General features: G+C 41.1%; 1 protein-coding gene across 1 annotated transcript; it reads left to right on the top strand.

Moving 5' to 3' along the window:
* The first annotated feature begins 39,036 nt into the window (after positions 1–39,036).
* Positions 39,037–119,413, top strand: LOC124510257 (40S ribosomal protein S6-like). Its single transcript, XM_047077071.1, is given in 6 exon segments — positions 39,037–39,144; positions 39,760–39,978; positions 46,481–46,665; positions 118,636–118,983; positions 119,018–119,232; positions 119,235–119,413. Coding segments are annotated over 6 exon segments (1,254 nt in total).
* The last annotated feature ends 24,766 nt before the right edge of the window (positions 119,414–144,179 follow it).

The following is a 144,179-nucleotide window of genomic DNA, read 5'->3' as shown; positions in this document are numbered from 1 at the left end:
AGTAAATTCAGGACCCTATTGCAGAAGACACTGCCAACAAGGAAGGGCAGTAAATCTGATTTAGGTAGGAATGAGAGCATCTTTCAAGCTTCCTGCTCAGGATGAGTGACCAGATGAAAGCCACATTTTCATACTGCTGATTGCTTCAGCCATAGAGAGAGAAATCACAAATCCAGGCATATGCACAAAACTGAAGTTAAAACTGTTTTTAGAGCTATTAAACTTTGCAATCCAGAAACAAAACATGTCAGATCACTCAACCTAGGCTTGTTTTTTACATTTCCCTTTATCATTCCCTTGTGTAAAATTAAGTCACTTAAAGAGAAACCCAGCATATTTTGTTGAAGGCGTGCACCCCTCTGCCTGCTAGGAAGTCCAAGCCTTTAGAAGAATTCACTCTTCCTAGTTAAATTCTTTAGTTCCTGGACTAAAGAATGAGACCATCTAGTATTTGAGAAAAACGTACGTTCTTAGATACTCAAGGCTATGTCAACTTCATCTCAGGCACAAGGATGTTCCCGGTCAACTGTGATCATTACTAATTCTCCGACAGCCACTTCTTCCCTCCCCGGCCAGGGGCTTGTTAACAGAAGCAGTCTCTACCGGCCAGTAAGCACAGCACCCCCTGCACCCCGCTGCCCTCCCGCTGCCCCCAACACACACAGGCTTTTCCTGTATTACTGGCCCAAAGAAGGGAGTGTACTTGTTCTCTAGTTACAGTGTTCTCAGAACAGCACAATTGATCTGCCCCAAGGTAACCCCCTCCCCCTTTCTTATTTTGTGTCTCCAGAGGGCCCCTTCCCCACCCAGGTGCGACGTGGCCTCTGTTCTTTCCCTACTGCTTTAAACCCTATCCCGAAAAGGATCTAATAAACTATTTCATGTCAATGCTTGCAGCTGTTTACCTGGGAGGAGGGAGAAAGCTGGGAAACTGAATACAATGTAACCCCTTCCTAAGACCTTTTCTTTTCTTCTTCTCCCTAATTTTTTTTCAAAAGGATGGGGGGCAGGGGTGGGGGTGGGGGTGGAGGGATTTCTTGTTGTTACTTCTATTTTCCTTGGATTTTCTCACTATGACATTTACATGTTTGCTAGGCTGGGAATGGTCCCCAAAGCTGTGATCCTTCCTAGAAAAACAGGGAGAAAACCATTTCTAAAATAAGTGAAACTCAAATTCTGAGGGTTTTAGGCATTAGCCATTCAGAGGGGACACTGTTGCTCTAGGCCAAGAGGTCTTTCCAGTGTGAGGAGTAGGCTTTGCCAAGGTCCAGGTCACTCCTTGCTGGGCTTTCTGCTCTGAATCCTTCACGTGGGTCATCGGAAGGGTCATTCTAGTTTCGGGCTATTTGTTCATAAACAGATCATCTTTATACACAGCACAGAATTCAAAGTATTCATGTGTGAGGCAGTAAAGTAAGCCTCCTTCCTTTTCCTGCCCCTGGCCACTCTGTCCTCCCTGGAGGTGACTTTTGTGATCAGTTTCTTCAGTGTCCTCCTTCCAGAGACAGTCTATGCATTTTCAAAAATGCACGGTTATTTGAAGTCCTTTTATCGATTTATTTGCTTATTTTTGTCAGAGATGTCACATTCACATGGGTCAAAAAATAATCATAAAAGATAATCGGTGAAGAGTCACACATCCAACCCTTTTCTCTGCCATCTCCATGGATTTTCCCCCTCTACATCACCCCTTCCCCAAACCCCATCAACTAACTGCCTTTTGTTATGTTCTTATGAATTATTCCAGACCTTTAAAGGAACATATAATACAATTCCTATTCTTCCCCCGCAAGGGATTCTTTTAACTTGGGACTCTATGAAGACAACAAGAAGAACTATTTCAAAAAGCAAAATATGCATTAATGGAATTAACTACAAGCAGTTTAAGAGCAGTAAACTCAGCATAAATATGTATAAAAAAGCCACAAATAATAAACAAATTTAATTACATGAGATTCCTTTGCTTCAAGATATTGTGACCCCTTAAAAGGGACCTCTCCTTTTTAAAAGTATGTAAAACTCAGTATCTCCAGGGCTGGACCAATCAAAATAGCGCCAGCAGTATAACTGAAGCAGGTGTACCTGGCCTATCGGACAGGTGTGTCGTGACAAGTAGCAGCCTGTTTGCCCCTGAGTTGGCCTGTGTGACGCTGGGGACCAAGGTGATTTACCACCTTGGCGGGCTCTGTGGCTCTGCCCACCACACACAGGGGTAGTATTCATAGATCACTGTGGCTCTTTTTTTTTTAATGTTAATATTTTTATTTATTTTTGAGAGAGAGAGAGAGAGAGAGCAAGCGGGAGAGAGGGGCAGAGAGAGAGGGAGACAGAGAATCTGAAGCAGGCTCCAGGCTCTGAGCTGTCGTGGCAGAGCCCCACATGGGACTGGAACTCATGAATCTTGAGATAAAGACCTGAGCTGAAGTTGGATGCTTAGCCGACTGAGCCACCCAGGCTCCCCTACATCGCCGTGGCTCTTGATGGGAAGAGGGAACTGTGCTCTGAGCCCCACCCTTCTGAGGATACCTTTATGTGAGAATTTCATAGATCCTCCTGACTCCATCCGTCTGGCATTTTGCTGCATAATCATTGCATCTTCTCTCTCGTGGGGGGGCTATGCCAGTCCACCATATAGTTTTGTAGGTTCCTGCCTCGTTTACCTACTCAGGAGACCAACCCAGGCAAGGATAGCCCAGCTGTAGGCTCAGGGACCTAGCTGTGTCCCACCACGTTTGTCCCTGCTGTTTCTTGTCCTTGGAATATCCTCTCTATGCGATCCTAATTTTTTGTAAAGTTTATTTATTTATTTTGAGAGAGAGAGAAAGCACGCAAGTTGGGGAGAGGCAGAGAGAGAGAGAGAGAGAGAATCCCAAGCAGGCTCTGCACTGTCAGTACAGAACCCAATGTGGGGCTTGAACTCATTGAACCGTGAGATCATGGCCTGAGCTGAACTTGGACGCTTAACCAACTGAACCACCAGGGTGCCCCATATGCAATCCTAATTTTTAAAGTCCCACCCATTCTTTAAAATCCAGTTCAAGAATCCCCTGAAAACAACACAGACTTTCCATTTAAATGTATTTCTTGCTCTCCTTGATCCCTTATTGGTGTTTCTATCATATAATCACATTCAGCTTAGAGCTGTCATTCCAGCTATAATTATAAATACATTTTCCTCATAAATTTTGTGACCTCGGTTATTTATCTCTGTCGTCCCCATGGCATAGCTTAGCATGGTGCCCCCAAAACTGTAGGATCTCCATAAATATTTATTAAACAGAACTGAATTGTTTGTTTGGTTTAACCCTCATTCATAGCCCAATTGAATGGTATTATGGGGTGTAGGAGGAGAGGGGGTAGTGCTGAAAATCTCTTACTGATAGGTTAAAAAAAAAAAAAAAAGCTTTCCAAGTAGGTAATATAGCAGAATGGTTAAGAATTCAATCTCTGGGGGCGCCTGGGTGGCTCAGTCGGTTGAGCGTCCGACTTCAACTCAGGTCACGATCTCGCGGTCTGTGAGTTCGAGCCCCGCGTCGGGCTCGGGGCTGATGGCTCAGAGCCTGGAGCCTGCTTCGAATTCTGTGTCTTCCTCTCTCTCTGCCCCTCCCCTGTTCATGCTCTGTCTCTCTCTGTCTCAAAAATAAATAAACATTAAAAAAAATTATAAACAAAAAAGAATTCAATCTCTGGGGACTCCTGGGTGGCTCAGTCAGTTAGGCGTTTGACTCTTGGTTTCAGCTCAGATCATGATCTCACAGTTTGTGGGTTCACGCCCCGTGCTGGGCTCCATGCTGACAGTGCAGAGCCTGCTTGGGATTGTCATGCATACACTCTGTCTCTCTGCCCCTTCCCCACTTGCGCATGCTCTCTCTCTCTCACACAAAAATATATAAACTTAAAAAAAAAAAAGAAATTTTTTAAAAACAGAGTTCAGACTCTGGCGTTAGCATCACCTGAATGCAATCCAGATTCTGTGCTTGTTAGCCACAAGACCTCAAGCGAGCTACTTGACCTTTCTAAACTGGTTTCCTCAAATGTAGAACAAGGATGAGAATAATAGTATTTCCTTTATGAGGGACTTAGCACAGCACCTGGCAGACAGGAAGTATTCAGTCATTGCCATTTTTAATAGTTTGTATTGGGGCAACTGTCACTAGCATCTATTTCTTGTCATGAGGCTTTGACAGTATCAGCTGAAGTCAGAAGCTCTTTGAACCAAGGCTCAGACCACTTCTACTCCCAAGCTGCTATCTGCTTGGAAAGAGGGAAATAAAAAAAGCCATCAGCGAAACCTCAGGGAGCCTTCATTTCACACTGGGGAAGCAGGCTGAATGATAATTGTGCATGTTTTATCCAAGTCTATTCATTGGTTCAAAAGTAAACATTCTCATTTCTAAACTGACAGCAATATGGGGAGCCACAGGGCACATGTTTTTATTTGCTATTTGGTACCGTCCATTAGTATTCTCAAAATGTTATTTTTGAAAAATCTGTCCAATTAGCTCATCATGGACTCAAAAAGAAATGAACAATTGAACTTAAATATTGGGAAGTTTTCCATCATTTAACAAAGAGAAAGAACACTCAGCTGAGAAAGGGTCATGGAAAATTTACAATTTCTAAAGCAAAGGTCAGAGGTAGCCTACAAATACCATGAAGCCTTGCAAAAGTTCAGGAAGCAGAGAGTTAATGACTGGAAGCTGCTTGTCTGTTGTGCTGGAAATTTCCACTGCCTGTTTTGTTGGCCGTGGAAAGGGCTATACATGGAGAAGAGCTGTCTCCACGTGTGTGTGTGTGTGTGTGTGTGTGTGTGTGTGTTGCTCTTCATAAATCCTTTGCAGTGCTATGTCATGTTCTGTTTTCCTTCCAGCTTTCTTTGTCTTCCAGTATTCTGGAGTCACCAGAGGGCCCTCTCCTGGTTTGTTCATTGTATAACCAGTGTCCTGCTGTACGTGGCCTTGCCCCCACTGTCTGACCTATTAACATTCCCGTTGCAAAGACATTATCAGTGATCCTTGTTAATGAAAAAGTTATTTAGAAGAGCACAATAAAAGTGGGGTGCCTGGGTGGCTCAGTCGGTTAAGCATCCAACTTCAGGTCAGGTTATGATCTCGCAGTTCATGACTTCGAGCCCTGCATCGGGCTCTGTGCTGACAGCTCAGAGCCTGGAGCCTGTCTGTGTCTCCCTCTCTCTCTGCCCCTCCCCTGCTCGTGCTTTGTCTCTCAAAAACTGAATAAACGTTAAAAATTTTTAATTAAAAAAAAAAGAAAGACACAATAAAATATATATTGATGCATGTAAACAAAGGAAATATTAACCCAGGACATTTGAGAGGTTATGAAGAATGACAGAAGCTCCCTTAGAGCAGAAAGGGATTTAAAACAACATCTAAGTCGGGGCGCCTGGGTGATTCAGTCGGCTGAGTGTCCGACTTTGGTTCAGGTCATGATCTCATGGTTGGGGAGTTTGAACCCCACAAATGGCTCACTGCTGTCAGCAGTGCAGAGCCCGCTTTGGATCCTCTGTCCCCCTCTCTCTCTGCCCCTCCCTCGGTTACACTTCCTCTCTCAAAAATTAAAAAAAACCTTTAAGTCAACCTCCCCCATTTTTTGGGTTAAAGATGACATAATTGAGGCACAGAGAAAAGAAGCAATGCTCCCAAAGCCTCAAAACTAATTACAAAGCCTGGCTTTAGGACTAACAATGTATGGTCAACCACATAAAGGATAGAAATAGAGTGGTCATGGCCTGCAATTAAGAAACAGCATGACCCCTCTCCTTGGAGAGTCATGTTTGGGAAGTAGGAATACCAATATGGCACATTTAAATTCTCTTCGTGAAGCAGCATCACTAAAACAAACATTGCAGAACTTAAATATCAAAGTAAGTGTGGGTGAGAAGAATTGGGACGCCTCGCTGAGTGTCCGTCCTTCTTCTACAGGCCAGGGGAGGCTGAACAGCTAAATTGCAGGTGTGTGGGCACGGCAGAGAGTGGACAGATGGCACATCCTGAAACTGCAAGGGCTGGTCTGTCGAGGGCTAACCCAGGGATCAATCTGGGGTGGAGAGATTTGGCTAACGGGAGAAAGAGAGACAAAGGGAGGGGCAGGAAGACGCCCGCTTGCCCTGCTGGTGTGACTGTCTTGATCTCTGCGGGAATTCCTTGTAGTGTCCAGAGACTTTCTGCTTTTCTCTCTGGGCAAGTGTTACCTGAAACATCTTCTGGACCCTTTCACTCAGACTTTTTATTTACAACACCACACACGATTATGTCAGGCAGTCGCTGGGCTCCTTCCGCCTCTCAAAGCTTCACTGTGCTTGTGACAAGACTCCCTGCAGTCCAAGGGGAGGCCAGAAGCCTTCCTGGTGGAGGGGGCCTTCCCGAGGCCAACTTTGCAGGGTCACAACAAGGGCGCCTCCCTGGAAGCACATTCAGGATGTGAGCACGTCCCAGGGTGAGAGGCAGTAGCTAGAGAAGTTGACTGAACAAGAAGGGTCCTGGGGGAGTGCTCCAGATTCTGTCACCACTGGGCTTCACGCTTTCCTCAAAATCGAATCAGACTCATCTGCTGGATGACAGGAAATGCCTGTGTTCTGGAATTGTCAGTGGGCCAGCATATTAACCTTTCCGAGATGACCCCAGACCTCCCTTCACCACCAAAGGAAAAAACTACTCACCCACCACCACCACTGCCACCACCCAGGTAAACCTAAATCCTTCCCCTTCCAGACCCATTTCCAGGAGTTAACTTGATCTCAGTTTTCCACAGGGGGAAAAAAAAAAATGAAGGTAAGTGACTCGGTAAAAAAAGCAGAACTCGAATGTGGATTTTCAACCTGGGTGTTAGTGTTTTGTTTCTGTTGTGTTTTGTTTCTTTTTTTTCCTGCTCCCCAGGGCAGCTCTCATCACTCTCATCATACCCGTCAGGTCAGCTGTTGTGTCTCGGGTGGATTGTGGATAAGCAGGGAGGAGACACTTATTGGTCATGGGGCATTCGAAGCATTATGTCAGCCTAAGCTACCGTCACTAGGCTTCTGGGACACAGAGAAGGATAGGTAGAGAGAGGATCTGAAGAGATAACTAGAATATAGCCAGTAGAGTACTGTAACTGGAATCCCTGCCAGGATCACACAGAAGGGGAGCAGAGCAGTTTTGCAAAGGAAAAGCAGAAGGCTGCTACCATGAGAAAGGGGAAGAGGGGTGCTGAGTAGTCCAACATAACCAACGTCTTTTACCAACTCCTAGGGAAGGAACATGTGCCCAGGGGCTGTGCAGAGATCATTTTACAACCTTACAGGGTGAGGACTGTAATGTCCCAAACCCGTCACATCCGGGTGGAAGTCTGTAGGGCTGGAAGGCCTGGCTCTGTCACCCACACTGCCACCACAGTCCACTGTGATGTCCCTTCCCCATCTCCACCCACGTGTTGCAGGGGCCCCTCTTGGGTTCTGCCATGTGCTCCGTTGCATCGCTTGGCCTCTCTTTTTACATATGCCCTAATTCCCTACCTAGATTTAAAACTGGCATCCAGCCTAGGGATTTGCAGCAAATAGCTGTTCAATAAAAGTTTGTGATAAGACATTGTTGACTCTAGGTAGAAAAAGGGTGTGCCTCTTTTGCTAGTGTTTCACACTCCATGTCTCCCTTTTTATTCTCCCAATAAATAGATATGGAAGACAGAGGATAAGATGGATCTGGTTTTTGGGGTGGTGAAATGGTATAGTTACAATTAAAAATAAAAAAGCAATGAGCGGAGCATCGGAACTAGGCAGCTGCCTTAGCCCAATTACAAACTTGTGTGGTGCCAACCTGTGCCTTAGATTCTCTTCACTGCTAAGTGCTTTGTGGATTATCAACCTCAGCACATTGATATTTTGGCTGCATAATACTTTCTTGCGCATTGTACAGTGTTTAGCGGCATCCCTGGCCTCTACTCATTAGATATCAGCAGCAACCTCCTCCCCACACCCACAAATGTGACAGCCAAAAAATGTGTGCAGACGTTGCCAACTGCTTCCCAGGTGGGGGAAGAATCCCAACGCTTCTTTGGAGAACCCCTGGGATAGACGGCCTCTGCCACAGTTGAGATACAGGCTTGGCTTCACGTTTCAGAGTGAAAATAACAAGGCTGATACAAGATAGGAATGTCTTGTTCTCATATGAAAGTCAGAGATGCTGAGGTATTTCTGCCAAGTTAGCAAACACCTGGCCTCCTCTTAACTTGCTGTCCATAGGATGCTCCCTATGTCAGAGACAAGCTGGTCTGCCATCGCACCTAACATTCCAGTCAGCAGGATGGAAGAAAGAGGATAGAAATGAGAAGTTGCATTTGTACTGCGCTCATCCTATTGGCCAGAATTTAGTCACAAGGCCATAACTAACTGCAAGGGAGACTGGCAAATATAGTCTTTCTTATGGGCTGTCATGGGCCCAAGTTGAAGTCATTTAAAATCAAGGTCTGACGGTTCTTTTCCTTTTTTTTTTTTTCTTTTCTTTTTCTTTTTTAACTTTTGGTTGGTGGGGAGCAGAGTTTGGGAAATGTATCTTGAGCTGTCTTCGGGAGGTGGGAAGCAGAATTCAGTTCCCTCGATGGTCTTTATTTTCATCCTCTCCTCTGATCTTAGAGCCCCCAAGGCCGAGCTCTCTGGGTCAGAGAATTCCAGAAGCCTTGCAGATCTGGCCATAAAGTCAAGAGGTGGTTGAGGTCATATCAAGGGAGACACCAATCTGAGGATCAGCTCTCAGTTTCTTAGTTGTAGAGAGGAGTATGTCACTGTTGAAGGCTCTAGGAATGTGTCTGAAGCTGTGTTTAAAGAGGCTTGTGTGAAAAGATAGATACAAGAGGATCAAAGATCAAAGGGAGCCCTGAAGAGTCAGATATGCTGCCTGGAACTGGATGACTTCTGATAACAATGGTGGGAGCAGCTGGAGGTAAGTGAAGTATCTACTTTTGCACACTCTTATTGCGCATCACTGGCTTTGTCTCTGAAATTGTTACCTGCTGAGCTAATTTATTATCACTTGCTTTCCTCTTCTAGATTGGAGAGTTGTATCTGATACAGTATTTCCTCTCTTGGCTGATAACAGCATGGCAGAGATAAAGTTTAATATTCCTAGCATCCTGCACTTTTTAATAGTATTTATGGCAGTGTAGTTTATTACTTATATAATTACTTAATTATATAATTACTGTTGTAATATATAATTACCTATTGTACAATTACTTAATTAATGTCATTTTCCCCTGATAGCTATAAAAAAATGTGTCAAACACACACACATACACACACACACACACACACACACACGCACAAGAACACTCAAAAGAGAAAAAAAAAGTGCTAAATTGAACTGCCCTTGGTTCCTAGCCCAGGAAAGCCAGAATGAATGGGGAGAGTGTTTTTTCTTAGTTACACAACAAAGTGGGTCTTCTAAGTTTGTTAATTTTTAAGCTTTTAATGTCATATGTGTTTTGAATAGGCTATGGCTACAGCAATAGGATTTTTTAAACCGTTCTATCGTGAAGTGCCATATATAGAGAAAAATATACAAATCTTAAACAAATAATCATAAAGTGAATACTCATCTGTGTATCAAGGACAAGAGACAGGACACTATGACCTCAAAGAAGCCCCACTCATGCCTCTACCTAACTGCCACTCCATTTTTCCCCCAAGAGATAAACACTGTCCTGACTTAACAATGTAGTTTGGTTTTGTCTATTTAGAACTTTATACAAATAAAATCACACATTCTCTTAAGATAACTATTTTTAGAAGCAGAATTTGGGTACTTTTGCATACCACTGAGTTAATGAGAGTAGATATTTGAAATAGGGACTACCTCAAAATCCATGACATATGGTCAATGTAACGTTGTCTCTTTATGGACAAAGTTTATCTTTGGATTCCATACTTTCTCCATCAGAAGAAAGAGCAAAGCCGTGATTGACCAGCCCAAGAGACCCAGAAGCTTTTCCTGGGAACTAGCAACTTGTCCTCAAATACAGTAGTTGTGTTTTCTTGGCAAGAATCTAGAAAGGTTCCGTAGCCAGCAGATACTGATAAATGAGATTTAGTTGAAGACAAAAAGAAGAAGGGGCAGAAGGAAGAAGAAGATGAGGAGGAGGAAGTGGAGGAGGAATAAAGATAGAACAGATAAGGTTTTGTCTCCTTTCTCAATTATTTTAGGAGTGGTCATTAAATAGAAGCATCCATGGTAAACTTATTTTAGTTTGCTTATAGATCAATAACTACTTAAGCCAGCAGGGAAAAAGAAAATTGAAAACTTAAAGACCTAGAATTTGGGTTGGTCAGCTTTCACTGAGTTTTGCTATGTGACAACCAACCTCCAAATAGCAGTAGCTTGCAGCAATAAAGACTTTTTCCTTACTTCTGTTACTTCAGCCACAGTAGGCTGACACCCTTTTCCACATGTCTTTTTCTTCTGCAATACAAGCTTTAGGAAGAGTTCTGATCTAGGACATATCATTCTTGAGGCAAAAGAAAGAGAAAAAGATGTGGAACCACTCAGTGGCTATTAAAATTTCTGTTTGGACCCGATATATACCATGTCTGCTAATATTTCATTAATACAAGTAAGTCACTTGGCCAAATTTGACAATAGTCCTTTCTAGGGAGGACAAACAATTGGGGAAAATAATGCAGACTATTACAGGGGGTTATTTTCTAATGGTGATCAATGAGAAATTATATGAAAATCAGGGGGGAAGAGAAGTAATTCCCCAAAATTCAATGAATACAAGTTGAATCGATCCATTAATGAAATATTCACATAAGAAAATCTACTAAATAATTACACACTTATGTGTTAGATGTGGAGAAGCCCATATAGTCCCTATGTGAACAATGACTTCTCTAGGAAACATCTTTTATTCAGTGCACTAGATTTCCAACAAATTCTTTGTTTTCTTGGAGACTTTGAAGAATTCTAAGGGTACAACTCAGATGAAAGGAAGAATTATAGTCTAATCCTTGCTTTGTACCCAGAAGACTCTGTTTATAGGCTGGATTTTCAGTATCTCTTCTGTTCTATAATCCTCCTCTTTATGGAATCCTCTGTGAGGATATAAATTATCCAACTTCAACCAAGCGTCTACTGTGATGTATTTTCAAAAATTTCACAGTGTCTGATCCTTGCTGACAACATAAATCTTGTCTTCATACTGAAAAGACAGGAAAGCAATTCGCTTTCTTCAGATTTTTTTTTTTTTGCCATAAAATTTCTTAATTCAGACAGCACTTTGTTAGTCCTTGTAGAATTTGTTCCCTTGAAGCTCTTTGTTTCTTTTGAAATCAGCACTTTTGGTGGATTATCTGCCGTAAAAGTTGAGTCAGGAGACTGGTTTGGGGAGAGGATAGCAGCAACCAGATTTCAGTCTTCAGAAATGCAAGCCTGACACCTTCTGGACAGCATGTGACCATTACACCCACAGGTATTTCCCTTATCAGAGGCAGTAGGGTGGGTCCCAGGATAGGATCCCTGGATAGGATTCAGAGCTGCATGAAATTTGATGGGGGAAACCTTGCACCTCTATTTCCATTAATTGATATTTTCAATTTAGCACTTTCTTCGGATATGAATATATGTAATGAGCTCTATTAGTGTTACTAGTAAGTTGTCAACAGGAGAAATTACAGGTATTTTTTGAATCACATTCGAGTTATTACAGATGCCTCAAAGTATTGTTTACATTCATCATTACTTTGAAATCACAATAGACTTGCCACCAGATCTTGTTATTCAATGTGTTAGTAAATAAACACATGTGTTACTATCTCATACATTCGCTTTTTAAATTTTGATTTTTGAATATGATTGGTTTCCCATGAAATTCCATGTATTTTATTTTATACCTTTATAGACTATTTTGAGAAAATTGTTTATAGTTTGCACCAAACAGCTAACAGTTTATGGCATAAAAGATATTAAGAATGCCTCTTTTGGGGCATCTGGGTGGCTTAGTTGGTTGAGGGTCTCATTCTTGATTTCAGCTCAGGTCATGACCCCAGGTTCATGGGATCAAGTCCCACCTCAGGCTCTGCACTGAATGTGGAGCCTGCTTAAGATTCTCTCTCTCGCTCTCTCTCCCTCTGCCCCTCTCCCCTACTCATTCTCTCTCTCTAAAATAAAAAAAAAATGTTTTAAATTTTTTTAATGTTTATTCATTTTTAACATATGGAGAGAGACAGAGCATGAGTGAGGGAGTGGCAGAGAAAGAGGGAGACACAGATTCCGAAGCAGGCTCCAGGCTCTGAGCTGTCAGCACAGAGCCGACCCAAGTCTCGAACTCACGAACTGCAAGATAATGACCTGAGCCAAAGTCGGACGCTTAACCGACTGACCCACCCAGGTGCCCCCCCCAAATTTTTTTAATTAAAAAAAAGAATGCCTGTTCTAAGAACAACTGTTGGCAAGGATGTGGAGAAAAGGGAACCCTCATGCACCGTTGGTGGGAATGTAAAGTGGTGCAGCCATTATGAAAACAGTATGAAGATTCCTCAAAAAATTAAAAATAGAAATATCACAGGATCCAGTTATTTATGGATATTTACTCAAACAAAACAAAAACACTAATTAAAAAAGACATATGCACCCCTATGTTTATTGCAGCATTATTTATAACAGCCAAGATATGGAAGTAACCTAAGTGCCCATCAATAAATTAATGGGTAAATAAGAGGTGGTGTATATACACAATGGAATGTTAGCCATAAAAGAAGAGTGAAATCTTGTCGTTCATGACAACATGGATGGACCTACAGGTTCATAACACCATACGAGGTGTTATGATAAGTGAAATAAGTCAAGACGGAAAGAGAAAATGCCATATGATGTCACTTATATGTAGAATCTAAAAAACAAAACAAACAAGAAACAAACTCATAAATACAGAGAACAAATTAGTTAGTGGCTGCCAGGTTTGGGGGGAGGGTGTTGGAGAAATAGGTAAAGAGGAACAAAATTCTAGTTATAAAATAAATAAATCATGGATATGAAAAGTACAGCAGAGGGAATATTGTCAATAACACTGTATAATGTTGGATGGTGACAGATAGTGATGACACTTATCGTGGTGAGCACTCTGTAATGTGTAGAATCATTGAATCACTATGTTGTACCCTTGAAACTAATATAACACTGTCAACTATATTAAAAAAGAGAATGTTCTAGATGCATTCTAGAAGGGATAGAGAAGGATTAAAACATGAGAACGACTCCTCTCTTTCACTAAAATAATGATTTTTGGTTTCTTATGCATAGAATTAAATGACAAGACTTTCTTTTTTAACAAAAGACCATTTTGACATCGTATTAATCATCAGTGTAAAAAACTTGTGTTTTCTTTTTCTTCTCATGAGACTGGACTCTAAGACTGTGGTGAAAAAAACCCTGCTTCTCCCTTTATTTTCCTCCCTCAAACCACACACACACACACACACACACACACACACACACACAGTGGTGTGTGTGTTTAGTTCTCTAAAACTATAAAATTTGTTTTAATTTTTATATCAGGCCATGTGTTCTGAACACTGAATTGCAACTAAAAAGAGAGTAAGTAGAACATACTGTAGCAAATTTTCAATTGTTCATTGAAATGCTTCTATATCAAGAGCCTTAAGAACACCCCTGGATCAAGGAAAGGAGTCACGGTCCCGTACTGCAGGCTGTGTGGGGCCATTCACTGGAACAGAGTGGACTGGAGCCCTGGTTGTCAAGTCTGCATGGCTTCCAAGTGCATGGTATACACTTCAAAGGAACACGAAGTGATCCAGTGGAAAGCAGAAAGTTGAAAAGCGATGAACTTCACCAATATTTCCCAGGCACTGCCATTCTGTCTGTATGTCAGAAGGTCAGTTTCACATGAAGGACAGGAGGTGTCCTCAGAGAGGTGAGGAAGTTCCACAAAGCAGTGGGGCCCATCTCCCTCTGTTTAGGGCAGGGACATTTACAGTTTTTGGGTGCCCAGTTAAATGGCTTCATGAATGACATTATCTAGTTTTAACTAAACTTGCCCTCACAAAATGGACTTCCACATGAGCTGTGTGTTGAAGATAATATTTGCAATAATACAAACATAAAAATCTATACAAACACAATGGCAGTTATCCAATATGACCCTTCAAGAATAATACAAGGGGGAAAAATTACTGTCTCATCACATCTGATAATGAATTGGATCCCCCCAAATTGAAATTACCAAGATGACTTAATGTATGGGTTTGTAAACACTGTTATTAATGATAGCCTTGTCCATAAGGTAGATTGTGCCTTGAGAAATTAGTTAATAATAGTGGTAACTGTACATAATTTATATACATATAAGTTCAAAAATGATTTACTAATAAAAATATGTGATCAAAAGAGTTTGAATATCACTATTTTGAAGTTCTAAAAATTAAACTTTTGAATTGAAATTTGAAAAAAATTCTATTGTGAGTTCAGTCACTACAGAATGGAGGGCCATGTTGGCCACAGTAAGTTTTACTGGCCCAAAATAAACATAACTGTAATATATAAAAATGAGAAAAAAAGACATTGTTGGTTGAAATGAATATTGGGTATTGTGAAGTGTATTTATTCATCTCTGCCTGTCTCCACAGACTGTGAACCTCGTGTGGACAAGGACCACTCCTATTAGCTCTATATCCCCAGCTGACAGCCCCCTACCTAGAATTGGTAGGAGCTCAAAAAATGTTTTCTGGATTAATGGATCCAAAGAAATCAAAGCACTAAGGGGAATTTTGACCTTTGGTTCATAGCATAATTTCTCATTGCCCCTTAGCATTTCCCAGGAATGAGTACTTATTTCAAGATGGAAGACCACTCTCTGTGTCCAATAGAACTCAAAGGACAACATCCAGAACCTGAGATCATAGGAAGTATCAACTCCTGTAGAGAGATGGAAGTCTCTCTCCCATCTGGGCCTCCATTAGCCTTCACTTGTCACTATTACAGCGGGCATCATGTTTATGATTCTCGTTGTCTCCCACTATTAGTTAGGGAGCTCCTGCAGGGAAGACACAGGCTCTTGTCTGCTTTTCTGATATCTAGAACAACGGCAGACACAGAAGAAGGGGACAGGGAGAAAATACATGTGAACACCTACTCTGTGCCAGGCACTTGCTCTATCTTACTCATACATCACGTTAATCCTGTGAAAGTTAAATTATATTCCCAAGGTCACACAGCAAATGAGGGATTTGGCATTTCAATCTAGGCTTGATTCCAAATCCAGGACTCTTTCCACTACTTTAAATTATGTTAAAAAATGTAGAACACATAAATTTGTTGATTAATTAACCTAGCCTCTTCATCATGACTCTCAAATGGTAGAGCTCTCACTGCCACACAACAGAACCCACTTTATTTTCCAGATCCCTAATTATTAACTTCCTTTTACTGAACTAAACTCGGCCTCCTACACTTCCACGTACTACTCCTGGTTCTTTTCTGGAGCCACGCGGGAAAACTGTAATCTCCTTTCCACAAAATCAAATCCTTAATTTACGAAGACAATCACTGTGTCTCCCCCTTCAACAAATAGTTCTCTTCCCATGCTTTAATGACCCAATACTGCAAGAAGCAGAAAGCAAGCCCTATTTTAATCTTTCAGTTATGGATCCTTTCCTGAGAAGCATTTGGCCTTATCTAGCCAGAAGACTTTTGGGCTCCTGACCATCTAGACCCAACACTCTTTTATGTATCAAGACATGGCAGTGAAATTCCCTGGCTCTTGTATATTCTCTGCAAATGCTCACTTAGGCTAGCAACCACAGGGTACAGGCCTAGGGGAGGCTGGTGACTCACTAGATGCCTCTGAATGGGCTCTGTGGAAAGTACATTTATCAGCTTCTCTCAAAGTGCAGTCAGGACCCATCTACAACAGAATCACTGGAAGTCCATGTTAAAATGCAGACTCCTGGGCCTACTCCAGAGCCCCTAGATCAGAATTCCTAGGATAAGACCCAGAATCCCTACTTCTTAATGAGCCTTCCCTCCCTCAGGTGATTCTAATACATACCCAAGCCTGAAGCCTCGGACCAAAGTAACACCATGTCTAAGTGACATGGAAGTTGCCTTTTAGTGCAGTCCCTATTGGTGGACGGCAGCCACATAGATAAGGAATATTTTTTAAGTGAAGCTGTCAATATTTATATAATATGAGAAAAGCAAAGGCATCTGCCAAGGGAGTTTAGCAGCGACCACATATAAAATCATGATAAAAAAAGGTAGGGCCCTCTAGTTAACAGGGCTGGCCTAGATAACATAAGTGGTCACCTGTACCAGCAGATGGAATCCAGGGAAGATAGGATTCGGTTTAAAATCACTTTTCTAATTGTTCTTTCCCTCATGCTTCTTAGCTGCCCAAAGTCTCTTTTTCCTCACCCTGATTCTCACTTCTCTCTCCAGAGAGCCTCTGTGTTTCTGGGGCTGAAAGGTCAAGTGCAGGAGAAGGGAGTCCACAAGACAAAAGCCTTTGAAAAACTCATGTCCTGAATTCCTGGGAATTCTGCTCTGAGAGCTGTTGTGTGACCTCTCTGAGGCGTTTCCAAGTTCTCTAGAATGGGTCTTATTCTTTGTGAGGTAATTTTCACCATTGTTTTCTTCCTTTTCAGCATGTAGTGGCTTGCATGTATTTGAATAGATAGAAGTCACGTGACTGGCCAAGGGGGCAGAAGTTCATAAACAGAACAGTTTGTGTATTTGATTTGGAAGGTGTGATGGTTAATTTTATATGTCAACTTGACTGGGCTAGGAGATGCCCAGACACCTGGTAAAACATTATTTCCAGGTATGTCTGTGGGAGTGTTTCTGGAAGAGATTAGTATTTGAATTGGCACCCTAAATAAAGATTTCCCTCAACAATGAAGGTAGTCATCACCCAATCTGTGCAGGACCTGAATAGAACAAAAGGTAGGGGAAAAGAAAATTTGCTGTCTTTGCTTGAGCTGGGACATCTATCTTCTCCTGCCCTTGGACGTCAGCACTCTGGCTTCTTGGGTCTTCTTGGGTCCAAAGACCATTGGCTTTGGTCTTATACCAGACTTATACCATTGGCTTTCCTCAACTTTGGACGCAGACTGAATTACACCACTGGCTTTCCTGGTTCTCCAGTTTGCAAATGGCAGATTTGAGACTTCTCAGCCTCCACAATTGTGTGAGCCAATTCTTGTAATAAATTTCCTCTACATATCTATTCTTTTTCTCAGGAGAACATGGACTAATACACATGATAAGCAAACATCTTAGTCTCTTACTTTCAACTGCTTCATTGAAACTCAGAGTACCCTTTTTGGGTGAACTACTGATCCTACCCCACAGGTGAAAAGACCACAGGAGATAGCAAACAGTCAATAGGTGTCAGCAAGTGGTCTCATTCCGAAATGAGATCAAACAGCCTGGACTCTGAGCTCAAACTAAAATATTTACATGATATCTTGCTGAGAACATCAGCATTTTTGAGAAGGACAGTAATGTATAGGAGACAAGAAAAATCATTCATTGAATTATGTTAGAAACAACCTGCGATAGGAAAGGATGAGCTGAAATGTTGGACTAACTTTGATTTCTTATGGAGGCATTGGTATCAGAGGCTGGGCGAACTTCCAGCAGGGCGGACCAGGTCCCAGGATCTCCGGCTACGAGGAAGAGGGTCTAACTCTGTTTCTTGCTTGCCATTCACAGCAACAATGTGCAAAAATACAGATTATGTCCCAGTGCTCTAGAATTTCTTCATTAGGATGACCCCGGGTAGATTCTACACTAAGAAATCCAGATATACAAAATGGCAAATTATTTGTGAGAAACTCCTTCACTTTAGAGAGTCGTCACAGGATTTTTAATGAGCGCCTTTGAAAAGCACGATTCCAGGTACAAAACTGTGATCTGCTCACAGCTCTTCAAGAAAACAGCTCCTGCATTACGAGAAACACTTCACAAGGCCCAGCCACTTACGGCAGCTGCGCGGCCCATCTGGGAAATAACTCCGGAACCCCTTCAGACAAACTCGCCGTGGTGACTGGGCAGTCACCGAGCCCCTGCCAGCTCATTTGTGGTCAGTATTTTTCACAGATGCTCCCTGGTGAGTAGTGATTTCCGGATATTTTTCAAATGATTTTCATCCTGCCAGCTGGGCACAGTTCAGGGAATAACAGCTTGAAGGACTCAGCCGGATGGACCAATCAAAGACAGCTTGCCAGCCTGATTTGGATCGGACTGGATTGTTTGAGCCTTGCCCTGAGGTTGGCATACCCCCTGTTTTCCCGTCCTGTTGATTTCCATCCTTCCCCTTCCCCAATCTTTTTTTGCCCCTGCTCTGATAGCTCACTATGCATTCATCTCTCCCGCTCCAATACCTTCTTCCAAGGTGACACCATTAATGGTCGGGCAAGGGGACGGAGTGAGAACAACATCCTAAGAATAGGAAAATGTAAATCTTGTCCCAATTCTGCCACTAACTAGCTACATGGCGTTGGTCAAGTTGCTTAATGTCTCTGGGCCTGTTTCTTTTCTAGTAAAATGAGAGAGCCCATCACTGATTTCATGTAAGCCCTTTACCGGATCATCCAAGTCCTTCCGTTGAGCTGCACATCTGATGACACATCTCCTCACCTCTACATGTGCTTTCTGAGCTATTTCAAGACATTCCAGATTTCAGAAGGAAAGTAGTGTTCATTGCATGAGCCTGCTTCAGTGACAGACTAGGGCTGAACATTAAATTTGGAAGAAGACATGAAATCCATTATTAATACTGCTTAGGGCAAGAAGAGGCTGAAAGAAACACAGCAGCTGTAAAAATCAATGGTGAAATGGAATTTATCACTTCTGTGCAAGTCTCACCTCCCAAGCCTTTTCCTCCATGTCCCCAGGATCCTGAATAATGAATAATGAATCAAAACATGCTCTCCGTGACCTTTAGGACACGCAAAGATGGAAGGACGATTAAAGAAAAGAAGAGAAAATTCTGTAAAGTTTAACTTTGTTATTATATTCTAAATTGAAAATAATGTTTCCTCAGATTTTAAAATAAATACAGAAATTTGGAGACTACTGAAAAATGTCAGAAAATAAAATCACTCATAATAGAGATAACCACTGTCAATGTTTTGACTATTTCCTTTCACACTTTCTGATCCTGACACTAAGGAAACAGTTTCCTCCATCATTTTGAAATGTCAGTCTTATCCTGAATCATCCTGGCTCATGAAAATCTCTGAATCATCCTAGCTCACGAAAACCTCTGCATCCTAGAGAACCTAAAGTACCAGCACTATCCTTCATTTTCTTTCCCATATTTCACCCTCACCCAAAATGAAAAATAATGCTAACAGGTGACTATTTGAATAGGCAGCCGAGTTGGGGGTAAATTTTGAGGGTTCCTGTTGCTTAATGTTTATAAACAAGCCTTTGTCTCAATCTCTGTATTTCAGTAGGGGGTACGAGGCACATTTTTTTTTTCATATGCACTCTTCACTCCTCTGCTTTAAGTTCTTTATTGGTTTCCCATGCACTTTTCATAAAATCCAGACTTCTGAAGAGGACTTCCAGAAATCATCACAGTCAGACCCCTGCCTCTGCCTCTGGTCTCAGTATGTACCATTCTCTCCTCCAGTACCACCAGCCCTTGCCAGGCTGTCACTCCTCCGGAAACACTCTTCCTTTTCCCGGTGCCCGGCTAATTTCTAATTTATCAACTTGGTTAGGTTCTATTGCTATATGCTCCCGTGTACGCTTCTCCTGTGAGCATTCAATGCATTTCATTGCTATCGTTTATTCTTTGCCTTTCCTACAAGACTCTAAATACCCTAAGAGCAATGACTAGCTGTTTTGCTCACCACCGTATCCCTATCCCCAAGCGTGGGCATTTTGCAAAGTGAGTGTTCAATAAACACTTGCTGAATATATTAATGGATGACAGCCGTATTCCACATTAACCAACAAAGCTCTTCAAGAGAAAATATACATATACCACTGTCTTTCAGAGTGGGGGATTTTATAAGTGGTTGATACTCTGAAGAGAAAAAGAGAAATTCACTGTGCCCTTTTTTTTGAAACTCATAATACCTGGCTTTGGAAAGTTGACATTGAAATCTTAGATGGCTTTTGTAATTGCTGCCGTGACTCTTACGCTTCTTGAGGGTAGGATAGGAACTAGGAAGATGATCCATACCCCTGTGACCTATGCCCCCAAAGAGCAACATTAATATTTGCAACCTACCACCTTACTCCTCAGAGGGGTAGCAGAGGCAATCTCTAGCCTTAATACCACAAGGCTCTACAGTGCAGGCTCCCTCTAGCCATATGCACAGGAAATCTGTGATTAGGGAAATGGAGAACTGGGGCTCAAATGAAAGCAACAGGAAATCCAAAGCTATTCATGCTAGGCATACTAGACATTTTTTTCTATGGTTGCAGCAACCAATAGATCACTGCAAAAGATCACTGTCTTTATAGCGACAGTAAAGGGGTTTCATTCTCTGGGTGAATAGCCCCTTACTTTGGGGGAGAGGGGTCCAGGACAGAGAGTCAAATAATGGAAGCCAGCCATTATTAATGGGCTCTAAGATCAGCCCCCATCCTACCTACAATGTAACAGCCCATGGCTCCAGCCAGCCGGCTAGTTCCTACACTGCCTCCCAAAAATGTAGGGGTGGGGAGGGGAAGGGCATGCTGTATCCCAACATTGGTGGGAGTGGGGAGGCGGATTTTAATCATTCTATCATATTTCTGAAAGTTACAATTATGTGAGCAACATAAACTGTGAAACTGAATCACTGCTTTGTTTGCTCTGTAGAGTGTTAAAATCTTCCTCCTTTGTCATTATAGAAAATAACATTGTGAACAATCACACCTCAAGGAGATTAAGCCCCAACACCATTCTTTTCATGGTCTGCTTACACTATGCTTACTCATACCACGCTCATTCCCAATTCCAAGCCATTGCTCAAGCTGACCAGATTCCTGGAAGAAATGCCTTGCCTGTTCCCTTTCACATTGCAAATCCAACCTACCCACTCAGGCCTAACCTGTTATTGCCTTCTCTGTAAAATCTTCCACAGCAACCAATCTGCAATAGTCTGCCATATCCCTGGCTCCTTTTATACTTATAGCCAACATCACTCATTTTGTTGAATAAGTACACTTGGCTTTGTATTGTATCTCGGCTGTTTCTAATATCTATTTTGACTCCCTAATGGATTCCTAAATCCCCGGAAGGAAGAAACTGTGACTTAAACTTCTTTGTGTTTTTGTTACAGTACTAGCCATCCAACAGATGTTGAAGATGTAATAAATGATTGAAACCATCATGAAGGGTGCCTGGGTGGCTCAGTCACTTAAGTATCCAACTCTTGGTTTCAGCTCAGATCATGATCCCACAGTTCATGAGGTTGAGCCCTGCATCAGGCTCTGCACTGACAGCATGGAGCTTGCTTGGGAGTCCCTCTCTCTCTTTGCCCCTCCCCTGCTCTCGTGTGTGTGTGTGTGTGTGTGTGTGTGTGTGTGTGTCTCAAAATAAATAAATAAACCTAAAAAGAAAGAAAAAAGAAAGAAACCATCATGAAACTAACAGCAAAATGTAGACCATAGTGGTAGAATACATAATATTTAATTGTGGCCAATTAGGAAAGAATTCATTTACCAATACATAGCCTAAAGATAAATTGACACATTAGCTTTGATTTTCAGATAGATTTCTTTACAATACAAGAGACATGATTAGATATTAAATGACCAGCCAGTGGAACACAAGTTTTCTGGATTTTAATGTGAAACCAGTTATGAACAATTTTCTTTGGCTAACTGATTTAAAGCACAATTAACAATTTAAAGTATAAAAGGAATGTCTCATAAACCTGCTTTCATGGTTCAGTTGTTGCATGAGTATCCACCGTTTTCATTTTTTAGTAATATCTCAAAAGATTTAAGATACATGCAAGAGATTTAAATGAACTGATGAATATCTACAAAAACCTACAGCTGACATCACACTTGATAGTGAGACTAGAAGCTTTCTCACTAAGATCAGGAACAAGGCAAGGATGTTGCTTTTTTTTTAAAGTTTATTTATTTATTTTGAGAGAGAGAGAGAATAGAGGAGGGGCTGAGAGAGGGAGAGAAAGAGAGAGAATCCCGAGCAGGCTCTGCATTTTCAGTGCAGAACCTGATTCAGGGCTTGAACTCACAAACCGCGAGATCATGACCTGAGCCAAAATCAAGAGTCAGATGTTTAACCAACGGAGGCACCCAGGCATCCCAAAGTTGTCCTGGAAATCCTAGGTAATGTAATAAGATATGATAAGGTATACAGATTGGGAAGAAAGAAACAAAACTGTCTTTGTTCACAGATGACATGATTATCTATGCAGAAAATCTGGCAGAATTAACAAAAACACTTGGGAAATAATAAGAAATTATAGCTAGAATATAAGATACATGTTTAATATATAAAAATCAATCACTTTTCTATATACCAGCAATAAACAAATGGAAGTTGAAATTAAAAAAACAATACCATTTACATTAGCCCTCCAAGAAAATGAATACTTAGGTATAAAGGTAAGAAAATATGTACAAGATCTATATGAGGAAAACCACAAAACTCTGATGAAGGAAATCAAAGAACTAAATACATGGAGAGAGGTTCCATGTTCATTGATAGGAAGACTCAATATGCCAAGAGGTCTCTTCTTCCCAACTTAATCTATAAATTCAACACAATCCCAATCAAAATCCCAGCAAGTTATTTCATGGATATTAGCAAACTGATTCTAAAGTTTATTTGGAGGAGCAAAAGACTCAGAATATTGACAGAGAAGAACAAAATCAGAAGAGTGACACAACCCAACTTCAAGCCTTAACCATAAAGCTATCATAATCCAAACAGTGTGATATTGGTGAAAGAATAAATAGATCAATGAAACAGATAAGAGGGCCCAGAAATAGACCCACACATAGTCAACCCATCTTTGACAAAGAAGCAAAGAAAATGCAAAGGAGAAAAGATGGTCTTTCAACAAATGGTGCTGGAATAAGTAGACAACCACATACCAAAAAATAAAACTAAAATACAAGATAAACAAACAAAAAACAAACGGATCTATATACAAAACTTAACAACCTTTACAAAAATTAACTCAAGATGGGTCATAGATCTAAATATAAAATTCAAAATTATAAAACTCCTAGAAGGTAAAATAGGGGAAAATTTAGATGACCTTGGGCACAATGACTTTTTAGATACAACACCAAAAGACTTGATCCATGAAAGAAAACATTAATAAACTAGGCTTCATTAAAATAAAAACTTCTACTCTGCAAGAGACACTGTCAAAAGAATGAAAAGACAAGACACAAACTGGAAGAAAATATTTGCAAAAGATATATGTGGAAAAGAACTGTTATTCAAAAACATACAACAAACTTGTAAAACCCAATGATAAGAAAATGAACAACCCAATTAAAAAATGGGCAAAAGACCTGAATGGACACCTCACCAAACATGATATAAAGATGGAAATAAGTGTATAAAAAATGCTCTACATCATATGTTATTAGGGAATGGAAAATTAAAACAACAATGAAACATCACCACACACCTATTAGAATGGCCAAACTCCAAAAGGATGACACCAACAAATGCTCACGAGAATGTGGACAAACAGGAAGACATTTTGACTGTTTCTTTTTTTGTTTTGTTTTGTTTTTAACGTTTATTTATTTTTGAGGGAGAGAGAGAAAAAAAATGCGAGCAGGGGAGGGGCAGAGAGAGGAAGACAGAAGATCCGAAGCTGGCTCTGTGCTGAGCCCGATGCAGGGCTGGAACTCATGAACCGTGAGATCATGACCTGAGCTGAAGTCAGACACTTAACCGACTGAGCTACCCAGACACCCCAGTTTGTCTGTTTCTTACAAAATGAAATCTGTTCTTATTATATGATCCAGAATCCCTCTCCTTGGTATTTATCCAAAGAAGTTGAAATCTTATGGCCATACAAAATCCTGCACATGGATGCTTAGAGCAGCTTGATTCATAACTGCCCAAATTTGGATGCAACCAAGATGTCCTTCAGTCAGTGAATGGATCAATCAACTGTGGTACATCCAGACAGTGGGCTATTATCCAGCACTAAAAAGCAATGAGCTGTCAAGCCATGAAAAGACATAGAGAAACCTTAAATTTATATTACCAAATGAAAGAAGCCAATATAAAAAGGCTACACATACTATATGATTCAACTATATGACATTCTGTAACACTACAGAAATAGTAAAGGATCAGTAATTGGTGGGGGTGAGAGGGGAGAGAAGGATGAGTAGACAGAGCACAGAGGGTTTTCAAGGTAGCGAGAATACTCTGTGTGACTGTAATGGTACCTACACATCATTATACACTTGGCCAAACCCACAGCATGTACAATACCAAGAGTTAAAACCTAATATGAACTATAGCTTTAGAGAGGTAATGATACAGATTCATCTATTATAACAAATGTGCCACTCTGGTGTGGGATGTGCAGATAGAAAGGCTGGGAATATATGGAAAAATATCTATACCTTTTGGTCATTTTTCCTGTGTATCTAAAACTTCTCTAAAAAAATAAATTCTCATTCTTAAAAGTCTGGACCAAAGTGAAAAAATATAAACTGTATGTTGCTCTCGAGACTTTTTTTTAAGTTCAAAGAAAACTGTTCCCTGTGGTTTCAAAAGAATGTTACAATTTCTGCCTGAAGGTGGCGTTTGTGTACTATGGTCAAAGAACGCTTCCCTCAATTAAGACCAGAAAAAAAAAAAGAAAAAAAAAAAAAAAAAAAGAAAGAAAAAAAGGAAAGAAAAAAGTTTACCAGACAGTAAAACAACTCATAAAACTGTCATGAGTAATTCAGCAGCTGGGCTGAAATAGAAGGGCTGCCGTAAGCACCTCTGGTTCTCCGTGGCAGGGGTGAGCTTTTATAGATTAAGATTATAGACTTACCTGTGAACACTGAGACTCATAACTCAGTTTACAGGTGCCTTAGAGCTGAAAGAATATTTGCAGGGCTGACTCTGGGCTTTGTTACAAGCACCAGGAACTTCATGAGCTATGGAAGGCCACAAGATCTGGCGGAGAGAGTCCGACAGGAATGAGGGTTCTCAGACCCGCACAGAACTTGTGACCAATTTACTCCCAGCCATACCAGTCGCATTGTGGGAACTGTTTGCACTTGAGGGGAACAGCTGCTAATCAAAAGTTTCCTAAACCCAGCTTCTGCAAAAGTATTCTGTCTGGCACATGTTAAACACATAGATTTCTGGACTTCGACTTCAGAGATCCAAATATGAAGATCAGTGGAGCCCAAGACTCTTCATTTAAAAAGCTTTTTTTAGAATGGACAATTACTCAGCTATATAAATAGAACAAACTACTGATATAAGCAACAACACGGATGAAATCTCAACAGCAATATTCTGATCAAAAGAAGCCAAATGCAAAAGAATACACATGTATGATTATGATTATGTACGTGTGTGTATATATATACACACACACGTCATATGCATAAAGTTCTAAAATAAACACAACTAATCTCTGGTGATAGAAATCAGGCTGGTGGTTACGTAGGGCAGGGTGTTATGTACATTAACTGCAAAGGGGCATGAAGGAACTTTCCAGAACCAGAGTAATGTTATATATTGTATTGGAGTGGTGCTTACAGTGTGTATAGAGAATACTTTAAATTATGTGCACTTAATTTCATATGAATCATACTTCAATAAAGTTGATCTAATCAAACACTTCATAGGTGATTCCAGGCTTGGGATTCCAGGCATAGGAGTTCCAGGCTTGGGAACCTCTGACTCTTTGCTAATGGAGAATGACCAGGTCTTAAGTGCACCTGAACTACACTGAGGCTTCTTTTTTTGGCATTAATACTTCCACTGAGAATATTTCTGAGCCCCAGGCCACCTTCCAGATTTTCCATGTGAGAAAACTAAAGTTCGGAACAACTGAGAGACTTTTCCAAGGCCACACAGTAAGATACCAGCAGATATCAAATAAGAATCCAGGTCCTGACAGCTTTTTCTTTTCTCCCAGTATTACACCATATTCAAAGGAGTAAGAAAAGGAAGTGGCTTGTAGATGTTCCTTGCTCTAATGTGGCTTCTTTATTTTTCATTCCCGTCTATAGGATAGAGCTATTTTGTTACCTAAGCCAAAGAAATTGAATAAATAGAATAAAATCTTATCAAGAGGCGTGGGTGGCTCAGTCCGTTAAGCATTTGACTTCAGTTCAGGTCATGATCTCTCAGTTTGTGAGTTCAAGCCCCACACTGGGCTGTGTGCTGACAGCTCAGAGCCTGGAGCCTGCTTCAGATTCTGTGTCTCTCTCTCTGCCCCTCCCCCCCCCACACACACTTTCTCTCTCTCTCTCTCTCTCTCTCTTTCAAAAATAATAAACATTAAAAAAATTTTTTTTAAGGAATAAAATCTTATAGGGAATTATCAAAAGACTGGTTTCAGGTCTGTTCACTTACTCATTCAACTAATAAACAGCAAATATTTGCTGAGTACTTGCTAGTTACAGTTCTAGGCACGCTCAATTTGGTAATGAGTAAGACAGACAAGATCCCTGCCCTCAAAGTGTTTATATTATAGTCAGCCATAAAGAAATAAACAAATGCGGGAGCAAGATAATTTCAGACTGTGAAAAATGCTTGAAGAAGACAAACAAGGTGATTGACAGAGTGACTGGAAAGAAGGATCTGTTGTGGCTGAACCTGTCAGGGAGGCTGCTCTGAGGTCATGACATTGAGGAGCATGAGATGAGGCCAGAGAGGGTGGGATGGAAGGCAGCTATCTCCAAATGCTTCAAGGACTGTCATGCAGAGAAGGAAGTACACTAGTCTCATGTTGACCTAGAAGGTGAAGTGAGAACCAAATGAATGGAAGGGACAGAGGTTGTATTAAGATCAGTTTCGGGAAGAACTTTCCAACCTAGTAGTAAAAGAATATTTAGTCAAGGGAATACTATGTTCTGGTTTCCTTATTTGCAATACTTTAATTCTTCTAAAAAAGCTTTGGGTGGCAGATGGAACAATGTTCATTGGAAGGAGTGACTTCCCCCTCCCAAGAGATTGCGAGCTCAAGCAGAACAATCATATACTAGGGATCCCAGAGAAGGGATCCTTCTCTGAGTACTAGAAAATTCCTAAAGTCTCTTCCAGCTGTAAGCTTGTTTAAGTCTGAGCTAAATAATTTATGTTTGGCAGAAGGATATACCTGTAGATTTGAAAGGTTTAGCTGTGCTGAGTGGTATCTACAGACCCACAAGACTCTATGATCTTCTAAATAATCATACTCGTGCACAGGAGGTGCCCAATTTATTTTTGCTGAAATGAGATGAGCTTCTCCAGTGAGGTACAGACAGGTGAGTTAGGGCCACCTTAACCTTTGGCCCTCAACTCTTACAGGTGCTGCCCTAATTATGTCACAGAAACTTTTGTAAAAAGCAAGAAAAACATACTCCAGATTCCAGTCCAGGTTGTGGAACTTACTAAAACTTCTTGAACAGTAATAGGGTACTTCCAGTTTTACTAAACTTTAACCATAGGTTCTCAGAAAGGCCTTCCACCGAATACTTTCCCTGAGGAATGCAGCAGAATGGCATTCTAATGCCTCCTCCAATGAGAAACCAGAATATGGCCAAGAACAACTCTTGAGGATGGATATCAGCAGGAGTGGAAAGGGTAATGAGCTGCCCATGACCTAGAAATTCTGTCTGGCTCACTCAACTTCATTTAGAGAGAATTTGCTTGATTTACTGCCAGAAAACAAAGTTGTACATGAGAAAGAAGCAGTCTTGATTAGAAGGCTTTTAAACAGGTGTCTCTCCAGAGAGACTGATAAGTCTCTACCACTAAAGGTCCTATGTGGAAAAGGGAAGACCTGGATATCTTGGATTATTTGGGCATTGACCTTCTTGCAGACTGTTGCAAGGGATGAATGAGGTAAGCCAAGATTCTTTTCATTCTAGGAGTCACGGCTTTGTCAACATTACCCAATTATTGATCCCGTTTGTCTCCATATGGAAAACAAAGTTCTAGCTATGGTGCAGGCAGTGGCAAGATTGAAGCATGCTGTGCGAAACACAAAATTTCCGGAAGGACAGACTCCCATTGCCTCTGGGTAGCTTCTTATCACTCTGCGACTGTGTCCTCTCTCTTTCATCCAGTCCTAAATTATCATTCTATTAGAACATAAACCTCTCGAGAGCTCAGTCTTCCTGTCTTTGAGTGTGCTTCTGGCACAGTGCCTGGCAAAGAAAAAGAGACAGAGATAGACAAATAGAGAGGGAGACAGAGACAGAGACAGAGACAGAGACAGAGAGACAGATAGGGCACTTGATAAGTACATGATGAATAAATGAAGTTTCATTGTCCTGCTTTCCAGAGCCTAATCATAGCCAAAACTAACTGAACACTTCTGTGTACCAGAGAATGTGCCAAACACTTCAAAGATACTACCTTATTGGATCTTTAAAACAGCCTTATGAGTAGGTACTATCATCATCATCAGTTTTAATCATCACTATTTTTATATGAAGAAACAGACCTAGACTTGAAACCAGTATAATATACCCCAGATTGGTTTTAACCCTGTCAATGTAATGGGAACAGGGGCAGGCAGTGTGTGGAAAATCTGTGGATTGCTTTGTCCCAAATCAGAGTCAAGGTCCCAATGTACACAACAGCCAATTTCTTAGCAATCTCAGCAACGCTTCGGTAGAGTCGACATTTTTGAACAGAGAGAAAAAAAGCCAGCAGGAGGAATGACTTTTCTGTCCCTCATTTTCTCCTGCTTTCCAGTGCTGACAAGGGGCATTTAGACGAAAGCCAAATTTCATTGAATTCATACCTTGTAATGACCATTATTTTAGAGGGGTCCAGGATGGTTGCCTAGGACTTGGATATCTTACTATGAAAGGTGTTTTGCTTCTAACTTGGTAAGGTATGAAGATATTTAGGACTTTACATATGAATTCTACATTACCATTTATTAAAAAAAAAAAAAGCAATTGTTTACTGAGAATTCACTGGGTGCTGGACACTGTGCTAAGCCCTTGAGTGTATTATCTCAATTAATGCTCAGGACAACAAACATCCCTAATAACTGAAATTGTTTTCTTCAGCTTCAATATAATGTATTGGTTTATGGGTGGGTGAATATTGATTACAGCCAAGAGCTGTATGTTCATCTACAGAAAGGAGGAATAACTATAAAAAGCTTTGACAAATGGTGTTTTTTTTAACCAAATAAGGCAAATAGAACTGTATCCTTGACAACCTGCCATATCTGTCTTGGCCAAGACAGTCACAGGACTTCAGAGTTCTGTGCAACCATGTGAATTCATTCCACTTGGCCTTCTTAGCTAGCAAATCCTTCACTTCAAACAGTTCATAAACCAAGAAGGCAAAAAGTAATCAGTTTCATGGCAGAAAAAACAGATCTGAGTTTAAGTTTCACCTTACAAAACTAAAGCCACTGATCTTTCTTTCTTCAGGTGGGGCCATCGCTAACCTGTAGACCACCTTGGCTTGAGTTAGAAAAAGGTGACCCATGGGCAACCTTGGTGACTTTGGCGCTGTGCTTAGTGAGCAAATGGTACCTTTGTGGCCTTCCTTCTAGGAACACACAGCTCTGTGCCAGGCCCCATGGCTCAGTGGGAAGGGAACAGGACTGGATATCAGCCCCCACTCAACCCCTTGGCAGGTGCCTCAAAGCAATGTGCATAACTGTGTGTGGCAGGGCCACCATCAGGAACAATGTGGACATTCCAAAGTAACAGTCTGTGGACCCCAGCCTACTCACAGATGGGTTTTATTGCCCTAATCATGTTTGAAAGAATTTAAATTGCTTTTCAACCTTAAAAATTAGGAAATTTCACACAAAATTGAGATTTCAAACTTTTCTCGAAAAATCAGATGATCTGGGAACAGTGGGTCTGCATTCCCATATAGCGAAATGGATTGAATCTAAGAACTCCCTACTCTATGCATTTCCTTATTTAATTCATTTGACACCATATCTTGGATTTCCTTCCACGTTAGCATGTAAAAAGCTACATTTTATTTTTTTTAATTGTTATTTGCTGTTTGATATATAATACTTGTACCTGCTTACAAAGTTCAAAAGACACACGCTGTCCCCTAACACCAAGTGCTGCTTCCCCAGAGACAACCACTGCTACAGGTTCTTGTGTGCTCTTCCAGAGATATTATATGCACACACAAGCAAATATATATGCTGTATTTCTAAGATGCCATCAACCGCAAGGTGCACCATTATTCTGTATTCACTAAGCAAGAAAAAATCCCAATAAAATCATGACACCGTGCCTTGATGATGATCTTGCCTGATCCATAAATCAGTCGGGTCAGCCCCTTATTGCTTTGAAATTTGTTTCATCTGCTCCAGGAGACTGGACAGTTGTCCCTGTCCTTCCGTTGCATTGCTTGAAGTATGGCAGGTGATCTTTTACATATTGCTGGGTAAAAAAAATGTAATACAGTTTTATCTTCTTGTGGGCATCTTCATTTTGTAGGCCTCATAAAAGACTTAGTTATTTGTCTGAGTTGTTGAGATCTAATACATATATCTGGTTGGCATATGGTGAATCGACTGAGGTTACTCCTCCATTTATTTTGGTGTAAAAAGTCAGGGAAGACTCTGACTTTATTTTTCTTCCCACTACTGTACCTAGTTTACTACAGTTCCCACCACTTCCTAGTGGCTTACCTTGAACAGCTTCACTCCTGTTACTTGTTTGACCCCTATAGAACTTTGAGCGCTCAGCATAAGGACTAGTAGATAAATGGCTGGACAGTGCAATTAGAATCTCTTTGGAAGCCCATTTGCTATGAGGGCTGGGCGGTTTCAGCACAGGCAGGAAAGCCCTGTGATAAGTCCAGAATAGCTGGCACAAAGCCTCAGCTTAGAAGAGACCTTCAGAAGCCTGAGTGTAGAGTTGCTGGGGTGGTCTGACCTGGGGGCTTCTACCCTCTGCCTTGATTCACCTCCCTCCCCCGGCAAGTGATGTGTCTAGGTCACTGGTAGGGAATGTAAGGAAAGCAGGTGAGATTTATACCAATACCAGACAACCTAATGAAGAGCAAAGCTGAAATTGAAGCCTGGGATCAGACTTCTGTGTTTCCATAAAACATGTAATAACTTTAGTCCAAATTGACACGGTTATTCTAAAACAAACACATCTATGACCTTAAACTGCACCTTGCACTTGGAAGATGTTTTTCAGGCAAGTTTTTGAGGCATAAGTTCTAGTCCTTACTTTGCCAGGACACCCTATACCTCCTCCAATAAGCCACTTTCTGGGCCTCAATTTATTAGTCTCTTATACCAAGTGATGGGTTTAGACAATAATCTGGATCTAGGTTCTTAAGCTTTTTGCACAATGCATGCCTTCAAGATACACCTAATTTTGCCTAAAATTGCAGAGCATTCACAGACCCCCTAATATCCACCCACTGATTTCTCTGCTTGCTTGTCCAATGCTTTATACACATGCTAAGTCTCACTGATTTTTCTCTTGTGTCATCGTCACAAAGATAGTATTTGATGGTTCTCAGCAGCTGTATATTAAAGATATTTCCTGGCCTCCTATCCTTGAGAGAGTAATGACAAGACAGCCTTGTAAAGGATATCCATGGCCCCAGCATCTGAGACAGAGACAAGACCTTCTCTTCCCAGAGTACACACCAGATAATCACCATCCCAAAACCTGCGCATCTAGGGTCTGGACCTCAGTTTCATTTCTGCCCAGTCGGAAACTGATGACACAAAGGAACAGTACCACTAACCCATTCTGGTAAGGGAGGCCACAGTGACAGCAGGTCCACTCCACCTCTGGAGCCAACAGTGTCAACTATTTCAGTGGCAGTGCCCAGGTCTACCTTGGAGATGCTGGAGATGCCCCAGTAACAGAGACACTGGTGTCTTCAGGAAACAGGTTCACTGTGGCATTTGAAGCATTATGCTGACTGATTACTTGACCTGACCCAAGATTCTGTGAGCCACCAATGTCTTCTAATAGGTCCCTTTTCTAATTAAATTAGCTAAAATTGGTTTCTGTTGCTTGCAACTAAAATGCTGACTGACACAAACCCTACTCTTGAATGGGTCAAATGACTTAGAGGAGACTTCTTGGAGAGTCCGCTGTGCTGGGGGAGAGGGTAACAGAATGACGAAATCACACAACTTAATGCCCCTCATTTACTGGACTTCTCTTAGCACCCTAAGAAATGTACAAAGTAACAGCAATAAGAGTGAAATTAAATCACAAGAAACCTCTTGGGTTATCCCTACACTGTTCTATCAGTTACCTTCAAATAACGCACTTATTTAAACCTCATTAGTTTGGAATTTGTTGATAAAACAGTATGGGTAAGTCACATATACATTTTTTGAGTGCCTACTATGTGTCAGGAACTCCGCTAGACGTCGGGGCAGATTCACAGAAGAGAGAGAGTGGTTTTCCCTTTGAGAAAAGCAAGAAATTGCTTGAGCGCTACAATGCTGAGTGCGACAAGAGCACCTATGGAAGGGAGAATAGCTGAGCCTATTCTGGGTTGTTCAAGAAAACTGTATAATGTCTGGATTGAGTTCTTTTCAATAGACCAAGGTGTGAGGTCAGGTTGTGTCTTAGAGAGTGTGCAAAGTTTCCAAGGCGATAAATAGTGGGAAACTGACTTCTACTTTGCGAGTCTGAAAATCCACCAAACTCTGTGCAAAGCTTTCTTAGTGTTTCCTGAAGTTTCCTATTTTGAAGAGACCAAAGAGTGGTGGTTAGTTAGGCTCTCACAAGTCTAAATTCAGTTGGATTGATTTTTGTCTCCCTCCCCTAAGACTTGGGATGAGTCCCACCAATTCAGAAGTTCTCAGCCTGCTTTTTGCTTTATGCATCATTGTCTGCAAAAAAGATCACAAGGTGAGAACTTCACTGGAAAACAAGTGTTCGTTCAGGTCTCATGAGACAGTAAGACAGACTCAATAGAGGCCACTGATGGAACAGAAGCTGTCCTGAAACAGAAGCCCGACTTAAGGCTTGTCATTTGCAGGGGGCCCCGGGGGATGCCGGAGATGGTGTGTAGGGAGAGAAGGCAGTTCACCAAGCAGTTCAGTCACAGGGGCCACATAAACTAGGAGACAGGCTTTTGCCATAACAAGGTGCAATATTTATAGACTTGTTTCTGAGCGTAACCACATTGAGAGCTTTTCCTGATGTGTTCAGCAGAAAACTTCTCTGGCCTTAGTCCTCACGGACATTTCCCACACCAAATATTGCTGCAATTTTTAAAGAAACTTTTTACTCTAGTGTGAAAGAAATATCCTCAAGAAAATAAAAGAAACTCTTGTGAACAAAACCTGAAACAAAGGAGTTCACTGCTGAAAGAGCTTTAAAAAAAATACAACTCTTCTGAAAGTTCAATTTAAAATCAGTGTTTGGGAAGGAGAGCACATTTTTTCACAGCGGCCTCATTATAAATGGTGACTGGGTTCCCAGATGAGCCACAAAGGACTACTTCACTCACTACGTTCCTGTAAAGTTAATCATGTTGTCTTAGCCCTGTGTAATATTTTTATATCATTTTGTTTTTGTTTTTGTTCCTGTATATGTTCATTCTCTACCATACAAGCTCACTGCAGAAAACTTTAAAACTAGAGGAAAGTATAAGGGTAACAAAGTATAAAAGTAAACAGAACTCTCAAAATCTATCACCCAGAGATAACCATTTGAATATCTTATTCCAGTCATCTAAAAAATTTTAACAGATTTATTGAAGCATGATGGACATACGATAAAATGCAATATTTAAAATGTATAATTTGAGAAGTTTCACAGGTATGTGTGTCTATGTGTGTGTGTGAAACCATCACCACAATCAACATGAGTATATCCATTGCCTGCCATCACCCCAGAATCCCCATGCCCCTCTGTAATTCCTCTCTCTGTCCCCCACTCCTAAGCCAACACCAGTCTGATATCTGCCACAAGAGATTAGGTTACATTTATTAGTTCATATAAATGGGTTCGTATAACATATATTTCTTTTTGTTTTTTTCACTCAGCATAATTATTTTGAGATTCATCCACATTGTAGACTGTATTAATAGCTCATTTGTTTTTATTGCTGGGTAGTATTTTATTAAATGCTTATATAGCAATTTTTTCATCTGTCAATGGATATTTGGGTTTGTGATATCTTTTTTTTCCAACACCAACAACCAGTTCTCCAATTCTCCGATATCAGTTGGGTGTCTGACAATTCAATTCTGACACTAACCACCCAGAGGTAGCACAGACCCCACAGGTTAAGTCCTAAAAGATTAACTTCACTACAGACACCAGTCAGAAGTGGAGTCCCAGGGCAACCCATGTTTCTGCCCAGCTGACTACTAATTCTGAGCTTCCCACAACCCTTCTTCAGTTTCCATGATTTACTTGAATGATTCATAGAATTCAGGAAAGCTGTTTATTTATGATTATAGTTTACTATAAAGGATACAACTCCATTTACTCTAAAGAATACAACTCAGAAAGTGAAACAGAAGAGATGCATAGGGCAAGGTATGGGTGGGAGAGGGGTGTAGATCTCCCATGCCCCCTCTAGCACGCCCATGTGTTTGCCAGTTGGGATGCTTTCCGAACCCCATTGTTTAAGGGGTTTTCTGATAGTTTGATTACACGGGCATGATTGATTAAATTACTGGCCATTGGTGAATGAACTCAATCTCCAGTCCCACTCCACTCCCAGGAGGGAGGTCAGGGAGGAGGGCTGAAAAGTGCTAATGCTTGGTCTTCCTGGTGGCCTGTCTGCATGTTGAAGCTATCTAGGGACCTCACTGCGATGTACCTCACTAGCATAAACTCAGATATGGTCTAAAGAGACTTGTTACAAATAACAAAAGAGACTCCTATCACTCAGGAAATTCCAAGGGTTTTAGGATCTCTGTGCCAGGAACCAGGGACAAAGTCATATATCTATCTATATAGATCTATATAGATATCTATATAGAGAGATGTATGTGTACATATATATATACATACATATATATTATATATATTTATATTTATATATATGTATATATATCTTATATATATACATATATATATATTTTTTTTAACTATACCACAAGGTTGTTTTCTGTTTGGGGCTGTTATAAATAAAACTTTGAATATTCATTACAAATTTTTGTAGAAATGTATGCCTTAACTTCTCTTGGGTAAATACCTAGGAGCGAAATAGCTGCATCACATGGTAACTGTATGCTTAAGGTAAGAAATTGCCAGATCTGTTTTTCAGAGTGGTTGGACCCCTTTATATTCCCACTAGCAGTGTAGGAGGGCTCCAGCTGCTCTAAATCCTCACCAAATCCTGCTATGCTCAGTGTTTTAAATTTGGATGTTCTAATACATAAATAGTGCTACCTCTGTGTGGTTTTAATTTGCACCTCTCTAATGATTAATGATAAAGAGCATCTACTCATGTGCTTATTCGGCATTTGTACATCTTCTCTGGTGAAATGTCTATTGAAAGCTTTTGCCCAATTTTAAAATGGGTTGTTTGTTTTCTCATATTTGAGTTCTGAGGTTTTTTTTATATATTCTGGATGCAAATCCAATATCAGATATGTGATTTGTAAATATTTTCTCACAAGGCTGGGACTTGTCTTTTTGTCCTCTTATGTCAAAGAGCAGAAACTCTTAATTTGATAAAGTTTCATTTATTAATATCAATTATGCAATCTATATCTATGAAATCCATCTAACCCAAAGTCACAAAGATTTTTCTCCTATGCTTTCCTTTAGACATGTTCTAGTTTTCATTTTACATGTAGGTCCATGATCCATGTTGAGTTAATTTTTGTTAATTATATATCTATCTAAGTTTTTACTTTGTGTTTTTGTTTTGCTTAAGGGGATCTATGTGTTTCAGCACCATTTGTTGACAAGGCTTTCCTTTTGCTCCTAGATTGCCTTTGCCCTTCATTAAAAATCAGTTCTCTCTCTATATGTAGAACTATATATGGTGATTTCTCTAGTTTATTCCACCAAACTGTGTATCTATCTTTATCTCCTTGTCTTGATAACTGTAACTACATAATAAGTCTTGATATCAGGTAGTGATAGTTCTCCACATTTATTCTTTCTCAAAGTTGTTTTGGCTGTTCTGAGTTTCTTGCATTTCCATATGAATTTTAGGATCCTCTTGTCAATTCCTATAAAGAAATCAGCTGGGAGTTTGATAGACATTGTGTTAAATCTGTAGATGAGTTTGGAGAGTGTTGTCATTTTTGACAACATTAAGTCTCTCAGTCCATGAACATGAGATATACTTTATTCAGATTTTTAAAATTTCGTTTCCAAAACATCTTGTAATTTTTAGTATACAAATCTTGCATTTCTATTGTTAAATTTAGTCCTAAATATTTTATTCTTTTTGATGCTATTGTATCAGAAAGTATATACAAATACAATTGATTTTGCTTATTAATCTTATATCCTATAATCTCACTGAAATTGTTAATTAGTTCTAATAAATTTTTAAATTTTTTTTTTCAACGTTTATTTATTTTTGGGACAGAGAGAGACAGAGCATGAACGGGGGAGGGGCAGAGAGAGAGGGAGACACAGAATCGGAAACAGGCTCCAGGCTCCGAGCCATCAGCCCAGAGCCCGACGCGGGGCTCGAACTCACGGACCGCGAGATCGTGACCTGGCTGAAGTCGGACGCTTAACCGACTGCGCCACCCAGGCGCCCCTCTAATAAATTTTTAAATAAGTTCCTTAGGATTTTCTACATGTAAGATCATGCCAACTGGAAATAAAGGTTATTTTCTTCTTTTTTTTCTTATCTAAATGCTTTTTATTTCATTTTCTTGCCTAATTGCCCAGTACAACGTTGAACAGAAGTAGCAAGAGCAAATATCCTTGTCTTGTTCCTGATCTAAGGGAAAAAGCCTTCAATCTTTCACCATTAAGTCTGATACTAGCTGAGGGTTTTTCACAGATGCCCTTTATCAGGTTGAAGAAGTTCTTTTCTGTTCCTATTTTGTTGAGGTTTGTTTGTTTGTTTTTTAATCAGAAAGAATGCTGTCATATTAATCAATTTTTTAAGATTAAACCACCAGAATATTTTATAAATATGGACAAGCTGATTCTAAAGTGTTTATATAAGGGTAAAGTACACAAACAAACAATGAGAAACGATGTATGAAAAACACCAGGCTAAGAGCTTTCCAGTATTTTCCTAATCCTCCTAGCTCTATGAAATAGCATTACTTTCATTTCATAGATCTAGGTCCTGGGGCTTACAAGAAGTAACATAATTGGACCAGAGTTACACAGATGGTAAGTGGTAAAAGTACTCAAAAGAGTCTGGCACATAGGAAGTCCTTAATAAGTGTTCATTAAGCCAGGAACACATCAATCCTCCCCCCATAAGCAGAGCTGGGGGTTCCTCAGAGATCCAAGAGGTGAGGACAACTTTTTTTTTTTTTTTTCTTTCAGAGAGAAGAGATCTTTAGGACACTATTAACACGGTGACATTAATAAGGTATCAAAACTCTTAATTATCTAATTCTTTCCTTTGTTTTACCTAAAATTTAGAAAATGTCTCCTCATCAGTACACAGTAAATTTTCCTACACCAAACCATCCACCAGCGTCTTCTACTATGTGGCTTTTAAGCCTCTTGCACTGACTTTTCTCGAGTGTTATCTTTTTCACGTGGCTGCCCCCTCACTTATATCTTGTACATCCAATGCAAATGGGATGCAGGTGAAATTAAAGATTCCTTACTGTATTGAATTCCCATTGATGCATGTCTGCCTTGCACTTCCTTGAGCTGTTCACCACACTTATGGACAGAGAGAGAGAGAGAGAGAGAATTAGCTATTGTCTTTCGGGCTCAAACTTCCCTTCTACACTCTGTGTGCTGCTTTGTCATCTGGCTCAGGGCTGGATTCCACCACAGAGAGCACTGGAGGCCAACTGCAATGCTGGAGGAGGCAGAACGGATTCGGATTCACTCATTCCTATTTGCTTTTTGGTTTCAATGGGCCTCAAGGTCCTGTCTCAGCACCCTAGAGACACTTCCCTGCTTCATCATTTGCTGCAGAGCAACGCCCCCTCCTCTAGGTTTCTTTCTTTTTTTTTTTTTTTTTAAGAGAGAAAGAGAGAGAGCAAGTGAGCTGGGGGGGGGGGAGCAGAGAGAGAGCATCTTAAGCAGGCTCTGCACTCAGCACAGAGCCCAACATAGGGCTTGATCCAACATAGGGCTCAAACCCGCGACCCTGAGATCATGATCTAAGCCAAAATCAAGAGTTGGAAGCTCATCTGATTCAGCCACCCAGGCGCCCCTTCCCTCCTCTAAGTTTCTAAGTTTTAGTAATTCCAACCTCTTCCTTTGATCCACAGTCAGAAGGACAGTAGCTGCCTCCTGCAGTTGCTGCTCTGTGATATCTTCATGTTCTCTTTTTGCCTTTTCCATTCTTCAAGCCTAGATAACAATTATTTATATTAAATTATCTCTTCTAAAATAGTTGGTCTAACTCCTGCCTCCTAACTGGATCCTGAGTGATAAAGAGAAGGTGGGAGGAGATGGGACCAGGAGGGTTTTACAGGCCCTTCAATAACAAATCTCCATGTCCTATAGAGTGGGGCCACTGAGTGGGGTAAAGAGCTAGGGGTGCCCCAAGTTACAGAGGGGGCTTGAAAGAATCTGAGCTTGAGGCCCAGGGGAAAGTGAGAAGTCTGCCCAGCTCTGGCTCTGGGCTAGCCTTTAGGCTGTCCAATGTCCAGTTCAGCTCATCCTGGTGACAGCACTGAAGTATGCATAATAATGGTGGCCTCTGGATCACATTTCCCAGACACCTTATCGGCACTGGCCTCACCACCTTCAAGGGTAGAGAGATGAGGCAGCCTCCAATCTTGGCTCTAACAAAACTATCATGGGCTTCCTCACCTTGGAGAAGAGACACTTAGATGTGCCCCTCCCAGGAGAACCGGGGGCCAGAACTGCCAGTCCATTCAACTCCTGGAAGCCGATGGAGTTATTGGTACCAGCCTCTAGTCCGGATTCAACCCCACCACTGCCTCTTACTAGCTGTGGGATCTTTGGCAATTTTCTCAGTCTTTCTATGCTTCAGTTTCTTTACCTGTATAATGGGAATAATAAGAGTGCTTGTCTTATAGGCTCTTGTAAGGTTTAACAAATTACTTTATTTTAAACATTCAGAACAGTGCCTGGCACATGAACAAAGCATATGAAATTACTTGCTATTGTTACTATGATGATCTGTGTATCACACACAAACAAAGCAGGGAAGAGATGGTATACATAGACAGGAACCATTTGGGGTCAGAAAAGCTAGGTTTTTAAAAATACTTTAAGCTGCCAGGAACAGCAAATACTAAAGACAAATGGCTTAAAAGGGAGGGGGGTTATTATCTCAAAAACAAGAAGTCCATAGTGAAGACAGCTTCAGCAGCACAAGAGTGTCAAGGACTCAACTGTTTTTCATATTTCTTTTCTGCTATTCTCAGCAGAATGGCTTCTCCCTGGGGCTTGTCCGCTCATGTTTTCAAGATTGCTGCAGCAGCCCTCAACATCACATCTTCCAGACAACTTACCGGCATTCAGGACTCTCATTTCTCTGTGTTATCTTTTAAAGATAGAGGATGATCTTTCCCAGAAGCCCCCGCCCCAGCTTGCTTCTTCATTCTCATTGGATAGATTTGTTTCACATGCCCATGCCTACACCAATCACAGACAAGCGGAACTCTCAAGATCAGTTAGACCAATCGTGATTCGCAGCTGGGAAATGAGACTAGAGCCCAACCTCCACTGGAGCACATGGCTGAGCAGGAGGCACATGCCAAACAAAGTCCAGGTACTGTTATTAAGGAGAAAGGGAGAAATGGCCGGTGGGCAGGCAACCGGAAGTGGCTGCTGCAGTGGCCTTCCTGGCACCGTGCAAGTCACACGGCCCTTAACCTATGCGTAGGATTGAGCCTGTCTCCAGGCTGGCCACACTGGAGATTTAGTAGAATTTGTAGGGGAGGAAGAGATACTTCCCCCCACCTCTTCAGGGATATGGGGACAAAATAGATTTTATTTTCCTAGATCCCAGGCACGCGTGCACACACACACACACACACACACACACTATTTGGGGAGTGTTTGTCAAGAGAAGTGCGAGGAATGGAAAACAGTGAGGAGAGGAAGGGGGAGGCTAGTGCTGAATAAATTGGCCTGTCAACAAAGGATGGAGAAGGGAACATTAGCAAGAAAGAAAAAGGATGGGAGCTGGAGAGCCCCCAAGCACAGAAGCTGGGGAAATGAAGGGACAAATTCAGGAAGGAATGTTATTTAAACTGTGTGCACATCTGAAGAGCAGAAAAACCAAAGGAGCCGCACAAAAGGCTACACAAGAGAGGGGAGCCTGGGAGCGGGAGTTGAGAGGAGGGCTTTTTCAGAGCAAGTGTAAACCGGTGTGGTAGTTTCAATAGCAATGACCCAGCACCAATTCTATTTTTTCTTAACATGAAATCTCTGCTGTGCCAAAATTACATGACTATAAAGCTGCTATTTCCATGAGGCAGGAAGAAGGCCTGGAAAGGAGTTGAATCAAGCTGCCGGAAGCTGGGACAGAGCAGCAGCCCCTGGCCAGCGACACCCCACGTGAACAGCTCCTGATGGGGAGGCCGGCGGGAGCTCTGTGTCTGTTTACTTTTTCATGCCCAGACCTCCAGAGGGCCCAGACCTCACTCTTGGTATCCCATGGTGCTAAAGCTGGGGGCAGGAGAGATCTGAACCCTCTTTGACCCGGAGCTAGTGGCTGCTTTCTCCAATGGACGCTTTTAATAATTGGATCCAGAAATGACAAACTCAACCGTTCTGAGTATGGATACTGTGAGAATAAGGAGGGTAAAGAGAATTCCTGGGATTATTCTTGGAGAAAGCATGGGATTTGTTTAGAAGAAACACGTTAATATATCACTTGAGGTGGAAAGTGTGACCCTAAATGAGACACCCCCAAGTCGCAAGTGATGTTCTATAAGCAGCTATGCAAGGGCCAGGGGAAGAAATTCTTGCTGCTTCTAATGGGAGGTAGAGATGCTAAAATCCCCTGTATGCTGATTAGAAGTTATCCATGCAGGGACACCTGGGTGGCTCAGTCAGCTGAGCATCCAAATTCTGCTCAGGTCATGATCTCACTGCTTGTGAGTTCAAGCCCCACATCAAGGTCTGTGCTGACAGCTCAGAGCCTGGAGCCTGCTTCAGATTCTGTGTCTCCCTCTCTCTCTCTCTCTGCCCCTCCCTTGCCCTCGTTCTGTCTCTCTCTCTCAAAAATAAATAAAAATTAAAAAAAAAAGAAGTTATCCATGCTGTCTCAGAGCACCTGGGTGGCTCAGTTGCTTAAGTGTCCGACGCGACTCTGAGTTTCAGCTTAGGTCATGATCCCACGGTTCATGAGTTCAAACCCTGCATTGGGCTCCGTGCTGACAGTGTGGAGCCTGCTTGGCATTCTCTGTCTCCCTCTCTCTCTGCCCCTCCCCTTCTTACTCTCTCTCTTTCTCTCCCTCAAAAAATGAATCAATAAACTTAGACGTTATCCATGATGTCTCTTTTCATCTTCCCAGTAAATTTTAGTTTTTTTCTTGTCCTTCTAGACATCTTCCATAGTGGAGTCACCAGTAGACATTTTAGCTCTATAGCAGCTGTTGGTGCACAGACTCATGCACAAGGACTCTGTGGTCATTCTGTATCATGGACACAAGGAGATGGTGAAATGCAGAAGTCTGCCAAAATAGCCCTCCTACCATCCCCAAATGCTTAGTGAAAGTCTACCAAGACTCACAGGACATTTGACATGAGTGGATTTTTTTTTTTTTTTCTGGAAACTGGAGCAGAGGCTGAGTCTTGCTCCTGAGAAGAAGTGGGGGTGAGTCAGTCTGTGTGGATACGAAAGCCCGACAGAGACCTTTGCTGACACCTGGGGTCGACTGAGCAAAACACTTAACATCTGATTAGGAGGTGTCTGAGCCACAATCAATCAATCAATCAACCAACAAACCAATTAATAAAAAAGAAAAAAACAGTGGGAATTCAATAAGTTCTTGCTTCACACTGGACACATACCATAGCACATATGACAGATACAAACTGTGGGAAAGGCATGACCTTCAGGCAGCTGACCATCTAACCTTGGCACCAAATGGAAGCCCAAAAGGGATTAAAATGTGCAATCATTATGATTACAACAGAGATCAGAGAAGAGGGAGCCCAGTAGAGTCGGAAGAAGAGTTTTATGGAGGAGGGTAGCTTGAAAGCACAGAGGCACAATCTAGGCAGAGAGGAAGCTGGGAAGAGGACTCCAGGCAAGGACCAAGTGAGGAGGTGACAAGGAGGCAGGGGTAAGCATGGCAGATGTGGGGGAAGTTAGCCCTGCTCATCTGCAACTGGGCAGCCTCTTAACCTGGACGTCAAGGCCAGGGCCAATAGTCTTCATAACTCAGAGATGCGGGACTCCCCACACGTGCAAACATGATCATAAACCAGACAGGGAGAGTTTGCAGAGGAGGAAGGTTGGGAGGAGGTCGTTTCTGTGGTTTAGAACTTGGTGTGACCCTAGATAGCAGCCGATCCAGCCCCTAAAGTGCCACTTCAGAGAGCAGAGCTGTGTTTTGTTTTTGTTTTTGTTTTTCTTTCATAAAAATGTTCAATTACCTTAATGCAAAAGTCAGGAAAAGCAAGTCTGGACCAAAAGGAGAATTTCTCTGGGAGATTTGTGGTTCTCCCTCGCGGCCCCCAGGGGCGCCCATCCCCACAGTCTGCAGCCTGCTGCTCTTAGGACGAGGAAATTACCGATTCCAGTCTCACACAAGGAATTAAGCTTGGAACAATACAGTATTTTACAATCCAGTACAAGCTGCATTTATCCAGAGCTTTTCATGCATGGCATCTTAAAGCTCTTTATGACCCCTTTTAAAAAAAGGGGAAAAGAAAAAAAGAGAATTTAAAAGAGGAAACCTTCTAAAAACCCAAACCCCCACTGAACTAAATGAGCCATTGAGCGTGAATAGGACTTAACAGTGGCCTTCAGAATGGGAACAGAAGTCCCACTCGGATAGAACAAGAACAACAGAATCAAAGGAAATCACAGCTCAGAGAGGATTGCACAGGCCCTGAAACTTACCCCTTGGCCCTAGGGCACTGATGGGCAATGCCGTCTGTGCCTGGCACTATGAGCTTTGGACAGGGGTCGGGAGATGGGGTTCTGGCTCCCATGCGAGTGCAGACAGGATTAGAAAGCCATCCCTTGGCTCTGAAGATGGTCAGCACCAGCCTCAATATTCACTTTGCCCGTCCAAGCATCACCCCCCCACACACAACAGTTATCACAGCATAGCAGGTGGTTCTGCTACGTGCCTTTAGACACCATCCTATTTGAAACTCCTCTCCCCAAGCTCCCAGGGCCCTCACACTGGGTTGCTGCTCAGCCCTGGCCATGCCTGCCCTTCTTGGAAGTCTCTCATGCTTTGAGCATCCTCTCCACACCTCCTTTTGCTCTCTCTTCCCCGCCTCCCCCAACACCTTGGCTCTTCCCCTGGCTCCTATTTCTTGCACAGCCAGCTCTCTACTTGGCCCAAACTGATCAACTTATTTTTTTAGATGTGTCACAGGGTGATGACCATTTAACATGATACTGTCTCAAAAGCTATAATTGTCTCCTAAAGACATCTCCAATGTTATAACCAGAAGAGATACCTGGAACATCCATGGGGATGGAAGACACTCCGATTAAATGCTTCCAACATTTAGATGCCCAGGGCTGCCCTGCTGTACCAGAGGCCAGTGAAGGAGTCTCCTCATGAACATGAGAATTGTAATTCATCTTGCACTGTTGACAAAGTAAAACTATTGGCCTCGTGAGTCAATCCCTAGGCAGCTCAGTTATTCTACATTGAAACTTCAGTTCGTGTCTGTGCATGTGTGTTTAATTTCCTGCTACTGAGTGGGAATGAAGTCCCAGGACCAAGATGAGATCAGTTATTTTTTTAAAAAATCAAAGAAATTACTTTTGGGGAGTAAAGTTTGTAGTGTATAGAATTTGACTACACTATGACAACTACTTTTCAGAGATTTTGTGAAGAGTAACACCCTGGGGATGGTTAGTGTGAACAGGAGTGTGGCAAGGGGATAGGGACAGGGGCTAGGAGGCCGTCACCTTGTCCTGCCTATAATCAGCCATGTGACCTTAGACATATCATTTCACCTCTCTGCTCATTGGTCTCATTGTCAATAAAATAAGCTCATTTAAGTAATAGTTAAGGTTTCCCATGGGTCCAATATGTCAGGTTTGGGGAGAAATGATGTAATGCTATTAAATATGTTTAATCCCTCTGGATTATAACACTGCTGTTTTTTGAACTCCCCAACCCCTTAAATTTTAAAAACAAGCATTGTTTCTTCAATCCTATGAGTACTAAGACACAGATATTGAGATTTGGAAATGAGCACAAGAGCATCACAAACCAAACTCACTGCAGGAAGATTAGCCTGTGCTTTGCTGAAACGCACGTGCATATTAGCCACCCCACTGATCGTAATGAGACCGTGGAGGTGACTTGTTCTGGTAGCTGTAGTCTCTGGAACTTACTATTGTCTTTAGGGCTGCAGGAGCCAGTGACCCTCAGGGTCCCCTGACAGCTACTTGTACAGAGGAAATAAAGGGAAAGGAAACTGGAATAGGGTGGAAGGGTATCGTAGACACTGCAAATGCCCCCTACCATCTGTGCACTGGCCAATCTGACTTACAAATGTAGTGCACACCTTCACTAGAAGGTTTTCTGTGGCCCCCACAGCCCTTTCCCCGCGCACATTGCAGGCTGGAATTAATTAACGATGCTCCTGAGAGCCGTGCTTCGTCAATACCTGATAAAGCTGATGGATAATACCTACACACCTGGGCTCCTTCACTGTCTGGGTGAGGTCCCTCGGAGGCAGGTGTCCCTCCCTGGCTCCCTGCACTCCCCAGCAGGATTATACCCCGTTGCCCACAGAGGTAATTTGCTAAACGAGACACCCCCTGTCGGCTGCTTTCCTTCACCTGCCCCACTTCCTTATTCTCTTATTGGTGTTTCCGGAATCACTTCCCAGATGAACTATTCCCACTTACACCCATGTTTCAGAGTCTGCTTCTTGGGAGGTCAGGGGGCAGGGGTTAGTAATCCAAACTAAGACAAATGGTTCAGCTCCTAAAAATATAGCTTTGTTCCAGGGTTTCATTCAGTATCTCATTTGTTCGTTCAACAAATATTTGTTGTGTCCCTACGGGATCAGGCGCTGAGCCCAGTCCTGAAAAGCTATACATACACACTGTGTGGAAGATCAGTCAATGACTATTTGGCTGAGAATCTCCCACCACAGGCAGACTTAGCGGTGACTGGGCACGGGGACCACTGAGGTGCCAACCCCCACTGGACACAGCAAGGGCCAGATGCACTGGCCGGCTCAATGTCGAAAGATGAAAGACCTCACTCCAAGAAGCTTCTAATCCAACACGCACCGTCTTCCCCAGCCCCCAGCAACACAAAAGCCTCTTTATGTTGTGAGCCATGAGAAGGTAGTTCTAACAAGTTTTGCTGCGGGAAATGTGTAGCAGGGCTAAAGAGCCCCCCTGCATCCTTTGTGTTTGTCCAGGTGTCTGTGCACATCAGAGGCATTTCCAGGGGCTGACCTGCCACAGGGGCTCATCCGGGCCTTTGAAGCCTGCAGTCCTCTGGCCAGTCTGTCTGCCCAGCAGCCTGGGAAATAGATGTTGCTCCAAATGTGGGTCCCTGAGCCTGTCACAGAGGGCAGCATACCCTTGAGGGGCCATGAGAAACACGCAGACCTCCCTGTGCCATTTGGGGTCCTGAGGGAACCCAAGGGTTTCAAAAAGAAACATCAAGTAAAAGTCGCAGGGCTTCAGGTGGAGAAATAAAGACGTGCAGCAGCTTAATAACTGTCATGGGCTCAGGCGCCTTCCCGGAGGCCCCCAGGGCTTCCCGTTGCGCCTAAGGCAGAGTCTGGGGGCGGGGCTTCTCTCCTTTATTCAAGGCCCCAGGCGCTGACTGAGGGCTTATTCATGCTATCTGCGTGGGGATCTCAAGCTCAGGAATTTCTTCCTTAGATTTACACAAGCCCGAATTTTAATAGACATCAGTTACAGGGATCACGAGTTGGGCTAAAAGCTGATGAAGTTTAGCACTCAAAAACGAGAAATGGCCAGTTAAGCACATTTTTGTAATTCCCCGTGTAATAAAAGAGAGGGAGGGAGAATTGTATTTTTGTCTGCTTCTTTTCTTAAATGGCTCTTTTCTACTTCCTTTGATTTTGCCCTCAAGCCACAGTGTTTTACGATAGGAGGTGGCATCAAGGAGGCCCAGAGGAAGGAGGTGAAGCAGCAGATTGCCATTACTGTACGATGTGGCCACACGAGGGAAGCGAAAGCAGGTGGAGACAGAGTCCCCTGCGCCTTCTGCCACCACATCCACGTCACGCTGATATTGACCACGTCATTACAGAGGGGGTGGGAACATGGGCTTTATTTCTCCTGAGAAGAAACTGTGAGGATTATGCTCAGAAAGTAAAGCTGACCCTTATTAAGGGATTTTACTAAGTGGTATTTATTAGATTCATTTTGCTTTTGAAATTTAAAGGCCAAATCTTTACCAAATTAATTTTTAGCAGTAAAGTTTGATATTAGTAAAGAAAAGGGAGAGAGGAGTGGGGGGAAGACAGAGAACATTGTCCAGAATTTCAGAGGTATTCTCCCCAGGTAAGAGCACTAATGACTGTGTGCCAGGCTTTGGGGGTAATGCAAAATGGTAAAAGACCCCATTCCCAATCAGGAAGCTTATACTCTGGTTAAGGAACCAAGGCAAATCCCAAAATAGTATAGAGCATAATTTAGACTGTAAGAACTAGCATAAGAGAATAGCCATCAAAGTAATATAGGAACTTAGAAGAGACTATCTTGACTGTGGGAAATTCATTCCCTCTTTTCTTTTTTCTTTTCCTTTCTTTTCTTTTCTTTTCTTTTCTTTTCTTTTCTTTTCTTCTTTCTGTCCTCCTTTCCTTTCTTTTCCTTTCCTTTCCTTTCCTTTCCTTTCCTTTCCTTTCCTTCCTGCTTGCTTGCTTTAACAAATGGCACCTCCACTGGCCAGGCACTGTTCTAGAGCATCGGTATAGCAGTGAACAGAATAGACCTGTCTCATGGAGCTTCCTGTCCCATGAGCTGTCTCATGGAGTCTAGTAAGGAGAGACAAATAATAGACAATAAACATACCAAATAAGTAAATTAAATGTTTTGAAAGAGGCTTTACATGCTGAGGGGTGAGGGTTGGGAAATAGAGCTGAGAAAGGAAATAGTGCATTTGGGTAGGTCTCTGCAAGGATCATGACTTTCACACTGAATGGAAGGGGCTATTGGAGGGCTCTGAGCAGCAGAATGACATGACCTGATCAGCATTTTAAATAGGATCACTCTGGCTGAGAATGGCTTTGGAAGATGTTTAAAGGAAACATCAAAATCATCATAGTTAATGTGTGCTGAGTAGTTCCTACATGTCAGACATGTGATAATCCAGTGTCATGGATTCTCGAATACATTCTCCTATCAATGCTGTGGGGAAAATATTATCATTATCCTTAGTGTACTTACAAGGAAACTAAAGCTTCAAAGCTAGCCAATTTGTTCAACACCTCACAGACAACAGGACATAGAGTCTCACATCTGTCAAATGTTCTGACCACTAGCCTCCCTGCTTCCAAGCAGTTCTGTTACACTGGGTATCACGCTTTCCTACAACTTTCTTTCGTGATATGATTTCCCGGTCAAAAATCTACAAGGGTTACCAATATTTGAAGCCCCTCTTTTGGGTAGTTTATGTACCATGATTTGAGCAGGAGCTCTCTGTTTCACCCAAGCCAAGAAATACCTAATTGTTATGGCCAAGGCACTACTGAAAGGAATACAAAAGATAAAGCTTTCCATGTCAAAGATGTAGTGTAATATAGCAGGAGTTACAAGATATATATCTGTGTTAAAAAAAAAAAAAAATCCAATTCATGCAGAAAGAGCCAGGCCAACAAGAAGTCAGTTGATTTTAGAATTCAAATCATTGTCCTTCAAACATGCCATGCCCATGTGTCAGTTTATGTCGGTTCTTGCACACTGGCCTTCACACGTCTTTTTATCATCATAAGATAATTACGTACTGATTGTTATCATCCCAAATTTGTAGATGAAGAGCCAAGCTTAGATATAAGTATTGCCAAGGTTGCATAGCAAGGTGGCACCTTGGAATCCTACACTGGGAATCCAATCTGGAGTTTTTGTTAACTCCAAATTCCATAGACTTTTTAGTATAGCTCACTGTCATTTAAATGGAGGGAGAGAAGAGAGAATAGGAAGGGGAAAAGAGAGTAAACAATTGTCTAATACAAGGAACAAATGACTGCCAGCAAAGTTAATGGCTGCCTAAAAGAGTACCCAACTGGGCAGTGATGCAGGGTGAGATGCCTATTACCCAAAGATGTAGCAACTAAACCAAATTTTAAGTAGGGAAAGCGGAGTCTGGAAGGAACCAGGTGTCAACATGGGTGAGGTCCCAAACCAGGGAAGGATCTGGCCAAAGTCGAGGTATGAAACCCAAAGTGTGGTGTTACTGGGAAACACAGCAATAGAAGAAATGAGGAGACTCTTGGGGAGAGGGTTGGGAAGTCAGGGTGCTGGATAAAAGAGAAGGAGGCATACAAAAGAGAAGGGCACAATGCCAGTGAGGCATCTTGGTAGCAGTTCTTGAATAGCATTATGAAGGAGCCACAGAACCTCTGTGAAGTTCTCAGACCAAATGCCAGCTTCACGTAATGGAACAGAATGACATGAGTAACAACAGGTCATCAGTTGACAGAAAATCTACGTGCAGGTGAATCCTCCCCTGTGCTCACATTGGGATTCAGAATGCCTCTCCTGGGTTGTCTAGGGTCTGGCATATGAGGATGGACATTATTCCCTAGGGTGCCCAACCACACTGGGCCATTTTATGTCATTTTTTAACTCATCCACTGCCAATGTTACAGGACTCTTCCAAAGAGGTCAGTTGATTGATTTAGTGAACTAAAGTGTCTTCTCCTTGTTCCAAAAAGGACTCTGTCATATATACTTTAAATGAAATCTTGTAATACTTTAATTCGAGTCCTTTTCTCAAACATTGGATTTTGTGAGGTTAGAGCATTAAAATAAAGTCATTTAACTTCTACAGTTTCCCATACATGGAGGCTTTGAGGCTGTATGAAGAACAGTGTGCATGTTCTTGTAAACTCATATTTCTTGTTTTTAAACCTCAGTATTATTTGGGTTAAATCTCCTTAGCCCCAAATGATCAAAAGTTTTGGCAGTTACCTGCTTTATTTCACCATAATCAAACCCATGCAAGATTCTGAGGTCTGAAGAACGCTGTTTAGAGTAAAAATTTATAGTAAGGGACAGATCATTATATTCATCATCAACGCAGCTTACGTCTCAGGCACTCTCTCTTCCTTTGCCAACACCTCATTGGTGCTATTATTCCATGTGATCACATGGCAACCCTGTGAACTGGGCAGGGCAGATGAGCAAATTGAGGCGAAGTGGGTCTGTCTAAAGTTATTCATTTTTCCTTCGTCAAAATTGTGTAAGTGCCCATCTCCTATTCCAATGGTAAAATGATACAGGCTGAGGTTAGGGATTTTCCCCCTTCCTCTAGCTAGGCAGATAAACTTCTCCAAGGAGAAAATTAAGGAAAAAGTGAAGGCGCATTTAAATTTCAGTTTCTGGGGGCGCCTGGGTGGCGCAGTCGGTTAAGCGTCCGACTTCAGCCAGGTCACGATCTTGCGGTCCGTGAGTTCGAGCCCCACGTCAGGCTCTGGGCTGATGGCTCAGAGCCTGGAGCCTGTTTCCGATTCTGTGTGTGTGTCTCTCTCTCTGCCCCTCCCCCGTTCATGCTCTGTCTCTCTCTGTCCCAAAAAATAAATAAACGTTGAAAAAAAAAATTTAAAAAAAAATAAAATTAAATTAAAAAAAATAAATTTCAGTTTCTGGAAACAAGAGGACAAGGTATGGCTTGATTGGTAGCAACTTTGTCTTTAGTGACTCTTATCCTAACTTCCTATCTTATTACATGCAGCTGCAGAAGAATCAACCATCCTGAATGTAGCTTAAAGGGCACAGGAGGATTAAATAACGCATGAAGGATTTTCTGACAGATTTGTCAGACTTAAATTTTGGAACATGCAGGACATGGTTCAGAGTCCCTGGAGTGACAGGTCCAGTAAGTGATTACTCACACCCTGGATTTAATTTGTTTAAAGAAAAATCTAGTTCAGTCTTGAAAACTTTTACTTTCATTTTGCCATATTTTACAGTCTAGAGTTTCATTTCCAAAATGAAAGCCACTAAATAACTGCTGAGCATTTGAAATGTTGCTAGTAAAAATTAAGATATACTGTATTAAAAACACTCCAGATCTGAAAGACTTTGTAGTAAAGATAGAATGTAAATGTCTTATTAATAACTTTATATTGATGACATGTTGAGATGATATTTCAGATATATTGAGTTAAATAAAATATATTATTAAAATTAATTTTACCTGTTTCTAGTTTTTTTTTTTTTAAGTATAATTTGTTGTCAAATTGACTAACATACAGTGTGTACAGTGTGCTCTTGGTTTTGGGGGTAGATTCCCGTGGTTTGTCGCTTACATACAACACCCAGTGCTCATCCCAACAAGTGCCTCCTCAATGCCCATCACCCATTTCCCCCTCTCCCCCACACCCCCCCCATCAACCCTCAGTTTGTTCTCTGTTTTTAAGATTTTAACACATATTGGACAAAGGGCTAGTATCCAAAATCTATAAAGAGCTCACCAAACTCCACACCCGAAAAACAAATAACCCAATGAAGAAATGGGCAGAAAACATGAACAGACACTTCTCTAAAGAAGACATCCAGATGGCCAACAGGCACATGAAAAGATGTTCAGCGTCGCTCCTTATCAGGGAAATACAAATCAAAACCACACTCAGATATCACCTCATGCCAGTCAGAGTGGCCAAAATGAACAAATCAGGAGACTATAGATGCTGGAGAGGTTTGTGGAGAAACGGGAACCCTCTTGCACTGTTGGTGGGAATGCAAATTGGTGCAGCCACTCTGGAAAGCAGTGTGGAGGTTCCTCAGAAAATTAAAAATAGACCTACCCTATGACCCAGCAATAGCACTGCTAGGAATTTACCCAAGGGATACAGGAGTACTGATGCATAGGGGCACTTGTACCCCAATGTTTATAGCAGCACTCTCAACAATAGCCAAATTATGGAAAGAGCATAAATGTCCATCAACTGATGAATGGATAAAGAAATTGTGGTTTATATACACAATGGAGTACTACAGGGCAATGAGAAAGAACAAAATATGGCCCTTTGTAGCAACGTGAATCAAACTGGAGAGTGTGATGCTAAGTGAAATAAGCCATACAGAGAAAGACAGATACCATATGTTTTCACTCTTATGTGGATCCTGAGAAACTTAACAGAAACCCATGGGGGAGGGGAAGGAAAAAAAAAAAAAAGAGGTTAGAGTGGGAGAGAGCCAAAGCATAAGAGACTCTTAAAAACTGAGAACAAACTGAGGGTTGATGGGGGGTGGGAGGGAGGGGAGGGTGAGTGATGGGTATTGAGGAGGGCACCTTTTGGGATGAGCACTGGGTGTTGTATGGAAACCAATTTGACAATAAATTTCATATACTGAAAAAAAAGATTTTAAGAGTCTCTTATGGTTTGCCTCCCTCCCTCTCTGTATCTATTTTTTTCTCCTTCCCTTCCCCCATGGTCTTCTGTTAAGTTTTTCAAGTTCTACATATGAGTGAAAACATATGATATCTGTCTTTCTCTGACTGACTTATTTCACTTAGCATAATACCCTCCAGTTCCACCCATGTTGCTGCAAATGGCAGGATTTCATTCTTTCTCATTGCCAAGTAGTATTCCATTGTATATTTAAACCACATCTTTATCCATTCATAAGTTGATGGACATTTAGGCTCTTTCCATAATTTGGCTACTGTTGAAAGTGCTGCTATAAACATTGAGATACATGTGCCCTTATGATAAATCAGCACTCCTGTATCCCTTGGATAAATTCCTAGGAGGACTATTGCTGGATCGTAGGGTAGTTCTGTTTTTGGGGTTTTGTTTTGTTTTGTTTTGTTTTGTTTTGTTTTTAAGGAACCTCCACACTGTTTTCCAGAGTGGCTGCACCAGTTTGCATTCCCACCAACACTGCAAGAGGGTTCCCATTTCTCCACATCCTCTCCAGCATCTGTTGCTTCCTGAGTTAATTTTAGCCATTCCGACCAGTGTGAGGTGATATCTCAGTGTAGTTTTGATTTGTATTTCTCTGATGATGAGTGACGTTGAGCATTTTTTCATGTCTTCTTTGGAAAAGTGTCTATTCATGTCTTCTGCAGATTTCTTCACTGGATTATTTGTTTTTCGGGTGTGGAGTTTAGTAAGTTCTTTACAGATTTTGTATACTAGCCCTTTATCCGATATGTCATTTGCAAATATCTTTTCCCATTCTGTCTGTTGCCTTTCAGTTTTGTCGATTGTTTCTTTTGCATTGCAGAAGCTTTTTATCTTGATGCAGTCCCAATTGTTCATTTTTGCTTTTAATTCCCTGTCTTTAGAGACGTGTCGAGCAAGAAATTACTTTGGCTGAGGTCAAAGAGGTTGTTGCCTGTTTTCTCCTCAAGGGTTTTGATGGTTTCCTGTCTCACATTCAGGTCCTTTATCCATTTTGAGTTTATTTTTGTGAATGGTGTATGAAAGCGGTCTAGTTTCATTCTTCTGCATGTTGCTGTCCAGTTCTCCCAGCACCACTTGCTAAAGAGACTGTCTTTTTTCCATCAGATACTCTTTCCTGCTTTGTCAAAGATTAGTTGGCCATACATTTGTGGGTTCAATTCTGGATTCTCTATTCTATTCCATTGGTCTATGTGTCTGTTTTTGTGGCAATACCATACTGCCTTGATGATTACAGCTTTATAGTAGAGGCTAAAGTCTGGGATTATGATGCCTCCCACTTTGGTTTTCTTTTTCAGGATTTCTTTGGCTCTTCAGGGCCTTTTGTGGTTCCATACAAATTTTAGGATTGTTTGTTCTAGCTTTGAGAAGAATGCCAGGGCAACTTTGATTGGGATTATTTCTAGCTTTTTAATGTGCTTTCTGTAAAATTTAAAATTATGTATGTGGCTCACATGAGTGACTTACATTGCATTTCTGTTGTATAGCAGTGATCTAGAGAACACTTCTTTTTCAAGAACTGTGAAGAGTTTGAGATATTACTCCACTTGCAAGCTAAGAAGTCATTTGGCCACAGTTTCATGGATGCTGGTAGATATGAAACTCCAGGTTCAAAGACAAAGGATAGTTTATTACTCACAGTGACAGCAGTAACCAAAGTATCAGCATACTGGCATGAGCTCACCAAGCCCCAGTTACCACCGATGATGTGAAGAGAGCTAGGTGATACTGTATTGCACTAACAGAGAGGAACTTGGAATTTGAAGAACTTCAATCTTTGATAAAGCACAGTTGGCAAACCTGCCTTTGCTCTGGAGGAAAACACTATCTGTCTTCCAAGGGTGTTAACTATGCAAACATCCTTGAAAAGATACTCCAGACAAAACGACAGTTGATGCATTGCTTTCAAGGTGTGGAAAAGTGAGAGAGACCCATGGGGAACTGTCTACCAACATTCTCATTCCTATTAGTTATTTTTCCCCTAGACTATACATTTCTCCTTGTGGATGTTATATTTTTCTCAATTAATTAATATACATTGTTAAAAAACATTATTAGCCCCTAACTCGTTTTAGTTTTCTAAAGGCTTTGCAATTTCCTTATTGAATTGTACACCAAGATGTGTCTTAAGCTGTACTTCCCTTCTCTGAAAAGAACTCATTTTCCTGAAATCATCATATTCAAAATGTACTTAGTGGACCATTGGCAGTGTTGTAGGAATGTAATACAGGAATACAAAAACTCAACTGAAATAGTCTGATTCTCTGGGCACACACAGTTAAGAAACATTTGGAAGCACTGGCACTTTAGAAACATTTGTTTAACTAAATAGTGATTGGAAGTCTCCCTAAAGACTTGACTCTGGATAGAGTCTCAGTTCCCATGACAGCACACAGGTCTGAACAGGCTCTGCCTTGCACCCTGGAATGTTGCACCTTCAAAGCGTTTCACCAACATCAAGTAAGTGGTTTTCACAATGCATAGGTAAGGTTGATCATTAAGTACTATTATCCAGATATGACTGGCTTAATTCACTTGCCTCCAGCACCAGCAGCCAAAGTCAAAAGCAAGAGATGAATCCAGAATATCTGGCTTCTACGCTATATTAACATCCCTGGACCATGTCTATTTTTTGCACATAAAACCACTCCTTCCTGTTCTTTTAAATATACTCAGTAAGTAACAGCTCATTCGGTAATAGTATATTTTTCTATACCGTTGCTTATAGACTATTTTATTTCTTTTAAAATTGTCACGACCTCACTTTTAATTTTTTTCATTCATTTAAATAGGTAACAGATGCACACATGAAAACAAAAAAAGGTAGTAGGAGGTGGAATATAATAAAAAGTATTCTTCATTTCTCCTCTATCAGCCAGCCACGTAGTTCTCTCTGGAGGCAAACCTTCTTAATGATTTCTTGTGAATATCTCCAGACATAGATCACACATTTACAAATCTATCCCTCATATTATGTAGTTGATATGCCTGCCATCCATACTTTTCTGTATCTTGTTTTTCTCACTTAGTTATCAATTTTGGAGATTATTCCCTATCAATGAGCTTAGTGTTTCATTCTTTTAACTGTACCCTGTTTATTTAATCAGTTTCCTATTGGGGCAGGTAGATTGTTTCCAGTCTTTGCTATTATTTACTTATTGAGCCAACACTTACCCAGTGATTGTCTCGTGCCATGCTCTGCAGTGACTCTCCTGGCACTTGTATCACTTTCTGCACACGCAAATAAACCAGAAGCACCGTGGTTTTGCCACTTTCTAGCTGTCTTTGGCCAAACTGCTGAGCAGTTTCTTTATCTACAGTATGAGAATAATAATAGTACCTAGTTCATAGGATTGTTGAGAAGAGAGTAAAAGAGTCAAATATATATAATATATAAATACATGTTTGTATATAATCTGTGCAAAGCATGGTATCTAACACAACATATGTGTATTCATTGTAGCTATAATTTGCATTTCTCAAATTGAGTGAATTTGAGAATCTTTTGTTATTAAGCCTATTTTGTTACTAAGTTATTGATCTTTTACTTACTGATTTATCAAGTGCTTTAAAAGTATAAATTATAGGGGCTCCTGGGTGGCTCAGTTGGCTGAGAGTCCAACTTCAGCTCAGTTCATGATCGCATGATTTGTGAGTTCAAGACCCACATTAGGCTTGCTGCTGTCAGCGTGGAGCCCACTTTGGATCCTCTGTCTCCTTCTCTCTTTGCCCCTCCCCCATTTGTGCTCTTGCTCTCTCCCTCTTTGAAAAATAAACATTTTTTAAAGTCTAAATTATGTGTATACACACACACACACATATATATAATATATCCTTTGTCTATGATATAAGTTGAAGATATTTTCCTAGTTTGTAATTTGTCGTTTCATTTTATTTTTCTCACCCTGTAGACATTTTTATTATTATAGAATCAAATTTCCCCATCTTTTTTTATATGACTTCTGGATTTTGCACTCCATTCAAGATCTTTCCTTCTTATTGTGAGATAATAAGAAAAATTATTTTCTTTTTTTTTCTGGTATTTTATTTTCTTTACAGTTAAATCATTGATCCATCTGTGAATTATTTTGGTCTTAGGTGAGCCAAGAATTCCATCTTCTTTTTTCCAGATGTCTGCTAGTTATTCTAATACCATAAAGGTAATTTAAGGGAAAAAATGGTTTAATGTTGGAGAGTTTTACAATTTACTAATAGTACAAAATTTATTTTGCCTAGTGTGTGTTCTATGGGAAGAGGAAGGTGTGTGTGGCCTTTCTCATCCAGCTCGTTATTAGTAATATAAGTACTTGTCATTGAGGGCCAGGGTATAACTGGCCCATTTATTTACTGATCAAGGTATACTACCACTTGAGAGGAGGATACTAGAAGATTTATAGCCAGAGGACCCAGCAAAGCTGTGCCCGGTTTCTGACCCACTATGAAATCACAAATGTCATTGTTTTAGCCAGTAAGTTTCAGAGCGATTTGTTACCCAGCAATGGATAATACAATGAGCACAGATGAGCATTGCAGAAGTGAGAGCCAATGGCGGGTCCTTTCTGATTGCTTCTATGTTCTCAGTGAAGAAGGTTATCTGCTGAGAGCGAGGAGGCAGCAAGAGATAATAGAGGTTTGAGGAGAGAAGAGAAGGTAGGAAACAGAAGCACGGGAGAGTTAATAGGCCAGGGAAGTACAGTATGACTGACAGGCTGAGATGAGTGGTATGAACGTAAAGCAAGAACAGCCAGCTCAGCTGTGTTGTCTGCAACCATAGTCGCGCGCAGGGGTACACGTACAGAGGTCTGGCTGTGGTCAGAGCCAGGGTTTTGCCAGATGAGCGTGACAAAGAAAGCGGAGGCAAAGGAACTAAGGTACACATAAAGGAATGAATATTATGACAGACCACAGACTATGGCCTGGATAAGTGGAGACTGAAGGAAGTAAGAAGATAGTATGCTCAACTGTTACAGGTCCTAGCAATGGCAAAAAGTTTTTAAAATCAGGACCTAGAGGAATAATAGGAAGTGATATACAATTACGTTAGAAAAAAACGTAGCATCATGTAAAGTTGAACCCATCGATTCTGCTCCTACAAAAACTCTTGCAAATATGTGCCAGAAGATATGTACAAGCTATTTATAGCAGCAGAAATAATGACATCAAAAAGCTGGGAAGAATGAATGAATACATTTTGGTATATTCACACCACAGAATATTATACAGTAGTAAAACTATACCATAGCCATTGCACACAATATGGAGACATTTTATGCATAGAATAGTAAATACATTGCAAACTCCAAATCACTACATGCAGTATGATATCATTTATATAAAATTCAAGAAAAATAAGTAAGCAACAGGCTGTTTAGGAATACACGCGTATATGATAAAGCCATTTTAAATATCAGGGGAAGTATAAATAAATAAATAAATATCAGGGGAATTAAAAATGCAAAATTAGGGATTATGGATACTCATGGAGAGGAGGCAAGGAAATGGGATAGAGAAGGAAGACATAGTTAGATGAAAATAAAATAAAATAAAAAGTGGTGCTCAAATATTGGGATGCTTAAAATTAAGATTGCAGAGGGGATAAGATTCTTGGTAAGCACAGGGTCATGTGCCATGACCATGCAAGTGAACGGCTGAGGTAGGATGGAGTATGAGATACTTGGAGGGGAGGAGGTAAAGGAGCTGAAAGGCCAGTATACTGGAAGATTCACTATGTGGATACTGAAATCACCAAGAACAGAGTAGACATGGTGTCGGAGAAAGTGACAGTGAGCCAAGAATGAAGGGAAGTGACACTGGAGTCATTAGTGGTTGTCAAAAGGAAGGTGGCAAATGATATAGAGTCCAATATTAAGAATTCCAGTGCTGCTTATTTTTTTTGGAAAAGGATGGGACAATGGCTTGGGAGCAGCAATAAGCAAAGAGGACATTGATCCTATGCCAGGCCCAGCGGTGCCAGAGATGTAGGAGAGAAACCAGCTACCTCTATGAGCGACTGCCGTGGGAGCAGTGTCCTTAGGGAAGAGCCAGTTAGAAATGAAAGGCAAAAGGACATGAGGAAGAAGAGTTTCCTGTCTGTATACATGGAGTTCCAGGGGCACAGAGGAAGAGTTTTGATTTCTGGAAAAAGGATGAGAGACGGAGTCACTTAAGACATTCAGATTTTTCAGAAATGAGAATCTGGGAGACGAGGAATGACCAGGCAGTCTTGGGTGTCTAGTGGTAACTGAATTACATGGAGGAAGGTCAATCCAGAGGGTCTCGAGGAAGATAATGCCACTGAGATGGGTGTTGGTGGATAGGGAAGAAGGGATGTCCTGCCAGAAACACACAAGAATGTCTGAAGCCTGAGAATTTCTTCAGTACCGTGCTAGAGGCAGGAGCCTGGGGAAGAAGTACTGCATTGGCCTCCATGTCATCCTGCTTTAACCTCCTGCTGGAAAATTGATGTCCAAAGGAAAGTTAGGATGGCTCCATTCAAATCTCACCTTTTCGTGTCATCCCTTCCTCATTCTTTCCAGAATCACAGCAAAAACCATTCGGAGTCTGCCAGCTGTTACATAATATTCATCATTCCTTTTATTTGTCATATCCATTAAATCCATTGAAATTATACCCAATGGCCTAAGACACTGGGCCTATTTTCAAAACCAAAACCTCAAGCATAAAACAAGCAAAAGACCACTCATATGAAAGCTGGTCCTACGCATCGGGAGCCCATCTTATGGGACAAGGAAAGGGGCCAGGAAAGAGATTCCTCCACTTAGGCATGGATGCAATCTGGGGGTCCAAGATGCAGGAGACCACTGTAGGGTTTGGCAGATCCCCTTGGTTGTGCCCAGCATTCTTCATGAGGTATTTTGTACAAGGGCTTTGGTCTTGGCAGGTCACTCAACCCTGAAGGGCCCAGAGTAATTGCATCATTCAGTAGTGTGTGTCCACAACGGACCACAACCCTCCTGGATGGTTGATGTTTGAGAAAGCAAGCATACATGGACAATGGTTAGAAAATCCAGCCATGTAATTGGAGGCTTATGATGTAAATAAGGCACCAACCTCGCTAGTCCCAATGAGGGTGTTGGCAGACACCCAGCTTATGAAACAGCAGCAAGAGATGGTCTAGCACTCCCTAATGTCAGAGATGGAAATTCTGTTCCTTGTGTCCTGTGGTGGCAGGGAGGCTACCCTGGACCAACCCTGTTGAGTAGGCTTCAAGTCAGGTGTGCTGGTCCTTCCAAAGTTTCTGTGAAGTGCCTAATAGTATTTATAAATTACTTGTCTGCTGAAATAAACTAGTGTGGTTTCTTATGTTTGCAGTAAAAGCCTTGATACCATTTTTTAAAAAGATTGGTACAGGCAGAGAATTGGGGGCAAGGAATTCCAAGGTCAGGGAATGGCACAAGGACAGGCAGGCATGCAAGTGTGAAAACTCAGAGTGTGTCGTTAGAAATATTTGCTGATTTAAACCTTGGGGTACAAGTGCCCCTATGCATCAGTACTCCTGTATCCCTTGGGTAAATTCCTAGCAGTGCTACTGCTGGGTCATAGGGTAGGTCTATTTTTAATTTTTTGAGAAACCTCCACACTGTTTTCCAGAGCGGCTGCACCAGTTTGCATTCCCACCAACAGAGTTTATAGCAGCACTCTCAACAATAGCCAAATTATGGAAAGAGCCGAAATGTCCATCAACTGATTATTGGATAAAGAAATTGTGGTTTATATACACAATGGAGTACTACAGGACAATGAGAAAGAATGAAATCTGGCCTTTTGTAGCAACGTGGATGGAACTGGAGAGTGTTATGCTAAGTGAAATAAGTCCTACAGAGAAAGACAGATACCATATGTTTTCACTCTTATGTGGATCCTGAGAAACTTAACAGGAACCCATGGAGGAGGGGAAGGAAAAAAAAAAAAAAGAGGTTAGAGTGGGAGAGAGCCAAAGCATAAGAGACTCTTAAAAACTGAGAATAAACTGAGGGCTGATGGGGGGTGGGAGGGAGAGAAGGGTGGGCGATGGGCATTGAGGAGGGCACCTGTTGGGATGAGCACTGGGTGTTGTATGGAAACCAATTTGACAATAAATTTCATATATTAAAAAAAAAAAGAAATATTTGCTGATAGGTGTGGCGGAGAAAGTAAGGAACTTGAAACTAAGTATTGGATGGTCATTCAGTTTCCTGGCAAAGAGGAACACCATACAGCTGAAGCCATACTTTGAGGAACAGAGGTGTGTATCAGAATCGGATACTAGCTATGATGGGGAAGAGAAAAGTGGCATAAGTGGGTTATGTGGCTTCACAGCGGGTGGGGGCGTTAAGCAAACATAGAGGGCAGCATGGTATGGTGGGAAACGACTGGACTTCATCACACTTCATTCAGATCTTGGTCTGAATTCTGTAATTCTGTGACCACTTATCCATGACCCCGTATATATTTTATTTAATCTCCCTGACCCTCAGCTCCCTCACCTGGAAAAACAGGAATAATAAAACCTACTGTCCTAGCGTGATTAGCTTGTGCATTCCAAGGGCAAACAGGTAGGCCAACTAAAGTAGATTTATTGGTCCACTCAAAAGAGGGAAACCACACACCAGAGAATCATGGGATATCTCACCAAACAAAGGAAAAGATAGGTTTATTCTAGGGTTTGGGGAAAAGGTAGAAGTAAGTAAAATTTAACCGAAGTAGTATGGCAGTAGACTCAAAGAAGTCAACATCAAGTGTGGGCTGCAAAGTGAAAGCGGGGTCTTGTTTCCTTGGCAACTACAAAGTTAAGACGGATGTGAAATGCTGGATCTAAACCCTCTTATCTCAAGCTCTGCTCCTGGGTTGGAAACCAAGACTACTCCTCTATGTCAAAGTGACTTAAATCCTCTGGTCAAGAGTAATAAAACTATTCTTAACCAGTTTTAGTTCACACAGTAAAGTTAGTAAGTAAGAAAGCAGTGGTCACTCAAAGAAAGGAGTTATTGTGATGCTTTGAAGCATGTGCTTGGAGGAAATATTGTTTTCTATTAACTCTGCAACTAGCTTTATCTGTGTTTTTTATTCTAGTCAGTTGAAAGACAGAATCTTACCATCCAAGCTAATTTTTATTTTCTCACCCTCCTTCATTGCCTAAACAATGAGAAGATCAGCCTGAATATTTTCACATTATTCTGTGAAATCCAGATCTTCACCGTTGTCTAAGTCCCACTGATTAAGTGGCTGTTTGGAGGGGAGGACTTAAGACAATCCTTTATATTTTTTTTCATTGTAAGATGAGCTGTTGAGTCATTTGATGCGACAATGGCTCTGTAGTAGCACTTAGGACTGTAGATCACATATTTGAGCAGTACAACACAGACAAATATGAAGAGAGCTACTTCAAGTTTGTAGTACACTCAGTCGCCAGATCACATGGTTAACATCGCGTAAAATTAGTGTAACACTATCACTCATACAAACAAAATTTGTCACAGGGAATTTTGTTAGTATCTGAATATTCACTCTCATTTATACTTAAGTATTCTAGATGTGACTTACAGTCACACTTTCTTTGTGTGCTTTGCATATTGAGCCCCAGCCAGTTGAGGTTTAAATGTTTATTTGTTTTTCCAAGAACAAAACGTAACAATAATTAATGCGATCACACGGGTGTATACAACAACTCACCAAGCTGTGCAATGGAGATTGATACCCTTTATGTTTGCTACCTCTCAATTCAAAAGTTGTTTTGTTTTGTTTTTTTTTTTTAAGAAAAAATGTCATTGAGGGGCGCCTGGGTGGCGCAGTCGGTTAAGCGTCCGACTTCAGCCAGGTCACGATCTCGCGGTCCGGGAGTTCGAGCCCCGCGTCAGGCTCTGGGCTGATGGCTCGGAGCCTGGAGCCTGTTTCTGATTCTGTGTCTCCCTCTCTCTCTGCCCCTCCCCCGTTCATGCTCTGTCTCTCTCTGTCCCAAAAATAAATAAACGTTGAAAAAAAAAAAAATTTTAGAAAAAATGTCATTGAGGAGAAGTTCCTTGCCCAAGGTTGTGCAGCATTTTATTGCAAGAATAAAATGCAGCAAAAAGTTGCTTGAGACCAATTGTATAAATTCACTAACGTTTGAAAGTTCTTAACTTTCAAAGGACTTGTCTATAAGTCCTGCTTGTAGACAGGAAGGTAATAACACAAACAGAACTGCCAAAGATAAATAAATAAGGAAGTGGGCTGACAGCACATTCGAATTTTAAGAGGGTATAACAGCTGGCTAAGTAGTTGAGTTTACAGTTTGGACTTACGTTGTCTGATTCCACAGCTTGCACGGTCAACTTCTAAGTTATTTTAAATGAATACAAAATATGTAAGTAACTCCTAGTCGACTGAGAATATCTTACACCCAGAGTGCCCTTTAGAAAAGTTGGCTTGCCAGTGTAATGGACATTAGATGATAGCCCAAATGCATTAGAAGGGCTAAAAAATAGTTGAGATCTTGCATTCAATAAAGAAAATATGAAAAGAAAGCTTGACATTTCTCAAGGTTTTGTGATCCCCAAAGGAAGAAATAACTGAGAGGAGAGACGAGTGCCCTTAAATATGTGAAGGTTCCCCAAATGCCAAGTCAAGAGATATTATACTTCAGCCTGCTGCTGGTAGATCACAAAACACCACGGCTCTTGTGGGGACACATTCTTGCGGTCAGGAAGAGACAACATCTTGATCTATTGAGTGCCTTTTTTGCTGAATCTGAAAATGAAGGAAGTACATTTTTTTCCCAGTGTTGTTCTTTATAATTTACTAAAAAGTCTTGAGTCAGGGTAAATTAGATAGCCTCAGACTCCCCTCCTCTCCCATATTAGAAGAGGCCGACCAATGTCCACTGCAGGCCAGCCTTTTCCAATGCCATGCTTCCAGGATTTGGGGATCCTAAAGCTGAATTCTTCACTGACTGGAAGCTTCTACTCAAGGTCTCACCAGTGATGGGAAAATGGAGCATGCTACCATTTGCTGCATCCCACAAGTCTTCTCATGACAGTTGGGGGAATGGAGGCTCAACTGCTCGCTGACTGTTCACAGCATCACTCACCACTCCATTAGGTGGCCCATGGAGCCATGCACTGCATTCCCCACAGAAAGCTACCTAAACACAAGTCCTGTCTTCTAGACCAGGGGCCGGCAGCCTCTCGGCATGGCGTGTTGGCCACCCCGAAGACAGCAGTTCCTGGTTGATGTGTACCTAAACTTCCAGTGATACTTGTGACCTTGCACAAAAATTTAATTTTAATATTCTTTCGATTGTCACATTACCTAACTACAGATCTCTACTTCACGTCTCAAAAATATGACCGAAAACTGGTTTTACTTGTTTACATCACAATGATAAGAATTCGATTTTTTTTTTCCAAATACTTCTCAGGCTGTTTCAAAGCCTGGTTTGCATAAAATATTCTGGTAGATAAATTGTAAGTTACTAACTGACAAATATTATGTCTAAGTTTATGCACAGCCTCTCAGAGTGGCATAGTGACTCCTCTTTCACCCCTTGTGTAGAGGGGACAGTGAGAGCATAGGTTGAATCCAGACGTCTCCACCTCCACCAGGGGGTGCTGCAGAGTGAGGTGGTGGCTGTCCTTCACCAAGAAGGGTCTCAAGACCCCAGAGCAACACACCTCCTCTAAGAGTCAACTTTGGAAGGAAAGGAAAGGGTATAAGGAGTACGGCCTCACCGCTACCATTTGTGGGCCCTGGGCAACAAAACAAGTGGAGGCCTGCACATATTCTCTTATCATTTCAACCAGTAGGATGAAACTGCAAGATTTCATCTGACCTATTTGAGTTGTGTTGTTGATGAGAATCATTTTTTGCTCAATTTAACTGTTTTGATCAGTAATTAGAGAATGTTCCTCCTATTAAAATGGCTAGGTAGAAAGAAAGAAAGAAAGAGGAAAGAAAAAGAGAGAGATGGAGGGAGAGAGAGAGAAAGAAAAAGAAAGAATGAGGGAGGGTGGGAGGGAGGGAGAAAGAAAAGAAAAGAAAAGAAAAGAAAAGAAAAGAAAAGAAGGAAAAAGAGAGAGAGAAAGAAAAAGAGAGAGAGAACATCTTATCCTACAAAGTGCCCGCAAGGATGCACAGTGAGGGTAACTCTCATACACTGCTGGCAGAGGGCAAAATGGACACCCACTCTAGAAAATACTTTGGCAGTTTCTCACACAGTTAAACATTCACTTTCCATATGACCCAGCAAACCACTCCTAGGTATTTACCCAAGAGAAATGAAAACTTAATATCCACGCAAAGACCTGTGTAGAAGGCTTATAGCTGTTTTGTTCATAATCTCCCCAACTGGAAAGAACCCAGATGTCCATCAACTGGTGAATGGCTAAACAAATTGTAGTTCTTCCATGTAATGGAATAATACTCAGCAATAAAAGAAAATGATCTATCAATACTTGCAACAACATGAATGACTCTCAAAAGGATTATGCTAAGAAGCCAGACACAAAAGATTATATACTGTATGAATTCCATTTACATGACATTCTGAAAAAGACAAAATTATAGGGACAGAAATCAGATCAAAGGTTTCTGGGAGCAGGGAGCTGGGAGAAGAGAGCAAAGGGATTGACCAGAAAGGGGCACAAGGGATCTTTCTGGGTTGATGGAAAACACTATATCTTGATTGGGGTCATGGTTACGTGATAGGATACATTTTGTCAAAACACATAAAACTGAACACTTAAAAAGGGTGACTGCTCCTACACGTAAATTATACCTCAAAAACCTGACTTAAAAAGAATTTGTAATGTCCTATTTGCCAATCTTTTGTGGGTCAGAGTAACAGAAGCCTGCTCACTTTTTAACAGTTTTTAAAAATTTAAGCAGATGGCCTCTTTGTAGATTTACTTATTTTTCCTTTATAGCCTTTTCTCTTCTCTGAACTCCGCTTTTGTGGAGTTTTGTATTTTTCTTAATGCTTATTTATTTTTGAAGGAGAGAGAGAGAGAGCCAGGGATGGGCAGAGAGAGAGGGAGACAGAGAATCCAAAGCAGTCTCCAAGCTGTCAGTGCAAAGCCCCACGTGGGGCTCAAACACACGAACAAGGGAACCGTAAGTTCATGACCTAAGCCAAAGTTGGACACTCAACAAACTGAGCCACCCAGGTGCCCCTGGAGTTTTGTATTTTTAATTTTTATCACATTGGAATTTGCACTCATTCTCAATAATCTAGAAGATTAAAATATTTTAAGTTAAAATTCAAAGTTTATAAAATTTAAACAGGCTTTCATCAAATTCTATAAATTGTAGTAAATGCAAAATATTTAGAAAAGTAAAACCTCATTTTTTAATGTTTATTTATTTTGAGAGAGAGAGAGCACGTGCATGTGAGCAATGGACAGGCAGAGAGAGAGAGGGAGACAGAGAATCCCAAGCAGGCTCCACACTGTAATCATGGAGCCTGACGCAGAGCTTGATCTCATGAACCTCAAGATTATGAGCTAAGCCGAAGTCAGATGCTCAACTGACTGAGCCACCCAGGAACCTCTTGAATTCATGCTTACTGAGAGCAAAGATTTGGAAAGTTGATTAATTTGTTTTGCCATACTTCAGTTCTTCCATTGTTCAAATCCTTCCTACATATGAAAGCAGTGTCTATCTCTGACTTCAGCAGTGAAATAACCCACAAGCATTAGGTCTAGCTGTTGATGTTTCAGGAACACAGGGTGAGAAATGCAGAGAAGTATCTCCCTGGGGACTGAATGGTGTCAGTAATGATAGTGGACTTTTAGGATTATGGATCATACTGTGCCAACACTGAGCACAGAATCCCAAGGCATTGACACCTGTGTATGACTTAATAAATTTATTTTGTGTGTCGTTCTAATATGGGAACCCTCTAAAAGCACCCAGAGCAGGAGTCCCCCTTGCCCCACCCACTTACCCTATGGCTTTTGTCTCTATGCCTTAGGTGCCAAGACTGCCCTAAAGAATTGTCTTCAAAATTCCAAATGCTTTTGGTCAAGATCACACTTCAATGTACTTCATTTAACATGATCATTACCTATTAACACTTTAACCGGATTTCTACATGAACTATGCTCAAGAATGGGTAGAATGGAGATCTGAGGAAGGTTTGGGGACTTGGAAGAAGGAAAGGTCATGGTACAGGTAGATCCCCAAAACAAGCTCCAGGACTGTAGAAGGTAGACTTTGACCTCAAAAATCCTCACATATGCTCCAGGCTATCAGTGTTCTTTAAAGCAGAGAGGCATAGAAAGCCTAGCTGTGGAGACTCATGTACAAAACACAGAGTAGAGCAATCCCTATCAAAATAATACCAGCATTCTTCACAGAGTTAGAACAAACAATCCTAAAATTTGTATGGAACCACAAAAGACCCCGCATAGCCAAAGAAATTCTGAAAAAGAAAACCAAAGCTGGAGGTATCACAATCCCAGACTTCAAGATGTATTGCAAAGCTGTAATAGTCAAGACAGTATGGTACTGGCACAAAAAACAGACACTCAGATCAATGGAACAGAACAGAGAACCCAGAAATGGACCCACAAATCTATAGCCAACTCATCTTTGGCAAAGCAGGAAAGAATATCCAGTGAAATAAAGACAGTCTCTTCAGCAAATGGTGCTGGGAAAAACAGACAGCAACATGCAGAAAAATGAACCTAGACCACTTTCTTACACCATACACAAAAATAAACTCAAAATAGATGAAAGACCTAAACGTAAGACCGGAAGCCATCAAAATCCTCGAGGAGAAAGCAAGCAAAAACCTCTTTGACCTCAGCCGCAACAACTCCTTACTCAACATGTCTCCAGAGGCAAGGGAAACAAGCAAAAATCAACTATTGGGACCTCATCAAAATAAAACCCTCTGCATAGTGAAGGAAATAATCAACAAAACTAAAAAGCAACCAACAGAATGGGAGAAGATATTTGCAAATGTTATATCAGATAAAGAGTTAGTATCCAAAATCTATAAAGAACTTACCAAACTCAACACCCAAAAATCAAATAATACGGTAAAGAAATGGGCAAAAGACATGAATAGACACTTTTCCAAAGAAGACATCCAGATGGCTAACAGACACATGAAAAAATGCTCAACATCATTCATCGTCAAGGAAATACAAATCAAAACCACAATGAGATACCACCTCACACCTGTCAGAATGGCTAACATTAACAACTCAGGCAACAACAGATGTTGGATGTGGAGAAAGAGGATCTCTTTTGCACTGCTGGTGGGAATGCAAACCAGTGCAGCCACTCTGAAAAACAGTATGGAAGTTTCTCAAAAAAATCAAAAATAGAACTACCGTACAACCCAGCAATTGCACTACTAGATATTTATCCAAAGGATACAGGTGCACTGTTTCAAAGGGGTACATGCACCCCAATGTTTATAGAAGCACTATCGACAATAGGCAAAGTATGGAAAGAGCCCAAATGTCCATCGACAGAGGAATGGATAAGGAAGATGTTGTATATAGATGCAAAGGAATATTATTCAGCAATCAAAAAGAATGAAATCTTGCCATTTGCAACTATGTGGATGGAACTAGAAGGTATTATGCTAAGCGAAATTAGTTAGGAAAATACCAATATCATACAACTTCACTCATATGAGGAATTTGAGATACAAAACAGATGAACATAAGGGAAGGGAAGCAAAAATAATATAAAAACAAGGAGGGTGACAAAACGTAAGAGACTCTTAAATTTAAAAAAAAAAAATTTTAACATTTTACTTATTTTTGACAGAGAGAGAGAGAGAGAGACAGAGCATGAGCGGGGGGAGGGTCAGAGAGAGAGGGAGACACAGAATCTGAAGCAGGCTCCAGGCTCTGAGCCATCAGCACAGAGCCTGATGCAGGGCTCGAACTCACAGACTGAGAGATCATGACCTGAGCCGAAGTCAGACACTCAACTGACTGAGCCACCCAGGTGCCCCAGGAGACTCTTAAATACAGAGAACAAACTGAGGGTTGCTGGAGGGAATGTGGGTGGGGGGATGGGCTAAATGGGTAAGAGGCATTAGGGAGGACACTTGTTGGGATGAGCACTGGGTATTATACATAGGGGATGAGTCACTGGAATCTACTCCTGAAATCATTATAGCACTATATGTTAACTAACTTAGATGTAAATTTAAAAATAAATAATTTTTTAAAAATAATTTAAAAAAATTTTTTTAAATAAAACACAGAGTAGAATAATAACATTTCACCAAGACCCAATGGCTCACATAGGGTTGGAGGATATTGTGTGTTTGGAATAAAGAGAAAGAGAAATATATAATCTGCATTTTTTAGATTGTTAAAAGCATTCTAAAATGTCCATTGTTCACTTAGCAAAAATGTTAGTTTATTGGGGTATATTCTCCTTTGAGGAAGGTTCCTTAAAATACAAATTTGAGCATATTGCTCTCTCAAAGTCCAATCCATGGCCTTCAAAAGCCCTGGGTGATTTGCCCCTACACATTGTCTGCCAACTTCCCCTCATCACGCGGCTCTCATGAACACTAGGGGGCAACCATGTGACCTTCTTTCAATTGTTAGCAAGTTGCTTCCTGTGGCTAAGCCATTAGTCCTGCCACTCTCTCTGCCTAAAACAAATGTTCTTCTTCCCCAGCTTTTCATGTCCAGCTCCTTATCATCATTACACCTCAATTTAAATGTCCTTACCTCAGAGCATCCTTGTCTCCTGGTCACTTCACCACAGATAGGAAATACCCTCACACACCTTATTCTACTTCCTCTCTTCTTTCAAAACCCTTATCTTAACATTTGATTATTTGGTAAGTTTATTTGTCTTTGCCTAGCAATACCAGAGTGAAAGCTCCATGATCTAGTCCTGTTTTGTTCCCCTGGTGTCTTCACTGTGCCTAATAGAATTCTTGGCATAAAGTAAGGAGCAGAGCTTCATACATTCTTCATTGATAAGAAATCAAAAAAGAACTGCCGGTTGTTGATGGGAATGCAAGCTGGGGCAGCCACTCTGGAAAACAGTATGGAGGTTCCTCAAAAAACTAAAAATAGAACTACCCTACAACCCAGCAATTGCACTACTAGGCATTTATCCAAGGGATACAGGTGTGCTGTTTCGAAGGTATCCATGCACCCCCATGTTTATAGCAGCACTACCTACAATAGCCAAAGTATGGAAAGAGCCCAAATGTCCATCGATAGATGAATGGATAAAGAAGATGTGGTATACATATACAATGGAGTATTACTCGGCAATCAAAAAGAATGAAATCTTGCCATTTGCAACTACATGGATGGAACTAGAAGGTATTATGCTAAGTGAAATTGGTCAGTCAGAGAAAGACAGAAATCATATGACTTCACTCATGTGAGGACTTTAAGAGGCAAAACAGATGAACATAAGGGAAGGGAAACAAAAATAATATAAAAACAGGGAGGGGGACAAGACAGAAGAGACTCATAAATATGGAGAACAAACTGAAGGTTACAGGAGGGCTTGTGGGAGGGTGGATGGGCTAAATGGGTAAGGGGCACTAAGGAATCTACTCCCAAAATCATTGTTGCACTATATGCTAACTAACTTGGATGTAAATTTAAAAAAATAAAAAATAAAACAAGTTAATTAAAAAAAAAAAAAAGACCCGCCGGGCCACAGACAATATATCATTAACATAATAGGTACTCCATACATGGAGTTCGTTCCTTAGGTAAGCTTGCAGAGTACTGAACAGGACTCAGTGGCAAAATAAAATGTATATGAGATGCCATGAGATCTGTGGGAAATGAAAGTTTGAAAGGTTTTGATCATGGCCACAAAATAGGTAAGGTCTTTTAATATCACTCTGTTATTTCAAATAAATGAATATACTGGAGCAGAATTCAATATTGCCTAGGTTTTAAAAATAATCTGGCGTGATGTCATGGATCTGGTGTACACATGTTATTTTAGTGCCTCATCTTTTAACAAAATATTAAGTAAAACTCAGTAAATGTTAGTACTCCTTTATATTCTCTAGGAGTGGGGTAGAGTGTTAACAGGTATACAGTGAAAAAACTTTTCCCTAGTCCAATAAATGAGTAAGTATTAAGCAGGCCACCCATCCTTTATTTATATTAAGCTATGTGACTCCTCAGAGCCTTTAACACGCAAATATGTACTATGAATCAGAACTGTGGAGCCCTTATCCTTTTTTGAACTCGGATAAGCATTTCCTTGAACTTATTGGGAATGCATTGGGGAATGCTATGAGCTCATCATTCTGCCTTCTAAGAAGCTGCAAGACCAAATTACAGGCTGAAGAAAATGCTACAAACCCGGATGGGGAAATAATAACATAGAATAGATCAGTGCCTCGGGTCAAATTTGCCTCATAGGGTCCAGGTTCTATTTCTCCAAAGAATATCTCTGTGGCATTTACTGCCTCTCCATAGGTCTTTGGAATAGAAACAGCATTCCTTGATTTTGAAGCATGCAGAGATTATACAAATACCTTCCAGGTGGTCAAGATTTGGGGGAAGGTACGGAAGGCACACAGACTTTCCAATAGGGCTCACTCATACTAGTTATGTCTGGGAAACTATCCAGAAATCTAAGTTCCATCCTTGTCCAATTGTGAGCCTGAAACTGTCTTCATTCATTCATTTGACAAATATTTATTGAAAGCCTACTGTGTGTCAAGCTGTGTTCTAGGTGCTGAGGATGCATCAGTTTATAAAACAGACAAAAATTCTTGCTGTCATGGAGCTTATGTCTTGTAGGGAAAGACAAATGATAATCAAAATAAATAAGTGTATTATTTATACATAGAATATTAGAAGCTTATTAGCAATGTAAAAACATAAAGCAGGAAGGAGGGTTAGGGAGGGCTGGGGTTGCAACTATAACACAATGGCCAAAACAGACCTCAATGAAAAGCAAAGACTTGAAGGAAGTCTGGGAAAAAAGCATTCCCAGGAATGTAAATTGCAAAGGCTCAGAGGCAGGACCAAAATTGGAGGCTTGAAGATTCACAGGAAATCCAGCGTGTTGGGAGATCATGAGCAGGGGGACAATAATAGGAACTGAAGTCAGAGAGGCAATTAGGAGCAGAGAGGGCATAGAGAGAAATGGGGCCACTGAGGCTGAAGAGAGACCTGATGGATTCATAGGATCCCTCTGGCTGCTGGGTGGAAATTGAACTGTGGGCAACAGGGGGTGGAACCCAGGAAACCAGATAATAATATAACAGACCAGAAAAAAATAACAAAAACATATACACCTTAATTATAAATTTTTTACATTTCTGTAGTTAATGAAGCGTTTTTTTATATCCATTGTCTTATTTGATCTTCATGACAATACATCCGTGGCAATCCATATTACACCTGTCTCAGAGGTGAGAGAATGGAGCCATAACAAGGTCAAGGGTCCTGCCCAACAATGGGCAGCTCCTATGTGAAAGAACCAAGCAGTTCTGGAGTTAGGGATGCTGACTCAGAACTGAAGGCTCTTTTCACTAAACTACAGTTTGTCAATTCTGGAAATCGAAGTAAAGACTTCTTAAGTGCTGGGTGTTTGAGGAAATGGTAAAGATAAAGAATGATGGGTACGTTAGGTTTATCCTAGAGAAAGTAAGACTTAAGCAGGGTTGTTGTTTTTCTTTCTTCGTAAAAATTTTTATTGAAGTATAACACACATACAAAGAAGTGTCCAAGCCCCAGGGAGAGTTGTTTGTTTGTTTGTTTTTCAATATAACTTATTGTCAATTTAGCTAACATACAGTGTATACAGTGTGCTCATGGCTTCAGGAGTAGATTCCAATGATTCATCACTTACATACAACGCCCAGTGCTCAACTCAACAAGTGCCCTCCTCAATGCTCATAACCCATTTCCCCCTCTTTCACCCCCCTCCCAAACAACGCTCAGTTCGTTCTCTGTATTTAAGACTCTCCCATGGTTTGCCTTCCTCTCTGTTTGAAACTATTTTTCCCCTTCTGTTCCCCCATGGTCTTCCTGTTAAGTTTCTCAAATTCCACATAGCAGTGAAAACATATGATATCTACCTTTCTCTGACTGACTTATTTCACTTAGCATAATACCCTCCAGTTCCATCCATGTTGTTGCAAATGGCAAGATTTCATTCTTTCTCATTGCCCAGGCAGAGTTTTTAAAGGAAATTCTGAAGTTTTCCATCTCACCACCAATTTGAAGGGTCTCAAGAGAACATACAAAAATGAGAGTAATACATTCTTGGTAAGACTTTCTTTTAGGCGCCTATGAAACCTCTCATTAATTCTATGCTTGGGCTTCCAGAGATAGAGGTCACACACTGCTCCACATACCACAAAAATGACGGCCTTGAGACACTCCTTGCAGTTTAAAAGTTTAACCCAAACCTTGCTCTTACAGCTGGGACTGGACAGCCAAAAGATTGGAATGTTCCAGGCGCGTGCATGTTAGGGAAATCTCAAGGATTAACTTTCCAAAAGGCACCTTTTTAGAGATAAGAAGCTCAGGACTTAACTGGTTTTTTTGAACAGTAACTTTACTCAGAGATGTTCATATTGTGTACAGGAAGGCATATCACCCATTCAAGGAAAAAATAAAAGCACCTTACAGCCAAGAAACTGAAGAGAAACTAAATTTCTCTTCCTCCTCCTCCTCCTCCTCCTTTTTCCTCCTCCTACTCCTTCCTCTCCACCTTCTCTCCCTCTTTCTTCCTGTCTTTCTCCTTCCCTCCTTTCCTTCCAGGACTAAAGATCTTGAGAAATCTTAATTCTAATTTTGGTGCATTACAAGACCACAGAATGGAAGAAAGCCAGGGGCTTGTGGATCCTTGAATGACAGATGGCAGGGTGGGGGGGAAGGGGGGGGTTCCCAGTTTTCAGAGCAGAAGATTTTCCTCTCCTCTGGCCAATACAAAACAAGTCATCCAGTAGAACACACAGACCAGAGAGCAGGGAGAGAATTAAGTTCCTTTTTCCAGCTCCTTCTTTATTTAGATAACCTCAGGAGAGTTTCAGGACTCCTCCAGGATTACCCCAGTGGTTAGAAGTAAATCAGGGACCAGAATCCAGATCTCAGGGCTCCAAGCCCAGGGCTCTTTTCATTAAATCACACTGTCCCACCTTGAAAGCTTCTGTTCATCTTCACACTTCCCAGGGGCTTGTAGCAAGCAGAAGAAGAGAATACGTGAAGGTTATAATAGTCATAATCATAATTGACAAATAGGGGCACCTGGGTGGCTCAGTCGGTTAAGTATCTGCACTATCAGCACGGAGCCTGCTCCGTGGTATGCTCTCTCTCCTCTCTCTGACCCTTCCCTTTGTTCTCTCTCTCTCTCAAAATAAACATTTAAAAAATAATTGGCAAATATCACATTATCCTAATTGCTATTATTATTATAGCTAAGACTTATTGAATACTTAATATACATTAGGCACTATTCTGAGAGCTTCACATATATTAACTCATTAAATCTCCACAACAACCCTATTATCTCCATTTTATTTATTTATTTATTTATTTATTTATTTATTAAATTTTTTTTTTCAACGTTTATTTATTTTTGGGACAGAGAGAGACAGAGCATGAACGGGGGGAGGGGCAGAGAGAGAGGGAGACACAGAATCGGAAACAGGCTCCAGGCTCTGAGCCATCAGCCCAGAGCCCGACGCGGGGCTCGAACTCACGGACCGCGAGATCGTGACCTGGCTGAAGTCGGACGCTTAACCGACTGCTCCACCCAGGCGCCCCATCCATTTTATAGATGAGAAATCTTTAAGCACAGAGAGGTTAAGTGACATTACTTAATGTCACCCACTAGAAAAGAAAAAGCAAGTGATTTCAATCATACTGACTCCTGAGGTGGAGGGATGAGATGTCAAGGTTGGCCCACAAAAAGTGAGCCAACTCTGGTCCATCCACACAATGAAGTACTACACAGCCATATAAAACAATGAAGATGATCTCTATGTAGTGATGTAGAGTGGTGTCCAGGATATATTGTCTATTAATCAGAATCCTGGCAAGAAACACAAATTTGAGCATTAAAAAGAAAAATGACTATAATTGGTTGTAAAATCTTGAATAAAAAATACCCATAAGCTTATACTGACATTCAAATTATGAAGTAAAATAAAAGGAGAGGAAAAAGCTCATTTTTCATCTTTGGAGGTACCTATTACATAACCCATTACTCCAAAATCTGGTTGTTAAAGGTAAATAATTAAGTATCTTACTCTACCTTTTCATGAAGTAGTAGACATGAATTTATCCACTGTCAATAAAGAAAAGCTCTGTTTTATAGAACAATTACAGCAAATAAGTGTAGAAAGGATCATAGCAGTAGAATATCACAATTCTACAACTGCCAATAAGATCATTTATCCGAACAAGAATCACTGATGGATCATTATTAAGGGAGAGGTTATTGGAGACTAGGATGTCCAAGTGCACCAAAGTACCATCCCTACACATTTTTTATTAAATTGCAAAGGGTAAACTGTACTTTTGCAATGCAAAGATCTCACAGTGATCACTTTAACCAAGTGATCAAATTTAACATTACAGTCAGACAATGGACTATTTTGAAATTATGAGCCTCCTGATAGGATTCAATGTTAAGTACCCAAAATCACATATGAAGTATGCTTGTCAGAAACTTAGCCTGAAGCTAATCAAGTCTTTAGATCCAACTTCCAGTTTACAAGAATGACAAAACATAAGGGAAAAAAATTAAACACCTTGAGGAAACAATCAGGCAAATCCAGAATGGAGGACATTCTACGAGACAAATGAACATATCTCTTCAAAAAGTCAATGTTATTTTTAAAAGAAGGAGGCCATTCTAGAGTAGATGAAAAATATTTAATCAGACACCATGTGTAAACCTTGATCAAATTCTGATTAAAAAAAAAAAATGTAAGAGGGATGCCCTGGTGGCTCAGTTAGCTGAGTGACAACTTCATTTTGGCTCAGATCATGATTGCATGGTCATGGGATCGAGCCCCATGTTGTTCTCTGCACTGACACTGTGGAGCCTGCTTTCTCTCTCCCTCTCTCTCTGCCCCTTCCCCATTCTCGTGTGCTTGCACACACACTCTCTTGCTCTTTCTCTCTCAAAATAAACAAATAAACAAACAAATAAATAAACAAATAAAAAAACTAAAAAATAAACTATAAGGACATTTTGAGTAATTAGGGCAATTTGAATATGGACTGGATATTAGATTATATAATCACTGTTAACATGCGTAGATGTGCAGATATTTTCTTTCCGGAGGAGAATGGCCTTTAAAAGAAGGATACCAAAGCATTTAGGGGTGACTTATGATATCTACAACTTACTTTCAAATGCTCACATGGAGTTAAGCAAGCAAAACATTAGGAAATGTTTGATTCTAGGCGGCTGGTATAGGAGGGTACGTGTACATTCAACTTTCCACTGTGTTTGAATATGGTTATAATTAAAAGATGGAAAGAATACCTGCAGACCAAGCAATATACACTTTGTAAGAACAAATGCCTGGAGAGAAAGGGGAATGAGTGTACGGAATGAGATATAAGGGGAAACAAACACCGAACCGGTGAAAGGGGCTCTGTACTGACAATGGTAAAAGGGGCGCAACGAGCTGAACATTATAATCGATTCAACTCTCCATGCCTGAGAGAGGAAAGACATTCATCAAGTCAGCCAAGTGAGTCCCTTCCCTCACAGCTGCATGAGAGGAGAGCCGCATGAGGGCGAGGAGTATGGAGCCAGAAGGCCCACAAACGTGTAGCGCCAGGCTGACTATCTGAGCTCCTCTTATTGCCCGTTGAGCTGGGATGTTTTCAAACCCATATGGTAACGCAGAGTTATCTCCTTTGTGTCATGAAGGCTTTATGTTATTTGATTTACAGCCACTCCCACAAAGGGAGATTTGTTCAATAATCCCCAGGATTGCAGCTAAACACCAAAGGACATATTTATCTACTTGGCTGTAGTCAGATGTCTCCATCTCCCCCAGGGATATAACTATGATTGCTTTTGTTTATTTAAGGTGCTTCATCAGCTTCCAAGCATTCCAGAACTCTTCTGTGGCATCCCTGTGAGACAGGGGAGAAAAAACTGTGAGGATCCATCAAGCCTCATTCCTGGTGGAGAAAGGAAAGGGCTGAGGTGCATTGCCTCTGGTCCTTGGAAAAAGAGCCAGAATAAAAAAAGTACAGGCCAAGAAATGCCCCCAGCAGGCCTTGATGACACATAAGAGAATGTCATCGCCCAGGAAGTCTGTGTAGAGGTCCTGAGAGAAACATGTTGGGAATTCCAGGAGAGTGAGAGCTTCTGGAAGGTAGGAAACACATCTGCCTCTATCCTAGACCTAGCCCGGTTCTGAGAACATAATAGGTGCTCCATTTGTATCTGTCAACTGAGTAAATGAATCCATGATCTAACAAGGCATAAGTGGTTCAGACTGAGAAGGACAAATAGGTAAGAAAACAATGATTTTTCTTTTCTTAAAGTGAGTAGGGAAAGAAGTGAATAGCAAACAAGAAAAATAAAGCATTGTAGCAGATATCTAGATCTACCCATTCGCTTTGGTGGGTGAAAACAATTCTTAAGTACACATAATAAATGGAAAGAATGTTACATATGCAAGTGAGATACAAAAAAATAAAAATAAAAAGATTAGAAACAAGTTGTGTGTTTGGGTTAGAAACCCAAGTATTACCTTCCCAGGGTTCAAGGCTGAAGACTCTCAGAACCTTGTAGACCACTCTCAGATATTTCTAGTCTAAGAGTAGCGACTCTCGTTCCTGGTTCTATCAGCCACAAGGCTTTCCATTTCACCCCCAGAAGTGTCACAAAATTCTTCCCTGGTTTCCCAAAACAACCTATTTTAATTCACTAAATTATTATAAAACCAAGGTGGTAAAAGAGAAGGGAGTGTTGTGAAATCAAAGAAGCAAAGATAATTCTCCAAAAACATTCAAAACTCCTCTGTAGTCCAGACAGATGGTTGTTTCTGAGAATACCACCCTCCCCAAAGCTACAACTACGCAGGAAAAAGTTTTTTTATCCCATTCTTGTAGGGCTCCTCCTGGGATTAATTTTTCCCTTCTCAATAGCACAAAGAGGTGAGTCTTCTGTGCTAGAAGAAGGGAGCCAAACATGTTGGGTCTGGCAGAAAGCAAACATTTGTGCATTGCCTGAATTATTTTAAATAATGAAAACATCACTCTGATGGCCAATGCCACAAGGCACCATGTAGTAAACTTAGGAAAAACCAAGGGTTGTGGCCTGCTGGCTTAAGTAGCTGATCAGAGAATTTGAACATGCTAACTCAGAGACAGTTGCTGGATTTTAAAAGTAGAAAATTGGAGAAAGCTCCTGTTTGCCTCACTCCATTTCTCCAGACGCTTTAGGTAAGCCCCATTCTGTGCTATCAAAGGGATCCATCTGCCCAGCTCTGTTTTTCATGGGGCCTTTCTTTCAGGCTCCCTCACAGAATCAGCTGGCCTTGAATCTGACACTGCTAAATACAGACCCCAAAGCTCCCGGTTCCTTCCTATGCTTCCCTGGAACAGAGCACCCATTCTTGGCCTCTGCTTATGATTGTGTTGGTCTAGTCCAAACTCTGATCCAACCCCAGGACTGGGATGGCATCCAGCTCTGCGTTAGGTACAGTGCTGGAGACCATCTGCTCTTTTCTCAGTGCTGCACATTTGTCCAATGTCATGGTCCTAAGAATCAGATTAGAAGACAGCTTGCTTTGTGATTTTCCTGTTCGTTTTTTTTTTTTCCTCTTTTGAACATGCATTTTATCTTGCTCCGAACATTATTCTTTTCTTCCTGCTCTTTCAGGTTTAAAGCCAAGAAGTCCCCAGTATCTGCTATCATCCAAGAATAAAACAGGCTGAAATCTTTTCGGATCCATGTGTCCATTTGCTCGTGTTTAAAATCCAAACTCTCAACATCAAGTTTCCATCGTAAGCAAAGAAACTTACCATTATTTGCTGGACACAAAGAGCTAACGTAAGGAGGTAAATCTTACTCTGAAGAGTTAATCATGTGGAATCCCAGGTCGCACCCCCAGGGATACCAATACAATGGGTCTGTTGTGAGACCAAAAACCATACACTTTTAACAAGGGCTCCAGGTGATCCGACACAGGTGGACCACATTTTTGGAGAAAGAGAAGGTCAGCGTAGTAAGAGCTGAAAACAGCTAGAGTGGGGAAGGGGGTCCCAGGGAACTTGGTGACATGTAGCCACCTGGGCTGGAGGCCTTTGGTGGAGGGGAGGGCTTCAGAGCGTGGAGAATCCTGAGGTCTGCAGGTTCCCCTTTGGGCTACTGTTCACCACTTGAACCCAGGCAGCAAGGAAGGAGGAAGGTCAAGCAGCCAGCAGTAACCTGACTTCCCAGACTCTACTCCCTTGCACCCCTCATGTTGAGGACCATCTGCTGCCTGCCCTGTGAGCTCAGGCTCACTCTCAGTTGCTAGAACTAGCAACCAGAATTGGGCTGGGGACAAACTCTGCTCCTCCCGTGGTGGCTTGGTAACATCGTCACAGTTACCTGTCAGACTTGAACCTTGAATCCTCAACATTTTTGGCTTGGCAGCCCTCAAAATAAACTTTAAAGCAACCTCACTCATTTCTAAGTAGACATCTAACATTTTTCATCGTGAGTTTAAATTGTTGCAAAGTATGTACTTCCTGGCATGTTGTGTATTTTGACATTTTTTAAATGTTTATTTATTTTGAGAGAGATAGAGAAATCACACGAGTAGGGGAGGGGCAGAAAGACACAGAGAGAGAGAGAGAGAGAAAGAGAATCCCAAGCAGGCTCTGTGCTCAGCACAGAGCCAGACATGGGGCTCAGTATCATGAACCGTGAGGTCATGACCTGAGCTGAAATCAGGACCCAGACACTCAACCAACTGAGCCACCCAGGCACCCCTGTCATTTTTTCATTGAACCATTACATGACTCTTTAAGTGTATTAAATGGAATCTAGAAGCTATTACGATTGGTACTTACCATCATTCATTCATTTATTTAAACTATACACGAACAAGTCCTTCTTTAATAGGAAGAAATTTTATAGCGATTCATTTTCCTTTTGGACTTCCATTTCCACCTGACTTCCTCCATGTAATTTTAACCTATTATATTTTTATTCTTATAGTCTTTTATGACCATGCCATCATACTTTCTCTACTATAGCAGATACACCTATAGATAGAGACATGTTTAGATGTAGATATATAGATACATGTAAAGCCTGGCATTTAATAATTTCTCTTTATAATTTCCTATGGCCAAAAGGATCTAAGAGTCAAAAGATGTCTTCTGAATTTCATTATCACTGTAATTTTGGTAAAACTAACATAAATATATTATAAATCATTAAATATAAAAAGTGAATTTTATTAGAAGTGCATCTCTAAATAAATAGGAGTGATTCTAATCATTTCTACAGATAGACAATACTTAACATCAGAATGAGTCAGTGCTCAGCCTACTTATATTACTGTATTCCATTTTTATATATGAAAGTCCTGGTATATCTTATTCATATAAATAATTACATAGAAATGAAAGGAGTTTTGTTATGGCAATGTCACTCAATTCTTTGAATCCTTCCTGAGCTCGTTTTAATGGTTTATCGGCTGACATCTTGTTACATTCTTGCATGTTTTGAAGCAAAGAATCAGAAATTTTATGAGTGGTAAAAGATTCACTATGCAATCAGAGTCATTTAATCTCTCACACCAATATCAGTATTTCAAATAGTCCTTTGGTGCCCTACAGATTTTTGTATTCTAAGGTATGCTTTCTTGATGGGGGCAAAAATTGGTTCCTAAGGGATAAAAATCTTACTTTTTTAGTGTATGAAGTACACATACGCATATAGAACATGAACAGATATGTGGCATACATATGTGGAATTAAAATTTTGTGATGGGAACGATTGGGAAAAAATGTCTAAAAGTCTCCTTAAGATACTAAAGCAGAGACAGAATCCCAAGCAGGCTCCATGCCATCAGCACACAGTCCGATGCGGGGCTCGAACTCATAACTGTGAGATCATGACCTGAGCTGAAATCAAGAGTCCTACATTTACCCAACTGAGCCAGCCAGGCACCCTCAGAACTTGATTCTTTTAAAACTGTGAGTCTCTATGTCTTGTGGAGGATATTTATCCCCCAGGGAAACTTATACCTCACTTTTAAGACCACTGAGTTAGGACAGAATCAAATGCTTATGATGGAGACCCAAAGTAATAATAGTTACACTACAGAAAAACTCATCTCTCTGTCACAGAGAGGTTGGACCTGGTGTGGTGGCTCCTGTCCAGGGGTCAGGACTCCAACTTCCTTGTATCTCGTTGCTCTGCCAGGTCCCAGGGTTTGCTCTTATATGGACAGTTACTCTTACCCTGCCCTCCTCTAGCCCCTGGCCACCACAATTCTGCCCTCTTCTTTTATGGATTCAATTAGTTTTTTAGATTCCACATAAACGGGACATGGCGGTACTTGTTTTACTATGTCCAGCTCATGTCACTTAGCATAATGTCCTCCATGTTCATTCATGTGGTCGCGAATGGCATAATTTCCTTCTTTTTTTTTTAAGGCTGAATGATATCCCATTGTGTATGAAGTAACCCATACCTCCGCTCATACTCGATAATTAAGAATTAGCTGAACAAATACATTTGAATGTACTGATCAACTGCTCTCCTAGTGACTTAAGACCAGGAGGGAAAAGGAAGAGAAATCAGGGAATGGAATTCCCATGAATCTTAAGAATATATTATATGGAGGGTGCAAAAAAAAAAAAAATGCAAATAAGCACAAAAGCTATAACTGCCTTCAAATTACAAAAGACTGTGGTGAGCCCTAAGTTGAGCTAACAGTGTGACATAATGTTAGTTGATTTGCTCTTGCCGATTAGGAGAGGCTGATCCTTGTGGTGCTATTTTTATCTAAGCAGAGGTACATAATGATCAGGCAAAGGCATAGTTTAGATTTGGTTGATAGTAAAAACAAATCAAAAAAATTAATTTAAAAATTTATTAAAAATATTTATGCAAAACTTACAAATATAGTGTGTTTACATATAAACACACACACACACACACACACACACACAAACACGTCTGGATAGGTTAGATTATGCTACAAAAACAACCCTAAAATCTTCATGATAACAACAACAAAACTGAGGGAATATATTTGAAAAGCTCTAATGACCGCCACATGAAGGTATAGGAGACTTGCCTGATTCTTGCGTTTGAAACTATAGAACACCAACATCTAAACAAAAATTTCTGTGCTAACTGTGTCAGGGAGGACAGGGAGTGGAGGAGGGAAGCCCCACCCTCAGCACAACAGGCTTTCCCAGTGGAGATGGTATAAGGGCTCTGGTCCAAAGTCCTCATCTTCTCTGGGCTAAGCCCAGACAGCATCCCCATGTCTGCTGAGGGCAGGGCCTGGTGAAGAGGGGCAGCATCATCATGGGGAGGTGGAGGTGCCTTTTGTTTAGACACTGAGAGATACACAAGACCAGCCTCATCACTAAATCATTAATGGAGTTATTTATTTAGTCAGTCATTCAAAAATATTTTTTGATTGCCTCCCATGTGGTAGGCACTGTAGTGATATAGCTGGAAGATAAGTAGGAATTACAACAGATGGTGCTATTCTGATCCTGGAAGAGGACCACAGAAGACTTATCAGTTATGGGATGGTCCAGTGCCTAGAAGGTGCCGGATACAAGATACATGCTTGATAAGTATTTCTCATTGATGGTTGATGTTATTGATCGTTGCTTTATCTGACTTGCCTGCTTTCTTCTCTTTCATTTTCACTTTGATGGACAAAGGCAAAGCTACAATATGACTCTGCTGTGACACTTGGGACGCTTTTCCCTGCTGAGAGTGTTGTCTTTATCATGGGTGCCTCAGGCAGTCACGAGTCCTCTATTTTCTGCTGTCTTCTAGCAACGTCAGTTAGCCCACATGCCTTTGGGATGCTCAGCCAGAGACTGGACACATACTCTTTTCCCCCAGGGCTTGGCAGATGATCACAGGTGAAAAATGACAACATTATGTGTTTTCCTACCCTTGGTTCAGCTGAGCTCATCCAAAGTGCCAACGGGGGTCCCCCTGTGCTTGCCAGCACAAGAGCATGCCTTGCACACTGCACCCTGAGCACCGTTGCTCATGTGCTCTCCCTTCCCAGAAGCACGCTCTGTGCCCCTCAATATCTGATTGCAATTTAAAAGTTTTTCAAAGAAGGTTTTTTTTTTAAGTTTATTTACTTATTTTGATAGAGAGAGAGAGAGAGAGAGCAGGGGAGGGGCAGAGAAAGAGGGAGACAGAGAATCCCAAGCACGCTCTGCACTGTCAGCACAGAGCCCCATGTGGGGCTCCATCTCACAAACTGTGAGATCAAGAACTGAGCCAAAATCGAGAGTCTGACACTTAACCCACTGAGCCACCCAAGCACCCCTCAAAGCTTTTTACTGAAACATAACACATATACAGATAGATAGATATAGATAGATATAGATATAGATATAGATATAGATATAGATATAGATAGATGATATATAGATATAGATATAGATAGATACAGATACAAATACAGATATATAGATATAGGTATAGGTATAGATAGATATACACACACAGATATGACTATATTAAAATCATATTCTGTCGCTCTAGGGGCACCTGGGTGGCTCAGTCGGTTAAGCATCCAGCTTCAGCTCAGGTCGTGATATTCCAGTTCACGAGTTTGAGCCCTGTGTCGGACTCTGTGCTGACAGCTCAGAGCCTGGAACCTGCTTTGGATTCTGTGTCTCCCTCTCTCTCTGCTCCTCCCCTGCTCATATGCTCTCTCTCTCTCTCTCTCTCTCTCTCTCAAAACTAAATACACATTTAAAAAAAATCATATTCTGCCCCTCTTAATAATGTTTGGTATATTTTTCCAAATTTCCTTCCATGTGTATATAATTTTTTATATAAGTTTATTCAAGGAATCGTTGCATTTTGTGTTATATTTTCATTTAACATTTTATCATAATTATTTATCATAAATAATTAGACCATAAAAATACTCTAATGAGAGTTGTAGTGGCTATTTCATATTCCACTGTATTTGTGCCACAAAATCTATCAAAGCATTTTCTCAAAGCCTTGTCTCAAGAAATAAGAGAAAAGCCTTAGTTGAATTGTTCAAATTTCTTGATCTCAATACCTAATTTCTTTCTTACATGAAGAAAAAGCCATGACCACTGTTATATTTCATACCTTGAAATGTCAGTTATTGGAAGATACACCCATTTTATGTTTCTCAGAAAGAACACGGGTCTTTAACAATGATTGTGACTGGGGTGCCTGGGTGGCTCAGTTCAGTTAAGCGTCCAACTCTTGGTTTTGGCTCAGGTCATGATCTCATTTTCATGAGTTTGAACCCCACATCTGGCTTTGCTCTGGCAGCATGGAGCCTGCCTGGGATCCTCCTTCTTTCTCTGCCCCTTCCCCATTCACACTGTATCAGTCTCTCTCAAAATAAGTAAATAAACTTAAAACAAAATTAAAGGGGCTCCTGGGTGGCTCAGTCAGTTAAGCGTTCAACTTCGGCTCACATCATGATCTCACTCTTCCTGAGTTTGAGCCCCACATAGGCTCTGTGCTGACAGCTCAGAGCCTGGAGCCTGCTTTGGATTCTGTGTCTCCCTTTCTGTTTACCCCTCCCCATTCCTGCTGCCTTTCTCTGTCCCTCAAAAATAAATAAACATTTTTTTTAAATTAAGAAAATTAAAATAAATTATTGTGACCTGTGCAAATGTCTCTAGAGTGAGATATGTTTTCAGATGTTATAGAATCCTCTGCATGCAGAACTTGGGGAACTTTTCCATGCCCCACAGAGTCCCTCTGTGCATGACACTTTTGTGTTCCTACTGCCATACCCTGATTTACAAATGTGCCTAGACACCCCCCAGCTCTTCTCACCTAGGACTCATCCGTTTCTGGAATTTGATTCTGGAATTTGATTTATTCATGTCCACAGCTCTCTAATACACACACACACACACACACACACACACACACACATATATACACATATATATGTATATATATATTTTTTTTTGTTTTTGTTTTTGTTTTTTTGTTTATCTACTTTTGCCTCCATGTTATCTTGGGGGCAATGGTCTGTCCTAACAGGAAGGATCACTTTGTGAAAGTAGATTTTATCCTCCTTGGTTGCACTAGTGACATTTCAAGTACTAACAGCCATACAGGGCTATTGGCTACCCATTGGGCATAGAGACTATAGAATATTTTGCATAAATTAAGCAGCCAGCCACCTGGATTCCCAGTATCCAGTCTTCTTTCCCAGCTCCTTTTAACTGGGATTCCCACACTCTGCCTTTCCTCCTGTAAGGATTCCCAGTCTGTGAGAACCTGCCATTGAAATGGCATCAGTGGAGTCCTGATAAGTGGCCCATGACTTGCTGCAACTGTTCGCAGTTTTTGAAATGGCTGCTTCCCACCTAAGCTTCATCCCAGACTCACTTCTTTGGAACCGCTAGGGACTCCAGGGCACATATATGTCCTGGCAGCTTAGGTCCCTCTCTGTGGCTTCCCACTGCTCAGAGGAGCCTGAACACATTTCTCAACCATGTCCTGCTGAGCAATACAAATCAATTTCTGTCTTAAAAAAAAAAAAAAAATCTGACTCACTGGAGTTACTCCAAATCACTTTCTTTCTTGGAATTCATGACTTCTTTTGATGTTTATCAATACATCACTACCTGGTGAGCTTGCCAAGATCGTGTCTAGGTTTTGGTGACACATCATCTCCCCATGGCTTATTGCAAGGAACTTCCCACCTCTTTTAGGGATCCAAAAGATCCGTGAGCAGCATAAAATGGCAAGATGCCAGGAAACAAGGACTCAGCTCTCAGCTAGATATCTTATTCACCAGCACAGGGCTGCCTTTGAGTCAGTGTGTATTGGGGAAGGATTCCAGGAAGATGTGTGACTTTAGAATAATTACAGAGGTCAGCTAAGTAAGTTAAATAAGCCTGGAAATCATAATTATGCCAACCCTAGACAGGGCGATGAAGTCAAGAAGTTTATCTTTGGCTTCTCTCCAAACCTCCCTGAGAACCCTTCTCTTTGATTCTTCTCCTTTGTCCGCTTCCCTCGAACTTGCTCAGGACTCTATCTGGGCTACTCACTGCTTCAGGGAAGCCCTTTTGGGGCTCTTTTCTCCCATGGAAACTTAGTTCCATGCCCATTAGGCTCTGCTTGTGAAGACCAGCCAGCTATTAGGACAAGCTAATTTACTTAAAAACAAGAGTTTTTTACCTGGTTCTAAAGGTGGGCTTCAGAGGTCAGTGAAGACCCTAAGACGTTATAATTTTGCTTGTGTATTTTCTGTGGAAAAGAGCCATAGATTTCCTCAGATTCTAAAATATGTCTATGACCCCAGAAAAGGTTGAAACCCCTGATGGCGAATGTCAACAGCTGATAATTGTAGGAGGTTTTCTTCCCAGTTAATGTTTGCATTTTAACCAAAGCGTGAAGGAGAAACCACCATCTGTTAAATATCTTTGCTTTGGGATATAATAATAGGATAGTTTTCAGGCCAGAGGCAAGAGAAGTAGGAAAGACTCTGGGGCAGGAAATGTCCTGTTATCACCTTTGAGATCATAGCCAATCGCCTCTGTGTAGGATCAAGGGCAGCTTCTCTGGGTTGCACTGTTTCTCTTTGAACACAAAACCTTTCCACTCATATAAGGTGTAGGCTCTTTAAAGAAATGTCAAAGAAACTAATCAGGCTTGGGATGCAACCCTTTCTGTTCGTTACAGATAAATTCTGCTGAAGCACCAGTAGGGTTTGGTGAAAGGTCTGGAAACATTTGCAGTTCCTGCTCTACCACTCATTTGCTGAGCAACTTTCTGAGAATGGCTTGGCCCCTCTGGACGTCAGTTTCTTCATTTCTAAAAACTCTGGCCAGTTCTCTCCAGCTTTGTGATTCTAAGAAAGCTGCCAGAAGTTCGGCGTACATGAGATTTCTGTACTGCCTCTTTATTGATATGGAGAGGCGTTTTTCATATTTGGGGGGAAGACACCCAACCAAACACTAAGTTGTTTGCTTCCTTTTTAATATGTTAGCATCTTGTCCCAAGTAGCAAAACCTGCGCTTGAAAGCTTCAAAACAGTCTGCGGTGGATTGCGATTCTTGTCTCAGAAAGATTAATTGGAAACAAACTCTAAGGAAGAAAATTCAAAGCCCATTTCTATGCTTCCTGCCTTTTAGATCTTCTAACATGTAAATCGACCGTTACAAAGAGGATCAGTGATTAGAATGGCCAGCGCGAAGACCAGCATTCAGCTCCCCCATTATTCCTCGCCAGAGTCCCTGGTGACCAGCATCTCAATGGCCTTCTTTTCAGCCTGCATGATGATGAACCGCGCTAGCTCCAGATCCTGCATTCCCCAACACAACCACAGTCTTGACAAACCGGAGACCCTTCCCCACCCCCAGACCGTGCTTCAAATCAGAACAAACCCTGGTAGCGAGGATCACTCCAGACATCCACGTTCAGGAACTGTCATTATATTTCAAAGTTTAAGAAAGCTGCTTTTGATCTCTGGATATTTGTTTACCTCCCCCATAGTTATGCCTGCTATATTCCTCATCTGCCCCGTCTTTCTATTCTTACTTTTTTTTTTTTTTTTTATCCTGGCAAAATTCCCTGGATGAGAGCTGTTTTCTGATTGCTTCTTTCTCCCCCATCACTGGTCTCCTCGCATTTCCTCTCTTCTTCTAACACAGAGACTCCTTGCTTACTTACCAATCTCAGCTGTTCTAGTAACTGAGAGCCAGGAAGCAAGCAAGCAGCACTCCCAAATAGCCAGCATGGACTTAGGACAAGAGTGGGCATATCTTAGCCTTCACTCAAACCGGTTTCCTTCTGCACTGCATACAGTTCTGTTTAGAAAAAAAAACAAGTGCAAATGTCAAACATATAAGTGTGTAAAGAAAGGGAAGGACGAAACAGGCTTGGGTGAGGGGAGCCTCCAATGGCTGCCCTGCCTGCCAAGGAAAACGCCAACGGATAGCTTGGCAAGGAGAGAGAAAATTAAAAAGGCAGTAAAAACATGATAAAAGGGGAATCCAAGAAACCTTGACGTCTAGGATATTTAATGATGAAATAAACAGACCCACTTATTCTACCTTAGAGTGGGAGTGGAACCAATGATCAAGTTAGCTTCAAAACAGGACAAAGATAATAAATCAGTTGAAAGAACTATTGTATCTAGAGGTACCTGGGTGGCTCAGTCAGTTGGTTGAGCGTCCAACCCTTCATTTCTGCTCAGGTCATGATCTCAGGGTCACGGGATCAAGCACTGCGACTTCAGGCTGCACACTAGGTGTGGAACCTATTCAGATTCTCTCTCTCTCTCTCTCTCTCTCTCTCTCTCCCTCTGCCTCTCTCCCCGACTCACACTCTCTCTCCCTAAAAATAAAAAAATAAATAAAAATGAAGAAAGAAAGAACTATTTTACCTAAGCTCCCAATAGCCATCCTTCCTATTTTATTTTAGTATAATAGCTGAGCGCATGACTGCTCAAAACAAAGACTATGCTATTCTCCCCCCAGTTGGGTATGGCCAATAGGGTGTGTATGGAAGTGATATACTACTTCCAGGTCACGCCCGTGTTTGAAAGGAAGTCTAATGCTCTCTGTTCTCATCATCTGCTGGTTTGGGTGTGGACATGGTGTCCAGAGCTGGGACAAACAACCACATATTTAGGATGACAGAACAACAAGAAAGGGTCTGGTCACTGATGCAATGGAGCTGCCACATCACCTTATACTGTTTATCCTTGGTCTGATTCTTGATAAGAATATAAATTTGTCTTGTTTAAGCCACTGATATTCTGGTTTTTAGCAGCAAGACCTACATCCTAGCCAATTAGTGAAATTTGTAACTAGGGATATAATTTTGGGGATCCCGTTGATACCCCCACATTCCACTTCCCCTCTCTCCTTTTGGCAGTGGCCCTGTGCTGAAATGGGGGGGGGAAGAAGTGGAGTTGGAATCTAATTTTGACTCTACCAGTTACTCATTTTTCTTTATAAAATGAGAGTCATAAGAGTTAGTATTTATTAAATGCCTCTGAGCCATCCTTGCTTGTTTCATGATGTCATTTAATCCTCGTAAAAACCCTGTGTGGTAGGTGCTGTTATTCTTCAAAATCCTACAGATGCAGTTAAGCATCTTTCCTAAGATATTACGGCTAGTGAGAGGCAAAGCTGGGATTGGGACCGAGAGAGTTTCTTGAGAGCTCGCAGCTTTTAACCACTTCCCTCTGGGCTTGCCTTTTTGCATTGGTGGGAGATTCAAGGCAAATTTCATTCCCAGAGCACAGCTATCCCTTTTCAAACTGGGATACTTCTGTAGGGTGCTGACCGTGTTCTGACAATCTGTCTCTTTGAGCTAAGGTCCTGCATTACCTACGGACCACCCACTCTTGGGTGAAAGTCTTCCTTTGGTGAAGGGAGCTAAAAGTCTCTGATTAAACTACAGTAATTCCCACTTAGTTAAGCAGGGAAATTTTCTTCCTCCTCCTGTTATAAATTGATTTTTTTAGTCAAAACCTCAAAGTCCCAGGTCTCTGCAAAGCCACCGTCCATAATGATAATTCGGAGTCACCAAAAAAAGACTTGCATTCTGTCCAAAATGTTTTGGAAGGCAGGATGTGTACCCCAGTGACAAACCCACACACGGAGAGAGGGCTCCCCCAGATGAGGGAGCCAGAAAAACTTCAGCCCTCTAGCCTTTCCTTTCTCACACAGGCAGGGAAAAGAAGAAATAAACACTGCTTGGTGCTAAAAAAAAAAAAAAAAAAAGGAGACTCTGGAACTTGAGGCCTGTCACTGCTCACTAAAGGCAAAAAATTAAAAAGAAACACAAGTGTGAGAAGAAGACAGAAAAAGACAGAAAGAGAAGCAAGCATATGAAGATTCTCTCCGGAAATGGATGAAAGAGAGAAGCAGGGGTACCTTAAAAGGTAGGTTCTGTTCCTCTAGGAAACCACCCTGTAAGAATCAGTCTGCATCCAGCTCATACCGCATCAATGTGGCGAATTGGCTAAAGGCAGGTGAGGTCCCACACGTGTGGAAGTCCCCCCAAAACTGCCAGGGGCACTGGGACTGATTCTTCTCTCAGTGGCCGAGTCAAGAACGGTCTCATAGTGCTGGGAAAATGCATTAGCCCCATTTCACAGATAAGGAACTAGAATCTCGAAAATGACAAACAGTTTGTCCCAGATCAGATGAATATTAAGTGGCGGACCTAAGATTTTACATCAAGACTGTCAGATGCCAAAAGTGACTGAAAAACACTATTTATTTGATATGTAGCTTCAATATTCCCTTTATAGCATTTCTTCTATCACCTCTTGTGCAAGTGACTCTCTTTCCTTCTTTTTTTCATTCAACATTTATTAAGCACCAACAATATCCAGTTGCTAAGGTATAAAAACACAGTTCCTCCTGTCATTAGATTTGCAGACTGATAAAGAAGGCAAAATGAAACCACATAAGGATAAGAAAGTGTTAAAAGTGTTACCAGAACAGGGGCGCCTGGGTGGCGCAGTCGGTTAAGCGGCCGACTTCAGCCAGGTCACGATCTCGCGGTCCGGGAGTTCGAGCCCCGCGTCGGGCTCTGGGCTGATGGCTCAGAGCCTGGAGCCTGTTTCCGATTCTGTGTCTCCCTCTCTCTCTGCCCCTCCCCCGTTCATGCTCTGTCTCTCTCTGTCCCAAAAATAAATAAATGTTGAAAAAAAAAATTAAAAAAAAAAAAAAAAAGTGTTACCAGAACAAAGGTGAAAGTAGCTGCAGAATACAGTGATAACAAAAGTTATTAACACTTATTGAGAGCTATATCTTTGCCAGACACAGTGCTGAGAGCTTTGCCTGCACAGTCAGAGAAGGGAGACGAGACAAGATGCAATCCCATTGGTGTCGCCCAGGGAAAACCTTGCTCCACTTGTCAGATTTAGCAAGTAAAAATACCAGATCCCGGGCACCTGGGTGGCTCGGTCGGTTAAGCGTCTGACTCTTGGTTTCAGCTCAGGTCATGATCTCAGGGTTCGTGAGTTTGAGCCCCGTGTCGGGCTCTGCACTGTCAGAGTTCTCTCCCTCTCTCTCTGCCCCTCCCTCACTTGTGCTCTCTCTCTCCAAGAATAAATAAGTAAACTTCCAAAAAATTCAGGATCCCCAGTTAATTTTGAATTCCACATAAACTGCAAACACTTTTTTAGTATAAGTCTCATGCAACGTTTGAGATACACTTCTACTAAAACATTATTCATCATTTATCTGAAATTCAAATTTAACTGGGAGTCTTTGTATTTAATCTGGCAATTCTAGATGAGGAGAGCAAGGAAGTAGCAGAATGTGTTTCACAGAGAAGTTGAGTCTTTACGATGAGTACTTTTACTCCATATTCGGAATAATGGGGAGAGAAGAGAGGGAAGTAATGACTGTTGAACCTCTAACCTCAGATGAACCATGACCACAAGAAACTATCAACTTTCAAAAGACCAACATAATTACTTTCTTAGGGTGAGTACACGATGAGTACTTTTATGAGTAAAAGTACTCATTCCTCCTCTGTGAAGTCCCTGACATACATCTAAGGCTCCCTCCAGCCTTCACAGTGATCCAGTTTTAAGTAGTAAATCTAAGTCATGTTGGCTCTCAGGCAACCACATGAGGAGGCAGCTTGGTTCTCCAGTCTTCCTGACAATTCCATAAGCTTCCAGGACTTCTCCAGAAAATTACTTTTGTTCTTCTTAGCTAGAGTTGGTATCTCCTTTCAACCAAAGAATGAAAGAACTCCAGATCACTGCAGGCAGTGGGAAGGTGGGTACCAAGGTCAATTACATTTGTGAAACTCTGTTAAACATAGCTACGCTGTATTCTTTACTGCGGGACTTCTAAGACCCTTTAACATGGTCACATCTTTGTGACTCTTCAGGAGAGAATGAAGTATTTGGAGCTTCACAAACCTTCTTTATCGCAGATCCTTATTGTTAGTTTTTTCTGGAGAACTTTGGAGGACCTATATAGCCTAGAGTTCCTGTTTCTGGAGATTTTTCACTTATATATTTTTTTAATTTTAATTTTTAAATTAAATAAAAATTTAATAAAATAAATTAAATTATTTTTAAATAAAAATCTTAATTTTTAATTTTTTTAATTTTTAAAATATTTTCTTATTTAGGAAAGAGAGCACATGCGAGCGGGGGAGAGGAGCAGAAGGAGAGCAAGAAAGTACCCTAAGCAGATTCCACACGCAGCACAGAGCCTGGCATGGGGGTCCATCCCAGGACTCTGGGACCATGACCAAAATCAAGAGTTGAACTCTCAACCTGCTGAGCCACCCAGGGGCCCCATCACTTGTATCTTTAACTGCTGTATATATGTCAAGTCTGACCTACTAACCAATTTTAGGGCCTTAGGTGAAGGAATGAACTCTTCCATTGCTTTTTCACCCCCACAAAGTACTAGGCATAATGAAGCAAAATGCACTGTGAACACTTTGCAACCAGCCATCCCATAACCACAGAGTGATTGAATGTGATTAAAGTCACACGGATCTCAGAGCACTCTTGTTGAGGCCGGGAGAGCTGACCCATGTCACCTTGCCAAAACACAACTTTCCTGATTACTTCTGCCTGCCCGGGATTCCTGTGGTTTCCACTTGTAAGGTGATCTTTCACTTCCTGACACTGTTGCTCTCTTACTGCTATGGCGGCAGCTGTATCCCAGGACCCCTGGAAGGGTTGGCTGCCTCAGAGACAGAGGATACATTCTCTAGGCATGGCCAAGGGCTGATTACCCACAGGTGGCTCCGCTGCAGATCCATTGGCAAATTGTGGTTATTAATGACTTGATTGCTGGCTCTAAAGGCACACTCCTCAACCCAAAGTTTTACTTAAAGTGTTTATCCGATATATAGCAAACCCACGCCATGTGCCAGACTTTTTCGTATCATCTCATACTTTCTGTTTAATTCTTACCCTATATGATTGCTTAACTCTTTCTGGATCGCTGTACATAAGTGTCTAGAAAGCAGGGAGCCTGGCCTGAAAGAACTGAAGATTGCTACTTATCATGGTGTTCTCTGTACATCACTGGCCGGAACTCCTTGACATTGAGTGTTTGAACAATAAAAATAGATTCACAAAAAAAATGCAGACCACAAAGGCTTAAATTTGGAAGACAAAGTGAAAAAAAAAAAAACCTTTATAATAAAAACAATAGTTTTTAAACTATTTCGTTTTTAAACTAAAGTTCAAAGGGCTAGAAGTTATTAGTTCCTAGAGACTTTCTTCAATAAATAAAATTCATTTAATGCAAAACTACTGTTGACTTAGAAGAAGAATGCATTCTACTTAGGATTAATAACTGAGCACCTTGCTAAGGGCATTACATGGATATATAATACACATTTTTATATGAAAATAGACATTATCAAATAGGTACTTCTATTATTATTCTTGTTCTACAGAGGAGGAAATTAAGAGAGAGCACATTAAAAAGTTTGCCAAGGTCATATCATTAGCAAGAAGCAAAGCCAGGATTTAAATATGGGATTGATTTCCAAGTTCACTATGCCTATCACTATTTTGCTATATTCCTGATAGCTTTGCTGAGACATTAACCCCGTCAGATCTCCTGGGGCATTTGGAGTCCTGAAGCCCAGTTGTCTCTGGACATGAGTTGTCTCTGGACATGTTCAACCTTCTTCTGTTCACTTCCCCCCACCCCACCCCAAATCCCACAGTCCTGAGCTGTACAAACTACTATCATTTTCCAAATGTGCCATGTCATAGAAAATGTTAAGAAGCATTAATTTAACCACCTAGGAAATCACTTTCTTTTTTTTTTTTTTTTAATTTTTTTTTTTTTCAACGTTTATTTATTTTTTGGGACAGAGAGAGACAGAGCATGAACGGGGGAGGGGCAGAGAGAGAGGGAGACACAGAATCAGAAACAGGCTCCAGGCTCTGAGCCATCAGCCCAGAGCCCGACGCGGGGCTCGAACTCACGGACCGCAAGATCGTGACCTGGCTGAAGTCGGCCGCTTAACCGACTGCGCCACCCAGGCGCCCCGGAAATCACTTTCTGATCAAAAAGCAAAAGTCATTGATTGGACGGATAGAAATCCAATCAACGAGTGATCCAATGAGCGGTCCTTCTCTTTCCTCTAGGAAACTAGTCTAAAAAATCAGAAGCTGGTGGGGTAGAGGACAAAGAGAGTGCAGGACAAAGGATGGTTGCACAAACTTGGTAGGGTAATTAGGCTAAATGCCCCTAAGCGCTGAGTGAGATTTGCTGAAGTCAAGTCTTCATGGACTTGGTCAGAAGGCTATGTCAGTCACAACAGGCTTCCATACTACAGCCAGTCCCGTGGGCCAAACCCAGCCTATGGCTTGTTTTTGTACAGTCTACAATGTAAGAATGTTCCTTATATTTTTGAAGGGCTGTAAACAAAACCAGAATACGTGACAGAGAACATTTGTGGCCCTCAAAACCTAAAATATATGCTATCTGGCCATTTACAGAGTAAGTTTGCTAACAACCCCTGGTGTAGAATCCACTGTGTGATCACCACAAGAAAGCCATGGGCCAATGAATGGGAAACCAGTGAATGTGAAACTTTAAATGAAAATCATTTTAAGATTGCAATGACTTCACTAACAGTTGTATAGCCTGTATATAACTCTTTAAGACAGATTTGCTTAGCCTTTAGGAATGAAGTTTCAGGAGTTGAAAAAAAGAGAAACAGGAAAATAACCTCCTGTTTCCCAATTTTACACCTTCAGTTTGATAAATCTGCTTTTTCCAGGCAGATTCTGTGAAAACGAACAGCTGCAAAGAGATATTTCTTAGAGGGTATGGGGGTATCTTAACCATAAGGAAGAAAGAATTCTTTAATGCTTACTACATCCCAAAACCTTTCACACTTGCTGAATCACAAATCCCATGTACTCTGCCTCTATTCTATCTAAAAGATAACATACTGGGTCTCAAAGGGCTAAGTGGCTTGTCCAAGATCCTACAGCTGTCAGGTGGCAAACCTGGGCTGCAAATCTCCGTTTTCTGAGTCTAAGTCCAGAGCCCCTTTTTCTACACTCAGCTCCAGCTAGCGAATTTGAATGTGTTCCAGACATAGAATCCAAAATCCAGAGTTCCAGTTAGGCCCTGCTTCCTCATCTGATAATGAGCATACAGAGGAGAGGTCCCTCCCAGCTCCATCCTTCTTTGATTGTTTCTGAGAAATAATGCAAATGAAATGGAAAAGGAAACTCAAGTAGGCCACTCTATGTTCCTGGTTCATCCAACTTCTTTGGGGTGTGAGATCAGATCAGGGGAATTTGTCCAGATTAATTTAAGTGAGAAATGCATAACCAACACATGAGTATGGAAGGCCTTCAGTGCTGGCAAAATGGCAGCCTGACAACAAAGACTCCTCCCCACTACAAATACATGGAATGCTGGATAAATATTTTAAAACTCTAAAATGCACAGCTTCAAAAAGGCCAAGACAGTTCCCGGGTGCCAGAAACAAAAGGAAATTCAAAACCAGAGATGTGGGGCTCCAGCTGACATGTAAGGGACCAAGAAAAAATCAGAACTGGATACAGGTCCCACAGTAAATTTGGCCTGGAGGCTGTTCAGGCTGAAACTGAGATCTTTGATTAAAACTGAGACTCCAAAAATCCTCCCAGGACTTGAATGGAGTACTTCAAGAACTCTGTCTACTGTCCAGAGCAACAACAAGGAAGCAAGTTATCTTTTCTGGGCTCAAGTGGGAAAAAATATTCATCTTGTGAAAAGTACCAAACCCAAATCCCAAACCTGAGTATGGGGTATGAATTTAAGCTAGTGTAAACCATGGGAACCTGGAGTGAAATAAATACAAAACTGCTGTGTAAAGAATTATCCACAATCCACGGTGAATGGAACTCTTTTTTTTTTTTTTTTAAATTTTTTTTTTTTTCAACGTTTATTTTATTTTTGGGACAGAGAGAGACAGAGCATGAATGGGGGAGGGGCAGAGAGAGAGGGAGACACAGAATGGGAAACAGGCTCCAGGCTCCGAGCCATCAGCCCAGAGCCTGACGCGGGGCTCGAACTCACGGACCGTGAGATCGTGACCTGGCTGAAGTCGGACGCTTAACCGACTGCGCCACCCAGGCGCCCCGAATGGAACTCTTAACAAAGGGAAAAGTAAAAGCTTACAGTAAAAATGTACTAACCACATGATGAAAATGTATCAGGGAGGAGTATCAGCTGATACAACACATGGAATAATAATGAGCCGAAGAACTAAAATAACAGAATAACCTGAAAGACACAGCAAAATAAGTATGTTTAAACTGAGGTGATAAAAGAAAGCACAACAAAAATCAAAATGATAGGGCTCAAAAATTTAAGTGAGCAATTTGAGTAATAATCAAGTAGAACTTCTAGAACTGAAAAGTAAAATCATTAAAAATTTTAAATCAAATTAAATAGCAGAGGAGATGCACTTAAAAAGAACTAGTGAACTGGTAGATTGATGAGAAAATCATCCAGAATAAAACACAGAAAAATAAGAACAGAAAATGTCAAAGAGAGTTTAAGAAACCATGAGAGTTGACTGATATATTTGGATTTTTAAATCTAAATCAAATATAAATTACAGAAGAGAATGGAGGGAAGGGGGTTTGAGGAAACTCAAAGAAATAATAGCAGGGAATTTTCCAGAATTTAAGAAGGCCATTGAGTCCCAAGTAGCATAAAAGAAAATAAACAAAAAAGCCATACAGATACACACATTGGAGCCAAACTTTTAAAATTTTTTTAAACATTTATTTATTTTTGAGACAAAGAGAGACAGAGCATGAACGGGGGAGGGTCAGAGAGGGAGACACAGAATCCGAAACAGGCTCCAGGCTCTGAGCTGTCAGCACAGAGCCTGATGCAGGGCTCAAACTCACAGACTGTGAGATCATGACCTGAGCCGAAGTCAGATGCTTAACTGACTGAGCCACCCAGGCACCCTGGAGCAAACTTTTAAACAAACAAACAAATAAAACACTTAACAGCTCCTGAAAAGACAGAAAACCTAAAAGAAATGACAAGTAGGTTGACCACAAAATTATCACTAGCAAAAATAGAAGAGTTTCTCTTCTATACCCAACTAAGCTGTTGTTCCTGAATGAGGATGAAATAAAGGTATTTTAAAAAATAATCCTAAAGAAATTTATCCCTGACATCCATTGCTGGAAAAGCTACTAATTGAATGTATTTTAGAAAGAAACACAAGTTGAATCTTAAAATAAATATGAACAAATGAGCAGAGAAATGAGCATTGAGTTGAAACAACAGTAACAAAAATAAGAGCTAATTTGGAAGAGCCAAAAGCAAGTTAAAGGAAATACTAAAGAACAATGGCATGGGAAATGTGAGGAGGTACCTTAAATCCTTGTATTTGGGGAAGGAAAACAAATAAAGATTGAATAACTAGTGAAGTATGCACGATAAAACTTTTACTGTAACCAGTAAAATATTTGAAATATAAGGAGGAATAGTGTAATAAAAACAATACATTAAGATAAAGAAAGGATAAAAAGAAGAAGAAAAGAAAAAGAAGTCCATGAGCAAGGAGATCTAAAGATCCCCTTTCTTGAATGGTCCCCATTGAGGTTGGGCACCACCTGGTGGTGATCATCTACTGGAGCTTGCTACTGACAAGACTTCTGGGGGGAGTAACTGGCTGAGAACCCACCTCCTGTCTCCATTGCCTGCCATTTCACCTTTTCCCAGCCCTCTCCCACCTATAAAGAGGATGAGAACTTCAATCTGCCTCCTCATTAAGAATAGGGGCTGGACAGAAAATGGGAGCCCATCACTAATTGCGTTAGACCAACATTCATGTTTTGGCCAGGATTTATTACCTTCAAAAATAAATACATAAAAGCTAAAAAATTAATGCTGAGCATTCAACTCAAAGAGTTAGAAAATGAACACAGTATCCCAAAAATAAGTAGAAGGAAAGAAATGACAAAGGTAAGGAAAGACTTTATGAATTAGAAAATAAACAGTAAAGAAGGTCTACAGAATCTAAGTTTTTGTTTTTGTTTTGTTTAAGATGAGTAAAATCAAGATCTGGCAAAGAAAAAATATGTACTATATTAAAAATGTTTAAATAAGGTATAACTAAAATAACAAAAATTTAAATATATAAGTTATATGCCAGTAAAGTTTAAAAATAGATTAAATTGACATTATTACTTTTTTAATATGTAATCATTTTATTGGCTTTTACATCTATCAAAACATATATAGACCTATGCATGTAAATGATTACATGTGATCATATGTATGATTTTTTTAAGTGGGTCTTACTTATATTTGCTTTTCTAAGCCTTGACTTACCCCTTCACCACATGAATTCACATAACCAAAAGTATCCTATGTGATAGAATACATATTTACTGTGAGTAAAACATAGGTGTCCAGTTTGTTCTCATAATGAGTTCTAAAGATACTCTACTGCTGGCAATTCTTTTGGCCTTTCTTTCATTGCCTCAAAATGGCTGCTCCAGCTTCATGCATTGAGCACATATCCTGGTGAGGAAGCCAGTGTTGGGGGTGGGGGCGGAGGGGGGAAGGGAGTGGAGACATGACAACCAGTACAATTGTGCTTATGTCTCTCAAGCCAGAACTGTGTCACATGGCCATCCCTGACTGGAAAGTGGCTATGGAAAAGGGGATCGAGAATGGCTTCCATCAACAAATCAATATTATCTTCCATGCCATGTTCACAAGTTAATTTGTATCCTCCCATATTTTTCTTCCTGGTCTTATAATCCTATGCAGATAATATGCACACATATTCATATATTCACAGTTGTAATGAGGCAAGGAAGTTCCAGGAGGTTATACATGGCATTCCTCATTTCCTCCTTGTATAAAAGCAGTCCTACCATTTCCTGTGAACCAGGATCAGTATGGCAGCCATGAGAATGCACTCAGCAGAACTCCAACTATAGGGAGTGTAACTGACCAAGGGCCCCAGGTGCTGGCTCTGAAATCTGAGGCTGCACTTCCCATAGGCTGCTCCTGGCCAATGAATGGGCACTGCGGGGATACTATGGTGGCCCTTCCTGGGAGACATGGGACTCCTCTGGTGGCTGACTTTGGGTTAAGGGCTCCCAGTGGCCTTGTTGAGACTTCTGAAGACTGCACAGCGGTCTAGGACCCTCCTACTCAACCTTTGTTTCCTCTCCACTTCCTTCGGATCAGACTTGCATCACAGTCTGACCACTCTCCCAACCTCACATGATTCATTTTCTTCCTTTGGCGTTTGCTCCAATAAAATCCCTACATGTCTAATCCTGCCATGATGTCTGCTTTTCAGAGGACCTAGACTAACAGTAAATTACCACTGTCAGTATGATGACTTCCTTCTTACCTACTGGAACCTGGACACAACTGTAACTTGTAGTTCAATGGGAACCCTGCTGTGTACCCTGCAAAAATGTTCCTACTTTGGGGATCAAGACCTTCAATTCTACAGAAATAGACTTAAAGGGACAAGAAACATAAAAATCACCAGTGAGACCACTCTTGTTTCCACTGCTTGTTTCCTAGACCCATTTGTTCTTGTTGGTGACACAGCATCATATAGAGGCTTATGCTTAATACACATACCACATGCTGAATGATGACAGACCATCATCCCAAAGTATTAGCTCTGAGCTGGAGTGTCTGCTGCAATTTTAGAAGACTGTGGTGCCACCTAAGACACCAGCTGCTTCTGGATGGTGCAGTATGCGATACAAAAATGGACCCCATTATCCTGGCCCTGCTCCCAATCTCCCTCACTAGGAAATGGGTCCCCTGGTCTGACACTAAGTTGTGTGGGTTTCTATGCTCCTGAATAGGTATTCTGTAAGCTCCTTGGTAATGAAGCCTAGATAAAGGCTCTACAGGTGGAAAAGGCAACCCTATACCTAAAATAGCCTGTGATAGTCAGCCTCCAAAATGGCCCCCAACAATTCTCTCCTCATATTCACACCCTTGTAGAGTCTCCTCTACATTAAAAAGGGCTGATCTGTATAACCAATAGGATATTGCAGAAATGACATGTGACTTCTGAGGCTATGGCATAAAAGACATGTGGTTTCTGTCTTACCCTCTTTTGGGTCACTTGCTCTGGGGGAAGCCAGTCAGCATGTCTCAGGACACTCAAGGAGCCTTATGGAGAAGTCTGCATGGTGAAGGAGTGGGGCCTCCTGCTGAAAGCCAGCGTCTGACTGAAACCTTATACAGCCCCCTAGCCAGAACTGCCCAGCTGCGCAATTCCCAAATTCCTGACCTACAGAAAGCACAAGAAATGAGAAATGCTTTCTTTGTACTAAGCCACTTAGATCTGAGGTGATTTGTTATGCCTAGAGTTTTGGGCATAGCACTTACCTAGCTACTGAACAAATCATCTTACTTCTTTTTCTACATGGAAGTCAAAAGCATTCTAACTATGTGCCAAGATATCCTCTATAATAAATCCGATTATTCTTCATTGAATCCTTCATCTCTGGACTGTATAGAAATGACAGAAGTATGTACTCCAACATCCCGGGTTACTGAATGAAAAATGGACAATCTTCCCATAAGGTTTTTCAAAATGTAAACATACCAAATATAACAAAATTAATTACTGGAAAAAACAACAATCAGAGAGAGATTAAAAAAACAAAAACAAAAAACCCTAGGGGTGCCTGGATGGCACAGTTGGTTAAGTGTCTGATTCTTGATCTCAGCCCAGGTCATGATCTCACAGTCAGTGAGTTCAAGCCCTGCATCAGGCCCTGCACTGGTGCAGTCTGCTTGGGATTCCGTCTCTCCTCTCTGCCCCTCCCACTTGTACTCACTCTCTCTCTCAAAATAAATAAATAAACTTAAAAAAAAATACAATGTCATTAATTGCCATCTTCATCTTGTTTTACTCTTTGGATAAACCTAAGATCTGTGGGCCACAAGAGGAATGCAAACACTACTGTCCTAGAAGATTGCCAATACTTAAAAACTTCTGATGATATTGGAGGTGAGATTATCAACTATGCTTTTTTGATATTGCATAATAAAATATAACATTTGGAAAATCAGCATAACTTAATGAGCCAATATTTCCCAAGTGACTAATTCATGATATTACGAAATTACTCATGGGTAAAAGATGCATTAAAAGTACATGCTAAAACAATAGATTTTAGTGTGAAAAATATGGAAAGTTTATTGATGGTTTCAGATTCCACATTGCAATTAATCTTTAAAAACCATTCGATTTTCAAGTTTTACGTAGCAAAGGAAAAACCCCACAATTATCTGAAAACACTATAAAAATACTTCTCTCTTTTCTAATTAAAAACCCGAGTGAGGCCAAATTTTCACCATATACTTTGACCAAAACAACACAGTGTAAACATAACATAACCATTCCACAGAAGGAACACAGAAGCAGAGAGATAAGAACCTAGCTGTTTTCTCTTAAGCCAGACATGAAAGAGATCTGCAAAAATGTAAAACAATGTCACACTTTTCACTACTTTTGTTTCGGAAAATAACACAAAAATAAGTTATGCTAATATGTAATGGTTTTACATTTAAATAAATTAATATGTTTTAATGTTCTTATTTCTATTTCTAATACTATGTAGAGATTTAACTCAAAAAATGTCCTTGGGTGGGGGGGGGTCGTCATCAGTTTTTCAGAGTGGAAAAGGGTCAGAAGACTAAAGAATATAAGAGCTGCTAAACTTTTGCAACTTCATGAAGTTGGAACTATTGTTATCATTCCCATTCTACAGATGACGAAACTGAAGTTTAAGGAGTAATTTGCTCAAGGTTATGCAGATGTCAAGTGGCAGAGGTAAGATTCAACCCAGGCTTCTGGCTTTGGGGCCCAGACCCTTCCCTACTATACCACACTGCTGGGGTTTGGTCAAACAATTCAGCTATAGTAGCCCAAAGGGTTGGCTTCATTATCACCCTCAATTTTCCCCATTCTCAGTAGCACAAAGTCCCATCCTTGCTCTCCTAGGATTACTGAAAAAGGCAACATAACCCTGCCGGTATAGGACCCCCATGAGTGGAAGGAGGTTGGTGATCATCAAGGTCATACCATGCTGTGTACTGGGAGGGGTGGGAGAAATGGTCAATTCGCACATATCATCCAAGTTATTCTAAGTATGTCCAGATTCTCCCAGCTGTTAGACTTGGTACTTTCCAATGGGTTGATTTTGGAAACAGTGATCTGATCCAAAGCCAGGAGCTGATCAGGTTCTTCCTCCCTGCCTCTAATTCTGCCCTGTGTAACATGGTAGACACTGGACTCATGTAGCTATTTACATTTAAACTAAAATTAGTTAAAAAGCAATAACATGAAATTTCCAGTTCCTCAGTCTCACTACCGTATTTCAGGTGCACATGCATACATGTATATTGCAGCTGCTGGGGTCCCTGGAATTTTATGCGGTCTAGCAAGGAATGTGCTAGCTTTGCAGTGAGTCGAACCTGGGCCATCAGATGATAAATATTTCCTAGATGGTGGTAGTGATGGCAGTGAGGGTGATGGAAGGAGCTGAGGACCAACGTCTGCCCTTGGGATTTACAAATGTTGGGTTTCTCACAGCACAGTCTATAGACTTTCTGCATCAGATTCCCAGTTGGGCCTCAGCCCTACTGAGCCAGAATCTTTAGGAGCAGAATTCTAGCCAATCTGACTCAGCTTTCTCCCAGCAGCACTGGGATTTTTCATTTCCCAGAACCAACAACCCTGGTCTCTCCATGTCCTCTGTAGAGGCACCAATATGGCCCTCTCCTGGGTTAGAAGAATTTCAGTGGTGAGTCTGAAAGGATCCAATTGCCTGAGCCTCTCCTTTCATTTACCTTTTGTTAGGTTTCCTTAGGAATTCTCTGCAGTATAAACTCCAAGCAGGTGAATGTTCCCTCTCCCTTAAGGAGATGGAGAGGAGGCTGGCATGAGGTTCTGAGTGGATTAGGGATCTCATTAATCGATGTGGGTGGGGCTGATGAAAAAAAAAAAGTTTCAGCAGATGGCAAGCCTGACTCAGAATTTTCTGAAATTCTTTTCAAAGAGTAGTTGGGTATTCTTGTTTCACGAGATCTTTGCTATAACATGACTTTCCTTGGCTCAGAAACAGGGTTACAGAGGCCCTCACTGGGCCCCAGCCAAAGAAGTCAGATTAGCCGAAGTACCAGAAGTACTGTGTGAGAACACCGTGTCACTAAGAACACGGTCCTGGAAAGGATATCTCAAGGCCAGTCATATAGCAGGGTTCCAAGCTACAGCCATGCTAGGTTGGGAGGTTCACCATGAGAAAAGATGCTGAACCTTGTGGGACCAAGTGACTGTAAAGTAGGCTGAACATTCCAGAATACAGAGTAAGAATCACCCTGGCGGAACTGCTACTGGGCCCTGGCCAAGCCCAGCTACTGATTGACACCGCCCAGGAAAGCCATGAATCTCTCCTTCCTGTGAACATGTCACCAATTAGGCATTTATGAAGCACGTGACATATGCTGAGGAGCATGCAGGTTCTCCGGGGCGTGGAGTAGGAAATAAATGAAACGATACTTTGCCTGCCCATGAAAAGTATTTACGTCCAATTAGAGGTCAGAAGTGTGGCTGTGAGGTTAAAAAAAATAAGTAAACATGAAATTATCTATTAATGTGATACAAATACATTAATGTGGTTTAAGGGAAAGGACTCATAAAGGCAAAAAAAATGTTCCTAATGTTAATTATACTTTAAAAGATGGTGAAGCACCTGGATGGCTCAGTCGGTTAAGCATCTGACCCTTGATTTTGGCTCAAGTCATGATCTCACACTTTGCGTGTTCAAGTCTCTCGTCAGGCACTGTGCTGACCCTGCAGACCCTTCTTGGGATTCTCTCTCTCTCTCTCTCCCTCCCTCCCTCTCTCTCTCTCTCTCTCTCTCTGCCCCTCCCCTGCTCACGCTGTCTCTGTCTCTCTCAAAATAAATAAATAAACTTAAAAAAACTCAAAATAAAAGGGGATGGTTAAGATGAGTAATCTAAAAATTCATTCTTGGCTAACTTGCAGGCTTGGAGCTGGCAAAGAGGTAGGTGTGTGTGTATTGTGTGTGTGTGTTCACGTGCACACACATACCACTCAAGACATGCCCAGAAGCCAAGCCACGTCCTCTCTCCTCAGGGTCAGTTTCCTTACTACAGATTTTTTCTTCTTCTGCTCTCACTCTCTTTTTCTGCCTCTACCCTCATTCTTCCCTTTGTCATGCCGGCTCAGGGGCCTGTGACTTCACTGATGAAAGAGATAGGAAAACAAATATCGTCTCTTCCGGACTCTGAATTCCTTCACTGCCCTGCACCCTTCTGCTCCTTCTATCCCCTTACCTAGACAAACCTCACCCTCACATTTTGCTCCAACTATTTGGGATCATTTCCTAGTGTGTGGTAAGGAGGATTCCAGTGCCAACAATCCCATGCCATTTTTGGATCCGAATAAGTTGGCAGCCAATGAAATACAGGCCAATACAATCGAACCTTCCAGGGAGCCAGCTACTCTTGGATCACTCTGCAGTCTGCTCCTATTCACACTTCACCCCTTCCTCTTGTTTTCTTCTTCATTACAACAGCAAGCAAATTATGCTCAGATAACAAGCAGGGTGTTGAGGCCCCTGCCCCTCTTTATTCTCTGAACCTTTTGCTTCCCCCCAGGACCTCGAGGGCTGGGATTGATGTGATTGTTCTCCTGTGAATAAGACTACAAGGTGGGGCCCAATGGAATCCAGTCTCAGTCATGTGAACAAGAGGGTCTTCTTATCCCTTGGTCTTAACCCTTGTGAGTTAGGCCCTAGCACAGGATCTTGCTAGAGTCCCTGTTCCAGTTAATAAATACTTATCTAGCAGTTGTTTGGTGGGGGTTCCAATGATGAGCCACAGGAAAAAGAAGTCCACCTCTCACAAAGCTTGCTGACTTCTGGAGCATTTGACAAGTTGTGAAATGTCAGCGGTTGTTATGTCACTGTCGTTATGGTCAGGGCGGGTAGGTCCACTTGGTCACATTCACTGGAGCTAATGACATCAAGGACTAGTCCTCAAAGGGCCAGCAGCCTTTGTATAAAGAAAAATAAGCTGTGTAGCCCTGACTCCCCATGTCCTTGGTCAAGGTTTGCAGTGTGGCCTTCGGTCTGGTCACAGCAGAGTGTAGGCCGGTTTAGGTTATGTTGACTCTGGGAGACAGAGAAGTGGGAGACCTCAATGGCAACATCCCACCGAAGGCTACCAGTGGCACCAGGAACAAATAAAAGTGAGCACACTAGCATCATAACTGTTTCCTCCTCTTCTCTGGCCAAGCCCCACAGAGCCTTTCACCCACAGAGGAGACCCACACCAATGCTACCCCAATCCCTTGGGCAAATACTCCTTTGTTAATTTTCTTGCCTCATCTACTTATTTAAATGGGACTAGAGACAAATTGCTGCTCCCACACCTACTCCCACACAAACTGTGGGACTTTGGGCAGGTTATAGAACCTCTCTGAGCTTCATGCTCTTCATCCATAAGGTAACAGAATAAAAATATCTATGTCATAACCGTACAATGTGGCAATCAAATTCGATAAAGCATGCAAAAGTGCTATGTCAATTGTAAATTGGCATCATCATTTCCATCGTTTCCATTTCCAATTGTAAACTTCCATCATCATTTCTTGAGTGAACTCCTGTTCCAGAAGAAAAAAGACAGTCTTTTCAAATGCTTCCTTCTGGAAGCATTCATGGAATTCATGGAAACCGGACCAGCTTGACGGAGAGCATAGGTGGTACTTCTAGCCCAGGTGTCTGCATAATTATAATTATATGGATAAGAACCTACTGAATCAGTCATCAGGAATGGGCTAAATGTACCCGTTTCCCCCACTGTCCAAAAGTAGAATGTTCCCATGAAATCTTTGGTAAGCCAAAATGGTGTAAGGTGAAGAAGCAAGTATCGTTAATTTATATGGAAAATTTTTAGTGCCAAGATCCAAAGAATAACCTCCTTTAGGCTTTTTTGATACCTTAGAACACAGTTTGCTGACAGATACACAAAATAAATAGAGCTCAAGTACAGATGCTTGCACAGTCCAAAGCTCTGGCAGCCTGATGCTGAGGTACTAAGTATAGTTACCAGAGAAGGAGCTTGGCGGAGCCACCCTCATTGCTGGGGGTGCACTGCCTCTATAACGACTTGCTGTGAAATAAATGCTCAACACTATTTTTGCTTTTGTTGTTTATCATAAAAGTGCAAATTATCTCTGGATTTCTTCCAGGTAGCAAAAACAGGTACGGTACTAATGTAGGTCTTTCATAAACACCAAGGGGGTGCAATTGTGAACTTTCGAAAAGTAAGGAACACCTGTATGTACCTTTTTTAAACGCCTCAGGTAATTCTGAGGATTAGCCAGGCAGAGAAGACTTGGGCCTGTCTCTCATTACTCCTACATCCCTTAGCCTTTCTCCAACTTTTCTGGTAAGAATCACATGGGATACCTGCTGGAAATATGAAGTCCCACACTCCATTCCAGATGCTCTGGATCAAATCTTGGGGGAAGAAGCCTAAAACATAGGAGATTTTTATCAAGTTGGAAAACAGCCTAAAGTTTCCCAAATGTTTAGCGTATAGAAGAATTAACTGAGAACTCTGTTTCTAAGAAATGAATATGGCTAGGCGTGTCCCCTCTAACTCAAGAAATTATCTATTTGGAAAACCTGGGGTGAGTCCTGGTATATTCACTTTTAACTAGCACCCTCCGTTGTTCCTCCAGTCTTGCTACTCCATGGGAAATGCTGTCCCAAATCTCTGGAATGATCTCAGAGAATGGAGGATAAGTCCTGGGTAGTGTTACTCCAGCTCCTATGAACACTCTTGCTTGAACTTCCTGGTGGCTGTTGAGAAGGACTGACTAAATTGAGAAGGGACAATCCTAAGCTGTTCCAAGTCTTGGCAGTGAAAGCTCTAAAGTGGGGCACATGGCATGAGGGGCTAAGACAAGCCAAGGAATGCTAGTGTCCAGAGAAGCTGTATTCTAAGTGCTGCTTCCTAGGGTTCCACTCCTTTATGCTGTGAGTCAAATCACATATGCCACTGCCCCAAGGAAAAGCTTCCCTGCCCTGGTACTATGGACACCTAATAGGTCCTGCCAGTTGTCAACACACCTGGGAAGCTAGGCAAGTTTCCTTTGGCATCTATACTCTCCGCACCCTCCCCCACCACCGTCTTGGATCCCATGCCTGCGGGACCTGCAGACTGACCACCAAGAGTCCACTATGGACTAGGACCCTTCAGGGCACATGATGTAGTCCTTGCTCAAGTATATTTGTGTCCCCAAACAAGGAGCCATTGGTAATGGAAAATGTGAGAGTAGAGGCATTTTCTTCCTTTCCCTAAGTTCCTGTCAGCACACAGATGAGAATTTCTGCTCTCTCTAATATATTGAAGCAAAAACTTCCCCTTTCTTGTCACCACTCATTGGCTTTGCCTAAGTGATAACAGAGAGTCAGTTTATCAATGTGGGAAGGGAGGTTCTTTTTTTTGTTTAAGTTTATTTACCTATTTTAAGAGAGAGAGAGAGAGAACAGGGGAGAGGCAGAAAGAGGGAGAGAGAGAATCCCAAGCAGGCTCTGTGCTGTCAGCACAGAGCCTGCTACAGGGCTCCATCCCACAAACTGTGAGATCATGACCTAAACTGAAATCCAGAGTTGGATGCCCAACCAACTGAGCCACTCAGGTGCCCTGGGGAAGGGAGATTCCTGTTGGGTCTCCAGCTGGAGGCATCTATCCAATGGATAGCTTTATCCCCACTACTCTACATCCTGGAGATTCCATGGCTTGTCTCTTTGATGATATGAATCTCCAGGTATGGATCTAGATAATCAGTGAGGAAGGCTTGCTTCAAAATACAAGAGAGCCTAGGCATTTACCATCTGCTCCTAAAAGATGATGAGGTGATCTTATTTCTGCACTCCCACCTCCCATCTGATTTAATATCTCTTTTGAAACCAAGATCAGCCAAAAGCATTGTGATAACACAGACGATGGATCCCTGGGCATGGGATAAGACACTGATGGACAGACTGACTGACTGACTGACTAACCAACTAGAGAGACCCCCACGCATAGTGACTCATACAGTTGATTTTTCATAGTCACCAAATAAAGATTTAAAAAATCGAAGTAAGTTACTTCTGACAAAATCTGCAGATGGAACACAACTGCCTACTTTCCTCCCAAAATACACTTAAAAATGCCAATAAATGGTTATTTTTTTCTTAAGACATAAATCTAAAAAGCCAGGGGCTCCTGGGTGACTCAGTCAGTTGAGCTTTGGCTTCAGCTCAGGTCATGATCTCTCACAGTTAGTGACTTTGAGCCCCGCATCAGGCTGTCTACTGTCAGCACAGAGCCTGCTTCGGATCCTCTTTCTCCCTCTCTCTCTGCCCTTCCCCTGCTCGTGCCATCTCTCCCTCTCTCAGAAATACATTTAAAAAATACATTAAAAAATTAATAAATCTAAAAGGCCAGTAGTCCATGATAGAAGGAACTAAGAGCAAAAATTTGGAAGACAGAAAATATATGAATGTATTCCCTAAACCAGAAAGCTGAGAAACAATTTGGTTTGCACCAAGAAATCCTCAAAATTTTGGAAATTAGCAGCAGGTACCTCTAGAAGGAGGGGAGCTGGACAGGGTAGCTGAAATAAACAGGACTGGTTAAAGACTATATTTTAGAGCCAGACCCCCAACGTCCCTCCCAGGACAGTCATGTTATACAATTTGTTGCTTTTCTCCTAACTAATCTTTAATGTTTATTTATTTTTGAGAGAAAAGGCAAGCAGGGGAGGGGCACAGAGAGGGAGACACAGAATCCGAAACAGGCTCCAGGCTCCTAGCCGTCAGCACAGAGCCCGACGCGGGGCTCAAACTCACAAACTGTGAGATCATGACCTGAGTCGAAGTTGGATGCTTAATCAACTGAGCCATCCAGGTGCCCCTCTCCTAACTAATCTTATAGACCTCTGTGACCTTTAAAACTATGTGCATTTTACTACTTTTTTTTTTTTTCTTAATTAAGGTAGGGAAGGAAGGAGGGTAGAAGGCATTCTCTATTAACAAGCATGTCCAGGGCCAATTTTCCCCTCTTCCTCTCCTCTCTGAATCTAGCCCTTCAAAGTCTAGCACATGCAGTCAGCTCAAGATCCCAAATGAACTCTGCCACAGCATGAGGAAATTTCATGCTGAGAACAGTTGAACACTGTGGCATGTTACTCAGTAGCTTGGCTAGAGTTTAAACAGGTCCATCCAGGCTCTCTCTGTCTTCCTTCTTCCTGCCAGGCACAAGGCCCCTACCCTCCAGGTTACTGTCTTGCTGTCCAGCACACCTGAGTTCTATACCTATAGCAAAGGCTGAGGTCATTCCTCTAGCTCCTCCTGGTCCTGAAGGAGAAGGCCCTTTCCCACTCTGGCCCAGGTCTCCTCATTGAAACCAAAGTCAGCCAAGTCAGAGTATTCACCACCTAGGTATTAGAAGCCCATTTTTTCTTAGTCATTTCTGTTTGCTCTTATCGAGGCTCCTCTTGCCTGGGGTCCACCCAATCTCCCCATCATCACAAAGCTTATTCTGGATTATGTATATGTTCATTCTTTCTAGGCATTTTTCCTTCTGCAAAATGGCTTCTTTCTGGCTCTGCCTCAGGCCAGCCCTAGCACACTAGGTCCTGTTTGGGACTCTTCTGCTCCAAAACTCTTAAGCGTCTCTGTTTTCAAGATAATGATCGTGATCAAGATAATGACAATGATATGGCTCTGGGAAGACTTATGGACTGTTCTCTATAAAGAACAGTATAAAGCTGTTCTTTATACTCTCAGGATCCTGTCGTGTTTGCATTTTAATGCATAAACCTCTGGCAGCCTGCCTGAACCCTAGTCGCCATCTTTGGGAGAAGAGGGATTTCTTTCTTTCCTTTTTTTTTTTAAGAGAGAGAGAGAGAGAGAGAGAGAATCCCAAACAGGCTCCATGCCCAGTGCAGAACCTGATGTGGGGCTTGATCTTATGACCCTGAGATCATGACTCAAGCTGAAATCAAGAGCTGGACGCTCAAGTGACAAAGTCACCCAGGCGCCCTGGGAGAAGAGGGATTTCTAAACAGGTTCTAGAAGCAGTTTCCTGAAATAGGAACTTTGTGGTTATTTTGCTGATAGGGACTCTAATGCCCCGGGAAATCCTAGATCCTAGTCTCACATCTGGGACTCTAGTTTATAGTCCACCAGAACACCTGTAAAATGTGTTAAAGATCACAAACTTTGGGGTGCCTGGGTGACTCAGCTGGTTAAGTGTCCAACTCTTGATTTCAACTCAGGTCATGATCTCACGGTTTATGACATCAAGCCCTGCATCAGGCTCTGTGCTGGCAGTGTGGATGGAGCCTGCTTGGGATTCTCTCTCTCCCTCTCTCTCTCTCTCTGCCCCTCCCCTGCCTGCATGCACTCTCTCTTTCTCTAAAAATAAATAAATAAACTTTAAAAAGAAAAAGATCACTAATATACATCAATTTTTCCTATGCTGAGCCCTGGAAATGGTTTTTTTGCAGCACCATGTAGTCGTTAAGACTGTAAAGTCTGGGGGCGCCTGGGTGGCGCAGTCGGTTAAGCGGCCGACTTCAGCCAGGTCACGATCTCGCGGTCCGGGAGTTCGAGCCCCGCGTCGGGCTCTGGGCTGATGGCTCAGAGCCTGGAGCCTGTTTCCGATTCTGTGTCTCCCTCTCTCTCTGCCCCTCCCCTGTTCATGCTCTGTCTCTCTCTGTCCCAAAAATAAATAAACGTTGAAAAAAAAAATTAAAAAAAAAAAAAAAAGACTGTAAAGTCTGGGGCACTGAATTCTGGGGCACTGAATTCTGGCTTAGCTGTGTGACCTTAAGCATGTTACTTAACTTCTCAGTTCACTTATCTGGGGATAAAAGTACTTGTGCAGTTAGTACATGTATATACTTAGAATGGTGCCTGGCACATAGTAAATACTCAGTAAAAGCTATGGTCTCTGGCCCACCCTGCCCTCCAAGGAGGATGCAACCCACCCCCAAGTTACCCACTCTCTCCTCTGCTGACCACTGTGAATGGTGCTGCTGTGATCGTGTTCATCACCCTATAGTGTCCCCTGCTGGTCAGGGGCCTCCTGAGGACAGGAGCTGTATCTTAATCATCTTTATATTCCCCACTATCTGTTGCAGAGTTCAGCATTTTGCAATTGTGTGATAAATGTTTGTGCAACTAATATCTTTCAAAGAAGAGAGAATAGCAGGCAGTTATGAGCTCCTCAGCAGAGATTTGATTATTAATTACCAGAAACCCAGAGGTCTTTCTCGCCACACCCTCCATGGCACCTGGGAAATTTCTTCATAAGATTTTAACTTCTTTCCCATCATTATGGAAGCATCTGCTGAGAAGAACCCAGAAGAGGAAAGAAAGGGAGTGAACTGAGTCGATGTGACTGATCCCAATCTTGGAGGCAGCCAGTTCCATTGCTTTGTGTCCTATGACCTTTTCAAGATGTCATTTTTCAAGACTCTTTCCCAGCAAGAGCACCCTGCCTTCCCCAAACTTCCCTTAGCATTGTTGTACCACCCCAGAGTCTGTTGACCACAGAGTTTTGTTTACAAATACTATGGCAACCCCAGAAGCTCTGGCAAATCTAAAATATCTTGCAAGCAAATAAAGCACAAGGCTGGAGCCATCAAAGCCCTCTGGACTCCCAACCTCACTGATAGGGTTTTAAAGACATCTGTTTTATGTTCCTGAGCAGGCATTGCACCACGGTTTTCAGGACATTTTTCTCCTTCAAAGGGGACATGTCCTAAGGGACATTTAAAAAACCCATTCCTCTTGCCAATAACTGCATTACAGTTTAGCTGCAGAGCCTCACTGAGGGGATTATCAACTTTCTAATGTACAAATTTTAGTGGGATGATTCGTCAAATGTGATTATTTCAGTGTGTCCATATCCCCTTCCCTTTACCTGCTTAGTTTGGTTACAGATCCTGATAAAAAGATTCAAGTACAAGGAGTTCAGGGGAGGGGGCAGGGGAGAGGTGATTCCAGTAAAGAGATGGGAAATGAGACAGGAAAAAGAAGGCAGCAAATAAACAGTGCATGATAGAGTCCATTTCTGCTGGAAATAACCGGAGCATAAATTTGGGAACACAAAGAATCAGTTAGAACGTGTGCTTTGAAGCTACCAAACCCAAGATGCAAAGGAGCTGAAGATTTATGAACCAGTTTTTCATCAGTCATGGTTGAAGACAGCTGGGTGTAGGAGATTAAATAAAGCCTCAGGCACTTCTCACCTAAGGAAAGAAAGCCTTAGGATGTAAGAAATCTGACACTGCAGTTGTAAGGCCAGAGGGGATAGGACAGCACAACAGGAGTAACCCCTTGAAGCCCCACCTTGGCCCTTTGCCCAAGGTTGGGGATTCTTTCCTTTGAACTTGTACATTTTTATCTTTCTTATCCTAAACAGAATGCCTATTGGTGATATGCACATGATTTGTCTTTGGCAATAGTTCCTTTCCCACTAACTGTGGATTACATCTCTTATAGGGGCAGCACCCACCTAAGATTAGAAAGAGGATTAGGTCTCACTAATAAGTAAACATACTTCTACTCTTTATTTCAAAATTCTTCACATAGTTGATTATGGCTACCTTGCTCTGCCTAGTCTTCCCTTCTCCAAGCTGAATATCCTCAGATTCCTTAATAAGTATAATACAGTAACACCACCTGGTGTTTTACTTTACTTCTTTAAGATGCTTTACTTTTTTTTTTTTTTTCAACGTTTATTTATTTTTGGGACAGAGAGAGACAGAGCATGAACGGGGGAGGGGCAGAGAGAGAGGGAGACACAGAATCGGAAACAGGCTCCAGGCTCTGAGCCATCAGCCCAGAGCCCGAAGCGGGGCTCGAACTCACGGACCGCGAGATGGTGACCTGGCTGAAGTCGGACGCTTAACCGACTGCGCCACCCAGGCACCCCTATGATGCTTTACTTCTTATAAGCCACAGAACATGGTCATACCATAGCTGCCACTCATCTTGATTCCTCCCATATAGTCCTCGTCCCTCCATCTCCGCCACTTTCTGTAAGTTTGGTTCTATTTGGTATAAGGAAACATAGTCAAATTGCCAGCAGCCTAGGTAAATATGCTCTTTATCACTGTCAACTCTGTAAAGAATCTGGTATGTTACCCTCTTTGCAAGCAAACAAACTAACCTTACACAGATCCATGGATGCTGGCAGAAGATATGAGATTCCTGGGTCAGAGACAAAAGACTTTATTACTCACAGCACAGCAAAGGGCATAAGCATCAAAATATTTGTACCAGTTTTTCAGGCCCAAATTCCCACAGGCAATGAAAAGAGGACCAAGTGACACCCACACTTGCATTGGGTTGCTTTACAGGAGAGTTACAGAACCTGAATCCTTTATAATGGCCAAAAAGCAAACAAAGCAAAAAGTCTGACCTTGGCTCCAGTGGGAGAAATCTTTTTCATACCAGGTTTATAGGCAATCTTGTCTTCTGCTCTACAAGATTCTATCTCTAACTTCCAAGCTATTTGCTATATAAACATCTTTGAGAAGATAGTCCAAAACAAAGAAATGCAGAAACATGAGAATCAGATAATTATCTCTCAATATTTATATAATAGGTAGATAAATGTAGATGACTACATTAATTCTTATAAACAGTACTCTAATTTCTAAATGACTTCCATTTTTATTTCAGAGGCACTTCACTTGTATTTTGGGAAATGATATCTTTTATTTTACCTCTCAGGTTCTAGCTACCTGATTCTCTGAAAGGCCCTTAATCAAGGAAATACACACTTAAAATCTAATTGTAGAGTCCCTACTTGAATAAACACAATAGTTTAAAAAAAAATTAAGTGAAGGGTTGCAGAACTTCTGTGATTTGAGATGAAATGTCATGGACTAAATTATTCTCTCACCTGAAACAACTAAAAAGCCCAGACAAAATGCATGACACAATGGTTTTCAAGACATTAAATATCAGGTATTGAAAGACAATGAACACTAAAAGAGGAGAAACAAATGAAATGAATCTACATGTGTCCCATCTTACTGCCTAGAGCAGTTTCCAGGATGTGGAAGAGAAAGGAAAAACCTAACTAGAGCCAGCATCATCCCTGAGTGAGGAGACAGAGGTGAGAGTCTGAGAAGATTGGTCTCCCCATAGCTAGAGTCTGTATGGGAGAGTGCTGGAGAGAACAGGACTCAGAGAGCTCTTGAGATCTGCAGATGACTCACAAGTCTTCAGTAGAGTGCTGAGCAACATTTGTATGTCAGGAAATGACCCTGAGGCAGGCTGAAGTTGGGGGAGGGGATATCCAATGAGAGTAGAAGGAATAACCAAAGGTCACACAATGCCAAAAAAAAGTTCCTGGTTCCACAAACCAGAGAAGAAAACCTCATAATTCAGAGTTGTCAGCTAGCATATATCCAAAAGTTTTACCTTAGTAATGGCGGAAAATTAGCCCTAAACTAAAAACTGCTCTGATCCTGCCTAACAAAATCTAAAAGTAAGACCCAAAAGGATCATAGTGTTAGATTAGTAAACTTAATGATATTATAATAGAAAGTATTCAAATGAAAAATAGAGAAAAGACTGAAGAAAAAGATGAACAGAGCATCAGTGAGATCTGGGACAACTTCAAGCAGCCTGATATATAGGGAATTGGAGCTCCTGAAGTAGGAAGAAGAAATAATAATAATAATAATGGAAATAATGGTCAGAAATTTAGTGAAAACTATAAACTCACAGATCTAAGAAATTCAACAAAATCCAAGTATAAGAAACAAGAAGAAATGATTAAATGATTAAGTCAGTTGGTTAAGCATCAGACTCTGGATTTTGGCTCAGGTCATAATCTCATGGTTCTGGTTGTGAGATCGAGCCCCAGGTCGGGCTTGAAGCCTGCTTGGGATTCTCTCCCTCCCTCTCTCTCTCTGCCTCCCTCCTATTTGTGTGCACTTGCCACTCTCTCTCTCTCAAAATAAATAAATAAAGTCTTTAAAAAAAAAGCATGTAGGGATATCATCATATGGCCTATTGCAAAAAAACAAAGATAATCAGATAATTATATCAGACTCCTAGTGAAAAGAATGCAAGTCAGAAGGGACTAGGGCACATATTCAAAGTAACGAAATGGAATTCTATACCCAGCAAAAATATCTTTTTAAAAAGTGTAAAATAATTATTTTTTTTCAGAGATATAAAAGCTGAAAGAAGACATTACCAGCAGACCATAACTATAAGAAATATCAAATAAAGTAATTCAGGCAGATAGAAAATTGTACTAGATAGAAATCTGGATATACACGTGAAAACAAGAGTACTAGAAAGTGTAACTATGTAAATATAAATCAAATATTTTTTCCTTATTATTTAAACCTCTTTGAGTGATAATTCACTTTAAAGGGGGGAAAAACCTGTTGTGAGGTTTATAATGTATTTAAAGTAGAATGTAAATAATAATTGTGCAAAGATCAGGAGGAAGAAATGAAAGTACACCAGAATCAGGTTCTAATACTGTATTTGAAATGGTGTGATATCACATGAAGATATATTGTGGTAAGTTAAAGATGTTTACTATAAACCACAAAGCAACCACTAAAAAAATACAACAGATTTATAGCCATTATCCAAATTCAGAGTTAAAATGCAATCATCAAAGATACTTAATCCCAAGAAGGGCATACTATGGTCTGAATGTATCCCTCCAAAATTCATGTGTTGAAATCCTAATGACCAAGTTGATGGTATTGGCAGGTAAGACCTTTGAGACATGATTAGATCATGAGGGCAGAGCCTTCATGAATGGGATTGGTGCCCTTAGAAAAGAGACTTTAGAGATATCTCTATCTACTTCTACCAGGTAAGGACACAAGAAGTCTTCAACTGGAAAGAAGGCTTTCACTCAATCATGCAGGCACCCTATTTCAGAATTCCAATCTCCAGAATCATTGAAAGTCAATTTGTATTGTTTATAAGCTACCCAGTCTGTGACATTTTGTTATAGCAGACTAAAGGCACAAAAGAAGAGAAAGAGAACAAGGAACAGATGAGACAAATAGAAAACATGGCAAAGGGAAGATTTGAACTCAACTTTATCAATAGTTACATTAAACATAAATTGCCTAAACACTATAATTAAAAGAATTTTTTAAAAAAAGAACCTGCTGCCTACCATAAACCTACTTTAAATACAAGAAACAAATAGGTTAAAAGGAAAAGAATGGCATGGTTGGCTGAATAATGGTTCCCCAAAGATAACCACATCCTAATCCCTGGAAACTGTGTTCACATTACCTTACATGGAAACAGGGATCTCACTGATTTGATTAAGGATCTTGAGATGAGGAAATTATCCAAGTGGTCCTATTGTAATCATGGGAGTCTTTATGTGAGAGAGGCAAGAGGGTCAGAGCCAGAGAAGCCATGTGACAATGGAAGCAGAGATAATTAAGGGGAATATAATGATGCTATGCTGTTGGCTGTAAGGATGGAGGAAGGGGCCCTAAGTTAAAGCATCCTGAAAGTAGAAAAGGCGGGGAAATGGATTCTTCCCCAGAGCTTCCAGAAGGAACCAAACCTGATGATACCTTGACTTTAGCCCAACAAACCTGATTTTGGACTTCTGACCTCCAGAACTATAACATAACAAATTTGTGTTGTTTAAAGCCACTAAGTTTGTAGTAACTTGTTATAGCAGCAATAGGAAACTAATACAGATGGGAAAAGATGTACGATGTTAACACTAATCAAAACAAAGATAGTGTGACTATTTTAATATCATACAGTTTTTAGAGTAAAGAATATTGCCAGGGTTAGAGAAGCTCATTTCATAATGATAAAGGAGTCTGCCAATTCTTCTAGAAGACATAACAATTCCAAAAATGAATGTATCCAATAACAGACCTTCAAAATGCATGAAACAAAAAATTGATGGAACTTTAGAACAAATTTTCCAAATCTATAATTATAATTGCAGATTTCAATATCTATCTCTCAATAATTGATAGGAAAAATAGACAGAAAATCAGGTAAGATACAGACATCTTGAATAACACTATCATCTTGACCTAATTGACATTTCTAGAACATTCCACACAACAACAGACTACACATTCTTTTCAATTGCATGCAGAACACAGACCATATTCTGAACAAAACAAATCTGTGTCAATTTAAGAGAATTCATGTCATACAAAGTATTTTTCTGACCACAGTGGAATTATTATTTTTTTCAATATATGAAGTTTATTGTCAAATTGGTTTCCATACAACACCCAGTGCTCATCCCAAAAGGTGCCCTCCTCAATACCCATCACTCACCCTCCCCTCCCTCCCACCCCCATCAACCCTCAGTTTGTTCTCAGTTTTTAAAAGTCTCTTATGCTTTGGCTCTCTCCCACTCTAACCTTTTTTTTTTTTTCCCCTTCCCCTCCCCTACAGGTTTCTGTTAAATTTCTCAGGATCCACATAAGAGTGAAACCATATGGTATCTGTCTTTCTCTGTATGGCTTATTTCACTTAGCATCACACTCTCCAGTTCCATCCACATTGCTACAAAGGGCCATATTTCATTCTTTCTCATTGCCACGTAGTACTCCATTGTGTATATAAACCACAATTTCTTTATCCATTCATCAGTTGATGGACATTTATGCTCTTTCCATAATTTGGCTATTGTTGAGAGTGTTGCTATAAACATTGGGGTACAAGTGCCCCTATGCATCAGTACTCCTGTATCCCTTGGGTAAATTCCTAGCAGTGCTATTGCTGGGTCATAGGGTAGGTCTATTTTTAATTTTTTGAGGAACCTCCACACTGTTTTCCAGAGTGGCTGCACCAATTTGCATTCCCACCAACAGTGCAAGAGGGTTCCCGTTTCTCCACATCCTCGCCAGCATCTATAGTCTCCTGATTTGTTCATTTTGGCCACTCTGACTGGTGTGAGGTGATATCTGAGCGTGGTTTTGATTTGTATTTCCCGGATGAGGAGCAACGTTGAGCATCTTTTCACGTGACCCCAGTGGAATTAAATTAGAAATGAATAATAGCAAGATCTGGAAAACTTCAAAATACTTGGAAACTAAGTAATACACATTTTTGACAGTTTTATTTAATTGACACAAAATTGTATATGTTTAAAGTGTAGAAGTAATAAACTTCTAAACTTATGAGCCAAAAAAGAAATCAAAGAGAAATTAGGAAGTATTCAAAAATTAAAAAGAATAGGGAGCCTGGGTGGCTCAGTCAGTTAAGTGTCTGACTTTGGCTCAGGTCATGATCTCCTAGTCTGTGGGTTCAAGCCCCACATCAGGCTCTGTGCTGACAGCTCAGAGCCTGGAGCCTGCTTTGGATTCTGTGTCTCCCTCTCTGTCTACCCCTCCCCCACTCATGCTCTGTCTCTCATTCTCTCAAAAATAAATAAACATTTAAAAAATTTTAATTAAAAAGAAGAAAAATAACATCAAAACATATGGGATGCAGCTAAAGCAGTACTTAGAGATAAATGTATAGTAGTTACTATCTATATTAGAAAGAAAAAAGTTCTCAAATCAATGACTTCAGCTTCCACCTAAAGAAATTTAAAAAAAGAAAAGCAAATTAAACCAAGGAATTAAAGTAAAGTAGAAGGAAGGAAGGAATAAATATCAGAGCAAAAATCAATGAACAGAAGACAGAATAACAGTAGGGAAATCAATGAAACCAAAAGCTGCTTGAGAATATCAATAACACTGAAGAACCTCCAAATAGAATTATCAAGAAAAAAAAAAACAGAGAAAACAAAAACTAATAATATTAGAAATGACAGAGGTGAATGTACCTTAAATTCTACAAACATTATGCCAGGTCCACATGACTCAGTCAGTTAAGTGTCTGACTTCGACTCAGGTCATGATCTCAAGGTTCATGAGTATAAGCCCTGCATCAGGTTCTGCACTTTCAGTGCAGAGCCTGCTTGGGATTCGCTCTCTCTCCCTCTCTCTCTTCTCCTCCCTACCTGTGCTTTCTTTCAAAATAAATAAATAAACTTAAAAAAATAAATGAGCAAGAAATTTTATACCAATAAATTTAACAACTTTAAAATGGACCAATTCTTTGAAAGTTACAGACTAATAAAGTTCACTCAACATGGCTCTTTTTTTTTTAATTTTTTAATTTTTATTTATTTATTTATTTATTTATTTATTTATTTATTGAGAGATAGCACAGGAAGGGGAGGAACACAGAGAGAGGGAGCCACGGAACCTGCAGCAGGCTCCAGGTTCTGAGCTGTCAGCGCAGAGCCTGATGCGGGGCTCGAACCCATGAACTGTGAGATCACAACCAAAGTCATGAGGCCCTCCCGACTGAGCCACCCAGGCGCCCCAACACAGCTCTTTTTCAGGGCACCTTAGAGGTGGTCGGCTGCTTCAGGGTGAAGCTGAACCTCTCTTTCCCAGCTACTGGCTGCCAGAAACTCATCAAAGTGGACAATAAATGCAAATTTTGTACCTTTTATGAGAAGCATATGACCACAGAAGTTGCTGCTGATGCTCTGATTGAGGAATGGAAGGGTTGTATGGTCCCAATCAGTGGTGAGAACTATAGACAAGGATTCTCCCTGAGGCATGGTGTCTTGACCCATGGCTGTGTCTGCCTGCTACTGTGTAAGGGGCACTCCCGTTACAGACCAAGGAGGACTGAAGAAAGAAAGTGCAAATCTTTTCCAGGTTGGACTGTGGATGTCAATCTTAGTGTTCTCAACTTGATTATTGTAAAAAACAAACAAACAAACAAACAAACAAACAAAACAGGGAGGCGATATTCCTAGACTCACTGATATTACTGTGCCTTGTCTCCTGGGACCCAAAAGAGCTAGCAGAAATCTTTTCAGTCTCTCTAAAGAAGATTATGTCTACCAGTACATTGTGAGAAAGAGCCTAAACAAAGACAGTAAGAAACCTAGAAACAAAGTGCCCAAGATTCAACATCTTGTTCCTCCACATGTCATGTGACACAAACATCTTCTCTCTGAAGAAATAGCATACTAGGAAAAAAAAAGGAAGAGGCTGCAAAATATACTAAACTTTTGGCCAAGAGAATGAAGAAAGCCAAAGAGAAACACCGGGAACAGATTGCCAAGACACAGAGGCTGTTCTTTCTGGAAGCTTCTACCTCTAAGTTGAGTCTAGTCAAAAATGAGATTTTCTAAGAGTAACAAATAAATAAGATCAGACATAAAACAAAACAAAAGTTCACTCAACATAGATAAATCTCAAAATAATTATGCTGAGTAAAAGGAGCCAGAGCAAAAAAGAGTACACATGTGTGATTCCATTTATATAAGTTTCTAGTAAATGAAAACAAATCTATTATGAAAGAAAGCAGATCTGTGGTTGCTTGAAGTGTAGGAGCGGTGTGGGCAGGGGCCAGGAAGAGGGGAGAGGGATGGGTTCCAAAGGGGCAAGAAGGTACTCTTGGAGGGGATGAATATGTCCATTATCTTGATTATGATGATGAGTTCATGGGTGTATACATATGTCTAAACTTACCAAACTATATACTTTAAGTACACGCAGTTTATTTTATGCCAATTGGTAAATTAATTTTATCAATAAAACTGAGTTTGTTTTTTTCAACTTGAAATCTATAAATCTCAATTCAATCCACCTGTTTTTAAAGTTAGACTTTAAAGCACCAGGCAGCTCTATTAAAAAAGAGACCCACTTGAAGCAAGGAGGTGTGTGCCTATCCGATGCTCGTTTATGTGCAGTACACAGAATTCTGTTCTGAAGACAGAACCGGGAGAGAAGGTGGAATGGGGGGGACAGGGAGGGTACGGGCAGCCAGCCTGGCTGGCATTATCAATTGAGCTACCAACACACACACAAAAAACCCGCTTCACTTGCCCACCCTCTCCCCAGGCAATACACGGGGTGCAAAGTAAGTAAAATCTACTTCTGGCCTGACAGAAGAATTCACTGGCCTGAAGCTGGCGTGCTCATTCCAGCTAGTTTGCTGGTTACACCATCCTGGCAGGCCACGTGCTCAGCAAACTCTATTTCCAAGTCACTGTGCCCTGGGTGAGCCCTCAAGGGCATTGCTTGGGACCTTGCTATAGGCAGGCCAAAGATTTACGGGTTTTTTAGCTGGGGAACTCCAAGGAGGGTTTCGGTTCTGGTGCCTGGAGTAACACAGAGAAGTTTTGTTTGATCTATTAAGGCAATTGAGATGTTGTAACTCATTTGCAACTGATTTGATTTTACTCCAAAAGTATTTCCCTCCAGCCTCGACTTGGCTTTTGTGCCCTGGAAATCAGGAGAACCGTCTGTGGGTAAAAAGTAAAGAGGTCTAATGGGCAAAGAGAAAGGAACTCAAGGTCCCCCTGCATATGAATATTTTAATTACTTTAGAAGTCCCGCCTCCCTCCACCCGCTCGCTCGTTCTGCGCGCGCTGTTTCCTTCCCCCGGGGCGGTGCACGGCGGCTGGGGCTCTCCGAAATGCCACCGCTGTTGCCCTTGGCAATCCTTTATTGTGCAATGCCCTTTCTCAGGAAGATGAATACAAGCTGTACATACCGAGTGTCAGTCACACACTCAGCTGCCACCGGTCTCATTAGGCAGAAACTGAAAGGACCCCGAGGAAAAATAAATGCGGCTGAATCTGGAGTTCAGGGAAGGAGGCAGCAAGGCAAAGAAACTTCCTGCTACGTGGAAGCCACTTCCAGGCAAAGAACCCGAAGCCCCCGCACAGCACATTTCCCTCCCCGCCAAGAGCAAGGGTCATTTTAAATTCCATCTCTTTGTCAACCTGTTCCAGGGGTAAAACCCCTCCCGAGGGAGCCACGGGCACAAAGACCCGCGCTAGGTGGAGGCCGGGTGTGCTACACGAGACAGCGCTGGTTTCTCTTACAATGGAGGATGCATCCATCTGTGGAGAGAATGGCACACCAGGGTTTTGTTTTTGTTTTGTTTTTCAATAAAAATCTAGATCTGCCTTTTAGGGGAGAAATACACCATCTTCCCTCTACCCTTCTGAGTTCTAAGCTGAGATAAAAGGCAGACTGACAGGAGAAATACATCATTAGCATGTATACCTTATGCATTCACAGGAAATATGCAAGGAAAATGAGTAAGACCCAGAGGTGGCTTTAGAATTCCGGATTAAATACTATCTTAATAGGGAAAGAGGAGGGAGGGAGGCAGATCATTTACTCTTGGGGGAAAGACATATAGATGGGAGATAAGACAGCGACAAAGTTTGTTAGGGTTGGTATTAATTTCTAGTCTCTTCTCCTGTGATCAATCTTCCCCAGTTAATGACATTCCCAGGGAGGGAGGGGCTTGAGGACAACCCAGTTCCTATTGCCTGACCTGTCCTCTGGCAGATAAGGGAAAATCAGGGAAAGCCTTTTCCTGCATGTATTGTTTTTCAAGTGACTACAGCTCAAAATGATAAACATAATAAAGCATACTGGGATAGCCTGTCCTGAACTAATGTCACATTTCTGCTGCCCTTCAGTCTAGAATTAGTTGTGAAAACTTATGCAAGTCACTTTACCTCCCTGGGACTCTGTCCATCTGTGAAATGAGAAGATTACACTCTAGTTTTCAAGCTTTAAGCTTGTATTTAAGAGAAAACCACAGGCCCAAAATGGTGTCACTTAGGTTAAGACCCCAGGTCAGTAAGCTGAGATTTAATACCTAACCTTAAAACCTAATCTTAATACCTAACGTAATATCTTTTTTAAAAATTTTTTTTTTCAACGTTTATTTATTTTTGGGACAGAGAGAGACAGAGCATGAACGGGGGAGGGGCAGAGAGAGAGGGAGACACAGAATCGGAAACAGGCTCCAGGCTCTGAGCCATCAGCCCAGAGCCTGACGCGGGGCTCGAACTCACCGCGAGATCGTGACCTGGCTGAAGTTGGACGCTTAACCGACTGCGCCACCCAGGCGCCCCCCTAACGTAATATCTTAATGCGAGCTTTCCCCAGGAATGTAACCTTTAACCAGTCAGGATGGAATTAATTCCCTGGTGAATATTAGAGAATTTACTGAAACACTCCTTTGGGTCCCCTTAGGAGGGCAACCTTCCCAAAGCAACACATTCCTTGTTAGTATACTCCTTCCTTCTTTTTGTTGTGCCCTCTCTGTGCCTTCTGTGTAGTTCACTGGAGCTACCCTCTGCTTGCTGGATGAAATGCTGCCTAATTCATGAGTCGTTTAATAAAACCAACTAGATCGTCAGATTTGCTTGGTTGAGTTTTGGTTTTTAACAGATTTGGTGGCAACGATGGGATCCAAAGTGAACTTTTGACAGCATTCAGGGACAATAAGAAATAAACATGATGCCTTGCAAACCCTTTTGAGTTCACGGTCTTTTTCACCATCTCGGAGGGCCAATGGTGAGTCCCTCTTGGTTTGAGCTCTGCTCTTTTTTAATTCAAGCTACCAACTTAATTGGCTTTCCAGTCTAAGGTTAACGGGTCAGTGGAGACTGATAAGAGCCTCTAACAGAGCACCTGCCCTTGGCCCTTGGTTCAGTTCACAGTTCCACACTGGAGTCCCTTCCCCAGTTCCCACCTGTATTCTGTATTTGCTGGACTTTGCTGACTTAGTCTATTCTGGAAATTGCTGATGGTGCACACAGCCTTCTCTTGGCCAGTCTGCAATAACATCTTTTGGTTACTGCTGGTGTGTTAAGGTGCGTATGTTTGTTTTTCTTGTATTGTGTAAATAGTCTTAGCTAATGGGATCCTTAAATTCTAGAGTCTGGTGCAGGGATTCCTGGGTGGCTCAGTCGGTTGAGTGTCTGACTCTTGATTTCAGCTCAGGTCATGATCTCACAGTTTGTGGGATCGAGCACTACATCAGGCTCAGCGCTGAGAGCACAGAGCCTTCTTGGGATTCTCTTTCTCCCTCTCTCTGTGCCTCTCCCCTGCTCATGCTCTCTCTCCCTCTCTCAATATGAATAGATAAAAAACAAAACAAAACAAAAAGTCTGGCACAGCGCCTCCCAGCACACCTGGAAGTCATCTCATGTCCAAAAACTGAGTCAGGGAGCTGTGAATACCTATAAAAATGGCAAAATTTTACTAAAAGCAAAATGGGATCACAATGACCAGTATGGGGAATATTCCGATTAGACAAAATCGTTCATTTGAGAAGTTCATTTGAGAGAAAGCGTTCTCCAACTCAACTGAACAGTATACCCGTTTTAGTTGGCAAGCAAAAACCTCCAAAAGGTTTCAAAATTCCGAAATCGTTTCATTGAAAGTTTTGTTGCAAAAAGCTAATGAAAAATTAAAGATGTGGGAGGTACCTAAAAGAAAAGACTATAAGACTGACAGAACTATTGCTTTCTTCTTTCTTCCTTTGAGTACTCATCCTAGTCTGAATTATTTTTCCACCCTGAGAAGACTACACAATATAAACAAAATGCTTCCAAGTCAATGGCCTTACAGATACCCCCATATCTACCTTCAAATGAGCCCCCCCATATGGGCCCCTCACAACACTGAGACATTTTGGGGAGACTCAGAGATACTAGAGCCTGCAGAGGGGATCCTGGAAAAATTGGCAGAAGCCAGTAAAGGATGAAAACTCTTAACAGAATCAGTTCTTCTGAATCTCTGTCTGTAGTGCTCAGTCAAGAGATGAAAATAAAATTTCACACTGTCCCTGCCTTTCCAAATCCAGACCCATTGGTTATTGACCCTTTTGGGACAGGGAAACTGAAGGACCCCATGAAAAACACTTTTTTTTTTTTTTTTTTGCTCCTTTTCGTGCTGCTATTCTTGCTAGGACCTGCACCCCAACTTTTCACATGCCTTATAGTTCAGATACTATATGTCCTCTTTGTAAAGGTCAAGAAATTAATGATTTCTTTGGAGTCTTCCAGAACAATAGATAACATCTAAGGAATGACCAGGCAGAGTCATCAGGTACCATTTCCCAATACCACTGACTCCACACACCTAGACACCAATACCCACGGCTCCAGGCCATCAGTGACTTATGGAGGACGCCTGAGCACTTGTCCTTGTTTTGACCATTCCTAGATGTCTGAGAGGACACATTCACAAGACCAGCATCCTCAATAAAAACCCCAGACCCCCAGCAGAAACAAGAGTGTCCTGTCCTCTCTGTGTCTCCCAGATGCTCCATCTGCTACGCCCCATCACTTACACTATTATGCAAACTCTGCTCTCACTTTCCCTGGGAGTTTGATTTCTATTCCGTGCAAAGCCAAGGGCCCTTTTGGCTGGTCCTGCAGATCCGCTACCGGGTCCTCCTACCCAGGCAGCCTGCATCACTCTCTCTCCCACAGGTCGCAGTTGCTTTCTTGCTTGACTCATTTTGCATAACTGGGCTTGGCTTTCTGCCTGCCTGGGACAGCCCCAGTCATCGGGTCTTTCTTTTGTCTGTCTTTGGGAGTTTGGGGAAGGTAATATCCTTTGCACCCTCTTTAGGGACCTGTCTTACACCCAAGTAGGGCGAGGGGGAAGGGTACTCAATACCGCTAAAAAGATTTAAAATTCTAATTGTGTACTCAGAGGGAAAGAAACAAATTGAGGATAATATAGTAGGAAAGGTAGATCAACCTATGATGTCATTCAAGTGACAATTCAATTCTTTAAGTAAGAGCAACTGTCCTTATCTTACAAATCTTTTGGAAAACAAAAATCAGCTCCAGAGGCAATTCTAAATTTATCTATTTCTTACCAATCCCCAAACTTCCTTTTGTTCATCTTAAAAGGTTAGTAAATCATTGGCCTTAGGAAACCAAAGTCCTCCTTACAGAAACTTACATTCTTTCATTGTTCCTTGAAGTCAAACATCTTATCATGTCTTTGAAATGTAAACACAGCCCACAATCACCTGAGACTAAAAGAAAGAGAAGGAGGCCTTTTTTAAAAATACAAACCGCTAAAAGGAAGGGTACTTGTTCCCAAACTCTAGCACAGGTCCCTTAACATTAATTTCAGGGACAAATACAAATCTTAAAAATCTTCTCCACAAATATTAGTAACTACGAGGTCTTTGCGCCTGTGTGTTTGTGTTTATGTTACAAATGTGAGGTACTGTTCTACCCCCAGATGATATTGCTAAAATTAATTTCAAAAAGAGCTCTATTCAGTGGGTTTGAGGACAAGCACTTGTAATGACTGGGCAATTTAAAATACTCAAAAAGATAGAAATTAACCCCAATTTTTTTCAAGTGCATGTGAACTGGGAAAATATTTGATATGTAAAGCTAGTTTAAGGTTGATGGTTTAATTAAAACAGACATGTCTTTAGAGTTATCAGCATTAAATACAAAAATTTTATTCTACCTGAATTTACTAGCCAAATAAGCTCATGTTGTCTCATACAAGATTTATAAACATGTGGGAGGGGGGATGGACTAAATGGGTAAGGGGTGGAATTAAGGAATCTACTCCTGAAATCATTGTTGTACTATATGCTAACTAACTTGGATGTAACTTTAAAAAAATAAATAAATTATAAAAAAAAGATTTGTCAACAAAAAATTAATAGTTTAGGATAATGGCTGAAGTTGTCTAACGTTGAATGAAATTTTCGTAGGTAATCTAAACATAATTACTGAACAGAAGTGAATTAAGTAAAAGTTAGCAAGAAAAGTTTAAAAAGGAACTTTTCAGCAATATTTATGTCTCCTTAAATAGCTTTCCTAAAGCTTTGTGGGCAACCTAAAACCTTAAAAGTTTTTCTGAATGAGGTCAAATGATAAGTTAAGTTCTTTAAATATCCAGATCATTTCCAAATAAGATGAAATACTAAAACATTAATTACTGAACACAGGTTTTCTACTTTTGGCTTCTTATTGCAAAGAAACCAAAAGATATTTTAGATGTGTTAGCACGACATTGGAAAAATGAAAAAGGCATATACTTCTAAAAATTATTCATAAATTTGCAATCTAAAGAATACTAGTGTAACAGTTCACAATTGCTTACTTATAAGCTTTCACTCAAAATTAAGAATTCTGGGAGTTACAAATCCTAATAAATGTAATTAAGACTACTGGAAATAATAAGGGTAACAATTCTATATGCAGGAAAGTTTTGGTAAGAAAAAGCATGACAAATAGAGATACATTTTTGTTGAGGAAAAAGAAAGTAATTTTGTCCTAAAATAAGACTGGCTATTCAAAGAGAAAACTTTCAGGGCATCTGTCTGGCTTAGTCGGTAGAGCATGGGAATCTTGAACTCAGGTTGTAAGTTTGAACCTCATATTGGGTGCAGAGATTACTTAAAAACAAAGTCTTTTTTTTTTTTTTTAAGTTTATTTATTTATTTTGAGAGAGAGAAAAAGCATGAGTGGGGGAGGGGCAGAGAGAGAGGGAGAGAGAATCCCAAGCAGGCTCCGCACTGGGAGTGCACAGCCCAATGTGGGGTCAAACCGGTGAATGGTGAGATCATGACCTGAGCCCAAGTCTGACACTTAACTGACTGAGCCACCCAGACGCCCCTAAAAATAAAATATTAAATAAATAAATAAATAAATAAATAAATAAAATAAAAAAGGAAACCTTAAGACAAAATCTAAATTTAAAAAGAAAGTTACAGGTTTGTGGAAAAGAAATCCTTGAAAAGAAATTTTAATAATGTCATCGGCCGGACTTCCACACAAGGCAGCAGCAACAGATTCTATAAAGATTGTGACACATGCAGATGAAGTCCATTAAATGAAACATCAGGGCTGCGAGAAAACCCAGAGGCCTGTTTGGTTCTTCCCGGCTCCCTGACAAACCCCCTTTTTCAGTTTTTGCATTCCTTCACCCACCACAGTGCATTTCAGAGGACTCAGATTATAAATAGACATTAGTGGGAAACTTCTATTAAAAAAAAAAAAAAAGTGTGATTTGGCAGGTCCATAATCCTGGAAAGTGTTTTTGTCTCCGAAGCCTCAGACCTATTATTCCCTCTGGACCCTCTGAACACCTACAGCTTAACCTCATTCTTACAGATGCCACTTTGTAAGTATTATCAATATGTTCTTGTTACCATGTTTTCTGGATGGGCTGAAGCCTTTCCTGATGCTCTCACAGTAGGAAAATAAGAAGAAAAGCCGTTCAAAAATGTGTTTCCCACTTAGGATATGATATACCTTCTATAATCTCCAGTGATCAAGGCATCCACCTCACTGAGCAAATCATACAAGTCTTAACAAAACCTTGCAGACTTCTTGGAATTCTGCCAGCGTACAACCTTCGGCTGGTCCCTGTTGTCTCATGCTAGTGTGGCCACCTACTGTAAGTCTCTAATGCATATGGTCAAGCCTGTCATCAACAGATGAAAGAAGCCTTCTTGGGTCCCAATTCAAAGGATTCCGCTGAGGGGCATCTGGGTGGCTCAGTCGGTCAGGCGTCTGACTTCCACTCAGGTCATGATCTCTTGGTTTGCGCCCTGCATGTCAGTTGTCAGTGCAGAGCCTACTTCAGATACTCTGTCCCCCTCTCTTTCTACGTCTCCCCCACACACGCACATGCACGTTCTCTCTCTCTCAAAAATAAACATTAAAAAGAATTTTTAAAAATATATATATATATATATATAAAACAAAAAACCTACAAAGGATTCTGTTGATCATAGTTTAGAGCCTGGTGTTTAGGTATTTTGGAAATGTTATCAGAGAAAACCAGCTCTCGAGCCCCACTGAAAAGGAACTTACCAAGCTCTGCTGACCACAGACACTGCTACAGAGCTAGAACGTATCAAGCCCTGGGCTCACATCACACAGCTAAAGAAGGCTCCATGCGGCACCTGGTCCTATATAGAGGCTGGAGCCTCCAAACCAAGTTGACGAGGAAAAGCAGTAGTGACATTGAGGCAGACTCTTTCTGCCCAAGACGACAGATCAAGAGTTCACAGTTTAAGTGAACGTGAAACCCTGTCTCCTTCTTTTCCTTTCCTTTCTGTTGGCATTGGCCTAGAAAGATAATGCCTCATCTTCACCTCCGAGGCCATTACTGAGGGTGCGGGGTGGGGGTAACCTCTGCAATTCGAACAATGTTTTATTTAAGGCTAGGGAAAAAATCTACCTGTGCCCCTAACTTTTCACAAGCAAAATAAGACATCTCACTGGTCGACTCCTCTAAATTCACATTATTGAGTTAAAAAGGATGTTGCAGGAAGCTTTCATGATTCAGGATTTACTCCCTCTGGCAGGTCCCTATTTCCCTGGTTAGGGGCAAATGTCAATAAGGCTGTCAAGCCTGCATGTCAGCTTTTATCATCCAAAAGCTTTAAATGGATGTTCACAGCTGCTAGCCACCAAGCAAGTGATCACCCTAAGACTGGAACGTCAGAAAAGGCACACAGAAGATGACCGACTTAAGGAATGTGAACCTAAAGCCATAACGTACAGAGATAAAGCAAAACGTCACGGCCCGCGAATGCCAGCGAAGGATCAGCAAACCTGAGAGAACCAGCAAGAGATAGCTGAGAGTGGCACTAATGTCTTAAATTTTGATCACATGTCTGAGTTAGAGGAAGTCTGATCAAAAGGAGGGAACTGTTAAGAAAACCATAGGCCCAAAATGGTGTCACTTAGGTTAAGGCCCCAAGTCAGGAAACCCAGACTTAACACCTAACCCAACTCCAGTTTCAACCCCCCCAGGAATGTAACCTTTAACCAGTCAGCATGAAATTTCCTGGTCAATACTAGAGAGTTTGCTGGTAGACCCCTTTGGCTCCCCTCAGGAGGTCAACCTTGGCTAAAGAATGCATTCCTTGCTAATACATTTCTTCTTTTTGTTATGCCACTCTCTGCCTTTAAAAACCTTTCTTTCATTTAGCTGAATGGAGCTCCCCTCTACCTGCTGGACCCGATGCTGCCCTGATTTGTGAATCACTTAATAACACCAATTAGATCATCAGCTTTACTCGGTTGTATTTATTTACTTTTGGTTGCTGTCTGGAACCCTGAGCTCATAGGACACCAGTCAGAATTCCGCAGAGTATACGTTTTCTACGAAGGAGACCATTCTACTTTGACTTGTTTTGCTGCATTTTACCTTTTGTCTGGTATGCCTGACACATACTGATAAATAAAACAATTGATCTGAGCTACAAGGAGCCAAAATGGTAAGGGCAGAAATGATTTCATAAACAAAACAAAACAAAACAAACAAAAACCAAAACACTGCCTGGTCCTGTGCCCAAAAACCTCCTTTCTTTTAAAAACAAACAAACAAACACCCTTTTTTTTTTTTTTTTTTTCAAGTTTATTTCTGGGACACCTGGGTGGCTCAATTGGTTAAGTGTCAGACTTCACTTCAGGTCACAATCTCATGGTTCACTCCTGGGGCTCTGTGCTGACAGCTTAGAGCCTGGAGGCTGCCTCAGATTCTGTGTCTCCCTCCCTCTCTCTGCCCCTCCCCTGCTTGCACTCTGTCTCTCTCTCTCAAAAATAAATAATAAACATTTAAATAAATAAATAAATAAATAAATAAATAAAGTTTATTTCCTTATTTTGAGAGAGACAGTGTGCACATGAGCAGGGTAGGGGCAGAGAGAGAGAGAGAGTCAGAGAGAGAATCCCAAGCAGGCTCCATGTTGTTACCATAGAGTCCAATGTGGAGCTTGATCCCATGAACCATAAGATCATGACCTGAGCCGAGATCAAGAAGCAGTCGCTTAACCGACTGATCCACCTAGGTTCCCCCAAACCTCCTTTCTGTGTACAGTGATCAGGCCACCTTTGAGTTTTTAGACTCTTAGTAGAAAGAAACAAAATTTCTATTTTGAATGTTTCCTGTAGAACTCCGTACTTGGCCCAATACAAATTATCTTAAAGTTCACTCTTATGGCTTCGGTTTATCCGGGCTTAGTTCCTTGCGATAACATTAAACCAAATGTCATACAGCAAAATGTCACTTATCCAGCATCATGGAGCTCTATCAGCCAATGTTCTTCGTTACACGCCACGGAATCAATGCTAGCGAGTTTGAGCTGGAGATAAATGTCTTTCTTTAAGGATATCACTGTGGGAGGCATTTTTCACCTATGACCTTGTAATCAGGGACATTATCCAAATTACACCACTTCTGCTGCTGCTACCTAGGTAAACTAAGTCAGTGGAGCACCAGCTCACCTTTCCCTTCTTTTCTATTTTTTTCCAGTTTTATTGAAATATGACATATAACATTATCTAAGCTTAAGGTATGCAACATAGTGATTTGATATATGTGTATACAGTAAAATGATTATCACAATAAGCGTAGTTAAAATCTATCACCTCACAGTTACAATTTTTGATAAGAACTTTTAAGATATACTTTCTTAGCCATGTTCAAATAAATAATACAGTATTATTAACCACAGTCAGCATGTTATACCTTACATCCCCAGAATTAATTAATCTCACAACTGGAAGTTTGTACCTTTTGACCACCTTCACCCAGCTCTCCTGTCCCTTGACTCCCCACCCTGGCAACGATCAATCTATTCTCTGTATCTATAAGTTTGGGGTTTTGTTTTGTTTTTTTTAGATTCCACATATAAGTGAATAATACAAGTAAATACAGTATTTGTCTTTCTCTGTCTAATTTATTTCACTTAGCATAACACCCTCAGGGTCCATCCATGTTATCACAAATGGCAGAATTTCCTTCTTTTGGGGGGGAGGGCTGTGTAACACTTCATTTTAATAAGGAACCTGGGTGGCAGTACTTATTTTTTTCAGCTTTTATATATTTAGAGAGAGAGTGAAAGCAGGGGAGGGGCAGAGAGAGATAATCCCAAGCAGGCTCAGCATTGTCGGCACAGAGCCCACTGAGGGGCTCAAACTCACAAATGGCAAGATCATGACCTGAGCCAAAGTCCACCCTTAACTGACTGAGCCACCCAGGGGCCCCAACAACAGTTGCTTTCTTAAAGATTAGTTCTTATCAACCTTGAATGACTATGGGTTATTTTGTGAAGGAAGACAATGTGTGTTCCTGTAAAATTAAATTTTGTCTTTATTCCTTCTCATGAAAATCTGTATACACAGGAATGGAAAGTCTTTGAACGAGTATTAAAAATCTATATAAGTGTACAAACAAGCTGAGGGGTAAAAGTGTTTACTCTTATAAAATATCTTTAATTACCTGAGTATAATAAATTGTGTACATATAAAAGTGTGTCTATATGCTTTCCTTTAAATATATTTGAAAAGAAGTTTGAAACTTGATTATACTGTTTATTATTGGCACAGTACTTTGAATTATGCCACACTGAATTATACTACATTGTAAAGGTAGACTCATATTTTTTTGATATTTAACAATGCTTAACACTTTAAAATGCCACTTCAGGGGAATGAACCTGGTATAACACACTTGAATATGTGTGATGCCATACTTTTAAAAATAAAACATAAATTATGCTTATTTACTGTTTTCTTCGGTCTAATCTTGGTCATGTTTTAGTGTGTATTTTTAATTTTTTTCTTAAAGTAACACTTTGGCGTGGACATTACTACAGGTTTTCGATGAATATAATGAATGCATGGAATTCAACTGAATTTGCATGGTCTTAAGAATTTTTTTCTGTGTGTATAGATTTATCTGCTATTAACAGAAGAGAGAACTTTCTGCGAGTGGCCATGTGCGTTAATCAAATATAATTTTTCTGAGATCTTCGATTAATCTCACTTTATTTTTTTTCAATATATGAAATTTATTGTCAAATTGGTTTCCATACAACACTCAGTGCTCACCCCAAAAGGTGCCCTCCTCAATTCCCATCACCCACCCTCCCCTCCCTCCCACCCCCCACCAACCCTCAGTTTGTTCTCAGTTTTTAAGAGTCTCTTATGCTTTGGCTCTCTCCCACTCTAACCTCTTTTTTTTTTTTTTTCCTTCCCCTCCTCCATGGGTTTCTGTTAAGTTTCTCAGGATCCACATAAGAGTGAAAACATATGGTATCTGTCTTTCTCTGTATGGCTTATTTCACTTAGCATCACACTCTCCAGTTCCATCCACGTTGCTACAAAGGGCCATATTTCGTTCTTTCTCATTGCCATGTAGTACTGCACTGTGTATATAAACCACAATTTCTTTATCCATTCATCAGTTGATGGACATTTAGGCTCTTTCCATAATTTGGCTATTGTTGAGAGTGCTGCTATAAACATTGGGGTACAAGTGCCCCTATGCATCAGTACTCCTGTATCCCTTGGGTAAATTCCTAGCAGTGCTATTGCTGGGTCATAGGGTAGGTCTATTTTTAATTTTCTGAGGAACCTCCACACTGTTTTCCAGAGTGGCTGCACCAGTTTGCATTCCCACCAACAGTGCAAGAGGGTTCCCGTTTCTCCACATCCTCGCCAGCATCTATAGTCTCCTGATTTGTTCATTTTGGCCACTCTGACTGGCGTGAGGTGATATCTGAGTGTGGTTTTGATTTGTATTTCCCTGATAAGGAGCAACGCAGAGCATCTTTCCATGTGCCTGTTGCCCATCTGGATGTCTTCTTTAGAGAAGTGTCTATTCATGATTTCTGCCCATTTCTTCATTAGGTTATTTGCTTTTTGGGTGTGGAGTTTGGTGAGCTCTTTATAGATTTTGGATACTAGCCCTTTGTTCAATATGTCATTTGCAAATATCTTTTCCCATTCCGTTGGTTGCCTTTTAGTTTTGTTGGTTGTTTCCTTTGCTGTGCAGAAGCTTTTTATCTTCATAAGGTCCCAGTAATTCATTTTTGCTTTTAATTCCCTTGCCTTTGGGGATGTGTCGAGTAAGAGATTGCTACGGCTGAGGTCAGAGAGGTCTTTTCCTGCTTTCTCCTCTAGGGTTTTGATGGTTTCCTGTCTCACATTCAGGTCCTTTATCCATTTTGAGTTTATTTTTGTGAATGGTGTGAGAAAGTGGTCTAGTTTCAACCTTCTGCATGTTGCTGTCCAGTTCTCCCAGCACCATTTGTTAAAGAGACTGTCTTTTTTCCATTGGATGTTCTTTCCTGCTTTGTCAAAGATGAGTTGGCCATACGTTTGTGGGTCTAGTTCTGGGGTTTCTATTCTATTCCACTGGTCTATGTGTCTGTTTGTGTGCCAATACCATGCTGTCTTGATGATGACAGCTTTGTAGTAGAGGCTGAAGTCTGGGATTGTGATGCCTCCTGCTTTGGTCTTCTTCTTCAAAATTACTTTGGCTATTCAGGGCCTTTTGTGGTTCCATATGAATTTTAGAATTGCTTATTCTAGTTTCGAGAAAAATGCTGGTGCAATTTTGATTGGGATTGCATTGAATGTGTAGATAGCTTTGGGTAGTATTGACATTTTGACAATATTTATTCTTCCAATCCATGAGCAGGGAATGTCTTTCCATTTCTTTATATCTTCTTCAATTACCTTCATAAGCTTTCTATAGTTTTCAGCATACAGATCCTTTACATCTTTGGTTAGATTTATTCCTAGGTATTTTATGCTTCTTGGTGCAATTGTGAATGGGATCATTTTCTTTATTTGTCTTTCTGTTGCTTCATTGTTAGTGTATAAGAATGCAACTGATTTCTGTACATTGATTTTGTATCCTGCAACTTTGCTGAATTCATGTATCAGTTCTAGCAGACTTTTGGTGGAGTCTATTGGATTTTCCATGTATAGTATCATGTCATCTGCAAAAAGCGAAAGCTTGACTTCATCTTTGCCAATTTTGATGCCTTTGATTTCCTTTTGTTGTCTGATTGCTGATGCTAGCACTTCCAACACTATGTTAAACAACAGCAGTGAGAGTGGACATCCCTGTCGTGTTCCTGATCTCAGGGAAAAAGCTCTCAGTTTTTCCCCGTTGAGGATGATGTTAGCTGTGGGCTTTTCATAAATGGCTTTTATGATGTTTAAGTATGTTCCTTCTATCCCGACTTTCTCAAGGGTTTTTATTAAGAAAGGTGCTGGATTTTGTCAAAGGCCTTTTCTGCATCGATTGACAGGATCATATGGTTCTTATCTTTTCTTTTATTAATGTGATGTATCATGTTGATTGATTTGCGAATGTTGAACCAGCCCTGCATCCCAGGAATGAATCCCACTTGATCATGATGAATAATTCTTTTTATATGCTGTTGAATTCGATTTGCTAGTATCTTATTGAGAATTTTTGCATCCATATTCATCAGGGATATTGGCCTGTAGTTCTCTTTTTTTTACTGGGTCTCTGTCTGGTTTAGGAATCAAAGTAATACTGGCTTCATAGAATGAGTCTGGAAGTTTTCTTTCCCTTTCTATTTCTTGGAATAGCTTGAGAAGGATAGGTATTATCTCTGCTTTAAACGTCTGGTAGAACTCCCCTGGGAAGCCATCTGGTCCTGGACTCTTATTTGTTGGGAGATTTTTGATAACCGATTCAATTTCTTCGCTGGTTATGGGTCTGTTCAAGCTTTCTATTTCCTCCTGATTGAGTTTTGGAAGAGTGTGGGTGTTCAGGAATTTGTCCATTTCTTCCAGGTTGTCCAATTTGTTGGCATATAATTTTTCATAGTATTCCCTGATAATTGTTTGTATCTCTGAGGGATTGGTGGTAATAATTCCATTTTCATTCATGATTTTATCTATTTGGGTCATCTCCCTTTTCTTTTTGAGAAGCCTGGCTAGAGGTTTGTCAATTTTGTTTATTTTTTCAAAAAACCAACTCTTGGTTTTGTTGATCTACTCTGCAGTTTTTTTAGATTCTATATTGTTTATTTCTGCTCTGATCTTTATGATTTCTCTTCTTCTGCTGGGTTTAGGCTGTCTTTGCTGTTCTGCTCTATTTCCTTTAGGTGTGCTGTTAGATTTTGTATTTGGGATTTTTCTTGTTTCTTGAGATAGGCCTGGATTGTGATGTATTTTCCTCTCAGGACTGCCTTTGCTGCATCCCAAAGCATTTTTGGATTGTTGTATTTTCATTTTCGTTTGTTTCCATATATTTTTTAATTTCTTCTCTAATTGCCTGGTTGACCCACTCATTCTTTAGTAGGGTGCTCTTTAACCTCCATGCTTTTGGAGGTTTTCCAGACTTTTTCCTGTGGTTGATTTCAAGCTTCATAGCATTGTGGTCTGAAAGTATGCATGGTATAATTTCAATGCTTGTATACTTATGAAGGGCTGTTTTGTGACCCAGTATATGATCTATCTTGGAGAATGTTCCATGTGCACTCGAGAAGAAAGTATATTCTGTTGCTTTGGGATGCAGAGTTCTAAATATATCTGTCAAGTCCATCTGATCCAATGTATCATTCAGGGCCCTTGTTTCTTTATTGACCGTGTGTCTAGATGATCTATCCATTTCTGTAAGTGGAGTGTTAAAGTCCCCTGCAATTACCACATTCTTATCAATAAGGTTGCTTATGTTTATGAGTAATTTTTTTATATATTTGGGGCCTCCAGTATTTGGCGCATGGACATTTATAATTGTTAGCTCTTCCTGATGGATAGACCCTGTGATTATTATATAATGCCCTTCTTCATCTCTTGTTACAGCCTTTAATTTAAAGTCTAGTTTGTCTGATATAAGTATGGCTACTCCAGCTTTCTTTTGGCTTCCAGTAGCATGACAAATAGTTCTCCATCCCCTCACTCTCAATCTGAAGGTGTCCTCAGATCTAAAATGAGTCTCTTGTAGACAGCAAATAGATGGGTCTTGTTTTTTTATCCATTCTGATACCCTATATCTTTTGGTTGGCGCATTTAATCCATTTACATTCAGTGTTATTATAGACAGATATGGGTTTAGAGTCATTGTGATGTCTGTATGATTTATGCTTGTAGTGATGTCTCTGGTACTTTGTCTCACAGGATCCCCCTTAGGATCTCTTGTAGGGCTGGTTTAGTGGTGACAAATTCCTTCAGTTTTTGTTTGGGAAGACCTTTATCTCTCCTTCTATTCTAAATGACAGACTTGCTGGATAAAGGATTCTCGGCTGCATATTTTTTCTGTTCAGCACATTGAAGATCTCGTGCCAATCCTTTCTGGCCCTCTTCCGTGGGCCTCTCGTCTGCGCTTGGCTCCGGAGACTCCATTCTGCTAGTCTTCTGGTGGTTTTCTGGGTTATTTAGGCAGGTGTAGGTGGAATCGAAGTGATCAACAGGACGCGCGGTGAGCCCAGCGTCCTCCTACGCCGCCATCTTCCCTCCCTCACTAATCTCACTTTAAAATAACCAAAACAGGGATGCCTGGGTGGCTCAGTTGGTTAAGCATCCAACTTCAGCTCAGGTTGTAATCTCACAGCTCGTGAGTTTGAGCCCTCGTGACAGGCTCTGTGCTGACAGCCCAGAGCCTGGAGCCTGCTCCTGATTCTGTGTCTCCCTCTTTCTCTGCTCCTCCCCGGCTCACACTCTGTCTCCCTCTCTCTCTCAAAAATAAATAATATTTTTAAAAAATTAAAAATAAAAATAAAATGACCAAAACATGTCTTTCTTGAATATCTTTGAATAAAAGTTTGTATATCATTTGTTTCAAAAACAAAAAGAAACCACTTAGGTTGTTTCCATGCCTTGGCTATTGTAAACAATGCTGCAATAAACATGGGGGTGCAGCTACCCCTTCAGGATAGTAATTTTGTTTCCTTTGGATATATACCCAGAAGTGGGACTGCTGGATCACATGGTAGTTCTATTTTTAAGGTATTTTTTTTAGGAACCTCCATACCGTTTTCCATAGTGGCTATTTCAATTTACATTCCCACCGACATACATGCTTGATGATGAGGGCTATCATTTTGGATAGATTATACTATGATGTGAAGCAAGGAGAGAGCCTGGAACCAGGGATAGCAGGGGAAGGAAGGAGGCATGTGTAACAGATGGCTTTGGTACAAGAATCATACCCTTGGTCCACCTCTGATTTCACCTATAGCTGCAGAGGACAGTTCTGGAAGACTCAGACTTACCTTGAACTGGTGGTGCCCCACCTCATGCCTACTGCATAGCCTTTCTGGATTTGAGTCCCTCTGCATTCTGCCCAGAGCTTCATAGGACAAGCCAGTGCAGTCTGTGAGAGCAGGAATTTGGTGCCCTCAAGGGCAACCTTTAGCCAATTTGGCACAAGGTACAGCGGGCTGGGTGAATGTTCTAGACTCTCCATCTTCGGGCAGACAGTCTGACAAGCATTCTCTATGCTCCTCAGTGGAGCTGCTCCCCAGCAGAATCAAGCACTGCCATCCACAGAAGCAACTGTGATGATATACATTTTTATTGGTTTTCCCTCCTTCCCTGTCTCACTATCCCCACCTCCCTCCATCCTGCTCCCTAAGCAAGAGGTATACTCAAGGATACAGAAAGTGCTGTGTCAGGCTCTGCCTTAGGGGGAGCCCAAAATAACACAGCCTACTTCAGGAATTGAATCCGTCAACCAAGAGTTCTGTCACAGGCTTTACCAGTACCAAGTCCCAGAGGGGTAAGAGAAAGAAGAAAAAGGATGCCAGAACTGCCCTGAGAAGTGCGAGCCAAAGTCCAATACCAGGGGAATGGCAGAGGACTAAGAGATAGCAACGTGGAAACTAAGCTCTTGCTCTTAGCTCTTGCAGACAGAAGGTACCTGAGCTGGGCTGGATCAGTGAAGTGGATAGGACTATGACCTTACATGTGGCCAATGAAGGTGCTGCCCCCCATGGACAGGGGACCCAAGTATTTGCTGAAAAAAGAAGACAGTCTCCTGCAGGCTAACATGACCTCAACTCTCAAGAACAAGGCAGCTAGTGCAGGGCAAGGGGGGAAGATCATGAGATAGTTAACAAGATGGAGCAAACCAGGTGTAAGACAGGACAGACCTGGCCATAAATGGTTGGTATAAGAGACAGCCAAGGATAAAGGAATGCAGAGCCAACAGGAAAGGGGCAAAGATGAAAAAGCAGAGAAAGCATCATGAGAAGATAACATAGACACTGGAAAAACCCTCGTGCGCACCACTTTCTGGGTGACTTTTAACAACCAATTGAAATGTATCTCAGTCACTGTTGATTGCTCCCTCTTGGTAGAGCTCTGTTAAATAAACTTTCCCTATGAATGACAAGTTTGATTCCCACAAAGACAGGCTCCTACATTTAGCTCCCAACCCATATCTTTGCATGAGAGAAGAGGCTTGTCTCCCAGTCTGGCTGTGGTCTCCAGTGGCACACCCACGCCCCCAAAGGTGCTAAGCCCAACTTGGTCCCCAAACTCTAGGCTCTCTTCTCCCTCCAACTGAGGTCTGATAGCCTCCACCTGCATACCCAGCCTGCTCTGGGTTGGACCACTTCTGGCCTTAGACAGAAAGATTTTAAAGAGATTTAGCTTAGCAAATTGCATTGTCCCACCTAAGCCCATAAGCAGACTCTTGTTTTTGTGGGGACTTGAAGCAGATGCAATCACAGGAGTTGTCTTTATGAAAAATAATACAAAATAATGAATTAAAAATTAGGTATAGGACCCGTGCAGGTGAAGATACCTGACACTTAGCCTTCATTAACTTCATAAGAAGTCTACCCCAGTTTCAATTTCTATTTTCTTCATCCCCCTATAGCAAATCCTGTCTCTATATCCCATGTATACCTGCAATCCCACATTTCCATTGCTACTGCCTAGTTCAAACTGCATGAATTCCTCTCCCTGGTCCTCTGCCCACCAGTTTTGTTTTACATACAGACAATTATGTTTAAAACATAAATTTGGTATGTCACTCATTTAGTTAAAACCCTCCAAAGTTTTTCAATTGCTCTTAAAATGAGATCCAAATCTATTATGACAGCCAACAAGGTCCTATATGACTGGCCCTTACTTATCTCTCCAAACTCATTTTTACCATTCCCTCTCTTCCTTTTCTGGTTCCACTCTTTGGTCTCTTTTCTATTCCTCTTTTCTCATGCTGTTCCATCTATCTGCAATGCTATGACCCACAGCTGATAGTTTCTTGTCCCCCAGGTGTCAACTTCAATGACATCTCCTATTTTAGTTTTCCATTGCTGCTGTAACAAACGACCACAAACGTAGTGGTTTAAACAATACAAACACAGTTCAAGTATTAAGGTATTAGAGTTCTGGAGGACAGAAGTCCAAAATGGATCTCACTGAGCTAAAGTCAGGTGCTAGCAGGGCTGTATGTTTCTGGAGACTCTAGAAGACAATACATTTCCTTGACTTTCCCAGCTTCTAGAAGCCTCCCTCATTCCTTGGTTCATGGCCTCCTTCCTCTGTCTTCAAAGACAGCAATGGTGAGCCAACTCCTTTTTGTATGGTACCACTCTGACCTCTTCTGCCTTCCTCTTTCCCTTTTAAGAACCTTTATGATTACAGGGGCTCCCTCCCCCCAACTCCCCACAGCCCCCTGACAATCTAGTCTCCCTATCTTAATGTCATCTGTAGTCTTAATCCCTCTTTGCCATTTAATATAATATATTCACAGGTTCTGCGTATCAGGACAGGGACATCTTGGAGAATCCTTATTCTGCTTATGACATGTCCTCAGGCTCTAAATCACCTGATGTAATGAGGCCAACAATCTTCACCCCCATTCTAGTCACTCTTGATTCTCTTTAGATCACTGATCACTTTCTGAAATAATTGAATCCAATTTTTTGCTTGCCTCCTCTTAAGAGGTGAGCAGGGGTCTTTTCTGGTTCATGGCTGCCGTGTCAGAGAGCTTAGCTCAGCACATAAGAGGGACTCCATGAGTACAGAATGAATGAACAAATGAGAGAAAGAGATATGAGATTTGTCTTCAATAATAATACAGTGATAATAGCTAGCAAATAAGCACTTCACATATACTTTCTTACATAATATTTGTAACCACTGTATGACTTAGGTTTTAGCATCAGAACTAGATCAGAAGCCAAACTCCTTGACTCACAAGTTGTGTAAACTTCAGCAAGGCACTTAACTTCCCTAAGCTTCAATTTCCTCATCAACAAAATAAATATAATAAAGCACTTACCTCATAATTTTTATGAAGATTAAATGAGATGTTTAAAGTGCTTGCCATAGTGCCTGACATAGCTAGCCATTTTTTATCATCATTCCCTTTTTGTAGTTGCAAGCCTAACTATTAAATGGTAGAGCTGGGGATCTCATTCTGATCTGTTATCCAAAGTCATTTCCGCTGCTGTTTGTCCACTCTGTCCTGCTGGACTCATAGTCCACAGTTTGACTCATAAAAGTGGGCAGAGTTTACCTTCATGGTGTTAGGGATGATTCAACTAAAATCTGAAATAGCGTCCTAGGTTTGGAATAGTTGGTGAAAAAACATCACATGCATAGGGACCCAAAAGAAAGATAAAGGGTCAGCAACCTTGCTGCAACAATCCCAAGAAGACAAATTCGAGAAGACAAATCTGAGACAAGTGTGGAAAGAGTCCTGGATATATCAATGTATAGGAGGAAGGATTTTTTTTTTTTTTTAAATTTTTTTTTTTCAACGTTTATTTATTTTTGGGACAGAGAGAGACAGAGCATGAACGGGGGAGGGGCAGAGAGAGAGGGAGACACAGAATCAGAAACAGGCTCTGAGCCATCAGCCCAGATGCGGGGCTCGAACTCACGGAGCGCGAGATCGTGACCTGGCTGAAGTCGGACGCTTAACCGACTGCGCCACCCAGGCGCCCCTAGGAGGAAGGATTTTATAGGAACACTATGACTTTACCCAAGTGTGGGAAGGAAGCTGAGAAGGGCACTCTGAAACCCAGACTATCCTGGTCCCATCAACCCACCATCTGGATTCACCAGGCCCTAGAAGTCACACTGTACCCTCCAGACTGAACTTCCTCCCAGCATATGTGATTCAATCTGATACCTCAGTGTTTGTCTCATCCTAGGGGTCAGGGCCTTCCAGCCCTCCATTCTTGTACCAGAATCTGGACCACTGTTGATGACAACTCTAATACTATAACTATTCCTCTACTAAGCTTTTAATTTCTTGGGTCATGGGGTCAGTGCATGGATAAGTACAGAAACAGGATTCTAAGACAGGCTATTTTGCCACTTACTGGTAGTGAAGTGTCTCCTATTGTCTCTTCTTTTTCTGAAAATTATGATCTCTCAGGAAAATATCGGACAACAACATAAAGGAGGGAAGGGTGGAGTTGTATAGGAGCAAAATTTCTACATGGTATTGAAGTTAAGGTCGTATCAACTGAAATAGACTGTTACAAATTTAGGATGCTAAATGGTAATCATAAAGAAATGGAATCATAAAGAAAATATCTAAAAAATATACACAAAAAGAAATGAGAAAAAAATCAAAGCAGTTCACTACAAAACACAAACTAAACAGAAAATAGATAGTAATGGAGGAAATGGAGGACAAAAAAAGGTGTTAAGATATAGAAAACAAGTAGCAAAATGGCAGAAGTAGATTCTTCCTTATCAGTAATCACATTAAATATAACTAAGTTAAACCCTGTAATCATAAGGCATAGATTGGACAAAATAACATGAGACAGCTATATGCTGCCTAGAAGAGAGTCGTTTTAGATCCAAAGATACAAAGAGATTGAGAGAAAAAGATGGAAACAAATATGCTGTGTAAACAGTACCCAAAAAAGATCTGGGGTGGCTATTCCAATATCAGACAAAACAGGCAAGTCAAAATTGCTATAAGAAACAAGGAAAGACATATATACCGATAAAAGAGTCAATCCAGCAAAAACATATAATAATTATAAACAGATGCACCAAACAACAGAAGCCCAAAATACATGAAGCAAACATCAACAGAATTAAAGGAAGAAATAGACAGTTCTACAATAATAGTTGGAAACTTCAATACACCACTTTCAAATATGTATAAAACATCTAGACCAAATGTCACCAAAGAAATAAAAAACTTAACAGTGTAAGCCAACTAGACCTAACAAACAAAAACAGAAGATCACCCATTCTTTTTAGGTGCTCATGGAACATTCTCCAGGATAGAACACTATTAAGCCACAAAATAAGACTCAATACATTTTTAAAAGATTGAAATTATACAAACTATTATCTCTCTTACCACAATGGAATGAAGCTAGAAATAAATAATGGCAGGAAAACTAAAAACAATTTAAATATATGGAATTTAAGCAATGTATTCTCAACAACCAAAAGTCAAAGAAGAAATCACAAAAGAAATTAGAAAATATCTTGAGGTGAATGAAAACAAAAACAAAACAGTAAGACTTAGAGAATGCAGTAAAAGTAGTGTTCAGAAGGAAATTTTTACCATATATGCCTACATTAAAAAGAAGAAAAATCTCAAATTAGTAACCTAATTTTTATACCCTGAGGAGCTATAAAAATAAAAAATAAAAATAAAAAGCAAAAGAGCAAACCAAACTAAACCAAAAGCTACCAGAGAAAGGAAATAATAAAGTTTGCAGAAGAAATAAATGAAATAGAAACAGGAAAAACAACACACACACAAAAAAAATCAATGAAAGCAGAATTGGGTTCTCTGAAAAGATCAACAAAATTGACAAACTGTTAGTTAGACTGGCCAATAAAAAGAGAGAAGACTCTCACTCTTCCCTTCGGAGCCCACAGCAACATAGATTAAAAGTAGTATCCAAGAATCAAAGTGCAGCTTGGAGGAAAACCACAAACTTGTCTCAGATAAGAGATGCTCTAGTTTGGATTTTCCCCAAAAACAGACTATGGAACAAGTAATTGTATACAGGTGATTTAACTAGAAAATGATCCCAGGAAGCACAAGGGAGACAACTGGGAATTGAGAAAAGGGAAAGAAGAAGGCCCAATAAAGAAGTAATGGTATTGATTAGTTACTGCTTTAGGCAATTGAAGCTTAAACATCTGGGACTTCCTGAGAAATAGTGTTGAATGCACCTCAGAATTGTCCCACTGGAGGACAAGACTAGGGCATCAAGAGTATCAACTCCCCCCCCACACACACACACAGTAGTAGATGAACCCAGGTGGGTCAAGGGATACAGGGAATGCTATTAGCAGTATCTGCCAGTCACCATCCTTAGCAGTTCCCAGACCTGCTTGTGCCCCACCCTGATTCCACTCTTTTAATGATGCTTAGGGGTAAAAGCTGAAATCCCTGCTGCTGTAGCTAAGAGGGTTAATGGGGAAACCTGAAGTTCTTTTGGCTTCGGCTAGGCCCAAAGCAACTGGTTTTATTTCCTCCTTCCCCTTGCACCCATTCTAGTTTCATCTAACACTCAGTCAGAACTTTTGCCATCCAGGCTTGCTTTTCCTTGAGACAATGCAGACTTTCGTCTTTGAGATGTCTGAATCCCTGGTATCCTTGACCTTGTCAATCCTTAGTTGATGAAACGGCCCTTCCTTCAGGCACAGAATTATCAGAGGTTCCCTGAAGGATCTACTGACTTTCAGACCATGCCCACTGTTACAACGAAAACATTAGATTCTCATGATTATCTTATCGATTACCACCACCAGCATGGTAACATTTTTTAGCCTGATGGTGTGGTGACATGAGAGCAACAGTCATAACTTTAGATTCGGTGGAACCCTAATTGTGTCCCCTGGTAGAAGGATTACTTCCTTGAAGATCAGGACCTTTAATTCTGTAGACCCTAAAGTTGTAGGAATAGAAAATAAAAACTCCCTAGTTGGGACAGTGATGGTGAGAGTGAGGGGAGTCACTTCAACTTCCACCCCTTCGTTCCACCCTTGTATTTTAGCTACCAAAGACAAAGCGCCATAAGATAGCCTATTGGGGACAAAGTACCATGTATAACATACTTTAACCTTTAAAAGTGTTATTCTCCAAGCTGGAACCTCATCTGTGCCTTTAAGAAGACGTTCTAATTTTTTATCATGCCAGCAGCTTCTAGGTGATGCAATATATGGTAGGACCAATGGATTCCATGGTCATTGCCCACTGTCACACCTCTTTATGGTAAAGTAAATGTCTTGGTCCCTTGATCCAAGGCAATATAGGCAGGATCCTATATAAATCAGAAATTCTACCTTCAGTTAGTGGTGCTGGCCAAGATATTGTGGGCAGAGATGGCAAAACTGTGCCTGGAATACTTATCAATCTCAA

This window comes from Lynx rufus, unplaced genomic scaffold (genome assembly GCF_022079265.1).
Source record: "Lynx rufus isolate CCGP_SWC_20201006 ecotype Redwood Valley unplaced genomic scaffold, mLynRuf1.p SCAF_1, whole genome shotgun sequence".
Taxonomy (NCBI): domain Eukaryota; kingdom Metazoa; phylum Chordata; class Mammalia; order Carnivora; family Felidae; genus Lynx; species Lynx rufus.
The sequence above is the reverse complement of the archived record's forward strand: the minus strand, read 5'-3'. Positions and strand labels throughout refer to the sequence as shown.